Here is a 144,179-nt window from a genome sequence, read left to right as displayed (position 1 = left end):
TTCTTAAGGAATCTCCATACTATTCTCCATAGTGGCTGTATCAGTTTACATTCCCACAACAGTGCAAGAGGATTCCCTTTTCTCCACACCCTCTCACTTGTAGATTTTTTGATGATGGCCATTCTGACTGTTAAGACCTGTTTTTAAAGTTAGCCCAATGGTTATATTCAGGTGGAGGGATTTTGATTTATATATATATATATACTGTGTTTCCTTCAGTGATTCATCAGAAGGACCCGTGAGACCTAGTAGCAGGTTATACTCACTAAGATTTATGATAGCAAAGGTTCAGAGCAAAAGCAGCAGGAGGAAGATATGCATTAATGGGATCCAGAGAGTCAATCCAGGCTTCCAATGTCCTTCCTTGTCTGAGGTCACACAGGCGTACTCTTTCCCTCACTGTTGACTATGGACTCATCTGTGAACTGTCTTTGCCCCTAGAAGCCTTGTGAGTCTCAGAGTCCAAAGTTTTTATGGGGAGCTGGTCACATAGGTATATCCTGTTATACAACCAACCATGACAAGGCAAACTCAGGACCCTAACAATGAAACCAGGTGTAGACTGTCGATTTTTATGTTTGTGCAAAGCAACCTGACAAGAAGGTAATGATACGGTCCATTGCTCCAGGTGTATATAACACACCCATCAATCACTAACAGAAAGAACACTCTAAGGCCACATTCCCAGTGGTTGGGTAAGGGTTAATCATGGGTCCCATGAAGATAGGTAGTGAGTAGGCAACCAGACCTGCTGAGTTAACTCTTTCCTCACAGTCTGTATTTCCTTAAATGTCTATGATTAACCTCTATTATTTAATCAGAAAAGTAACTATTAATATAAAGGCATCCATAGTTAATGATTTTCCTCTTTAGTCATTTAATGATGCTGCTTTGTGATCTCAGTACATTTCCCTGTAGTCAGCAGAGCTGCTGAGAGAAGTAAAGTCACCCTACTAGACACTCCCTGGATGGCCAGCAGAGCCTTCATACTCTGGGAAAACCATAATAATGGGCAGCGACAGAGCACGGGAGACCTGGAAGGAACCACAGCAACGCCTAATTCAACTTCCCCACCTTAGAGATGAGGCAGTGGGAATACTAAGCAGTGAAAGGATTTGCCCTAGGTTCTAATCTTAGGTCTTTCAATTAAAAACCTATCTTAATATTCCTGAAATGGGAAAAGGCAATGTTTGATCAGTTGCTTCTGATTAACTTTAACTTGGGCAGAACTGAAGGAGCCCTGCCTGAACTGAGTGTGTATGGTCCCATCTCGTTTGGTCTACACAGAGGCTTCCCATCCTTTCCCACCAGCCCCTCCCTTCTCCAGTGGCCCTGCAGAAGCACCAGGACTCTGTATCTAGAGCCTTGCCCATGTTACTGGGCTGGTGGTCTGGCTTGGAACCTTGGAAGAGCTTAGTTTCAGCTTTACTAAAATTTCTCTTTCTTTCCCCATCAGTGACTCTGTTGTAGTTGGGAGATAGTATCTGTGGTGGCATCTGTCTCTCCGTGAGTGCGTGCTTAGTCACTCAGTCCTGTCCAACTCTGACCTCATGGACTGTAGCCTGCCAGGCTCCTCTATCCATGGAATACTCCAGGTAGGAATACTGGAGTGGGTTGCCATTTCCTCCTCCAGGGGAATCTTTCCAACCCAGGGATTGAACCTGCGTCTCCTGCATTGGCAGGTGGATTCTTTACCACTGAGCCACCTGGGAAGCCCATCTGCCTCACCACTGGGCTGCAAATTCCTTGAAGGCCTCTTGGAATCATGGTATCCGGAGGGTATGATTATAGGTAGTGAAGTCAAGGGTTTGAGTTCTGGCTTAGCATCTCACTAGTTTATGTAATTTGAGTGAGTTACTTAATGGAAATAATACTGCCTCCCTTATAAAGTTACTGAGAACTAGTAACTCTTAATTAGCATAATGTTTACCATTCTGAAATGTTCAATGAAAAGTGAAAGTGAAGTTGCTCAGTCATATCCAACTCTTTGTGACCCCATGGACTATAGCCTACCAGGTTCCTCCGTCCATGGGATTTTCCAGGCAAGAATATTGGAATGGGTTGCCATTTCCTTCTCCAGGAGATCTTCCTAACTCAGGGATTGAACCTGGGTCTCCCACATTGTAGGCAGATACTTTACCGTCTGAGCCACCAGGGAAGTCCAAAATGTCAATAAATGTTGGCTATTATTTTTTTAATAGGTATTACATTTATTTTGGCAAACTCTATTCTCTGATCTTTTTAAACAGTTTTATTGAAGTAATTGAGGGGTTACATACACTGTATATATTTAAAGTATATAATGTTATAAGTTTTAACATGTACACATCTATGAAACCATAATCAAGTTAATGAATAATACATCCATAATCTCCCAAAGTTTCTTTATATATGTTTTTAATTTAAAATACTTTATTGCTAAAAAATGCTAACTTTCATATGAGCCTTCAACAAATTGTCATCTTCTTGCTGGTGGAAGGTCTTTCCTTATATCTTTTTGTAATCCATTTATTTGTCCTCAGGCAGTCACTACTCTCTTTCTCTATGGATTAGCTTCCATTCCTTAGAATTGTGTATAACTGGAATCATATAGTGTGCACTATTCTTTGGGCTTCTTTCACTCAGTATTATTTTGAGTTTCATCCAGGTGCTTGAGTGTATCAGTTGCTCAGTAATTCTCCTCTGCTGAATTTATCAAATGTTACGTAGACATACCACAATTTGTTTATGTATTCACCTCCTGATGGACATTTGGGTTGTTTCTGGTTTTGAAATATTAGAAATGAAGCTTCTGTGAACATTTGTTTATAAGTCTTTGTTATGGGCACATACTTACATTTATCCTGGGAGTAGAATGGATAGATCATAATGTAGGTAAAGATTAATTTTTTTAAAGAAATTGTCAAATTATTTTCCAGGTGTTTGTACCATTTTGCATTCTCCTCAGTAGCATATGAGAGGTCCAGTTGCTCTGCATCATTGACAACAGTTGGTATGATCAGTCTTTTTAATTTTGGTTATTCTAATAAGTGTGTAGTGGTATCTCTTTGTGACTTTAATTTTGATTTCCCTAATGACTAATGATGTTGAATGTTTTAAAATATGCTTTTTTTTGCCATCCATGTATCTTTTTGATGAATTATCTGTTCAAATTATTTGCTCAATTTAAAAATTTTTTTATTTTTAAATTCTCTTTCTTTTTTAAATCATGAAAGTATGATAACACATTTACAGGAGACTTGGTATTTGCACTGTTTCAATGGGGTTTTTGTTTTCTTATTTTTGAGTTTTGAGACTTTAAAATTCTTAATTTAAAGAAATACAATTTATTAGCTTTTTTATTTTAGGGATCATGCTTTTGGTATTCTAATCCAAGGTCACAAAGATTTTCTCCTATACTTTCTTCTAGAAGTTGTATAGTTTTAAGTTTTACGTTTAAGTCTGTAAATGTTAAGCTAACTTTTGTGTATGGTGTGAGACATAAATCAGAGTAGTTTTTATCCCCCTTGGGTAGCCAATATTTCAGCACTCTTAAGATAGTCCTTTCTCTACTAAATCACTTTACACGTTTGTTGAAAAATCAATTTACCATATATGTGTAGTCTATTTCCACACTCTATTTTTCCTCCAGTGATCTTTCTTCATGCCAACACTATACTGTCTTGATTACTGTGTCTTTTCCAAAGTCATTTAGCTATTCTAGGTCTTCTTCATTTTCAAATAAAATTTAGAATAAGTTTGTCAGTTTTTACACAAAAACCTGCTGGGGTTTTGAGTAGAATAGCTTTATATGTAAATTCAAGAAGAACTGACATCTTAACAATACTGTCTTCTGGACCATAGAGTATCTATTCATTTGTTGAGGTCTCCTTTAATTTTTCTTAGCTATGTTTTGTATTGATCGTTTTCAGTGTGCAGGACTTGCACTTCTTCTGTCAGTTTCATTGCTATATATTTGACAATTTTGGAACTAGAGTAAATGGTATGATGGTATGATTTTTTGTTTTTTTTTTGCCATGCTGCAGGATCTTAGTTCCCTGACCAGGAATTTAATTCAGGCGTATGGCAATGAAAGTGCTGGGTCCTAGCATTGGACTGCCAGAAAAGTTCCAAAATGGTATGATTTTTTATTTCAATTTTCAATTGTTTGCTAATATAATGAAATTCGGTTGATTTTTTATATATTGAACTTGTATCCAGCAGTCATGCTAACTCAATTATTACTTTAGAAGCTATTTTTGTAGACTCCATAGGATTTTCTTTGTTGACAACCATGTCTTCTCTGAATAGACAGTTTTACTACTTCCTTTTCAATCTGATTGTTTTGTTTCTTTTTCTTGCCTTATTATACTGGCTTGAACCAGAACAGTGTTAAATAGAAGTGATGAAAGCAGACATCCTTCCCTTATTCCTGATTTTAAAGGGAAAACCTTCAGTCTCTTATCATTTAGTATGATGTATCTGTAGATGCCCTAAAACAGATTGAGGAAGTTCCCTTCTATTCCTAGAGGTTTTTTTTTTTTTTCTTTTAACCAAGAATCAGTGTTGGATTTTGCCAGGTGTTTTTCTGCATCCATATATACAATTTAGACTTTTTCTTTTATAGTCCTTAATATGGTGAATTCTATAGATTGATATATATAAATAATAGCTTTACTAAGATATAATTCATAGAGCATAAAGTTCACCCTTTTAGAAGGTACAATTCTGTGGATTTTACTGTATTTATAGAGTTGTGCATCCATTACCACAATCAAAATTCCATAACATTTTCATTCCCCCAAAGAGAAACTCTGTACCTACTAGGAGTCACCCTAATTTTCCCCACTGAACCCAGGCCCTGGCAATCACCTATCTACTTCTATGGTTTTGCTAATTCTGGACATTTCATATAAATGGAATCATACTCAATGTGGTCTTTTGTGCCTGGCGTCTTTGATTTAGCATGTTTTCGGGGTTTATCTATGTTATAGCATATGTCAATATTTCATTCCTTTTTAGGTCTGAGTATTTTATGGTATGCATATACCACATTTTGTTTATCTATTTATCAGTTGATGAATTTGGATTGTTTCCACATTTTGGCTATCATGAATAATGCTGCTATGAACATTTGTGTACAAGTGTTTGTGTGAACGTGTTTTCATTTTTCTTGAGTGTATACCTAAGGAGTAGGATTATTGGATCATATAGTGACTCTGTGTTTAACCTTTGAAGAAACTGCCAGGCTGTTTTCCAAAGTGGCTGTACCATAATGGAAAGGTTTTATTGTTGTTGTTTTTATATTTCTGGCTGTGCTGGATCTTTGCTGTGTGTGAGCTTTCTCTAGTTGCTGTTGGGGGGAGGGAGGCTACTCTCTAGTTGTGGTGCGCAGGCTTCTCATTGCAGTAGCCTCTGTTGTGTAGCACAGGCTCTAGGTGCATGGGCTTCAGTAGTTGTGACACCGTGGGCCTGGTTGCCCCTTGGCATGTGGGATCCTCCCAGACCAGGGATCAAACCCATGTCCCCTGCATTGGCAGGTGGATTCTTAACCACTGGACCACCAGGGAAACCCTACAATGAGAAGGTTTTAAATTACAACTTCAATTTCCTTAAAAGATAGTGCTATTTAGATTATTATTTCTTCTTGAGTGAGGACTGATAGTTTATGTTTTCCAAGGAATTTGTCACTTTCATCTAAGTTGTTGAATTTATTGGCATGTGAAAGTGAAAGTCGCTCAGTCGTGTCTGACTCTTTGCAACCCCAGACTGTGCAGTCCATGGAATTCTCCAGGCTAGAATACTGGAGTGGGTAGCCTTTCACTTCTCCAGGGGATCTTCCCAACCCAGGAATCGAACCCAGGTCTCCCGCATTGCAAGTGGATTCTTTACCAGCTGAGCCACAAGGGAAGCCCAAGAATAATCGAGTGTGTAGCCTATCCCTTCTCCAGTGGATCTTCCCAGCCCAGCAATCGAACCAGGGTCTCCTGCATTGCAGGTGGATTCTTTACCAACTGGCTATGAGGGAAGCCCTTATTGGCATAAAAGTTGTTAATATTTCCTTATTCTTCTTTTAGAATCTGCAGAATGTGTAGAAATGTCATCTCTCATTCCTGATACTGGTAATTTGTATTTCCTTTTTTTCCCCCTGATCAATCCAGCCTGAAAGTGAAAGTGTTAATCATTCAGCCGTGTTCGACTTTTTGCGATTTCATGGACTGTAGCCCTCCAGGCTTCTCCATCCACGGGATTCTCTAGGGAAGAATACTGGAGTGGGTTGCCATTCCCTTCTCCAGGGCATCTTCCCAACCCAGGGATGGAACCTGGGTCTTCTGCATCGCAGGTAAATTCTTTACCGTCTGAGTCACCAAGGAAGCCCCAATCTAGCCTAGGTCTATCAATGTCATTGATTAAATCAGCTAATTAAAAAAATCTGTGTGTGTGTGTGTGTCACTCTTGTTATGTGGAAAATTATCTTCATCTAATAGCAGCCTCTAAATACACTACTAGACAAGCTGTCCCAGAATTCATGGAATATAAAAGATCACACACCAAACTGAAATGCTTGGATTACAAAGTTTATTAAATAGTCAATGTAAAGCATAGTATGAGAAACGGGTTAGAAAGAAATCTATGGCAAGATGGGAAAATTGGGGTTTCTCCCAAGTGAGCTGACCAAATTATGCAATCAAGGATTTCTCTAATTTCTCCTTTGGAATAAACCCAGGGATGGACAGCCCATTCCCCTATCAGCACAGTGCTGACAATGATTCTTCCACTAAATGGCTTATAGAATGTGGCGAAGTCAGGCACTTTGAAGTATATTAAGATTATAAAAAGAAGACTGCCTCTTACACCAGGCTGGGAAAATATTAGTTTAATGGGACCTCAGAAAACCCAGATCTCTATGAAAAGGATCTCCCTGATATGGTTACCCTGGGTGGTCAAGAGAGTCTAAAGACTTGAAACTGAGTTTATTGGAGTCTCTGCATTTGTCAGTGACTTAATCTAGTAGACAGCTGACTACTGACGCAGCTGACTTAATCTAGCAGACAAAACAGGGGGAAGGAAGTAGAGCCAATCACATGTCTTCCACCCTGTTGGGTGTGCTCCGTTTCACACCCTCTACCACATGGGGGCTTCTCTCATAGCTCAGTTGGTGAAGAATCCACCTGCAATGCAGGATACCCTGGTTCAATTCCTGGGTTGGGAAGATCCCCTGGAGAAGGGAAAGGCTACCCACTCCAGTATTCTGGCCTGGAGAATTCCATGGACTGTATAGTCCATGGGGTTGCAAAGAGCTGGACATGAATGAGGGACTTTCACTTTCACCATCCCCATGGAGGCAAGTACCCCCACTCCTGGCCCTCCCTCCTGCACACAAGGGTTGCCTACTTGGCCCTCTTATATTGTCTTCCTGTCACCCTTCTCCCAATTTGTCTCCTGCCAAAGTCCTGCTCATCCTTCAGATGGCAGTTCAAATGTCGTTTCCTCTGGCAAGCTTTACTTGACTCCTACATATTAAGTTATACTTTCCTCCCCATCATTTATCACAAGTGTGAAAGTGAAAGTCGCTCAGTCGTGTCCGACTCTTTGCAAACCCATGGACTATACAGTCCATGGAATTCTCCAGGCCAGAATACTGGGATGGGTAGCCTTTCCCTTCTCCAGGGAGTATTCCCAACTCAGGGATAGAACCCAGGTCTCCCACATTGCAGGTGGATTCTTTACCAGCTGAGCCACAAGGGAAGCCCCTATCACAAGTGTCATTAATATTATTTAGTAGTTGTCTCTTCTACTAACTTGTGAGCTGTGTGAGAGCAGAAACTGACTAGTTCACTATTGAATTACTAACACTTGGCAGAGTCATTGGTTAATAAAAATACCAGTTGAATGAAAAACTCTTGGTGCTGATATATTTTTGCTCATTTAAGTTAGGGCTGTTCTGTCTTCCTTTGTCTTAGGTCAAAGTCTTTTCAATTCCCTTTATCCAAGGCTCAGATCCTCTCACACATATTCCAAGAAATGACCTCTTTTCTATTCCCTGATCCAAGTAGTAGTTGGCGTCACTGTATATGGGCTAAAATCTCTCATGTAATTTGGAGCAAAGGAGACTTGGAAAAGCAGGGCTCTCTGTTTGAAAATGAGATGTTCAGAGTTCCGAGTGGCCCGAGACTCTGTAATGAATAGGTCTTGTGTACTCCCAAAGCCCAGCAAGAAGGAACGGTGTAGCTGTGGGCAGCCGTGAAATGAGTTGTGTTCCTAGGTATGCTGCTGCCGTCACTGGGAGTAATGCTGGGAAAGCTGTTCCAGGGTGGGGATGGCCATTCTCTGGAATGTTGGGAACACAGGCTCCTCAGTGGGAGAATAGCTACACTCAGCCTGTTTCAGTCACTTCCTCTCAGAGTACTTGCCTGCTTCTCACCCCACCAGATACTCATACACTCCTTAGCCCACCCAAAGGCAGCTGCTTTAAAATTGAGTAAAGACTGTAAAGAATCTGCCTGCAATGTGGGAGACTGGAGTTCAGTCCTTGGGTGGGGAAGATCCCCTGGAGAATAAAATAGCAACTCACTCCAGTATTCTTGCCTGGGAAGTCCCATGGACGGAGGAGCCTGGTGGGCTACAGTTCATGGGATTTGAAAGAGTCGGACACAGCTGAGCAACGACCACATATTTACATGGGTGTGATTAGGAAAATGTGGCTGGAGCAAAGGAGTTGGAGGTAAGGACTGTCTCCCTCTTGTATTCTTTTTTTCTCGCTGCATTGGGTCTTCACTGCGGTGTGTACGCTTTCTCTTGTTGTAGAGTACAGGCTCAGTCAGGTTGCAGTGTGTCGGCCTCTCCAGTTGCCTTGAGCTGGCTTATTGCCCCGTGGCACATGGGATTTAGTTCCCCACCAGGGATTGAACCCGCATCCCCTGCAATGGAAGGCACATTCTCAACTACCAGGGAATGTCCCAGGCCTTTTCCTGAAGTGCCAGATGCCTTGAATCACTAATGGAGACATGCATCACAGAGGGGAAAGAATGCAGCCGAGGGCACTTCACAGAGCTGAATTTTACCCTGGGACTCAAAGGGATAATGCAATTCAAGCCCTTAGGAGACTGTAGTGCTCAAAACATGGTAGCTGTTTAACTATTAGGTGCTCCTTGGGTCTTCTCAGAGTCATCTGTGCCTCCTGCATATGGAATATCACACTGGATGAAAACAGCCTGTTTACTTTTCTCTTTCCTCTGCTAGACTGTAACATGTAGAAAAAGTGCCTTCCAGGTTCCATGATTCGTTCATATTTGTTGAGTGCCTATGACATCAAGCAGTAAGTTCTTTACCTGGATTACTTCATTTAATTCTTAAAACCCTGTGGAGGTAGGAATTATTGTTATCACCCAATGTGATATATCTTGTTCTAGTCACTAAATTGTGTCCAACTGTTTTGCAACCCTGTGGACTGTAGCCCGCCAGGCTCCTCTAGACAACATATTAAAAAGCAGAGACATGACTTTGCTGACAAAGGTCTGTCTGGTCAGAGCTATGGTTTTTCCAGTAGTCATGTATGGATGTGAGAATTGGACTATAAAGAAAGCTGAGTGCTGAAGAATTGATGCTTTTGAACTGTGGTGCTGGAGAAGACTCTAGAGAGTCCCTTGGACTGCAAAGAGAGCAAACCAGTCAATCCTAAAGGAAATCAGTCCTGAATGTTCATTGGAAGGACTGATGCTGAAGCAGAAACTCCAATACTTTGGCCACCTCATGCAAAGAACTGACTCCTTGGAAAACACCCTGATGCTGGTAAAGATTGAAGGCAGGAGGAGAAGGGGACAACAGGGGATGAGGTGCTTGGATGGCATCACCGACTTGATGGACATGAGTTTGAGTAAGCTCTGGGAGTTGGTGATGGACAAGGAAGCCTGGCGTGCTGCAGTCCAGGGGGTTGCAAAGAGTTGGACATGACTGAACAACTGAACTGAACTGACTGAGGTTCCTCTGTCCATGGGATTTCCCAGGTAAGAATACTGGAGTGGGTTGCCATTTCCTTCCTCAGGGGATCTTACTGACCCAAGAATTGAACTTGGGTCTCCTGTATCTCCTGCACTGGCAGGCAGATTGTTTACCACTGAGCCACCAGTAAGTGGTATATACGACTGGTCAGGTTCCAGAACCTGTGCTCTTTACACTGTATGAATACCACCTCATCCTCACTCTAATTATGTTTTCCTCACTTTTCTCCATTTATCCTACCACTACCATGGAACATATCCTCCCAATCATCTCCTGTGTGGGAGGACTGTCTTTACTCTAGGATTCTCTTTGTACTAACCTAACCCAATGCCTTATATAATCGGATGCTTTACAATCACTTCTCCACTTGCCTCACGCTGGTTTAGGTACCTGTTATACTTTCACTAGACTGAGTGGACCACTGGACAGACTCTTTACGCTTTTGTGGGGTTTTCTGGCCACACTACAGCATGTAGGATCTTAGTTCCTCAACCAGGGATGGAACCTGTGCCCTCTGCAGTGGAAAAGTAGCGACCTAACCACTGGACCACCAGGGAATTCCTGTGCTTTTGTGTTCTTAATGGCAACCATCTGTTTCCTAAAGCAATTGAGATTTTGTTATTAGGAAAAAATAAAACATTGACACTAGGTATGACTGTATGCTATTGTTACATATCTGAATTCTGGCCTTTCTACCTTTCTCAAAGAGAGTCTGCATGAAACTGGGGTTTCCTTTCAGTAGTAGGTGCTCAGGCTCCATATGCTTTAGCATATAAATTGTACATCCCAAAGAGTATTACATATCTTTGGAGCCAAATAGAATCAATACTCATGTATAGCCATCACCCCTATCAATAGAACAGTATCAGATTCTATCAAGTCCTTCATGTACACATCTCAATTGCCTCTCCTTCCAACCCTCCCCCTGGTAAATGCTGATATGCTTTTCATTATACAGAGTATGAGCTGCTTGAGAGCAATAATTTTCTAACCAATAAGTCAGATGTGACCCCCAAGTACTTTGTTATGAAAGATACTGGCAGCAAATGGATATTCAAACTTGAAGTATTTTGAGGTTTCACTTTCCATTCAAACAGATGTTTTCAGTGAGCTGTTTCCAGTTCTAACTTCACAACCACTGCGGCATAATAATGCACCAAGCACAGATGTGTCAACTAAATTGTGGTCAATGTGAAAAATTGATTTTTGCCACAGCAGAGGACACATGCTTTTGTAACAATGCTGTCAGAGTGCTAAGCTAGGAAGATGCTGCAGGTGGTGAAGATCAGTATTCAAACCGCTGGTGTACCAGTACACCACCACCAAGGAGAACTGGTTTCCTCAACTCCATTAACTTTGCCATGTAACCATGTGAGAAGACTTGAGAACTTGGTTGTGGCAGCAGACATTCTACTAACAGCTTGATGAAGACTAGTGTGGTTAACACCTGAAGCACTGAATCCTTACAGGAGAGCCACCAGTTTTGGTATCCAGTGTGCCTCAAATAGCAAAAAATGGAAAACTATTACTCCTGCCAACTGTTACTATTACTTCAGATATTTCTGAAGTGGTTTAACAAGTTTTCATCATTTATTTCCTGCCACTAATGTACCCTAGGATAATAATTTCACTGTCCCCTCCCCTCCACCATCATTGTGAATTAGAAGCACTCATATCAGCCCAGGATTGGAGATGAAATGCAGTTCTGCCAGAGACTTGGTGATGTTTGTATGCAGCAGCTGAAGACCCCCCGAAGCTGGAGATAGTTTTCAGCGTCACTCAGTTTGTGACAGGATTAAGTTAGGAAAGAACTTGGAGCTTTAAGGGAAATTGCTTCCAGAACAGGGGGAAAAGACATTTGAGGCTATGAGGCAGAAACCTTTGGACAGACGCCCAGAAAAGTAGGAAGCCTATTCCCATCTCTCCTTCTCAATATCTAGCAGCTCTATTTAAAAAAGGCACAGCTTCCTGGTCTAGGATCAGAATGTGCTCTTTTTGTTAGGAATTTTTTGAAGACAATTGTGGCTGCAATTAAGTGACTGAGATATTGTTCTTCACTTTAATAAGATGCAGTGTAAGTGGCACTGTAGATAATATATGTGAAGGAAAGGTTAATTCTATGCTGAAAAAATTTTTTTAGGATGATTTTTTATGTCAGGAAACAAACATGGAAAATCTCCATTTGCATTCCATTAGTCAAGATAACCATACAATTTATCCTTAAATCCAGACCCTTTTGAGAATGCAAGGAGTGTGCTATTAATAATTACAGCTGGGCAACATAAACCAGAGTTGTCTCAGGGAAACTAGCATGTATGATCACTTACAATGCATCCTTTGTGTTTAATAAACATATCACACCGTGTACATTTTAGCCTTCAAGCTTGACTGATTCTGATTTTACCAAGGTCTTTTAATTTCCCTGACTTCCCTGGTGGCTCAGACGTTAAAGTGTCTGCCTACAATGCAGGAGACCTGGGTTCAATCCCTGGGTCGAAAAGATCCCCTCGAGAAGGAAATGGCAACCCACTCCAGCATTCTTGCCTCAAAAATCCCATGGACGGAGGAGCCTAGTAGGCTACAGTCCATGGGGTCGCAGAGTCGGACACGACTGAGCGACTTTTATTTTTTCTTAGTTATGGCATGTGAGACCTAATTCCCTGACCAGGGATTGAACCCAGGCCCCCTGCATGGGAGCAGAGTCTTAGCCAGTGGACCACCAGAGAAGTCCTGACAATCTGATTTTTTAAAAAAAGCATTTATACAGATACTATATATTATTAGATGTATAATCTTTTAGTTATGCTAATACACTAAATAGAATCGTTTGGCTAGAGGGAAGAATGTTCCATTTTTCCCTCTTGGTACTTTGGGTACTTTGAACATTATCATGTTTTACAGATAAGGTAAATCAGCACAGGAAGCTAGTCAATTGCACCAAATCACACTGCCAGGCTGAGCTCAAGGCTAAAAGCTCTGTGCATGAATCCCCAGCAACTGTGCTGCTCACTGAATCATGAATTTGATCAGATTTCTATTACAGACTCACCAGAGGTGGAGACTTATTACCACCTTTCAGATGAGTTTTGTTAAGTTTGTAAACAGGCTTTTCTTAGTTCAGGTCAATCGTCTTCATTCCCCTTTATTAACAGCTCAAGATCCAGTCCTGATCGTTAGTCCTGTAGTTTGGTCTTTTTTTGTAAAGATTTCTTTGGGCATTCAAGAAGTGATCCAGGTATTCATTAAGTTTAGCACTTGGGATTTTTCTGTGTTGCAGTAACTAAGCAACAGTTAAGATGTTTTAACTTAGCATGTCCTGTATCGGCAAGTTTAAAAGAGCTGTCAGGCCATACATGGCAGAACCTCTCTGGGACTCTCCTACCCTCTGTACAGTTCCTGTACATCGCGGCTGCTCATCTACTACTAACAGAGACCTCTTTTGTCTCAGCCACTCTGAAAGCCTTGTCCAAGCCTTTGCCGCTTGAGGGTAGCTGGATAACCAGTGTCTTCAATAATTGGTAGGGCTGACACTAATGATTCGATCATCCAAAACCTTTTGTAACAATTCTCACATCCATATTTAACCTACTTTTAAATGCTACACCTCTGAAGATTACGTTTGCTTATGAAAATACAACTCAGTAAGTTAGCAGTTTAAGAACTGTGCTTATTTACCAAACTGCAAGGATATACATTTCAAACACTAGCTTTTTAAAGTATCTGATGAAACTCATTCAGTGACATAAACTGTGTGAAAGGTATGAAAATGAAAGTTAGCTGCACAGTCGTGTCTGACTCTGCGACACCATGGACTGTAGCCTTCCTGGCTTCTCTGGCCATGGACTTCTCCAGACAAGAATACTGGATTGGGTTGCCATTTCCTTCTCTAGGGGATCTTCCCGACCTGGGGATCGAACCCAGGTCTCCTGCTTTGCAGGCAGATTCTTTACCAACTGAGCTGCTAGGGAAGCCTATCTGAAAGGTTTGCTATGTAATATTCAATGTTATATGAATTTGACTTCCCAGGTATACAATTTTGGAAGCAGTGCTACAGCACTAAGGCAACCATGGCAGGCACATGTAAGATGGAGAAGCTGTTCTTAGGAAAGCAGCATTCTGCAGCAAAGCCGAGCAGAGTAAAACTTTGCCATCGGTCACACCTAAGATTGTACTCAGTTCCATAACATACCAGGTTAGGTGATCTCTAACATGGATTGGGGGGATCATGAGACATGGATCTCTACCTCTTAGCTGTAGTTTCATTATCTATAAAATACGAACTAAAAACTGACCTTTAGGTTTATTGTAAGTTAAATTCCAGGTGTTAAGAATTCAGTGGGCTGAAGTATATAAAATGTACATTAGAGTTATCGTTATCAGCTCCCAGGAAATGAAACTGGGTAAGTAGGACATGAAGCTCAGTTTAACTTGGCCTCTTTATCTAAAAAGTTAACCAGTTGAGTGTCTTCCTAACCTCTCCATAGCTTTGCAATCTACTCAGTGGTGTCTTAAGGGGACAAGAACAGGTCAGGAGGTCCAGTGAAAAAGGCAGAGGTCTAGACTGATAATCAAGGAACTTCATATATAAAGGTATCTGGTACTGGGTATCTGAGCAAGGTATAATCTAGCGGACACTCTTTAAGTCTTGATGCCATTCTCATGTAATTAAACCTTGGGGTTTATTTAATCTCTTTTAAAGATATCCTTACCCCTAAAATAGGCTCTCCTTTTAATTTATCTACCTGTCTTACAAAGCAAAAACTTTTCTTGTGTGACACTAACACTTTAAGCATAGTTTAGAAATCTAGATGGATGGAGGTTCTACTGTAATCTGATCTCAGGTAATCTCAACTAGGAGATGTGGTCATCTAAAATAGCTTTAAAAATTTAAAAGCAGCCAAACTTTCTGTCCCCTCAAACACCTTATCTGTGTTATGAACCAAACTGTGCCCCCTTCTTCCTCCCAATCCATGTTTAAGTCATAAGCTGCAGTGTGATGGTATATGGAGATGGTACCTTTACAGTGGGATTAGTGTCCATGTAAGAGACAACTCAGAGCTTTCTTCTCTATGTGGGAGGAAAACAGTGAGGAGCTGCTAGCCAGGAAGAGGCTCCCATTGAGTAACTGAATCAGCTGGCATCTTGACCTCGGACTTCCTAATCTCCAGAACCGTTAAGAATTTCTCATTTGAGCCATCCAGTCTATGATCCTTTGTTACAGCAGCCCAAACTGACCTATAGTGGAATTGTGGAACTGCTTCAGGGAAAGCAGAGAGGAACTAAGCTGAACTTGCTTTGTGTCGTCTTCATTCCTGGAATCCCAGAGAATTAACACAAAAACCTGCCCCCATGAGAATATTCAGATACTGTAGGAACAAACTCGAGGAGGAGGACCAAGTTCTCTTCTGGTATTAGGATTCTATTGCACTGTCTTGTCTAAAGTGTGCTTATATTAACAGTTAGGATTCTACTTTGCTTTAGAGATCTGTTGCAAAGGGACTAGTGCGAACTTTTAATATGGTGATAAAAAAAAGAAACTGCTTGTGTCAGATAGTCAGACAAGAACGTGTTTGCCAAAGGAGTCATTTCATGATGGGAAAACCTCCTAGCCCTGCTCCATAGTGGTCTTATATTTCACTACCTATTTCACAGCTCCACTTTGAGTGGGTACTTTTAGGAGATGTGAGTTAAGACATCAAATGCAAATTAAAATTTTTTTTTTGGTCCAAAGCAAAAAGCAGAAATCCTTTTCGAAAATAGAATATACCACAAATTATTTCACTCATTTATAGCCCCACTCATACTGTTTCAAGAAATGCTGCCCTGTGAAAAGAGAACAGCAACTATATGCCAAGTTTAACAATGTGACTCTTAGCACAGGCACAGCAGTATCTTCTGTAGACGAAAGCAGGGGTGTGTGGCAGCAGGGGCAGATAGGGAAGTCTCCCTGATTTCATGTGCACAGATAACCTGGTTACAAAGAACAGGCCAGCCTTAAAGGGAGGAGAGAAGATCCTCACTAGGGACACTGCATTGCTGAAAGATGGGTTTGTGGAGGAGGCATTGTTCCCAGGCAGCCTTAGTGAATGCAGGTCACTTTGGGGGGGGAGAGGGCAGGCATGCGCGGGGGGGGGGGGGGCAGTCCTCAGGCTACTTTTCTCTTTATGACAACAAATTTGTAGTTAATTAGGCTCTGGACTTTTTCTGGGAAGCCCAGAATTGGGCCTAAAGATTAAAATAAGTGAAAAAACTGTGAAACCATGAAAATACATTAAAAAAAAAAAGTTTTCAGGTATAATACACAAAAGCAAACAAGTTTATCTTAAAAAATATCAAGTATCACATCCATAGACTATCCCTAATTATAGTTACGTCTTAAAGCAACATTTGTCTTTGTTTACAAATACAGCAGCAGGTGATAAAACCTAACATCTCCAACGGATTGCTTACAGTTTATAATACAAACAAATGTATATGTTGCAAATCACATTTTAGGCAGTTTAACTTAAAATGCATAGACAATTACATACATTAAATTTGTCATTATTAAATCAATGAAAAAAATTACAATATCAAGGAAAAAAATACAAAACCTTTATAGAGCACACATAAGTCAAGTTTACTTAATGGCAACAAATCAGGATCTGCTGATCAGTGGCAGGCAGTGAAAGTGCCTTTATCCAGGGGAAAACTGAAGAGGCAAAACATCCCGTTACTTTGTGTGCTTGAATAGTTACATCAACAAACGCTACAGTCTTGAAAAGCATTTTCTTACTTAAAAACAACAACAAAAAGGTATTCCATACTTTGTTCTTTAAATGCCCAAAGGCTAGTCCAAAACTTCCACCAGCAGGAATACTAAAATGTTTATCCAGGGAAACTAATACTCGGAGTACTCATCAAATCTGTAATGCCTCCCCCTACCTAGACTGTAAGCCTCTGAAGGGCATCCTCTTCATCTCTGTATCTCTGGCATCTGACAATAGCACCTGGATTACGGACATTTAAGTGTCTGCTGAATGAATGAAGTCTTCAGAGGCTTTCTATTGCCAAAAGCTTGCATGGCCATTTCTTTAATACCAATTACTTTCTTGGCAATTTTTGTTTTACTTGGCAGAATTCTGAAATTAAAAAGAACAGTGCCTGTCCTCAACACTAAATATTGCTCTATTAAGATAAAATTATAGTCTTCCCTGAAAGCCACCCACTACTTTCTATGCATAGTACAGTGGATCAGTGTGATCCATCTGAATTAAGCCTTATGCTTTTCAAAAACTTGAACACTTGAAGGTCTGTGCTTAGGTTTAATTTCCAAGGTTTATAAACCAGGCATTTTATAAATCTAGCACTAGATTATTCAGGGTGAGAAAGGAAGACACTGGCACGAATCTCTTAGAAGTAAGTATAGGCAGCTGACTGATGTGCAAGCTAGGTGCAGTATTTTAACTGAAACTCTTGAGTAGAGCTATGGTGATACACAGCAAGTTCCAAAAGTTGTACATCTGAGTACAATAGGTAGCACTAATAACTGTGAGGTAATAATACCAGGGGCAAAACAGACTTGTTTCCTAGAAAATATTCCAATATCCCATTGTAGCGGTGTGACAGACCACCCCCTTTCTTCTCTGCCCCTTTATTATCCTCTGTCCACGGAATTCTTCAGGCAGGAATAATGGAATGGGTAGCCATTCTCTTTTCCAGGGGATCTTCCTGACCCAGGGATGGAATCTGAGTCTCCTGAATTGCAGGCAGGTTCTTTACTGTCTGAGCCACCCTTATTATTCTCTACTGAAAACAGTAAGCAGTAAAACTGACAAAGGAAGGAGGCCCTTTAGTAATTAAAAAATGCACTTATTCCTGAATAATCAATATATTACTTTACAGAAAACAGGGCTATGCAGTCAGAGCTGTAAACAGCCATCTTCAAAAGCATTAGGCCGAGTCTAGTGAGACAAGTCAAGGCATTGTAAGCGCTCCTTTAAGGAGCCTTGATTTTTGAGGACTGTGTGTATGAATGAGGACCCAAGGTCTGTATTTGAATCTTTGTCACCTTTAGGCTCAACAATTAAAACCTAAGATCCTAACTCCAGACATACTATTCCTCAACACATCTCAACTATCTCCATCAAATTTATCTTAATATTTCTGCTCTGAAAGTCCAAATGCCAGCATATTTACTGCATACTCCCTTAAGGCCAAACATACTTTCTAACAAGCAGCCTGTTCCACAAACCAATCTCGGCCTAGCATAATTTGTTTTAAAAGCAACATTATTCCCTAGTAAAGACAAAAAAACCTTCTTAGATGCCTTCTTCCATTTCACCCTTGAAACAACTTCTGCTTTTCTTAACTCCATCCTGAACCTAAAAATACCTGCTGGCCCAGAGTACCCTTAAGAATTGAGATGTCCCCCCTCCAAGTGGAGAAATTTTATTTCCTTCGATTTTGATTCATTAAAAAAATTTTCCCAAGTATCAGTTGGAAAACCCTCGAAAAGCCAATTTTAAAATGGCAGTATCGTCTAGGGCACGCTGGGCAGTGTGGGTCGCAGCAGTTAATATAAAGGGTAGTAGTTCCAAATCTTGTATTCATGGCCCTTCAGATCCTTTAGCATAAGATTTTCTCTCATAATAATAAACAGATTCCACGGTTAGATTCCCAAACTTGCTACCTCTTCTTCTTGTAGTCAAACATTATCCTCTCTAGTGTTAAATATTTTATTTAAAGCCAGAGCTGTCAACTTATCCCAAGGTAGGACAACGAAGATAACCAAAAGGAGAGATCTTTGTTGCCATCTCACTTTTCCTATCATCCTTCCAAAATTAGCTAAATTATGATATTAACTGATAATTTAAGCTATGATACCTTCTAAGGCTACTGCCTTACAAATTGAAGGCTAGAACAGATTTCAAGAGTACTGTAGATAGCTGCCACTTGTCCCTGCAAAGAAGTGAAAGAAAAAGATTGTGCCACTATGAAAAAGCTAACATTCCCCAGTCTGAAAATACCTAAACAAATTAGTTTCAATTCTGAAAGCTTGAATCTATCATTTACATAAGGGAGGCCTAAATACTGAATGTTACTCTAGAAAGTTGACAATCTTGCTTTCTTAAAAGGAGGTAGCTAACAAACCATTAAACTGGCAGCATTTGGCATTCTTGACATTTTAACTATAAGAGAGAGAAAACCACCAAATATTTTCTTTCTAAGCAAAAGTAAGAGCTCCTGCATAAATCTCTCATATACTGGTCAAGAAAGTCACAAATACATTTTAGTAACCTAATGGATACATTCAAAATTTCAAAATGTTATTTGACAAGTAATATGGTCAGTTCTATCCCAAATCTAAAAATATGTGATTTAAAGATAAGGTGCCAAAAAGCTATTTTGAAGGCTACAAACAACACTTATTTTTAAGTAACACAGTCACACTACTTTAAACTCAACTGCAGAGATCTATACTTTATGATTATGCTCAGTGTTAAGAGAATAATTTTTGGGTGGCACTCATTCTTCTACCTATTTACCTGTCTTACTGTCAGCAAATACAGAACTGAACTGTTAACCATAAGCACTTTACAAATAGATCCAGGAAAACTATGCGAGACACAATGACATAGCTTAACCAGACTCTGAAAGACATTAACATATTTCCATCACACTTCTACAAAGGACAGTCATGTCTGTATGACTGAGGTTCTCTAAACATAACTTCTGTGTTTGTAATAGACCCCTAGAATGGGCCAGTTTTCAGTATCAGGGAGGAATTATGGGATGTGCCCCTTCTAAACAATTGAGGGAAAGGGGACTACAGGAAGGGCCCTGTAGAAGAGTGTTTTGTGGGAATGCACATTACTTGTTACTATGAAGTAGTTCCCAGGGTCTCCTCCCATTTGAGGTTCCAGACAAAGGAGGGAATTATTTCCTCCTTGAGCTCTTCCCAAAGCAATATGGACAGTTCAATCTATTCTAAAACAATACAAAGAGATCACCAATTCTCTAAGAATATAATTTACATTTACATGTCGGCCTGCATTAAAAAGAAACAAATTTCCACAAAGGGCGTATTTCAGAGCTGTATGACCCATCTGGCTAAAAATAAAACAAATCAGTGGAACTAAAAATGAAGGAAAAGTTTTTACTAAAAGCTCAAGGATAAAAATGAACTCAACATCTGACAGTAATCACCAACAGTTTTAAAATGTATATCCAAAATATAACCTCAGAAGGACCAGGTTTATTTATCCTGTAGAGAGAACAGCTCAAGATGTTGAGAAGAATCATTTGTTTAAATTATGACAATGTGATTGTTTTCAAAGTGTGTTTATTTAGGGGAAAAAGTGATTATATAAGTGTTTAGTTTCATAATTTAAACAAATTGAAAAATTTGTTTTAAACAAACTGTAGCAAAGAGCTATTCAATATACGTAATTACTTTAACTTTCCATAAAAACCAAATAAAAATCACATTTGAATGATTTCCATTTACATTTTTATCTGATTGTATCCATCAGATGTACTACACATCCAAGCACAAGAGGCAGACATCTTCTGAGAGGTGCAAGAGTTGTTCTTTCATGAATGCCCTCTAAGAATAGGGAAACAGCAATTTTTATATATGCATTCATGTGCATATATCTATGTACTTCAAAAAGCAAAGCGTCATCTCTTCATCCACTGTTAACTTAATGGTAAGACTGCAATAGAAAAAAGAAAAAGTAAACTTCTAGATTTTGTAAATGGAGTTTATTAACTCCTTGCTGTGACTTAAACTTATTGCTTAATAAATCCAAACAGCAAATCATCACTTATTCTGGCATACACTTTACTAAAATATTTAAAACCATATATATATATATATACATATATATATGGCAAAAAGTTACACTAATGAAAAGAAGTTTTAGGGACCCTTTATTAAGATTAATTGGTTGTGATTAATCTGGTTGGAGATCTAATTAGTCCTTTAAGAATGAACAGATTTTGTTTTCCCCTGTGGAGAATCTGACTTGGCTCAATTCATAGGGGAACAAGGTGCTTTTCTACTTGGTCATATGCCCAAGACAGGGTCCTCAACTACGCTGTCAACCCTACTCCAGCTTGGCTGACAGTAGAGCACACAGCATTACATATAATTGGCGATGCAGAAAGAGTGGTATAATCTTGAGCTCAGTACTGTGAAGGATCCAACAAAACCCTGGCTGAGAAACACGACAGCTGCATGAAAGATGGGCAACGTCACACATTCATGGCTCTGGATTCTCTAAAAATCTACCTCTATATCTAGCCAGACTGGCAGAAATGACTTTCATTGAACTTTGTGCTTTGGTTTGATGCTATTAAAACATTACTGAAAGAAGTTTAAAAAACTAAAAGTCCAATGAAACATATCTCTGAGTTCACTTCAAGGATGCTGTTGAGGATACTGCTTACTACATTACAAATTCTTTGAGGGATATTTGAGGAATTTTTGTATTTTTAATACCAGGAATACTTGTGCTTTCATCCTTTTAAACGCTTTATCTAAATTTATCTGAAGCTTGAAATTTACTCTTATTTTATATACATACCCCTTAAAAAAAAAAAAAGGTTTAAAAGCTTTCTAATTGTCCATCCAAAACTGGAGACAGTTTTTCAGCTTATGGGACTATTACTGCATGTTAATAACAAATTAAACACTCACATGGGGGCCACCAGGCATCGGTGGAGCACCAGAAGGTCCTGAAGGCACTTGAAAAGGATTATTGGGAGTGGGATAGAGTCCTGGTGTGGGATAGGATCCTGCAGGGGCAGGATACGGCGCTGGTGGTCCCCAGGCTCCTGGTGGCACAGTGCCCCATGGAACAGGTGGGGCCGCCCCTGGTGCCTGGGGAGGAGGAGGAGCGGGGTATGGCCCTGGAGATGGATATGGCATATTGGGGGTGGGATACTGCCCTCCCATTCCTGGTGCCCAGGGTCCAGAAGACATGGATCCCCATGGACCTAAAGGACCAGCTGCAGCTGGATCTGTGGGTGCACCATATGGTCTTGGAAGCTCAGGAAAGGGCATATTTGGTGTAGGATATGGCCCAGTGGGGCCAGGGCCTGGATAAGGACCCCCAGGTGGGGGGCACGAGGGTCCAGATGGAGGAAAGGGAGCCGGGGGTCCCGGAGGCGGTCCGGTGGGAGGCACGGAGGGGTACATCCCTGTTGGCGTTGGTCCAAAAGGCACGGGGGAGGGTGTTGCACTTGGCGGGAGTCCAGATGGCACAGCAGGTGGAGCACTTGGGTTATTCCAGGGGTTGGAACCTGGCCAGCCCTGAGGAGGTTGGCCAGGTTTTGTATTGCTCACAGCAGAGGTTTTGGCAGGGGAGTTTTCAGGTAGCGCATCTGCCAACTGGAATACAAAACAAGCATGTCTTATTGATCTTATTCACAGACAAGCAATGCCAAACAAGATTATCAACCCATGAAGGATGGTAAGCTATAAGGTCAGGAATTCTTCAAAAGCCAAGCTGTTCCGTTTAAAAACCACCTCATTTAATACAAAATTTAGGAGTTTCCTTGAATATCAGCTTTACAATGCAAATTCCTCAGAGAAGCTCAAGTTTTTCTAAATACAACTGATCAACATAGTGTGAACTGAATCCTGGCTTTACCTCAAACAAATGACATGCCCTCTCTGAGCTTTGGTTTCCTCATTTTCAAAACAACAGTTTAGGGTTAACCTGAGGCCTAAATGAGATAACTCACTCAATGCACTTAACACAGTGCCTGGCATATAATTATCAATAAATGTTGGCTATAATTAACACTATCAGGTTAAAAGTAAACAGAAGTAAGCCTTTAAAAAATTATACTTGACGATTCATAAAGAAATAAATACTACAGAATGCATTTTGGAATATTATAGCTAAATAAAGACAAATCATCTATCAAAATCACATGCTAAAAAAAACCCAAAAAAATGAAGAATCACAAAAAGCATTTCTTTTAAATTGGAAGACTTAGGGCCCACAGTTAGGACCATGTCTTTTTTCTAAGAGCCAAAAAACTTATGAAGAATAAATGCATCAACTTACCGAAAATTCATCAGACATTTTCCTAAAAACAAAACCAAAACAAAACAAAAAAAGAAGGAATATTTCAAAACCAGTTTATTATATTTTATATTCTTTAAGGAACTATGCATATATTATTTTCTTTAAATGGAATCTTCATAATTTATAAACTGACTTTGTTCATGTAGGAAAAATCTCCATAACAGTTCATACACCTTGATAAACTTCATCCCTTTTTACTGGCTGTGCAGCATATAAAAGTGATCCATAATTTAGTTTGTACTCTCAACTTGGTGGCTGTTTAGGCTGTTGCATTCTGAGTTTTTTAAAACAACAACACTGTGAACATCTCTAATCACCTATGTTTTTGAGTCTATTACCAGGAAAAAGCACTAGAAGTGAAATACACAGTCAACAGGTAAGATCATCTAAACTCCATCTCAAAAAGCCCATCCCAATTTACACTACCTTTTTAAAGCTCCTTGTCACCACTGGATGTTACTAAATTTATACATCATTTTCAATGACAGGTTAAAGGTTGGCATCTTATTTTAACTTGCATCTGATTATTAATTAAGTGGAAAGTAGAGTATTATTTAATACCCCATTTAGACTTCTTTTTCTGTGAATATGCTTGGACCACTTTCCTCAATTTTTATTAACTCAAGTATAATTAACTCTCAGCGAAATGCACAGATTAGTGCTCAGGTCAACAAGCTCTGACAATTGTATATGGCCCTGTAACCATCCAAGATATAGAACATTTCCCTTACTCCATAAAATTTACTCACGCTATTTCCCAATCAATTCCTCTGCCACTCAGCAATCACTTTTTTAGTTTTCGCTGGTTCCTTGATTTCATATAAACATAATAATACAGTATGTACTTTTTTGTGTTTGATCATTTTTACTAGTTAGTAGTACATCTTTTTTTTTTTAATGCTTTGTAAGACATTAAGGGTATTAGATGAGACAAAAAAATTCATCTACACTTTCTAACAGTATTTATACAGTTTAACTTGTTTAAAAATCTTCTGTTTTTCTTTCAAACAATAATTACTGAGTAATCTATCTTTTCTTAACTGACCCAACAAGCTACCTTTAACACATTCTACAGCTGCTATTGATAATACTGAAAATCTATCTACCATGCTAAGTGCTTTAGGTGCATAATCTCACAAATAGATGCAAATTCTATTACCACTCCCAGTTTACAGGTGGAGAAGAGGAAGCTTAGCACGTTAACTTGTTTCAAGTCACAGAGCTAGTGACAAACACTGAGATTCAAACCCAGGTATAGTCTGATTCCAAAACCACCAGGCCACAGAACCTCCATCATTTCCCAAAGGTACTGTGAACTCTTATTCTACTGATCCACAGTATAACATTCCATCTTATTAGGGCAGCTTTATACTTTTAAACAAATTTTATGACCTACTTGATGCGAAGAGCTGACTCATTGGAAAAGACCCTGATGCTGGGAAAGATTGAGGGCAGGAGAAGGGGACGACAGAGGATGAGATGGCTGGATGGCATCGCCGACTCGATGGACATGGGTTTGGGTGGACTCAGGGAGTTGGTGATGGACAGGGAGGCCTGGCGTGCTGCAGTTCATGGGGTCGCAAAGAGTCAGACACGACTGAGCGACTGAACTGAACTGATGACCTACTATTACTGTTTTTTCAGGTTTTCCTGAATATTGTCATGCTTATTTTTTCTAAGTCACTTTGTGAAACAAACAAAAAATCCCAACAGCACAATGATAAAACATAATTAAATTTACAGATTTAGGAGACATTTGATATATTTAAAATATAAAAATATTATCATTTGAGAAACGAGGTATATCATCCTGGTTCCCATCATTGTCATTTATTATCACTCAATAGTTTTAAAAATCAAGACTCCTATACATTTTTTGTGAGTTAGATTTCTAAATGATAAACTTTTTTTTCGTGGTTGTAAACTGGGTCTTCCATTATGTTTCCTAATTGGTTGGTTGTTCATATACGGAAAAGCCTTTTAAATTTTAGTGTATTACTTTTGTAAGCAGTGACATTACTGAATTATTTCTGAAAGTCTCTCAGTTGATTCTCTGGAATCTGCAGATAAAGAATTATGCCATTAGCGAAAAAGAATTTTACCTTCTCTTTGCAATGTTTATACCTTTTTTCTCTTTTGCATAAGCTAGAATTTAAACAACAATGAGATGTTAAATAAGGTAGTGCTCTCCTGGTAATGCTTATAATGTTTAAATATGATTCTCATTTTTAGTTTTGAGATTTTAAAAAATTACAGCAAGGAAGTTTCTATTTATGCTTATTTTTGCTAGATTTGGGCCCTTTTTTTTTTGCTAGCTTAAAAATAAAACAAAACACTGAATTTCTTCAGATTTTTTTGGCATCTAATGAGGTGATCTCAGTTTTTTTCTCTCCCCCACCAATACACAATATAGTTATATATATGTTGCTTAATACTGAGCCATTTACAGAGTTTTAATTCGTGTGGTATGGTTATTATGAGGAATGATAAAATGAACAGGAAGCCTGCTGTCACAACAGCTATAACCTTGCTCTTAAATTCATAAGATTAAAAAAACACATCATGAATGTATAGCAGATGTATTTATCCATTCGTTTCCATGTTAAGGTTTTATACTAAAAAGTAACATCACACAATAGTAGATTCTTAGGACTAACACTTGAAAGAAAGTTTATCGATGCGCAAGTTTAAAGTCTACCTAAGACTAACATTCTTTTCACACAGGGTGAGCCATTTCAAAACAGAGAGTGGTTCTGTATCAAAGTTCACATTAATTCTGGAGCAAAAAAACCTAACTAAGCAATCCATTCAATTTCACCTTGTCTTACAGTTCAGGTTTTTAGAACTACTCATTTCCTTCTTAGTTTTTGAAAAACTTGGTTAATTAATCATAGCATTACATTAAAATCTAACTCTGGCTTTCAAAAGTTTAAATTCAACATCAAATCCTGGAAGATAGAGGAAATAATAAAGCCTTGACCAAAGGGATTAGAAATAGAGGTCACTTCCTGTTTTACAGCATTGCACTGTAAAGCAAACTGTTCTCCATGCCCAAACAGTATTCATATTAATTGGAAACATTCCAATTTACTATTTGGGAAATACTTTCACCATAAAATGTTTAAAAAAATAGAGTTGGACATCAGTACTTCAATCTAAAGTACAATCCAATAGAGTGGACATCGAGTAGACTTGCAAAAAAAACACAAAAACAAAACCAACTAACCATTGGACTGCCAGGAAATCCCCCCAAACCCTAGATTTTCTGGGGGTGGGGGGGAACACAACTCCAAAACATATGGATTATGCTAATTAAGATGAGTCCAATGTAATCTTGAACTACAAAAAAAAAAAGTTTATAATCAAGGAAGACTTTAATTTTTCATTTTGGAAAAATCTAAAGCTATCACTTCCAAAAGTTTCCATTAACACTTTATGGCAATAAACATCATGTGTAAAATAATCATTGTATTTTCTGAAGAGCAATTTTAAAACAAGAGTACATAATTTCTTTCAACTAGCATGAGAAACATAAAGCATTTCTGTTAACACCTATGGCCTTTAGAATAAAAATAGTAATTCAATCACGGGGAAGTTTTAAAAAGTTGAACCCCATAAATTACCGGTGAGTATTGGACAAGGACTATTTCAAAGGGCCATTAAACTGTGGTAGGAGTCAAAAACAGTTCGGGACTACACAGTTATGAAACCTGGACTCCAAATCTTTTGTCTGAATCTTTTGACAAAGACAAGTTTTTAGCCAGAGACCATTTTTCCTCATCAGCAAAACAGTTACAATTCCTGACTGCTTCACAGATAAGTAAAATATCTAAAAATCTACAGTTATAAACAAGTAAGATATTTATTAAGAGTCACTAACGGAAATCAGGATTTTTGCATTGACTTGTTTAGTATGAGGAGAGGATACTGGTAATATATTGTACTGAAAATATAAATTTTGAATGAGCATTTTTATGTGATAGTTTCTAGTAATTGGCATTTATTAGATACACTCTCACATTTGGACAACTCAAGAAATTGGGGATCTGCATGTTTTTGAACATTTTAAATTACTTAAAAATATGTAATTAAAAAAAATAACTTTTCAACAAGCTCCTGTCAGTCCTATTTTCTACTCATACTTACTGAAATGTAAGTGCCTAGTACTGTGCTGGGCCTTGGGGAAATGAATAGTCTTACATGGAATAAACACTTAACGGCAGTTCACAGTCTGGTGGAGAACTACCATTTAAACAGTAGGCTACCTGGGGTACGTGCAGGGCACTATGGGAGCACCTTGAAGAGCTCCTAAAGGTATCAAGGAAAAGATTATCAAGGGAGGAATCCTGTCTTTGCAGTGTGGGAGAACAAAAAAGACCTGGGGTAGGTCCTAGGGAAAGCAGCAGTTTGTGCAAAAACTGGGGCGGGGGCGGGCAAGAGATCTGTGGGACGTATAAGCAGTTCAGATTGGCTGCAATGTAGAAAGGGGAGGAATATGAAAGCTTCAACCAGAGTCTCTAGACCCAAGTTTGACCGTCTCAGAGACAGCTCACCTCAATGAATCTGTTACTTCAACTATAATAATGGGCCCTTAAGGTCAGGACTAAATGGGACTGGTAAATCAAGTGCCTATAATAAAAGTGCCTAGAAAATAAATATATCATCTTCTCTTCCTCTGTGTACGGGCATATTGCATATGGTTAAAACAGTGCATGCCTGGGGAGGGGGGTCGGAGGGAAGTTCAAGAAGGAGGGGACATATGTATATACCTATGGCTAGTACAGGCTGATGTATGGCAAAAACCAACACAATATTGTAAAGCAATTATCCTTCAATTAAAAAAGCATTAAAAAAATAAAGGCGTGCACACCAAAAGTATTTCAAACTAGGTAATGCTGCAGTTCACTGGTGGGCTCTGGACAAGCCAGAGGTGAAAGTGGACAGCAGTATCCAATTCACAGATTTGCAGTGAGACTTACACAATAAACCTCCTGGTCACTGTCTGGCACATAGCAGAAACTCAACAGATGTCAGCTTTTACAAATTGCTTTGACAGATTCGTAAACTTTTATCTGCAGTTCTCAATTCAGAAACCTCTAGAAATGAAAGAAGTGTTCCCAAGTTTAACATAAAACTTACTTGGTGGCAAAACCTGACCTGAGGCTATTTACAGTTTCTATTAATTCCTACCTATAGCTGCACAAATATTAATGCTGGACTGGGGACGCTGCCCTGACTCCGCTGGTGTGATCTCTCATCTTTGCACCTTATCGTCTTTCTAAAATGTAAAGATAAAATTTTAAGATTTCTGAATTCCAAAACACACTGGTCCCGAGGATTTTAGTTAAGGGGCTGTCTCTGGGTCTCCGTTCCTCGTGGAGAGAGGAAAAGGGACATTCCAGTACACATAACTCAAGTTTCTGAAACAAACTAGCTTTGAATAGAAAGTTCAGAGACACTAGTATTGAGAAAAATTTCTATTCCTCCTGCCCAAAGAACACTATTCCTGAACAAAAAACTTCTGAAAGATTTCTGAAGGGTACCTTCGTCTATAATGGAGGGTTCGTTTTCAAAACAAACTCACAGCCACAAAGTGTACGAGCGTGTATTTCTTTAGTAGCAACTCTATAAAATTTTTTTTTTCTTCTGTCAGATGAGTATGCTTCCATGTTTCAACATTACAATCCCCATTTATCAAAAGCACTACTCTTGGTTTTCAGAAGAAAACGGTCCAAAGCCACCAGGCGCTCCTAAATCCTAAAATAAGGGAGCATTACAGAACTCAACGCTTCTCAGTTTGTCATGGATATTCATCTGAGTATCTGCTAGGAACTCCTCTAGAAAATGATGACCAAAAAAAAGAGAAAATGATGAGCAAAACCTCATATTGCGAATAATCTTAAACTAGCACCAAAGACTCCTGCAAGAATCTCTTTCAGCCTTCCTCTCCCTTTCAGCCTTCCTCTTCCTTTCATTAGCAATTAATGAGTGGGGGAGGGAGTCAGGGCCAAGGGGTGCGAGGCGGACAGCCCTTCAGAGCCCAGCGAACAAAAGGAGTCCGGGATTAACCGGAGCGAACCGGCCTCCGAGCGGGTCGCACCCGCCCGGGAAAGGGTGGGGGAGGGGCCAGGTCCGCTCCCCGCCCCGCCCCCCGAGCCAGGCCTGACGTCACCCGCCGAGAAACCCATCGGTACGACGTCACCCGCCCCCAAAGCCTTCTCCTTGGGGGGCGAGAGGGCTGACTGCCCACAGCCAAGAGGAAAACCACGGGCAGAGACTCTTAGCACCCGGCCCCCCTAAAGAGGCGTCTGAGGCACCTCCGTTACTGTCCCCGCGTCCCGCTTGGGCGGGCTCCCTCGCTCTCCTCCATGACCCCGCTAGCGCCGAGGCAGCCTCACCCGGCAAGATCCGAACTCGCAGCAAGATCTAGAAGCGGCGATGGGTCCGAGAGAACTGGGCGCTGAAGAACCGAGCGTAGTACAACCGACGGCAGCGGAGACGGAGACGGGGGCGGCAGCAGCACCAGCAGCGCGCGGCTCCTCCTGGCGCCGGAACAGGAAGCGCCGTGCTCGGAACGCGCTGCCCCCACCCGGCTCCGCCTCCCCTCTGGTCGGCGGGGCCCGGCCGCGCGCGCCCTCCACAGGGCCCCGGGGGCACTGCGGCCAGCCCGTGCGCGGCTGCTCGGCTGTTGTTCTCTCGGTGGGCGGGAGGAAAGCTCCCTGGTTTCCCGGAGTTCTGAGCAGTCTAGAGGAAACGCCAGTGGCTGGTTGCGTTCTGGGCAGCCTGGCGGAAATTGCCAACTTGTCCCCTGGAGAGGCTTGAAAGCAAGTTCTGAATTCCCTACACTTGCGGTATTTAGAGTTAGGCCTCGAAGCTGGCTAGGTGTGAATGCCTTCTAATCCTGGGCACGGATCCGTTGGCCAAAATTGTGGAGAGCTAAAGCAACAGTGCAGAAAAGTGAAGACGTTTGCAAATGGCTTGACAAATTGATAGTAACAAAGGGAATGGATATCTTTGCAGTTTTTTATGATCAGTATTTTTTTCTCCCCGTAGTTCAGTTTTGAATAAACCTTTACCTACGTACTCGGTGACAGATCCAAAAGGTGATTGACACATGGCCCCACGGTCAGGGAATGTGCTAGCTAATAATAATGTCATAATTACTTGTGCAAAATACACATATATAACACGTACATATATGTTTTAGTGTAAAAATTAAAACGTATGCAATATTCTTAGATTTTATTTTCACTTGCTGTTAGTGGATTGGTGGGTGGACGTTTTACTATTAGCTTCTTAAACAAAGACTTATCTGGGTTTATTCCACAGCACACGTAATTCCCATACTGAAAAATGAGCGATAGAGAAACTTCAAATATTAATGCCTAAAGCCTGGGGAAAGTGAAAGAGGAGAGTGAAAAAGTTGGCCTAAAGCTCAACATTCAGAAAACTTAAGATCATAGCATCTGGTCCCATCATTTCATGGCCAATAGATGGGGAAACAGTGGGAACAGTGGCAGACTTTTTTTTTGGCTCCAAAATCACTGCAGATGGTGACTGCAGCCATGAAATTAAAAGACACTTAGTCCTTGGAAGGAAAGTTATGACCAACCTAGATAGCATATTAAAAAGCAGACATTACTTTGTCAACAAAGGTCCGTCTAGTGAAGACTATGGTTTTTCCAGTAGTTATATATGGATGTGAGAGTCGGACTGGAAAGAAAGCTGAGCGCAGAATTGATGCTTTTGAACTGTGGTGTTGGAGAAGACTCTTGAGAGTCCCTTGGACTGCAAGGAGATCCAACCAGTCCATCCTAAAGGACCTTAGTCCTGGGTGTTCATTGGAAGGTCTGATGTTGAAGCTGAAACTCCACCTGAGTTGGAAACTCCACTTTGGCCGCCTGATGTGAAGAACTGACTCATTTGAAAAGATCCTGATGCTGGGAAAGATTGAGGGCAGGAGAAGGGGACGACAGAGGATGGGATGGTTGGATGTCATCACCAACTCAACGGACTTGAGTTTGGGTAAACTCCGGGAGTTGGTGATGGACAGGGAGGCCTGGCGTGCTGTGGTTCATGGGGTCGCAGAGTCGGACGTGACTGAACTGAACTGAAGCCTGGGGAAGACATGTCTTTGGATAGGGGAAGTGGTCTATGGAAAAGGATACTAGGGTGACCTACTTCATCCTCATAGGAGGCTGTGAATCAGCAGTGCCCTGTGGAGCCATAGGAAGTCAAAAGCAACAGTAAGTCAGCAAAATAGTGCTAAAATAAGTTTTTATATTTTGCTCATCATAGGGGTCATTTTGCATTAGTCCTGAATTTTAAATGTCACACCAAAAGTTATTTTCATTACTGGGTTTATGGTCAAAAAAAATTTATGCCCACATTGAAGTGCCTCACTCTAGTCTTGGTCATGAGTGACCAACAGCCTTTGGCTTGTCCCATATTCCAGTCAATAACTGAGCACAGTGGGAATTACCAAATTAGGCCATTCCTGTCCCATGTGGCCTCCAACAGGCAACTTGTTGGGAACTAAATCCACGGCCTGGCCTTTTCAGAACTGCACTGCCCACTCTACCCAGTGCTTCCTTCCCTTTCTTTTACAGATGTCAGGCCTGCAATGTGGTATAAAAACTTCACCACCTTTCCCTTTCTTATTCTTTGTGTGTGTAAGCCGAGTTATAACCACTGGACCACCAGGGAAGTCCCATTCCCCTTTATTCTTCAGAAGTGTCCATTGCCCTTCAATATATACATCTCTTGTACATTTAATCACATTTTGACATCTGTTTCTGGAAGACCCAAAATGACACACTAAAAACTGAAAGGAAAATGTGTAATACAAATTTAAAAATTTCTCTAAGTTGAACGTGTCAGGTAAGGATATACAGTAGTGTTTTGAAAACAGACTACAAAGCCTTTGGATTTTATATATGAGGTTTTAATTAATAAGAAATGAAAATGTATTCAGATCAATTTATTTGAACTCACAGCCAAGAAGAAACATTCAACTTCAGGATTAGAAATAAAAAGGGAAACACTCTACTTCTTTTTAGGTAAGGGATGGATCATACAAGCCTGAATGATGAGTACTAACAGCTTTGTGAAGTTACTACCTAAACTCTGTATATTCAAGTATATATCTAGTTCATTCTTGGTTTATACAGAATTTATCCAATTCTAGCAAAGTCAGCATTATTTAAGTAAACCTCCTTGAGTTTTATACTCAAGTCTGAAAGCTTAAATTTGATTATAACTATGGCAAAAGTGATTATCTTTACTTCCTGCAAATGTAATCAACTTTTAAAATAACTTAGGCAAACATCAATTTTACATAAACCTTATTAAGAGTAGGAGGAAATTGCAACTGTTCATCTAATTGCAGAGTCTAAACCATAAATTCAAATTGTACCATTATCTTTATTGTCAAATCAAGTCAAGAAGGCCTTTACAGACTAAAAGAAATGAATGTGAATCTGCAGGGTTCTCTAAGAGGATACTTTGAAAACCTGTCATCACGTTAGTACTTAACAGCTGTACAGAAATATTTTCAAGTATGCTCCAAGGGTCACCTCTTAACTAAAGAATTAACCTGCAGGAAGTCAAGTGACATATATTATCATCTATATTTTATGTGCAGGAAATTAAAGAAAGATATAGAATTGAGTAATTTATTCAAAATTAAAAGTAAAAAAGACCATCTTTATTTGAAATAGGAGTCATGTGCCTTAAATTCCTTTTCATTGGATTATATCCATTAGTCCACATTTTTATTTAGAAACCATACAGTTACTGCCCTTTTGTCTCCAGTATCTTCATGTGTTAACAGTACAGACTCTTGTAGTGTTGCTCATTTCTAGTAGACCATTAAAAGAGAAAAACCCCTTGTGCTTTCTGTCCATTCTTTAGAAGTAAAAATGAATGTAAAAGTGTTTATGTAAAATGAAGATTGAAAACTTTTTTTTTCCAAAGTAGAAACAATAATCTGCTTGACTTAAAATCTTTTATTCATTTGGGCATTAAATTACCTAACACACAATCTACTTTACATTTAAACATTGTTTCCCTTGTGTTGCCTCAAGGAATGTTATATAATTAAGTCCACTTCCTGTGAAATTTCCTCTACCAAAATCAATGTATAATCTATTTGACTCTGATTACAGCTAAAAGTGACAAAAAAGATTTTTAATGAAAACTAAGAGTCTAAGAGTTAATCTCAAGATTTTCATTTCATAGGAAGGAAGCTCTCTATTACATGGATCTATAAAATGATCCAAATTTCAGAGAGAGAGGAAGCTGATAACTTGATTTATCTTCTTAATGGCTTTGGCTCATGAATAAATGATAATGGTTTGTTTTTCTTATAAAAAGAAATGGAATTTGTATAATGATGAATCCTATTTGCCACATTTGTTCTACTTTTTAAAAAGGATTTCTAATTACTTAGACATTCTTTATATTATTTACAATAAGAAGTCAAAACTTTAACTGAAAGCTATTTTTTGACCACAGTTTGCCATTAGCTGAAATTCAGGAAAGAACACAAGTCTGATCACCAAATCAATAAATCTAGCCACAGGCTGACTAAAAGCTTCCTTTAATCTTCTTCCTATTAGGTCTTCCTTTAAATTAAACCATTCCATGAATTATTTAAGTGAATGGCACGGTTATAGAAAGATCAGATATAATTCTTCATACAAAAATGCTCAGGTAACCTAAAAAAATCCATTCAGCATGTTTCAGGAAGTACAGTATGAATTAAGATGCTGTAGCTTAAAAAAGGGGGAGGCGGGCTTGGGGGTACTCTTGAAAGCTTCAGAGAGAAATAGAAAAATCAAGTTTATTTCCTGGTTAGTGCAGGATGATTCCCAAAGCACATTTAAGTGTCTGGTCCAGACTAGCTATTAGCGATTAAGTAGTTCCCTTTCTCTGTCAAGGCTTTCCCCTGAGGTGATGCCTAAATTCTTAATTTTAATATTTTATCTTGTTTCTTTTAGCCCCATCCTCTCTCACCAGTAAGCACTACATTTCCACCATGCTGAATGCTTTCTCGACTCTGAAATTTACACACACTTTTTCAAATGCTCAGTTTTTCAAACTTAGCTACAAAATTTATATCTATTTATCTCCCCACATGGTTCCTCTCAAAATTTATACTCATTTACTTACCCATAATTCCAGTAAGTATATTTTTAATGAGTTAAGTTTCTGAATGCTGAATGCTCTTCCAAATGTGTCCTCAAAAGTCACTGAGAAAGACTTAACCTTTCTAAATTCCAATCCCTTCATGTTCTAAAGAATTCTTACTCTTCTTTTTCCTTCACAGTAATCAATTCCCTTCTCAAATCTTACATTTCTACTTTCCCGATTTCTTTTCACTGTAGCAAATACCAAAGGAAAAAATACAAACCGTTTCAGAGTAATGAGTCTCTTTCCTGCTCTCATTTATTAGATCATCTACTTCAAGGCTATATAAATGGCAGTATTTTGAAAATGTTAACAGCTATCAATACCTTGAAGTTGAAAAAATAAGAAAGCCAGAGAAAATATATCACAAGCAACCAGTCTGAATATATGAAAGGCTACTTAGATCTTGATTTTCATATAAATACTAATTTTTACCATTATAAAAGACAGCATATTTTCTTTTTCTTTATAAAATTACCTTTAACAGAATATTCATTAGCTAATCATTCCTTAGGTTTTTCTGTATTGATAAAAAGTTATCTTTAAAAGAAAAATATTTAAAACAATATTGTTTCATAGAAACAGAAAGTCTCAATATCAAATTCTGATAAAAAACTATAATTATGGGTAGAGTCTAACCATACTATTAATTTTCTTCACCAAAGATGGATGTTTAGGAAGCGTTATATTGGTAAGTAAGATAAGCTTCTCAGTGATCTACAAAAGCGCCACAATAAAGATGAGGTAGTATGAGACTGTCCAACTTTTGTAAAAGGGAAATATCATCTTTAGAAGAGATATTTATCCTGACACTGATGTTGCTATCCTGAACCTCATCACTGCTGAGAGAGGTGCTATTTTAGTAGCTGACCCTCACTGGAACCAAGACAATCTTGAGATCACTTGAGGAAAAAAAGATGCTAGAAGATAATGGTAACAGAGATTTTCTTGTTCAATTTTGTGATAACTGCTAAAAACTTATTTTAAAGCAATTAATTTTAAATGCCATCTTTATGTTAACAGCAGAAGTGTAGGAAAGGGAAATGCTACTTCGACATACAGCGATACTTAAGAAACATCTATTCTAACTGGGAAATTTAAGTCAAATTTCTTTCAATCCAGGTAGAAACAGCTTCCTACTAGAGCTAAACTAGCATCAAGAGATCAATTTACTATATTAAAAATGCTAATTTGTACAAAGGGGTAGACAACTCACCAGAAGAAATAACTGTCTAGGAAATTTATTATTCATTGATTCTTTAAAAAAGAAAAGTTGAATAGGCTATCATTCCATTTATCTTATTATACTGGGATAATGTTTTCTAAAAAATGCTTCTCTGTTCTTGAGATGCTAAACTTAAAATATTATACCCAGTGCCCAGTATTGTTCAGTATGGCATAAGCGATATAGCTCTCAAAATGTTTTCCTTTTTCTGAAGCCATACTAAAGATATGTTAGTTCTGAAAATAGGAATAGTTACCTGAAATCTGCAGATCAAAATCAGGATTAAGTTCCCTGAATACTGAGCTCCATGTTTACTTCTTGAATCTTTATTCAAGCTCAATTCAAAATAATGGAAAACTACTTAGGTCTCTTTGGTTACCAATGGAAATTTGTGGCTGTTTATAAACTGTGGCATCTCTCCAAAGTAACAGGCTCAGTTTCTGAAAAAGAGCTAAGCAGAAGCAACAGTTCACAAGTAAATACAGAAAAAACCCCAGTTGCTTTATTATTTAGTAATTACTAGTTACTAATAGTATTATCATTATTTTTAAAGCTTCCAGTGAGAAGGGAACAATACTTATGTTCTGAAGATGGTAACTCTTCCAAGTTTGAGAGAAAGATCTATTCAAGGAATAATAAATGACCATGCCACATTACAGAAGAATAAATTCACCTCTAAGATATCATGTTCTCATTTGATTCTTACTGACCTGATTAATCAAATTGAGTAATTCAGCTTTATAATTAATATTTAAAAAGAAAACACATCAAGTTTGACTTTAAGCCATTTTGTTAACTTTCAACATCCCTATTAGTAAATTACAACACACACAGCTTTACTGAAGGCTTTTAAAACGAAAGGATGATGTGGAAACTATATCTTATGTATAGGAATGCCAATGACATAGGTTAACAAAGCGTTTTATACGTTATATATAGGAAAAGAAACAATTATTTTTAAAGAAAAGTATGAAATACAGATTATTTAAATGTGTCTGCAATGCCTACAAACTTCAAATATCCCTGGATCATATTTAAGTTACAATTAAGAAAAGAAAAAAATTAAGTATACAATCTACATGGTAAAAACAAAAACCAAACCTAGTCAAAAATATCCATTAACCCCTAGTGTGTAACAATTATCATTGTTCAACAATTACTGTATCCTAAGAAAAATAAACTGATCTGGAAGCAAAATTTAGGGCAGAAGTTTATTTTGGACTTCAACTGCCCTTGTAGAAAAATTCAAAGTGGTATAATAAGCAAAATAAAGTATTAAATGAAAATACGCATATAACCACTCCCTTGTTCCTACCCTTTTTCTAGCACTGTTGTTCTGGTGCATCAATCCTGAGTACTCTAACTTTTGATTTATAGTGATATTCCTTCAGATATAATTTCATGGAAGAAGGAATTGGAAGGGCATCAATGCCATCGTAAGTTGTACAGTTACAAATAACTGTTCTGCATATATGCTGCAGGGAAAAGGGGAAAGTCCGAATTAAAGGAGTAGATAAAAGCGGTTCGAAGAACATACAGGCACTCGGGTCCTTATAATGCTCTAGGAGCCCAGTAATGTCAGGTGAATGGAAGACACAAGGATCATGTGCATCAAAGCTAAAGTTGTGATTCCACTGTTCAATTCTAGCGTGAAGAGAACGACTATAGCGTCTAAAACTAACAGAGAATAAATAGTCTTCCTGTGCTGAATCTCGCAGTAAAAAGGTGCCCTCTGGTTTTCCTTCTAGTAGAGCTTCAGCTGCGTATTTATCCATAACGCCCCAGTAACATGGATTATTATTGATCTGAAGGAGGTCTGGGACAAGACAGTGGACATAATCAATCTGAGTATGGTACTTGGGAGGTGTTTCCAGTTGCAGGATTTCTTCATCAATTTCCCATTTGGGTTTGTTTCTTTTCCGTGAACTTGTGCAAAGTGTTATAATTTCATCATCTGAATCCATATCACTATCTTCTATGCTGTTATTTGAAGCCAGGTTCACTATAGAGTCAGTCCCAGGACCACCTCTACCCGAAGAATTGTTACTGGTTATGACACAGGGCTGAACACTGGTATGTGAGAAGCAGCTGACCTCTTCCGTGTTTCTTCGTTGTTTTAGTTGGCCATCCCTCAATTCGCTCTGAGACAAGTCTGTGCTTACCCATTCATCTGATTTGGGACTTATAGGAGCAGTGTGTCGTTTAATAAAATGCCACCTAAAGGCTAAGTCTGATCGAGGTGGGAAAGGACACTTATCTAACATGAGTTCACTGATATGAATTTTTCTTTTGGACTGAAGCCCTGGAGAGTGCCGACTACTACAATTCTTTATTGGAAAACACTGCCCCACAGCGTCTTGCAGTTTCTGTTTAAGAGATCGGCCTAAAAATCTATGCCCACAGGAATGATCTAAATCCAACTCGATAGATGAACAGCTGTGCTTCCTTTCATGGCTCCTTAAAGGAACTTCAGTTTTCTCTATAGCACTCACTGTTTCAGCATCTGAACAACTTTCACTCTTTTTTGACCAAGATAACTTCTTTCCACTCCACACATAACCATCCTTTCTGTCAGCACTTCGACTCCGGCTAGTTTTGGGCCTTACATCTACATTTTTACTATTACTTTCACTATTTTCTGCCATTTTAACAAACTGTCCACAAATTCCAGTGTTATAAATAATGCTTTTTCAGTTTTTCCAGTAGAATGTTTCTTCTGGGTACTTTCTGGATGTATCTAAGGAAAAAAAAAAAGATCATTAATTGTCTGTCATTAACATTGCATAGTTTATATATCAATTATATACAAGATAAAAAGATGAAAAGGGATAATTAATATACTTTTTTTGTTTTTTAAAAATTAATTGATTTATTTTAATTGGAGGTTAATTATTTTACAATATTGTAGTGGTTTTTGCCATAGATAATTAATGTACTTTTTAAAAAAGTACTGGAAATGCTGGAAGGCAGTTCCAAGATATTTTGTTCTCATTTAAATAAACTACTTTACCATATACTAATAATTTCATAGTGCCATTGAGTCAAGAATCTGAGTTTCTTTCCCACAGCTAGTTGTCAATGTGAATCAAAAAAGCTAAGCATCCTGTCAGCCAAAATGTTTGTCTGAAATGTGAACAATTTCTGGTTTATTTTTTAATTTCACAGCAGACCAGGGAATTCTTTGTCAGAGATGAGAAAACTATGAGCTGGTATTTAATGACCACTACCCACCTTCTGGGTTCAATCCCTGGGTTGGGAAGATCCCTTGGAGAAGGGAAAGGCCACCCACTCCAGTATTCTGGCCTGGAGAATTCCATGGACTCCATGGGATTGCAAAGAGTCGGACATGACTGAGCAACTTTCACTTTCACTCTCCTTCTTGCAGGCTTCCTCAGTGGCTCAGTGGTAAAGAATCTGTCTGCAATGCAGGAGACATGAGTTCGATCTCTGGGTCAGGCAAGATCCCCTGGAGAAGGAAATGGCAGCCTGCTTCAGTATTCTTGCTGGGAAATCCCACAGACAGAGGAAGCTGGCTGGCTATGGCCCACGGAATCATAAGAGTCAGACATGACTGACTTAGTGACTAAACAACAACAACCACCTTCCTTCTCTCTCGTTTTCTTTTCTACTGATTGAAAATATGAACAATTTTAATACAAACAATTTTAAGTTATAAAAGCTGTTAAGAATTTATTAAATGAATAATCAGCACTGAACAGTAGAAACGTCACGCAAGAATTCCCAATGTAATTTTTGTCAACTCATTTAAATATTTGGTCAATTTCACTATTAGTCTACGTAGTGTGTGGAAAATTTGGAATTGGATAAAAATTTGTTATTTTACACACACACACACACTTATATTCTTCCTGATAATTTCAAAAAAACAAGCAGATAAAGTTCTATAGGGCAATGCCTTTCCTATGAAATTGGCTAGATATACTAAAATTTATAATGTAAACAAATTTTTCTTAAGATTAATAGTAATGATTGGTCATAGATAAAAACTACTTAGCTATTCTTAAGTGGAATATGATTTAAGTCCAAGTTTGGGGGGAGGGATTCTATGATCTCAAATATTTTATAAATGGAAATTGAATTTTGTGATTAATAAAATCAGTTGTACTTAATATTCTCAACAATCCCAACAGTCAAGTAAATGTTGAGAGCTACCAGAATCCATTTTCATAGCAGTAGAGTTTGAAATAAGCATCTGCAGTGGCAAATATGATTGGGAAGTGCTTAAAGGTATGAACTAATGATACAGACTTGCCATATAAAGTTGTTGTTGTTTAGTCGCTAAGTTGTGTCTTACTCTTTGCAACCCCATGGACTGTAGCCCGCCATAGTATTTTCCAGGCAAGAATAATGGAGTGGGTTGCCATTTCATTCTTCAGGGGATCTTCCTGACCCAGGGATCGAACCCACACCTCCTGCATTGGCAGGCAGATTCTTTACCACTGAGTAACCAGGGAAGCCCTTGCCATATAAAGTACTCGATTACTAAACAAAGAATAGCATCAGGTGATTATACTTATTATTTTGATTTAGTGAGTTCACTGGTACATAATCATTTAAAATTAACAGAGAAAAAATATTTTAAAATCTAAACTTGAAAGAAACATCATCACTTAGTATACCAAATTATATTTAACAGTATGCTTTGGTTGTTCATTGACTAAATTCCACTGAACAAAAATAAACAGGCAGAAACTACAGAGTAGGCTGACGAATATGAAGTCATTGATCAGAAGAGTCTCTTATTACTAAGAGCTCACACTTATACTTTTCAAGATTAAAAAAATTAAATAGGAGCCCCAAGCATATATTTTTTTGTTAATACTACATACTTTCAACTTTTTTATTCAGTGTGATAATGTGAAAAGTATATTATGTAAGATTTAAAATATCTAGTGTTTTTATTTACTTTAAAAATATCAAAACAGCAGATTATTAATTCTAAGGTCAACTTTATTCCACTGGATATAAGCATGCTCATCTTCCTTTATCTGTTATCAGAGCTAATTCCATACCTCTGCTCTTGATGACATTCCCACCTCTACCAGGGTCTGTTTCCATCACTCTCTTCAAAAACAATCAAGTCTCCTATAAACTCTTCTAGTGATTCCAACACTTCCTTTGGTTATAATTGCTGCTATCCATATTAAATTTCTTAATGAGTAGCTGATTTCCCCTCAAAAAGAAAATAGTTTTGGTTTTTTCTAATTATAAAAGAAATAATGATGCAGTTTAAAAATGGCTAAGTGAAAATCTTTTTGTCCATCTTTCTCAGAAGTCAGCCCAAAACAAGGGAAAATGAGCAAAAACACAAATCTCATCTTCAATGAAACTATCGCTTATCTATAACCTGAGTGACAAAATACAAGGGCAGAAAACGAACAGAGGAGCAATGACTGACTCAGCAGTGGAGAGGTTGGTGACACCAGGCACAGAGGCAATGTTGATGAGAAGACAACAGAGCAGGCAAAGTCCAGGACACCCAGAGGCACCCGATTCTACAGAAAGTATATATGGAGAACAGGTCAGAAAAATGGGGAAGCAGGTTGAAAATTTGTGTTACGGCAGTTATATCTCTCTGGTTCTTACTCTCATACTTAGAGGAGATAGGATTTTATTATTTGGAGAAATTGAACCAGAAAGGCTCAAGACTTTGGATACCAGGCATAGTAAGGATAGGTGGGAGGCCTGGGACTAAAATCAGAAAGTTCCCTGCTCCATTCTTCCATCCAGCTTCCAGAATTCCAGTTGTCAAACTTACACCTCCCTAACAGGAGATTGGACAATACTAAACTGGAGAAACAGAATAACCAAAGAGAAAAGATCTATAGATTCTGGTAACTGGAAATCCTCCAATAAAAAGCTGGAGGGCCACCCAGGCATTCTGTGAGGCTCATCCATCCATAAGCCATGACTACTTACTTATACTTTCAGACAGCATTGTTGTGCTTCATTTACTCTAGATTATGACAGGTCACTAGACTTTTGAAGAAAGCCTTTAAGATAAACAAGTTACTAAAACACAAAGAACCTGGAGGAAAAAAGTAACCATGAAAGTAATAAGAAATAAAATAGATTCTGTACTAGCCATATGACCTTAAAACCTCAGTTTCTTCATCTGTAAAATGGAGACATTGATGCTATATATTTCCTTAGGCTGGTAGGAATTAAAAGAAATAAGGTATGTAAAATACATATGTAGCTCAGATTCTAAATGGAACAAGTATACAATAAAGGTTAACATATTTCTTTGTTAAAAAATAAAGATATTATATATGTTGTTTTATTATAGCACCCAAGACAGTTTTATAGAAATAGTTCATAAGTAAAGAAATCACTTAAATACTTCTGTCTCTAGCCCAATGCTAACTATAAAGTTTATGAGCACATATAACTTTCAGGATGATAGCTAATCTTTCAAAATAAAAAAGGATTAATAAGCTAGACATAGCTAAAACTCAACAGGCTATGAAGCTAAGAACAATTTGACATTTTCCACCAGAGAACTGACTTCTAGCTTCACTCAAAACAAGTTTAAATGCTAACATAACAGATATACTTTGGCAAGGCTTGCCAACCTGTACATAATAGGGGTAATCAATCAAGTATCTCTGGATTTTAGGTTAATTGTTCTTACATATACTAATGCTACAGGTATCCAAAAAACAAAGTGAAAAATACCTTGTCCTAGATGAATTTTCCATACATTTACCTGTACTTAAACAGTTAATGCATAGAAAATCTTCTGACTGGTTATCTTTTGGTATCTAAGCATTATAGCCTTATATAAATTTGACGTAGCTATTCTTTTGACAGAAGACTCAGTTCATGCTTCAGGAGTTCCACTTTTTAGAAACTATTATGGAAAAAGATATATTTGGTAAAGTATACCATATCAATGGGTTTCCCTTCTAGCTCAGTGGGTAAAGAATCTGCTTGCAGTGCAGGAGACCCGGGTTCGGTCCTTGGGTCGGGAAGATCTCCTGCAGAAGAAATGGCAACCCACTCCAGTATCCTTGCCAAGAAAATCTCATGGACACAGGAGCCTGGTGGGCTGCAGTCCATGGGGTTGCAAAGAGTTGGGCATGACTGAGTGACTAACACTTACTTACTTACTATATCGATATATTGGCCAGAATGTCACTTAATGTTGTAGTCTTCAAAGTAGGAAGAAAATTTAACTTCTATTTATACTTGTCTAAAAATTAGAAAACTCTATTAATATTGAATATATGATTGGCAATGTTCCCATTACTCATTGTGAGATGGTTACTTGTCTGACGAGGTGCTGTTCCGGGGGGAGGAGTGGGAGCTCCAAAAAGCTAAGTACTTGATGGCAACCCTCTCCATTCCTTTGTGCACTTTTAGTGGATCACAACTGCTTCCACGTTGTTGGAATACATTTGTGGATTATATTATCTTACATAAGAGAATCTTTACAATACTTTGTGAATAGACATAAACATGGAAATTCTATAACACAAAGTTTGCTAGTTATCTCAGGGCAAAGTTCCATCGCTCAGTCGTTTCCAACTCTTTGTGACCCCATGGACTGCAGCATGCCAGGCTTCCCTGTCTTTCACCATCTCCTGGAGCTTGCTCAAACTCATGTCCACTAAGTCAGTGATGCCATCCAACCATCTTGTCCTCTGTCGTCCCCTTCTCCCCCTGCCTTCAATCTTTCCCAGCATCTGGGACTTTTCTAATGAGTCGGCTTTTTTTTTGCATCAGGTGGCCAAGTAGTGGAGCTTCAGCTTCAGCATCAGTTCTTCCAATGAATATTCAGGACTGATTTCCTTTAGGAATGACTGGTTTGATCTCCTTGCAGTACAAGAGACTCTCAAGAGTCTTCTCCAACACCACAGTTCAAAAGCCTCAATTCATCGGCGTTCAGCCTTCTCTGTGGTCCAACTCTCACATCCATACATGACTACTGGAAAAACCATAGCTTTGACTAGACAGACCTTTGTTGGCAGAGTGATGGCTCTTCTTTTTAATACTCTGTCTAGGTTTGTCATAGCTTTTCTTCCAAGGAGCAAGAATCTTTTAATTTCATGGCTGCACCCACCATCTGCAGTGATTTTGGAGCCCAAGAAAATAAAGTCTGTCTCTGTTTGCACTGTTTCCCCATCTATTTGCCATGAAGTGATGAGACTGGATGCCATGATCTTATTTTTTTGAATATTGAGTTTTAAGCCAGCTTTTTCACTCTCCTCTTTCACCTTCATCAAGAGGCTCTTTAGTTCTTTGCTTTCTGCCATAAGAGTGGTATCATCTGTGTATATGAGGTTATTGATATTTCTCCCGGCAGTCTTGATTCTGGCTTATGCTTCATCCAGCCCGGCATTTGGCATGATGTACTCTGCATATAAGTTAAATAAGCAGGGTGACAATACATAGCCTTGACATACTCCTTTCCCAATTTTGAATCAGTCTGTTGTTTCATGTCAGGTTCTAACTTGCTTCTTGACCTGCATACACATTTCTCAGGAGGCAGGTAAAGTGGTCTGGTATTCCCATCTCTTTAAGAATTTTCCACAGTTTAGTTGCTAATATTATAAGACAAGTTATATATCTTTCTTTTACAAAATGACAAGTGTTCTTAGTTTGATGACCTTTATTGGGATAATAAGCAGCTCTGAGAAGTTACTTAGCAGATACATTAAGAAAAAAGGCAAAACAAAATATTTAACTGGCTATTCATGGTTTAGGTAACATCAGAATTACTACTGAGAAAGTAACTGCTTAACAAAAAAACAGGCTATGGAGAGATCTTTTTAGAAAAAGAAGATATTCAGAATTTCCTTCACTGTTACATGATTTTATTACAATAATGATAAAAATGTATCATATATAAACTCTTGCATCTTTACACTTAAACACACGGCAAAAGATCTTATCTCTTCTGAAAGTTGCATTAAACCAAAATTCACGAAATTTAAAAATTCAATTACATTTCTCTCAATAAAATAACATTATTAATTTTTAGTGAAAAAAATTTATTTGTAAAGACTAAAAATGAGTTTCAAAAAAATGTTTTGGTGTCTTGCCTATACACATAAAGTTTGAATGTTAAAAAAAAGTATAAGGTTCTGAATCTGAATGAGTCCCCTTAACCCTATCATTAATAGTTGGAATTTTACATAAACTTTGTAAAAATGAAGTAGAAGATGAGATACAAAATGAAAAAAAAAAGTGGCTTTACTACCATTTTTATGTAGTATAGAAATCAAAGATGATATCTTGAAAAACGTTGACAAATCAACAATCTTTGTTAGTAACTGCAAAGAACCTTTTCTTTTTTTTTAAAGAGTGAAAGAATCACTTGGGAGAAGGTTGCTTTGACTCTTGATTCAGTAATTAATTTTTTATGAAGGCATCTAAGTTACAATACCTTGGGGACTACACAGTGACATTTTTTAAATTATTATTTCTTAATGAGGAAGTGGCAAGTATCTAAAGTAAGTTTATATAAAAGCCTTTTTCAAGAAATCAAGTTCCCAGATTCACTAGCCATTTGATCCCAGGTTCCACAATCAACTGCACAGATAGTGATAAAAGATTGAATACCCAAAGTGACCATCCTAGACAAACAACAGATTTAAATGATTTTTTTAGTTACTTCTCTTGAATAAGGCTGGAAAGATGATTTTAATTCAAATTTCCACTGAAAACTGTTTTAAAAGTCAGTAAATAAAGGGTTAAACCTCATTTATCTAGAAACTTCATTTGTATTCTCTACGATGTTAGATAACAGAGCATTATTGTATATATTAATTATTCGTTGAACTACTATGTCCACAATGGTGATGTCTACTTAAGACCAGAATTCATGTAAGTATTAAATTTGACCTTATAAAGAATAATTTACTATATAAAGAATTCACAGATAAGTTATTATTCTGGTAGCAATTTCCTTATTAAATCTATTATTCCAAAGTTTACCTGCTATTATGTGTCCCAAAATTCCCTGAATGCATTCTGATCATAATCCATTATATTTAAATTGGATTCTGTCAGAATCCTTGATATTTGATCATAGGCTAATATTTGAGTTGGATTCTAAGGAAACACTTAAGAGTCCACAAATGGAATATACTGGATAGTACATGACAGATAAATTCCTCAGAATGTTAATCAAAAAATATGAAAAATGTTTTTTTCAAATGTTTGTCTAAGTGAGAAACATTTCTGAACTATAAAGTGTTTTTTTCTCATTACAAAAGCAATATAGGTTCATTTTCCAGTAGATATTTTAAAGTATCTCCTTTTCAATGCTAACAAGCCATGGCTCAGGGGACTTAACTGATTTGGAAAAAAAAAGAAAACAAAACACAAACACACACACTGATTGGCATCACTATACTCTTTCTTCCCTTCTCCAAACGTTCTTCACTTAATTTCCTACATTTTGCTTATGCCAGTGTTCCCCAATCCGAACTTCTGTGTACACTTAAAAGGTATTAATACATGTTCTATAGAATTGGAAGTTTCATTATCAAACAAGTTTGGAAATCACTTCCCCACTGAAAGATTACCAAGCACACTTAGCAAAAGGTTCCAAGAGGTCCTTCAGTTAAGAAACCTGATTAGGCCACAGTTTCCTATACTTAACTCAAAGTAAACCCTTTTTGTGGAACAAACTGTGGGAGAAACATTAACTTGGGCTAACATTAAAATGAATGTACATTCTGGGTATGCAAGCTAAAGAGAAATGTCTAGGACCTGTCACTGAAGAGGGTTAATCTAGGGTGAAGAGGGAACAGAAAACTAAGGGCTAGCACTACAAACTTCTAAAAGCACAGGAACCTTAACAGAATCTTAGGAATCAGAATGTTTAAGATATTTGATTGTGACTCTCAGAGACTAAATTGGATTGTACAGATATATTTTTCCTTTTAATTTATAAATTTTTAATTATAAAAATAATATATGCATATTATAAAATATATGAAACATTCAGGAAAGTTCAAAGAGGAGGGGAAAAGACTGTAATTCAATTACCTAGAAGCAATCAATTTAGACATTTTGGCCAATTTCCTTGCCGTCTTTCTTCCTATGAGTGTAATTTAGTCTAAAGAGAAAGTTTTTAAGTTTTAAAGATCCCTAAAAAATTAACAATCTAGTTTTTGACCATATCATATTTAAAAATGAAGCATGGTGCAGATGAAACAGCATTGAGTTGCTAAATCATCAAACATGATCTAAAATTCAGACTCTGTCACTTACTAGCTGTCTCTCCTGATTTTTAAAATCTCATTCAGCTTCAGTGTTCACATTATTAAATCTGGATAATGCCAGCTGCCCCATGTTTTTACTGACAGGGTTAAAATGTATGAAAATAGCATACATTGAGCTTAATGAGAATATGTATTACATTCTGCAATATGTTCTGTTTTCTCAGAACCTTCCATGTAGAATAAGCTAATTTCAGAACATAAGAGCTAGGAAAGTGGCAATAAGGAAAAAGAATGAAAGGAAACACAGGCTACATAAAAGGCTAGAAAATCCACACAAAAACATATCTCAGAAATCTGAGGCTGAGGATGCTTCAGCATTTCTGAAATATCATAAAGCTCTTTCTATTACTCCTGATATTAAACATGCTCTTTTAAAAAAAGTTTTTAAGTTTCAAATTCTTGAAAAATATTATGGGTGTAAATAATGAAACCATTATAAAAAAACTGTAGTTTCTTACAAGCTTAGTAAATCAATCAATTTCAACAGAAATAGTAGGCAGTTTTTTTTTAACTGATCATAGATTCTTCTTTTCATGGCTTTATGATAATTATATATGCTTACATTTAAGACTAGGTAACAAGTTTTACATACAAACTAGTATAATGTTATTCTAGACTTAAAATTGCCTTCATATTCTGATAAAACTAAATTCTAAGTTTTATGGCAACAGTTATGACTTGGAGAGGCAGTCTGGCAAACTACTTGGATCAGAAGTAAAAGACCTGGGATCTATTTCTAGTTCTGACACATGGTTAGGTGTGTGACTTTTGACAACTCATCACCTTACTGAGCCTCGATATTTTTTCATTTATAAAACAATGATTATATCTATTTTTCTGTGGTAAGGATCCACTGTCACTGTAACAACACAGGAGTCAAATACTAGCTGTCCTTAGCCAGTGGAACTGGGTAGGTTGAGAGTAGGTCTTTCACTGTATTCCCTTTAATACTTAGAAAGTTTATACATATGCAAGTATTATTTACCCCCAAAATAAATTAAATAGGCTGGTAAGTTTGACACTTTCAGAGATATAAAAATCTTCTGATTTCTAAACTGCCTTCAATATTTATTTTACTCTGTTCTCAGTTTTGTTATTACTCTCTTCTAACCTTATCTCATAAGATTAATAATGTTTATATCTAATACCTATTTTATTAAAAAGGAATTTTAAACATTCCTCCCATAAGGCAATATTGATATGCCTCCTGGATAAACTAAGACTATGTGACATTATTACTTATATAGATAATACTGTCACAGTAGAATGGTAATATACTCATGTTTTCTTTCCCTATTGTCCTTGAGAACAACAGTATTTGTGAGCCTAAGGGTAGTATGCATGGTCACCACAGAGCAAAGCTAACTAACCTTCATTGCAGTTGAAGCTGCGACCTTGGCATCATTTTCAGTGAGTTCATTTAGCCATCCACTCCTATGAGACATGCACTGCTATGATAAATTCATTTGGAAAACTCTGACAGCCACATCAGTGGCAGACAGCAACACTGGTTTCTTTTTAAAAATCTATATTATCTTAAGTAACCAGGCAATTTTTACTAAGATTTAAGTTATACACATTTCACTACCACATCATTGTCTTGCATGTATTATCTGAATGTTTGTTTCCCTCAACAAGATCATGAATTAATTGAAGACATTAAAATTTTTTTTTAAATTTGACTGAAAAATGGAAATGTGAAAACACACTGGCAAAAGCAATAATACACCTTTTAATGTTCAAAAAAATTTACTGGATAATGATTCAAACAACTCCATTTTGAATGAACCATTAAATGCCCACCCAAAGTACTCCATTAATAACACAAGACAATTACTTTTATACATTCATGAGTATCTTCTATGTACTATAACAATTCTATGGAAATAGGTGTCATCTTCATTTTAGAGACGAGGAATCTGACATTCAGAAAAAAGTAAAGAAGCATATTCAAGGTCACACAACGAGTAACTGTGAGAGTCAAAATTAAAATCTAGGTTTGTTCAGCTTTAAGGCTCAAGCTTATTCCATACATGTTAAATCTGTAAAAAAAACAAAACGAAACATATACATATACACATTTTTCTTTAACCTATGAATCAAAGGGCTTGATTGCTAAGGCAGAGTTAAAGGAGAGAAGCGCGAACACCATTCATAGTTTTAAAGTCACATGGTGTTACAGATTTTATAGTTAGGGCATTTTATAGTTACAAATCTTGTTCCAAATTTGCAGATTCTTCTTATGCTGAGCTCTAAAAAGTACTACACTGAAATTTCATGATGATATATTCGATATATTATCGGACTTCGTCTCGAACCCCATAGTCTATGCAATAATATTTACTTGGATTAAAAAAAAAAACTAGAAATCGGTCTATCTGAACAATGAAACATCTCCGGACAAAATTAAGTCACTCGGAAAGAATCATCTCAGGAATCTTTTGCTCTTGTGTAAAAACAATAGGTTGGTTATTTTCCCACAAATCCCAAGTTCTTTTCAGCCAATCACTTTTCATTCATGAACGAAACCTCAATGTTTAGCAAGCCTATTTGGAGCCTTAGTACTTAAAGTAACACCTTACACAATGCCAACATGGTAAGAACAATACCACGGTTTGTCTAAATGTGTTTGCAACTTTCCCCAATGAAACTAGACTGAAAAACAATGGGGAAAACTCTACAACGGAAAAACGTTTCACTTATGTCATAAACAAATTCCGACTGAGACTAGAAGGTGGGTACCACAAAAAAATATCAGTTGTGAAGGTTTTCATCAGAGATCGGTCTCCCAACATGGAGAATGTGAAGATCCAACCAAAGCATAAACTTAATGGCCAAGACCTTAGCAAAGATTCCAAGGATCCAATGAAGTATTCAACAATACACTTTAGTTTAGCTCTTCTTTTATAGATATAAAAGAAAATATAATATGCACTTCATTGAACTTTAGGTGGAGTCTGAATAGGGAAACACGAATTACTTCAAGGGATATAGGTACAATGTCCTATAGAACAAGCATTAATGTACAAGCCGCACCTCCAGGAATCGTGAGCTGAGATTAGGTCTTCCCTTCTTTACCGCTATAGAAATGACAAGATGAAGGCGTCAAGGATGCCAAGATTCAAGACTTGAGAAGGGTCTCGTCTACCTTTTCTTTAAAGAACAAGCCCAGAGGGGCTGGACTCGTTCAGGGACCTGGATATGGCTGCCAGTGAGGAGTGCCAGGAAAGTAGAAGCAGACCCCGCGAGGGCAAGGCCAAGCAGAAACCACCCTTCCCCCACTCACCTCTCAGAACGCTGTTGAACAGGGGCTATCCTCGTAACTGCCGCCATCACCACCGCCATCACTCTGGGTATTCACTGAGGTGGAAAAAGGAGGCCCAGCCACTCCGGCACCTCCTGTAAGTCCTACGGGGCGACTGCCGGTCTGCAAGCCCCCATCCTGCGGTGCCGGGTTCTCATCGCAGACATCGCACTCACCGCCTCCACCTGATCCGCCGGCGCTGCCACCACTTCCGTGTTCGGCTCCCTCCCTTTCTTCCTCACTCCCCCAGCAACCGGCTTTTTCCCGAGCGGCGGGCGCGCCGCTGACGCCACCGCCCGGCGTCCCGGGTCGGGACCGCGCTGGCGAGTGGGCGGGCCGGCGCAGGCGCAGTGTGGGACCACGCCGAGCGCGGGAAGCGTCCGGCGCCGGCGCTCGCTCCTCGTTGCCTTTCCTCAGCTTTGGAGGTTCGGTCCTCTAGGTGAGTCGCCCCTCTCGCTGGCCTCGTCCATGCGGCCCATCGAAGACAAGCGTGTTCTCTTCATGTCTATGTCCGACGGACCCTTCGCTATATCCTGTTTGCGCCCCTCGGGTGGTGGAAAAGGGGCTGCCGAGGGCGTGTCCCGCAGAAGACTGACCTCCCTTCTTTACGATCAGCCCCTGGCTTTCCTGTCCTTTAAAATAATACTAACTCTTATAAAACATTTTCAGATAAGTAAAGGAAAAAATGCCTGCCACACAGAAGCCCACGAGATATGGACACACAGAGGGACATACAGATGTCTGTTTTGCTGATTCTGGGAGGTAAGGTACTTTGAGAACCAAAAAGAAGGTTTCAGGTGTGAATATTAGTTATTATTCTATGTCATGTAACTAGTGCTGCGTAAAATGGCTCATCCAGATAGAAATAAGGTTGAAATGCAAAATGGCACATGTGTTGTCCATAGATTTACTGTTTCGTTGGCCCAGCATGGTAGTGTTAGTATGTCAAGAAAGCTAAGAAGTGTGAAATCTTACTTCCAGAGGAATTGGAAAGATATGAGCTTTCCCCCACATTCTCCTTTATGCATCTCACATTATTAGGTATTTTGCCAGAATGCTAGCTGCCTGACTGTCAAATTTAGTGGTTAACTCAAACTTTTTGGAGGGCCTTTTGTGATGCTCTTTGCTTTTTAAAATTGTTCAAAACTTTTTGATAGGCTTTTTTCTTCCCCCTAACTTATTTCCTCTGCTTGATTACTAAGTTGTGATATTTTCTCAGGATTATTCTAGTCCCTTGGAGGAGTATAATCTATATTAACAGTGTACATTCGGAATAGAAAAGAGTTTTACTTGAGCCAAACTAAAGACTATAGCCCAGGAGACACCGATTAAAGCACCTGAATTGTGTTCTGTTGAACTTCAAAATGAGGGAGACTTATAACAGCACAAATTGCAAATTTGTATGAGTAGTTTGTCAGAATTATGATTGGTGTGGGCAAGAAGTAAGGGTGCTTGTTAAGTAAGGATTAGTTAGAGTCCAGTATGATTGTATAGTTATAAGGTTGCAGTTGGCAGCTGCTACCAGATACTGTTTTGAGAACAGCTGGTGGTATCCTTGAATCTGATACACTTCAGAAAATTCAAATTCTCAGCAATTCAGGAATGTATTTGAAACCATATCCACAATGGCCACCCAGCTCTAATTTGAATGCCTGAGTTACAGTTAGTCCATTTTAACTTTTCAACATATTCTTTTCTAAATCGGTTAAAGCAGGTGTACAGTGTATGTGTGACAAGCCATAAGACAGGTTGATATAAGTAGCATAGAGTTTAAGTTAAATCATGTATAAGCCACAGTGATTTCCCCATACCTCACTGTGTGAATATCTCTTCCAGCTTCCCTTTTAGCTTTCTGAATTCCTATGCAGTACTGTCCAGTTTGTGGCTTCTGCTGTCACTCCTGTATTGATTGATTCACTGAGAAAATACTGCATGTCTGCTCCACTGGGGGCTAGAGATACAATAGTGCAAACAAAGCACAGTCTTTTCCCTCATTGACCTTAAAGTCTTTGTAGATTGACAGAAACAGAATACAAATTAATCACAAAAAATATATTTAGAATTACAGTTAAAGTTATTAAGTGATATGTGCAGTGATAAGCATATAGGTGGGGAAAGTTGGCCTAGTTTCAGAAGGGAGGGATGTCTGAGGAAGTGCTTCTTGAGATGAGATCTGAAGACTGAGTAGGCATTAAGAAGGATAAAGAGATGAATGATGGTGGTAGTGGGGTGGTGATATTGGCATTCCAGGCAGAGGGAACACTGAAAAGTGCAAATGGGGTTAATTCCACGGCTTTTTTGAAAGCCAAAGTGAAAGTTGCTCAGTCGTGTCTGACTCTTTGTGACCCCATGGACTATACAGTCCATGGAATTCTCGAGGCCGGAATACTGGAGTGGGTAGCCTTTCCCTTCTCTGGGGTATCTTCCTAACCCAGGGATCGGACCCAGGTCTTCGACATTGCAGGTGGATTCTTTATCAGCTGAGCCACAAGGGAAGCCCAAGAATACTAGAGTGGATAGCCTTTCCCTTCTCCAGCAGATCTTCCCAACCCAGGAATTGAACCGGGGTCTCCTGCATTGCAGGCGGATTCAGCTGAGCTATCAGGGAAGCCCACCATGTTTTTCTTAAAGGAGTGAAAAAAAGCTAGCTGTGCTAAAGTGTAGAGAGAGTTGCAGAGATTGCTGAGAGTTGAATTTGTGAGGATATTGAGCAGGCATCCTGTTCAAGGCCTTATGGGATTTATTAAGGAATCTAATTTTTATCCTAAAAGCAGTAGCAAATATTTGCTACTGCTTCAGATATTTGAAGCAAAGAAATGTGATCTGTCTCATTTTTGAAAAGATACATACAGGATGAAATGGAAAAGGAGCTGGAGTAGATGCAGAGAGACTATTAGGAGATATCTGTATTAGTTCCATTGAGTGTGATGGAAGCTTGGATTAGAGTAGACATGGGTATGGAGAAAAGAGAATGCATTCAGGAGATATTTAAAAGGTAAAATCATCAGAATGGATCAGATACTAAGGATGAAGGAGAGGGAAATGTTTGGGATAAACTGTGTTTCTGGATATTTGGGGAAGTAATTGGCTGTTCAGAAATACGCAAAACATAGTTGAAATGGAGGTTGTGAAGTGGAGAGTGTGAGTTTGCGTGTGAGCCTAATTAGTGTAAGATTTCTTTGAGAAATCCAACTGGAGATTTAGTACTTTTGTGCTCAGTCCCTCAGTTGTGTCCAACTCTTTGTGACCCCATGGACTGTAACCTGCCAGGCTCCTCTATCCATGGAATTTTCCAGGCAAGAATACTGGAGTGGATTGCAGTTTCCTTTTTCAGGGGTCTTCCCAACCCAGGGATCAAGTCTGTGTCTCCTGCATCTCCTGCATTGACAGGTGGATTCTTAACCCCATTGCCACCTGGCAGTTAGATAAATGGGTCTGAAGCTCAGAGAAGAAACTTGAGGTTGAGATAGAAATCTGCATCTTTAGGTGATACCTCTTGGAATTCAGAATTGAGGTCCTGGCTGGAAATCTCTGTGTGGAAGTTGTCAATATGTAAATGGTATTTACGTTAGAAACTTGGATGAGATCACCTTGGAAGGGAGTTGGGTTTTTTTTTTTTTCTTAAATTATGAAACTATGATAATACATTTACAGCAGACTTGGAAAATACAGAACAAAATAACATGTAGTTCCTCTATGTATTACGTTATTTTTTTAAGTAGATAAATGAAGATTTTTAGTTGTATTTTCAATATCAAACTCTCAAAAATTAATAGGATGAATAGACAGAAAAGTAGAAGTATATAGTAGACCTGAAAAGCACTTTGAACCAATTCAACATGATTAAGATTTATACAATTTTCACACAACAGGAGGGTATAATTCTATTCAAGTTCACATAGACTGTAAACTGGAGACACTGTAACATATCCAGGGACATAAAACAAGGTACAAAAATTACATGGTCTGAAGGTTTTGAAATCGTATAGAGTCTGTTCTCTTATCACTGTGGGATTATGTTAGAAGTCAATATCAAAAGATATTTGAAAATAGCCGACATATTTTCAAGTGCAATGTGGCATTTACCAAGAGAGACCTTTGACTTAAGCCTTTGAAAGCCTCAATAAAGTTAAAAGACTGAAAAAAACACAAGAGGGTGATTTCAGAGAAGAAAGCATTTAAATGAGAAATTAATATCAAAGATACTTCAAAAACCCCATGTATTTGGAAATTGTCCACTTTTAAGGGATGGGTATATCTAAGAAGCCATAACAAAGAAAATTAGAAAATATTTGTAACAATACAAATGAAAAGAGAATTTATCAGAATTTGTTGCCTGTAGCTGAAGCTGCTCAATGCAACTAAATACAGTGTAGAATCTTGAATAAGACATGAAAACAAATAATGGACACTAGCATAAAATTTTGTGAAATTTGAACAAAATTTGTACTTTATAATACTGTGTCACATGTTATTTATTTTTTTTACAACATAGTATGTCTTTATTTTCTCAGAATTGGATTGGAAGTTTCAAGCGTCATTCAAGTTTTTTTTTTAAATCACTGAGATAATAAGCTTTCTAGACTTTTAGCACTAATACTAGATGCTAGAGTAAATGGAGCTATATCAAAGTTTTGAGTGAATATAAATTAGAAATCTAGCATTCTATACATACTTAGTCAAACAAGTGGAATCAAAATGTCATACATTTTTTAGTTAGGCAAAAATTCATAAGTTTTCTAATATATATATTATACATGCTACATATATATTTAGGTATACAAATACTACATTTGATAAAGGCTTGAGAAAGAGCAACAACAGAAAAAGAGAAATTAGAAATCATATATTAAATAAAATGGGAGTACTGAATATGAATTAGAAAAAGTGAAGGATTGAGGTTCTGGCTGGAAATCTCAATGTGGGAGTTGAGAATATGTAAATGATATTTAATGCTGTGAACTTGGATGAAATCATCTAGGGAGGGAGTGAATGTATTTTTTTTTTCTTTAAGAGGTTGTAGGTCTAAGCCCTGGGCACTCCAGAATATTAGGATATCAAGTAGGAGAAGGAAGTATAGCTAAGGAGAATAAGAAAGGATTGCAAGAAAAGTAGAAAATCAAGCGACAAGAATGGTACCAGTAAGCCAAATATATATTTTAAGGAGGAGGAAGTACACTATGGCAAATTCTGCTGGTGGGTCAAGTTGAGGGTATTTTTATTTGTTTGTTTTGTTTTTTAATGGAGTGGTAACAATAAAAGCTTTGTTACAATGGATTTAGGAGAATAGAAAAGGATTGACGTTTATGAGGATGACACTCAAAGAATGAGAGTAGTGGAATAGGAATGTGAAGTCAGGAAAGGCAGTCTTTAAGGTGAGAGAGATGACAGCATATGTTTCAGTGGAGAGGTACCAAAAGAGGGTTAAGCCAATATTAGAATAAAAAGAGGGAGAATTGCTGGAGGGATGTCTGAGTGGATGAGAGGAGCTATGGTATAGTAAAAAGCAGGAGAGATTGGCCAAAGATAGGAGCACGGTCAGTTTTATAAATAGAGGAAAGGAGCACCTAGAATGAATGTGGAGAACATGTGGATAACTTCTGTAGACTGTTTCTGTTTTCTGAGTGAAATAGGAAGTAAAGTCATTAGTTGAGAATGGGCAGGAGGTAGAGGTTTGAAGAAAGAGGAGTAGATATGATAGATGGTTAGTAAAGCGGGTAAGTTGAATGAACTAGGGAAATGCAAGTGGATTACAGGGCAGCACTAAAGGCCTAATTCAAATTAATAGTTATGAATTTAGATTGGGATGAAATAATCTGGTTCTGTGTTTTCTCCAGTTCTATTTAGCTCTGTAAGTGCAAATTTATTAATAGGCAGTGAGTTGGATTTAACCAGGGTTGGGTTTTTTTTGGGTAAATAGACAAAGTGAAAGCCAAAGGATTTATTTGAGTGTGACGCAAAGAATTCATTTTAGTGACAGTATGGATCTAAACCAGATTAGGAGGTATGTGAGAATTTGAGGGAATGAGAAACATCGAAGAGGTACTTTCAGTAGATTGTAGATATAATTGTAATAGAATTTAAAAATTGTTGGAGTTAGGATATTAAGGGTATAAGGTGAAACAATAAGTGATCTGCTTGAAACAGATTATGAACCAATTGCAGTGTTGATAAAGACAAAATCTAGACTGTGACCATTTGAGTCTGAGATGGGATGGAGGACAAGATCAAGTATCAGGTTTCATCTACATAGATATTGAAAATACAGAATTGCAATAGGAATAGTGTTAGAGAATAACAAGGAGCCTGCTGCTAAAAATCGTTAGGGAACAAGGGATTTCTCTTGAAGAATTTGTAGGTGGTCTGATGACAGTTTCAGACTTTATTTTTTTCCCCCCTAGGAGAGTAGGGTGTGGCAATAGAATGGACAGGGTAATAACGTAGGGTCCCAGAGGGATATAGAAAAGAAGTCAGCCACCACTTAAGAGGGCTGAAGAGGAAGCAGTGTTCTCAGAGGAATGTTCAGAAAAAAGCTGATTTTGCTGGTGCCTGACCATGAATCTCATGAGGCCCACCAGAAGGGTTAGGGAGGGGTGGTTAGATTAGGGAAAGAGCATTGCTGTGGGAGAATGGAGGATCCAGACAGTGAGAAATGCATTGGTAATCACTGGCATCTTAGGATGATGTCATAAAGAGGATAAAGACGTGATAGAGTTAGTCCTTTGCTTAAAAACTTATAGTGGATTCCTTCATTTATCATCTAACCTAGGACACCTTTGAGAATGGGGAGAAGGGCTTCAAAATAATTAAAAGTACAGTGTTTTAAATTATTTAGTGATTGGCAAATTATTCTTTTTAATAGATCTGTAACATATTACTAACCAAAAGCTATTTCAAGACAATTTTTTTGTAAAATTTGTGACAAATCATTAAAAATTTTTTTATCAGTTAACACCTGTTGTCTTTGAAAAGAGGTATTATGTTACATCAAGAAAGGGTTGGAAAGGGAGAGATGGATTATCAGTGGTTGTCCTGCAGATTTACCTACATGTTGAGGTGAGAACTCTATTCATGGCACTTTTTGTACCACAAACAAGATCATGGCAAAAACTGAAGGGGAAAAGAAGTGTGTCAGATTCACCAATTTTGACACAACTAGTACTAATATGTTTTAAAGTGAAAAATTAGGACAAATTTTAATGCAACTAATACTAATATATTTTAAAGCAAAAAATTAGGATAAATGCCAAATCAGCCGGGTGCATAAATCAAGAATGTCCAGGGCAAACTGAGACTGACAGTCCTCTTATTTATTTCTTATAGAACTGAATCCAAACTCCTTCTAGTCTTAAGTCGCTTCAGCCGTGTCCGACTCTGTGTGACCCCATAGACGGCAGCCCAAACTCCTTACTCTGGCCTTAAAGTCAATCTGCTTTTTTCCCCCTCAATTTCCTGGCATGTCTGCTCCATGTAAACTCCTGTATGCTTTCAGTTCAGTTCAGTTCAGTTCAGTTCAGTCGCTCAGTCCTGTCCGACTCTTTGCAACCCCATAAATTGCAGCACCCAAGGCCTCTCTGTCCATCGCCAACTCCCGGAGTCTACCCAAACCCATGTCCATCGAGTCGGTGATGCCATCCAACCATCTCATCCTCTGTCGTCCCCTTCTCCTCCTGCCCCCAATCCTACCCAGGATTAGGGTCTTTTCCAGTGAGTCAACTCTTCGCATGAGGTGGCCAAAGTATTGGAGTTTCAGCTTCAACATCAGTCCTTCCAATGAACACCCACGATTGATCTCCTTTAGGATGGATTGATTGGATCTCCTTGCAGTCCAGTGGACTCTCAAGAGTCTTCTCAAACACCACAGTTCAAAAGCATCAATTCTGCAGCGCTCAGCTTTCTTCACCGTCCAACTCTCACATCCATACATGACCACTGGAAAAACCATAGCCTTGACTAGACGGACCTTTGTTGGCAAAGTAATGTCTCTGCTTTTAAATATGCTATCTAGGTTGGCCATAACCTTCCTTCCAAGGAGTAAGCGTCTTTTAATTTCATGGCTGCAGTCACCATCAGCAGTGATTTTGGAGGCCAAAAAAATAAAGTCTGACACTGTTTACACTGTTGCCCCATCTATTTCCCATGAAGTGATGGGACCAGATGCCATGATCTTAGTTTTCTGAATGTTGAGCTTTAAGCCAACTTTTTCACTCTCCTGTTTCACTTTCATCAAGAGGCTCTTTAGTTCTTCTTCACTTTCTACCATAAGGGTGGTGTCATCTACATATCTGAGGTTATTGATATTTCTCATGGCAATCTTGATTCCAGCTTGTGTTTCTTCCAGCCCAGCGTTTCTCATGATGTACTCTGCATATAAGTTAAATAAGCAGGGTGACAATATACAGCCTTGACGTACTCCTTTTCCTATTTGGAACCAGTCTGTTGTTCCATGTCCAGTTCTAACTGTTGCTTCCTGACCTGCATACAGGTTTCTCAAGAGACAGGTCAGATGGTCTGGTATTCCCATCTCTTTCAGAATTTTCCACAGTTTATTGTGATCCACACAGTCAAAGGCTTTGGCATAGTTCTTATTTTGATTCATGTAGTATTGTCTGTTTGAAACTGTCCTTTTTACCAATCTCAGCATATCCAGTCCTACCTGTCCTTTTCTTATGAACCCTTCTGATTTTCCAAGTGGAAATTAATTTTTTTCTTCTGAACATCCATAGTTTTGTTTTTATTTTTGGCTATGCTGGGTCTTCACTGCTGTGTGGGCTTTTCTCTGGTTGTTACAAGTAGGGGCTACTCTCTAGTTGTGGTGCACAGGCTTCTCATTGTGGAGCCCTCTTGTCTTGTTGAGGAGCATGGACTTCAGTAGTTGCAGCATGTGAACTCAGTAGTTGCCGCTCCTGGGCTCTGGAACACCTGCTCAGTAGTTGTAGTGCATGGGCTTAGTTGCTCTGCTGCATGTGGGTTTTTCCTAGATCAGGGATCAAACTTGTGTCTCCTGCATTGGCAGGTGGCTTCTTTACCACTGAGCCACCAGGGAAGCCCCCATCCATAGTTTTTTATATGGCTACTCTTTGCCATTTACCATTTTATTTTTGTGTTTTATTTACTGTTGTATCTAGAGAGGACATAACAAATGAATAACAGCACTCAGAAAACAAGATTTGAGAGATGACAGATAGCCACTTGAATAATCAGCTTTGAATAATTGAGCTCTTGCATTCATCCATTTATTCATTCAACATTTATCAAAGCTTCTGTCAGAGACTGCTTTGTGCTGTAGGCACAATGGTAAGCAAAGTAGACCTGGTCCCTGTTGTTACAGAGATTACACATTTCACTTTTCTTGCTGCTACTGCTGCTAAGTCGCTTCAGTCGTGTCCGACTCTGTGCGACCCCATAGACGGCAGCCCACCAGGCTCCGCCGTCCCTAGGATTCTCCAGGCAAGAATACTGGAGTGGGTTGCCATTTCCTTCTCCAGTACATGAAAGGGAAAAGTGAAAGTGAAGTCTCTCAGTCATGTCCGACTCTTAGCGACCCCATGGACTGTATAGCCTACCAGGCTCCTCGGTCCATGGGATTTTCCAGGCAAGAGTACTGGAGTTGGGTGCCATTGCCTTCTCCTTCACTTTTCTTACATTATTGCAAATATCTAAAGAATTTTATGCCAAGGAGAAACTGTAGAGAACATAAACTTACATTTTATTTTATAGAATGAGAGGTTAACAGTCCTTGTTATCGAGGTTAATATATGTAAAATAAGGAAATATATTGGCTAATACCTTGATTTTATTAAAAAAGAGATAAAGTAGCATTCCAACAAAATTAATAAACCTAAAACTAGGTGACTTTTTAATGAGTGTGTTTCCTTCACAGCTGTATTGTAACTTGTGGAAGTGATGGTGATGTGAGGATTTGGGAAGACTTGGATGATGATGACCCTAAGTCCATTAATGTTGGAGAAAAAGCATATTCATGTGCTTTAAAGGTATTAAAAACAATTACAGCAATTGATATGAAATGACACTGCCATGTGATGTTTGGATGAAAAGTATTTTTATAGAAGTTCTGAATGCAGATTTTTTTTTATTTCTCTTATGAAATAATATTTAAAAATGTGCAATAATGCCATAATTTGCCTTAAATTTTTACAGGTAAAATATGAGTGGTTTATAAAAGGTGATTAATGGATAGTGACAGTGAGCCAGTTAAAATATATGCAAGAAATTATACCTTATCTTTAGAGTTTTAAATGCTCCTTTTTTCCTTTGAAAATTAACAATATATTTTCAAAATTTTAGCTCACTAATTTACATAAGTTGAGGAATTGTACTGGAAAAAAGGACTGTTAACTTTTTCAAGATATAGACTTATTTCATATTTCTAATGTTTTATTTAAAGTAAATATGGGGATGAGATATAGGTTCCTTGGAGAATGGAGCTATGTTTTCAGAAGGACTTTGCAAACTCAGTATCTGAGTTTTTGTTTTTGATGAATTTTGAGTTAAGTGTATTGTATTTGGTAGAAAAAAGAATATTTCTATAGAATTCATATATTTTTCAAACCTAGACTCATTAAGGTAGATGAGATGGCCTTAAATACTTTAGATATTCTTTTTAAAATAGTCATATAGGATAGAAAATGTCTTCCCAGGAGAAAAATATAAATGACTGTTGTACATTAAAATATGAGCTAAATCATGCAAGATTATGCTCAAAATCCTTCAACCTGGGCTTCAACAGTATATGAACCGAGAACTTCCAGATGTATGTAGCTGAGTTTCGAAGAGCCAGAGGAGCCAGAGATCAAATTGCCAACACTTGTTGGATCATGGAGGAAACAAAGGAGTTCAGAAAAGCATCTACTTCTGCTTCATTGACTACGCTAAAGCCTTTGACTGTGTGGATAAAAGCAGTCTGGAAAATTCTTAAAGAAATGGGAATACCAGACCACCTTACCTGTCTACTCAGAAACCTATATGCAAGTCAAGAAGTTAGAGCCAAGTCAACAGTTAGAGCCGGACATGGAACAACTGACTGGTTCAAAATTAGGAAAGAGTACGACAAGGCTTGTATTGTCACCCTGCTTAAACTTCCATGAAGACTATATCATTGGAAATGCTGGGCTGGATGAATCCCAAGCTGGAATCAAGATTGCCAGAAGAAATATCAACAGCCTCAGATATGCAGATCATACAACTCTAATGGCAGAAAGTGAAGAGAAACTAAAGAGCCTCTTGATTAGCTTGATAGTGGAGATTGAAAAAACTGGCTTGAAACTCAACACTAAAAAAACTTAAGATCACACAGCATCTGGTCCCATCACTTCATGACAAATGGAAGTGGAAAAAGTGGAAGCAGTGACAGATTTTCTTTTCTTGGGCTCCAAAATCACTGCAGTGGTGACTACAGCCATGAAATTAAAAAATGCTTTTGCTTGTGGAAGGAAAACTATGATAAACCTAAACAGCATATTCAAAAGCAGAGGTGTATAGTCAGAGGTCCATAGAGTCAAAGCAATGATTTTTCCAGTAGCCATTTACTGATGTTAGAGTAGGACCATAAAGCAGACTGAACACTAAAGAACTGATGCTTTAAAATTATGATCTGGAGAAGACTTGAGGGTCCCTTGGACTGCAAAGAGATCAAATCAGTCAATCCTAAAGGAAATCAATCCTGAATAGTCAATAAGAACTGATGCTGAAGCTAAAAACTACTATACTTTGGCCACCTGATGCAGAGTGGACCCATTGGAAAAAGACCCTGATGCTGGACAAGATTGACTTCAAAAGGAGAAGGGGAAGGCAGAGGATGAGATGGTTAGATAGCATCATGAAGTCAGTGGACATGAATTTGAGCATTGCAAACTCTGGGATAGTGGAGGACAGAGAAGCCTGGTGTGCTACAGTCCATGGGGTTGCAAAGAGTCAGACACAACTTAGGGACTGAACATCAACATCATTCAGCCCACTAGAAGTCCCATGTTAAGTGCTAAAATGTTTGGCTTTAGGAATGGAATTTATAGTATAGGGTTGGCCTCAAAGTTCATTCTGGTTTTCCATAATGAGACAAAACCAGTCCTGATGTGGTGAAGCTACAGAGTGCAGGCTGTGCTCTACCCAGCTCATGGCTCTTGTAGGGAGAAGAATTCCCTCATAGAAATAACAGAAATCACTCAAGGCTTGTGGCAGAGAGAGTTTATTGAAAAGGAGCAGAGAAAGTTTCTGACATAGACTTCAGAAGGGGGTGGAGAAAATACCCGTCATCAGTTTGAGCAGAGCGTTACATACTTTTAATTAGTCACTAACAATAGATCAAAAGACTGTTTCAAGGTTGTAAAAGCTCTATTGGACCTTTTTTCCCCCATAACATACATCTTGAGATAACACCAGCACAGGATTAGCTACCGGGGGGATGTATTCCTACAACATGTCCTTGGGTGAGATATGTTGTCACTGTGTAAGTCTTGAGGGAAAAACAGATTCTCAGACAAGATACATGGTTACCATTTTAATCATTAACATGGAGTTAAAAAAGAAAAAAACATACACATGAGCAAGATGTATTGTTTGTGGAGTCTACCTGACTTGATGCTTTAAGGGAAAAAGTATAAAGAATGTTGGTCTCCTCCTCCTCCTCCTTGAGGGTCCTTGGACTCCCTATCAACCCACCTAAGCTTTAGCTGTCTCAGTAACAATGTAAATAAAAGCCTGAATGAACTTTTTGGCCAACCCAATACTTCAGTGAAAAGATGTTTCCAAAAGCCATGCAAAGTTGACAATTTTGCAATGTATTTCATTTAAAGCATAATTGATTATAAGGAAAATATAATTAGGTGCTTTAATTGAGAACAAAGCAGAAAAATGTATCACCCTCTAAAATAGTAAAAGTGGGATGTATCAGTGTATCTGTGAGTAGTTAACTATTGTTAATACTTGCCTAGTATTTTACATTGTCTTTTTGTTCTGGGAAAATCAAAGCTCAGAGGAAGGTCAAATGGCTAGTAAGGAACACAGTGGGCCCAAGTCATCCTTTACTGGGGTTCGTTCCTCCCTATGTACCAAGGAAAAGAATAGTCTTGACCTGATGCAACACAGCTCTGATCGTTTGCATGGTTTCTTTTTTTTCTTTCATTTTTACTAGTTGACATTATATACTGGTGGTGAGTTGATTTCCTAGTAGATTTGTTTGAAAATGACTTCAAAGCAAGGCCTTTATTCTGGGCTTGCAAGGGAGTTAGTGTAGTTATGTATTTTTAACATTTTCACATGAATAGAGGGCTAGTTAATGTTGTATTAAAGAACTACCAGGATTCTTTACTGGAGATAACTGAGGATGCTTGGTATTCTACTAAGAAATCTGTCTGCAAAGTAAAGAATAGCCAGGTTGCAGAATTTCTGTCCATGCACATAAATCAACAGTCGGTGTTTTAACAGTTTGGCCAAAGAACACTTACCACCATCAGTGTTGTGTTGAGTTGGTTATACTTTTTTGTTAATTCTCTACTTGTTTTCACGTTTAAACTATTGTTAGCTTATCTTCAACATTATCAATTTAGTTTATTATGGGTTTTTAATTATATACAGTAGTTGCAAACAGACATAAACAGTATTTTTCACCAGTATTCCAATAATTGAACTCAGAGGTGTTTATCACAGTTCAAATTTGAGTTGTCTGTACTGTTGTTTGAACAGATAGATACATCTCCCCAAATATTGCTGTATGGTAACTTGCCATTGTATTACCAGGTTCTTTCCCCGTAATGGGAGCAGATGCTGCAGATAAGCTGAGAGGTCCTAAGTATGCAAATATGGCTAAGATCTATTGCTGTAGGGTAAAGTATGTTCATTAACAAACTTGAGTAGTTTGTGTCTTTTGGCAGTTATTATTTAATATAAATTAATAAATTGACCATATGATATTTTAAATTGTGTGTGGGGTTGGTAGACTATGTCTTGCCCATCAGGACTTAATTCTTCCTGGATAAGTAATAAAAATTAAGGTGGTAGGGCAGATCCTTAACCTTTTATGATTCTTAGCTAAAAGCTCTGCAGAACAGCAGTGTTTTCTGATCATATTCAGATCCCAAAATTTTCTGTTTATTCAAGTGTTTTTATAATACTAAATAAACACTGCACTTCCATTACAAGGAACTTGGGTTCAATGCCTGGTTAGGGAACTAAGATCCCACCTACTATGTGGCGTGCTTAAAAAAATGGAGCAGTGAATTCTGCATTTAGACTTCACCGTATTCCGAAAAGACGTCTGATGTTTGTTTTCTGGAAACATAGAGCAGCACTGATAGTGTGTCCATTGTGCTGGTCCCTCGTTGAAACTAGCTATGTTTTCTTGTCAGAGTCTCTTTTTTTGTGACATTTGGGAATCCATAAAACACTATTTAATTATTTTTCTTGGCAGAAGTACAAGAAAAATCAGAGGCTAAAAGTTGGGCTGATGAAGGGGGAGTTAAATTTTCTAAAGACAAATAAGCAAATAAGTTCTCGCTGATAGCTATTTCAGAAAAGTTGTACATTGAGTGATTATTTTTCTCTTAACATGGATTACATTTGTAAATTTTTTGCTGTTGTTTTTTTTACAGGATTTTAACTACCCAGTTAATTCATTTTTACCAGTGTTTCTTTTATTTTTCTTCTAGAATGGAAAATTGGTCACTGCAGTATCTAACAATACTATTCAAGTGCACACGTTTCCTGAAGGAGTTCCAGATGGAATATTAACTCGCTTCACCACAAATGCAAACCATGTGGTCTTTAATGGGGATGGTACAAAAATTGCTGCTGGATCTAGGTAAGGCTCTTGGGTATCAGAAAATGAAATAATATTAGAACAAAATGGCCTCATTCATTGGATTCAGGGTAACATTTCAGGACTCAAGTCCTTCTTTGTTGTTGTTATTTAATTATTATATTTTAGTCTTTTTTTCCGGTAAAGGTTTTTGATGATAAACTTGTGCTTCTTTGTGAATTGAAGTATATTGCTTTGTTGATAGCCTGCTAAGTAAATATTGGAAAAGACTGAGGAAAGATGATAGTTGGATACAAAATTTTAAAAATTATTTTAGATAGAACCTAGACTGTACAGTTAGGATTTTTGTTTCCCTTGATGCTTATTTGTCATAGAAAGTGTAATTGGTGAATTGCTGAGTTGGAGTAAAAGGCTTAGTGCTTTTTTTTTTTTTTAAAGATTTACTTATTTATTTTTTGGCTATGGTGGGTCTTTGTTGCAGAACACTGGCTTTCTCTGTTTGTGGTAAGCGGGGGCGACTGTTGGGATGTGCGTACTTCTCATTGTGGTGGCTTCTCTTGTCGCAGAGCGTGGGCTCTAGGGCAAGTGGGCTTTAGTAGCTTCAGTGTGGGTAGTTGCGGCTCAAGGGCTTAGTTGTTGCACAGCATTTGGGATCTTTCCAGACTAGGGGTCAGACCAGTGTCCTTTGCATTGCAAGGCGGATTCTTAACCACTGGACCACCAGGGAAGTGCTGGCATAGTGCTTTTAAAAATGATTGTAATTAGATTAGCAAATAGTAGAAGCTTAAGATTTAACTAAGGAAGCCACTTCCTGAAAGTATTTGTTTTTAACATATAGGAAACCTTGAGTTATTTTTTTATAGCATCTTTATAGAGCAAAACTAAAAGGTAAGTTATTAGATATGGGTGCCAGATTTCACAGGTTGCTACAAAGAAATGACGGCATTTACTCTTGTGTTTTTGAAATATTTGGGTCATAGCTTTTGAGAGCCTTTTGCATTGGCATTTATTGATATACATTACTCTTTTTGTTCTTAGTGACTTTCTAGTCAAAATTGTGGATGTGATGGATTGCAGCCAACAGAAAACATTTCGAGGACATGATGCCCCTGTTTTAAGTGTTTCCTTTGACCCTAAGGACATCTTTCTGGTAATCATTTTTTCCCCTTTTTGTATTTTTTGGTGAATATGTTTAAAGCTGTAAGAAAATCAGCATAAAATTTCATGCAATTGATAAAAGCCTGTTTATCAGTTGAACCAGTTTCCGTATAGTATTATGGCTCTAACTATAGAGAAATCTGTTGTTTTATTCCTGCAGGCATCAGCTAGTTGTGATGGATCTGTCAAAGTGTGGCAAATTTCAGATCAGGTAAACTCATCAATTTGAATTTAAAACTGTTTGCCTGTTTGGTCATATATTGGGTGTTACATAATGTATTATTGGGCCAAATTAGTAATTCTTTTCCTTCATAGTTCGTTTCTTTTCAGTAGCATAAACTACTGGTTTTGTGATTGAATTCCACGGTAATCTATTCAAAAGTAAATATGTTGAAGACTAATTGACTTTGTACCCAGTCACAAAGGAAATTATAGATTTATATTTCATTTTTAGGTTTGGTAAGTCAGTAAGGGAAATTTGATCATTATATATTTACAAACTGATTACCATATTTTGGTCCCTAGATGTTGGGGATTGGAAAATAAGGCATGGGCCACACTTGATTTGGAGAGTCACACAATTTATTCTAACACAGCCTGATAGTAGTTTTAAAAGAGTTATGAAGAAAGTGCTTTCTGGGCTAGCAGAAGGAACAATTAATTCTTCCTGAGGCAATCAGAGAAGGCTTGGCATTTGTGGGGATGATGTGGCTGATGAGAAAAACATCCCCCACAGATACGCTTCAGCTCATAGCCACAGTCCCTTCCCTTATGTTTGAACTGTTTAAAAGAATTGACTTTGAGAGCTTGACATTTTACAGTAGATCTCTCAAGTTTCTTTTCATAGTTACTTTAAGATTTTAATGTACTAGGGGTTTTTTGTTTGTGTTTATTCAGTGAGTATATTGTTTACTTATTCTACATAGGAAATACTCTTATTGAGTTAATTATTTAAGACTTGTGCTCTTTATAATTCTGAAAAGCTTAAAGGAACTTAGGTAAATCAAATACTGTATTATAATTAGGTTAAAGTGAATTAAGTTGCCTTTTTCTGAGCGATATATCAGTTTGAAGAAACCACTTATTAAATGTATTTAGTGCTGCTCAACTTTTGGGAGAATTTTCATAAAGGGAAATAAATTTTTATTTTGCATTTTATTTTTCATTTTTATTTATTTAAAATGATTATTTTTCAGTCAGAAGACTTGGATTTTCCTGTTTTTGTTTTTCTTTTTAAATCAGACATGTCCTATTAGTTGGCCACTGCTACAAAAATGCAATGATGTGGTAAATGCAAAATCAATCTGCAGACTTGCTTGGCAGCCAAAAAGTGGGAAGGTGAGTGACTCTTATTTTTCAACCTTTGTTTTATTTATATGTTTCAGTCCTTGTTGTCTTTGAGTGTAAAATAGTTTTTTTAATTGTAACTATTTCATTTATTCTATAAATTTTAGCGCTCAAAGCCAATTAATTATTATTGAAAAGTTTTAAGAAACATTTCAACTTTTGTCTTTTTTTCTATTTTTTTTCCCTTTATTTTTCTAAATAAAACAGTGTGGAAACAGTCTTGTTATGTCAACTTTTACTACTAGTGTTTAACAGTTTGGGGGTACTTGCTGATACAGTTAGACAATGGAAGGATATGAGACATTTGAAAGAAGAGGAGAGTGCTTGTATCCCAAGAAAATCAACTGAGGGAAAAATATTACTGATACGAAAATTCAGTCAGGTAGTCAGAAGCAAAATTAATATATGAAACCTGGAACAGTCCTGTATACAAACAGGAGCCATTTAGAAAATATGATGGGAAAAGATAAAATAACTTGGAGTAAACTCCAAAAAATGTGTAAGAGCCAAATAAAGAGAAACATGCTACCCAGAAGAGTAAAAGAAAACTTTAGAAAAAAATTTATCCCATTCTTTTTTCTAAGTTATTTGTTTATTGAGGAATAGGTGATTTACAATGTTACATTAGTGTCAGATGTACAACATAGTGATTCAGAATTTTTGTAGATTGTATTCCATTTAAAGTTACATAAAATATTGTCTGCATCCCTTGTGCAATATATCCTTATAAGCTTATTTATTTTATACAATATAGTTTGTACGTTTTAATCTCTAGCCCCTCTTTTGTACTTCGCCTCTCCTCTCTTCTCAGTGGTAACCCTAATTTGTTCTTTTTATCTGTGAGTTTGTTTCTGTTTTATTTATTCATTTTATTTACTTATTTTATTTTTTAGATTCCAAATGTAAGTAATAACATATAGTATTTACCTTTTTCTGACTTACTTCACTAAGCATAATACCTCCTGATTTATTCATGTTGTTGCAAATGAAAATATTTAGAAAAGTACATTAAAAAATATATTCCATTATTTGAAATGAATTTTTGATATTAATATATCAGTTATTCCCTAAGTTATTTATAGTCTTGAAAATGTTCAATATAAAATATCAGTAAGATGTTTAGGGGGACCAAAGAACTTATTCTAAAGCCATATGGAAAACTAAAAATTTTGAAAAAGAAAAGTGGTGAAATCTAGTTAAATCAAATATAACACATAATGTGCTATGGAAATTAAAAGTTTGCTGCTTACTCAAGCATAGACAGATATCTATTAAACAGAGAGGTAGATAAAGCATATGTGGAAATTTAGTATATTATAAAGGTGAAGAAAAGGAGATTTAATAAAGGTACTGGCAAAAGGCATAAATACCAGGAGATGAGAACTACTGAGAACCATCTTGGGGCCTTCCTATCACATGGTGAATCTCATTATATAGATATTTGCTGTATTGTTTTTCAAATTCTCTGTGTATGTGAAAATTTTGAGAAAAAATTTATAAGTTCGGTAATATTTCAGTGGCAAAGGACAAATGTAAACTGAGAGCTTGAAATAATATGATAGAGTTAATTTCTTTGATAGAGAGTTCTTATAAGTGAATAAGATCCCAATAAAAAGATGAACAAGGACATTAGCAGACAGCGTATAGAAAAAGATACACAAATGGCTTTTACATATGAGAATACATGCAGCCTTTCATACTAAGGACTTCCCTAGTAGCTCAGACGGTAAAGAATCTGTCTGCAACGCAGGAGACCTGGGTTTGATCCCTGGGTTGGAAGATCTCCTGGAGAAGGGAATGGTGACACACTCCAGTATTCATGCCTGGAAAATTCTACAAACAGAGAAGCCTGGTGGGCTACAGTCCATGGGGTTGCAAAGAGTTGGACAGGACTGAGCAACGAACACTTGCTTTCATACTGAAAGAAATACAAATTGAAACATGATCATCTGTTTTTCATTTTTATGATGCTCAAACTTCAAAGGGTTGATATAAACTGGAAGAGGATGTGGCAGTTTTTATTGGAATGCATGACCAATAAAACTAGTTCTAGGCATATATTGTATACATATATTTGCACTATGTATCATGTATGGCAAAAATGGTTTATCATTATTTGTAGTAGTAAAAGATTGTAAACATCCTAAATGTTCTTTAATAGAGAACTAGTTAAATTGTGGTGTTTATTCCTGGGAGTGGAATACCCTGCAACTGTTAGAATGAGGTATATCTGTTGTCTTCACGGGGAATAATCAATCTTTAGAAATACTAAAAACATCAGGCTATAGAGCTGTAGATATAGATAGTAGATAGAATGCTACTGTTTATTGTTTCTATTTGTATATGTATGCATAATGCATTCTTGTATAGTCTGTACTTAAGTTCTTTGCTTTTGGGAAGTAGAAATAGGATTCAGGGATTAGAGAGACTTACTTTTCAATGTATACCCTTTTGTGTCATGTAAACTTTTATTAGTACATTCAGCATTAAAATGATAGTTGAGAAATCTGGTATGTATTTCTCTTCACTTATGAAGCATTAAAATTTTAAAAACAAATAATACAATTTTTGGTAAGTGTGAAAAGAATATGTCATTTTCTACTAATCTTTTCTTTGGAAGAATACGTAGTAAGATTAAGTTTTCTTTTCCTAAGATACTCAAAGTATTGTGGCTCTCTTCTCTCCTTCCAGCAAATGAGATGAATTTAAAAAAAAATTTTTGTTTGGCCACACGTTGTGGCATGTGAAACTAGGACCAAGGGTTAAACTTGAGCCCCCTGCAGTGGGAGCACAGAGTCTTAATCACTGGACCACCAGGAAAGTCCAAGATGAATTTCTAGATCCAAGGTGCTTATATGCTTTAAGAAATGGTATTAAAAATATGAGTAATTATAAGTACTTTGTTTTTCAGTACAAGCAGTTGAGTGATCATCACCCATTCTTTGCTTATTAGAATTTTAAGTAACCTGAGTTTGGTTACTTGCCAATTAAAATATAGCTTTACTCTTATTTGGATGAATTTTCTGCTTTTTTTCCTCTTTAAACCTAATGTAAACTTTTATTTAAATCATTTATCTTTCCTAATAGTTACTGGCAATTCCTGTGGAAAAATCTGTTAAGCTATATAGAAGAGAAACTTGGAGTAACCAGTTTGATCTTTCAGATAATTTCATCTCTCAGGTAGGTTTTGTAAGTGATACTTTCAAGAGGCTAATGGGAATATTTACTGCATACTTTGCTTTAATACAATTACAGTTAAATATTGTTGGACATGGAGAATAACTTCATCTTCCGCCCCTCAGCCTTTCTTCATTTAGCCAATAATTGGACAGTAGATAAGTCTTTGTTAGGTCCTGTTTGACCATTCTCCTTTGTGAAATTTGATAAGAAAATCTTTTAATTTGTAAGAAGTCAAATGCCTAGCGTAGTATTAGAATAGGTAACTCGCACATTATTAGTAGTAAGCATTTATTGTTAAGTGAATTTCATTGAGACTTGTTTATCAGACTCTGAAATTTTAGAACAGGAAAGGTTGTTAGTCTGTGTCTCTCTCTCTCTGTCACCCTCACCCCTTTTTCTCTCATTATACCCATTTTGCAGTTAGGAAACAGAGGCCCAGTAGGTCAGCAGTTATGCTTCTTAGTATGACTCACTTCACTTCCTGGTTCTTCATCTTGACTGCTAAGAGGATAACTTGTGTTGTCTCTCCAGGATAAAAGCATTTCTTAGACTCTATTTTTAAAATTGTGCTAGTGTAATTTTCTGATGATAAACAAACTAATAGCTGCTATTATTTTGTTAAATATTACTGGAAAAGAACATTAAAAAATAAGCAAACTTTTGTCTTGCCATTTGTGTATCAGATTTAAATAAAAATTGGATATAATAAGGATTATAAAATTTTGAATTTGGTAATAAAATGAGTTTTTTAGTTTCAAGTTATATAAAATAGTTACTTATTAATTATTTTTCTTTACTAGACACTGAATATAGTAACCTGGTCTCCTTGTGGACAGTATTTAGCTGCAGGGAGTATTAATGGTTTAATTATAATTTGGAACGTGGAAACCAAAAATTGCATTGAAAGGTATGATTCAATAAATCTTTAGTCTCTTTTTTGCTTATTTCTATTAGATTTTTGTTTGTTTTATTATTAAACATTTCAAATTTGTGATCATTAGATTGTTAAAATGCACACTAATAGATACGTTTATTAAAACTTTGCTACATAAAATTTACCTACAGAAATGGATAGCTTATATTTTTCTTGACAAGGTTTTAAGAGCTTACATTTTAATTTTTAGGGTGAAACATGAGAAAGGTTATGCAATTTGTGGCCTGTCATGGCATCCTACTTGTGGTCAAATAGCTTATACTGATGCAGAAGGAAATCTGGGACTCCTGGAGAATGTTTGTGACCCCAATGGAAAGATGTCAAACAGTAAGGTAATAAGTAATAGGGTCGGACAGTTTCTTCAGTCTTTCTGTGGTCATGTGAATTTGGGAAATACTGCAAACTAGGTTACTTTCTTTGAAAATTATAATTTAGGTTATTAGATGTTCAGTAATGCTCTATCACAGAACTGTTTAAACTTGTTTTATCCTAATGTTTCACAAATATATTTTCCTAAGGAATGTTTTTCCTTCCATACAATGTCCATTAATATTCCATGATTCTCCAAGAAATGCCTTTGTGAAAGACTGCTTTAGTATTCTTGTGTTCTAGGAATTTTTAGTTAAATGTTTTACAGATGAAAATTAGAGTTAATAGCTGTAATTTTTAGTTTAACCTAAAGTTTTTCTGTCCTGAATTAGCCTTAACTCTCAGAGCTAGCCATGTACCTTTTATGCTTATCTCCCTAGCCTGTCTGAACTGCTTTAAACATTCTGCCTTGTTTTATATCTCCTTGTTTTGTTTGTTATTTCCCACGTGGCAAATATATTCATATTTCAAGTCTTGGTTTAGATTTTTAGTTGAAGATCTCAGACTTAATACACTTATTTTATGTATGCTCAAATACCTGATACCTGAAAGCCCTACTAAAACTACTAAATTTTATTTTCTTATATTTATTTATTTATCTTTGGCTATGCTGGGTCATTTCTGCTTTCTCTAGTTGCAGCGAGTGGGGCTACTCTCCAACTGTGGTACATGGGCTTCTCATTGTGGTGGCTTCTCCTGCTGCGGAGCACAGGCTCTAGGTGCACAGGCTCAGTAGTTACGGATTTCTGGCTTAGTTGCCCCATGGCATGTGGGATCTTCCCAGAACAGGAGTCAAACCCAATCCGCAGTCGAACCCAACCCAACCCAATTGAACCCAATCAGTTCAGTTCAGTTCAGTCACTCAGTCGTGTGTGACTCTTTGCGACCCCATGAACCGCAGCACGCCAGGCCTCCCTGTCCATCACCAACTCCCAGAGTCCACCCAAACCCATGTCCATTGAGTCGGTAATGCCATCCAACCATCTCATCCTCTGTTGTCCCCTTCTTCGCCGGCCCTCAATCTTTCCCAGCATCAGGGTCTTTTCCAATGAGTCAACACTTCGCATGAGGTGGCCAAAGTATTGGAGTTCCAGCTTCAACATCATCAGTCCTTCCAATGAACACCCAGGACCGATCTCCTTTAGAATGAACTGGTTGGATCTTGCAGTGCAAGGGACTCTCAAGAGTCTTTTCCAACACCACAGTTCAAAAGCATCAATTCTTTGTTGCTCAGCTTTCTTTATAGTTCAACTCTCACATCCATACATGACCACTGGAAAAACCATAGCCTTGACTAGACGGACCTTTGTTGGCGAAGTATTGTCTCTGCTTTTTAATATGCTGTAATAACTTTCCTTCCAAGGAGTAAGCGTCTTTTAATTTTATGGCTGCAATCACCATCTGCAGTGATTTTGGAGCCCAGAAAAATAAAGTCAGCCACTGTTTCCACTGTTTCCCCATCTATTTGCCATGAAGTGTTGGGACCCAATCCAATTCTTAACCACTGGACCACCAGGGAAATCCTGACAATTTTTTTAAGTACATGATCTCATAAAGGAGATAGTTGAAATGATGATAGTAAAAATATAAAAAATGTGGAAGTTGGAAAATAGAAGGACAATTAGAAACTAGTTTGAACTTCTCAAAAAGCTGATTTCTAAGACTGCAATGGGGGTCAGCAGAGTTGCCATTTAGCTTGCTTGGCTTAGTCCCCAAAATTCAGAATTTGGTAGCCCTAGGTACGTAAAAGTGGAGCTGAAAACAGGAGGGTTGATTTAATAAGCAAATAGATCCCTCCAGTCTCAGCAGCAGTGAGCACAGCTAGGTAATTGTCCTCCCTCACCCCTGTGTACATTCTGGCAGAAAGTGGGAGATTTGTTCTCTAAGTAAGGTTACGCTGGGTACAACTGAGTGGTGTTGGGTGAAGGGGAAATACTGTACTGAAAAAGAATAAATGAAAGTGTATATACTTCAACATTCAAATTTCCAGCTCATTTTTCATACTTGGCTCCCAGAGCATTGTCAGCCAGTCTTAACGCTTTTCAAGCAGGAGATTGGAAGGTCTTTGGGGGAATCTGTGTAGGGAAAAAGACCAAAACAGAGACAAGAATTTTTTTTTTGAAGTATAGTTGACGTACAATATTATGTAAGTTACAGGTATATAATACAGTGATTCCCAATTTTTAAAGGATGTATTCCATTTATAGTTATTATAAAATATTGGCTATGTTCCCTGTGTTGTGCAGCATATCCTTGTAGCTTATTTTTTCCTAAATAGCTTTATTGAAGTACAGTTGATACAAAGTAAACTGCACATACTTGAAATGTATGATTAGGTAAATTTTTAAACCATAACTATAATCAAGATAGTGAACAAATCCATCATCTGTTTTTATTTTTGTATTAAACCTGTAACACTGACTATATGTATGTATAACATTGATAAAAACAAAAAGTAAATTGAGAAATAATTTTTAGTTCAACAAGGTCCTATTGTGTAGCACAGGAAACCTGTGATAAACCATAATGGAAAAGAATATGAAAAAGAATACACATATGTATAACTCAATTAGCTGAAATTAACACTGTAAATCAACTGTACTTCAATAAAATTTTAAAGAATTTTAGAAAAATTAAAAAAATTTAGTTTGTCACTTCTTATAAAACCTTAGCCCTTCTATTTAGAGTTGTCTTCTCTCTCTTTTTTGCTTTTGTTCCTCACAGTACATATTTCTGTTACAACACCTGTAGCACTGAGTGGCCCTCTCCATAAGGAAAAGATTAAAATCCTCATTTTTGATAACAAAGTTAAAAGCAAATTTTTTACCAACTTGAGTATGTCAACATTTAGGACTATGGATAAAATAGTTAAATATCTTCTTTTAGCATTTAGTTATTTAATTATTCAGTCATATGAACTTAGGATATTTTTCCTGTTCTCTCATTTTTTAAATGTCAACTTTCCAGAACACAATTTATATGCATTTCCACCTAACAGATTTGTGATATAGTCCCTTTTAAGTCCATTAATGGTATTCTTACTAGACTTTTCTTCCCAGCTATAAGTTTTTCCTTTGACTTAACATTGTATGGTTTTGATTCATTCTGTATTAATAATTGTGATCTTTACAACGTAACTGCTTACTGCTCACTTTTTAAAGTGATTTCAAAAATTTTTTACAGTGACATTCAGTACTTGCAATATATTCATATTCCTAGGAATCAATGATTAATGTTGAATTTAATTGCCACTTTTGTTTTTCTGTTGGTTCTGTTTACTTCCATAAGCATCAAAAAATTTCCAAAAATATCCCCAGAACAAGCTTTAACTGAGATCATTTAAACATCTTACCTAAGCAGTATCTTGTTCAAAAAGAAAATACATGAGAGAATATCTTATAGTGAGAGACTTTGTAAGGACTCATAGGTGACTTCTTTTCTGGATAATGATTGTGAGGAATAAAATCTTGCTTTATATTTGGATATACACATGTATTTCTTTACATGTCTGTCTTATACTTCTACCTTATCTATAGACTATAAGGCATTTAAAGTAAGGACTAGGTCTTTCATAATGTAAATTACAGTCCATAAATATATTTGCTAATTATTTTTACCAAGGTATTTGCTTACTCAGTAGACTTTATAGGTACATGTTAAAAGGTTGCCTTTTAAGTAATTGTGTTTGTCTAAATAGTTCACTAATACTTTCTTATTTGTATTAATTTGTTCAAGGTGTCTAGCAGAGTAGAAAAGGATTATAATGATGTTTTTGATGGAGGTGATACAAGTAATGTCGGTGACTGTCTGAATGACAATGCAGTCAAAACCCACTCTTTTTCAAAAAGGATTGTAAATGATGAGGAAGATGATGATTACCTTATGCTGGCTTCAGGTCGTCCTAGACAGCGAAGTCACATCCTCGAAGATGATGAAAACTCAGTTGGTATGAGTTGACTTTGTGAATGTGATAATCCATCCTGTTGATCAATATGTTCCATTTTTTATTAAAACTATTATTCAAAGTCAGTATTGAGTTGGTAAGTAAGGAGTACATCAAAGGCTGTATATTGTCACCCTGTTTATTTAACTTATATGCAGAGTGCATCATGAGAAATGCTGGACTGGATGAAGCACAAACTGCAATCAAGATTGCCATGAGAAATATCAATAACCTCAGATATGCAGATGATACCACCCTTATGGCAGAAAGTGAAGACGAACTAAAGAGCCTCTTGATGAAAGTGAAAGAGGAGAGTGAAAAAGTTGGCTTAAAGCTCAACATTCAGAAAACTAAGATCATGGCATCTGGTCCCATCACTTCATGGCAAATAGATGGGGAAACAATGGAAACAGTGAGAGACTTTTGGTGGGGGGCGCTCCAAAATCACTGCAGATGGTGACTGCAGCTATAAAATTGAAAGACGCTTGCTCCTTGGAAGAAAAGCTGTGACCAACCAGACGGCATATTAAAAAGCAGAGACATTACTTTGCCAACAAAGGTCTGTCTAGTCGAAGCTATGGTTTTTCCAGTAGTCATGTATGGATGTGAGAGTTGGACTATAAAGAAAGCTGAGCACCGAAGAATTGATGCTTTTGAACTGTGGTGTTGGAGAAGACTCTTGAGAGTCCCTTGGACTGCAGGGAGATCCAACCAGTCCATCCTAAAGGAAATCAGTCTTGAATATTCATTGGAAGAACTGATGCTGAAGCTGAAACCAATACTTTCGCCACCTGATGTGAAGAACTGACTCATTTGAAAAGATCCTGATGCTGGAAAAGGTTGAAGTCAGGAGGAGAAGGGGACAACAGAGGATGAGATGGTTGGATGGCATCACCAACTCAGTGGACATGAGTTTGAATAAATTCTGGGAGTTGGTGATGGTCAGGGGGCCTGGTGTGCTGCAGTCCATGGGGTCACAAAGAGTCAGATACGACTGAACAACTGAACTGAACTGATGATTGAATTGGTAAAATGTTGCTATACTATTAAATGCATATGTTGAAAAAGATTTCATCCTAAGAAAAACAATTAAAACAGTGATCTAAAGCTTCTGCTTTAGCAATCTAGGAAAAGAGGAAATTAAATCCCAAGCAAGCAGAAGGAAGGAAATAATAAAGAGCAGGCTACAACATAGATAAACCTTGGAAACTTTATACTAAGTGAAAGAAGCCAATCATAAAGCCAATCACAATGAATTATATCATTCCATTCATATAAAGTGTTCAGAACAGAGAAATCTGTGGAAACAAAGTGAATTAGTGGTTGCATAACGATGAATAGTGAAATAGAGAGTGATAGCTAAGAGGTACAGGGTTTCATTTTGAGGTGATGAAAACGTTTTAAAATTGTGCTGATAGTTGCACATTTCTGTGAATATACCAAAAACCATGAAATTGTTCACTTTAAATGGGTCAGTTATATGGTATGTCAGTTATATCTCAATAAAGCTGTTAAATATTTTTTAAAGAGTAGAAGTCAATGAAATTGACAACCAAAAGGTATTTGTTGTTGTTCAGCCACTAAGTTGTGCCCAACTCTTTGCAACCTCATGGACTGCAGCATACCAGGCTTCCTTGTCCTTCACTATCTCCTGGAGTTTGCTCAAACTCATGTCCATTGAGTCAATGATGCCATCCAACCATCTCATTCTCTGTTGCCCTCTTCTCCTCCTGCCTTCAATCTTTCCCAGCATCATGATCTTTTCCAATGAGTTGGCTGTTCACATCAGGTGGCCACGGTATTGGAGCTTCAGCTTCAGCAATAGTCCTTCCAATAAATATTCAGTGTTGACTTCCTTTAGGATTATCTGGTTTGATTTCCTTGCTATCCAAGGGACTGTCATGAGTCTTCTCCAGAACCAAAATTTGAAAGCATCAATTCTTCGGCACTCAGCTTTCTTTATGGTCCAGCTCACACATCTGTACATGACTACTGGAAAAACCATAGCTTTGACTATACGCACCTTTGTCAGCAAAGTAATGTCTCTGCTTTTTAATATACTGTCTAGGTTTGTCATAGCTTTTCTTCCAAGAAGCTTTTCTCTTTTAATTTTGTGGCTGTAGTCACTGTCGGCAGTGATTTTGGGGCCCAAGAAAATAAAATCTATCACTGTTCCTCCACTTCTTGTCCTCCTAGTAGCCATGAAGTGATGGGACCAGATGCCATGATCTTAGTTTTTTGAATGTTGAGTTTTAAGCCAGTTTTTTCTTTCTCCTCAGGAGGCTCTTTAGTTCCACTTCACTTGCTGCCATAAGGATGGTGTCATCTGTATGTCTCATGTTATTGCTATTTCTCCCAGCCATCTTGATTCCAGCTTGTGCTTCTTCCAGTCCAGTGTTTCACATGATGTACTCTGTATATAAGTTAAATAAGCAGAGTAACAAAATACAGCCTTGACATACTCCTTTCCCAATTTGGAACCAGTCCATTGTTCCGTGTCTGGTTCTAACTGTTGCTTCTTGACCCACATACAGGTTTCTCAGGAGAGAGTTAAGGTGGTCTGGTACTCCCATCTCTTAAGAATTTTCCAAAGTTGGTTGTGATCCACACAGTCAAAGGCTTTAGCATACTCAGTGAAGCAGAAGTAGATTTTTCGGAATTCTCTTGCTTTTTGTATGATCCAGCAGATATTGGCAGTTTGATCTCTGGTTCCTCTGACTTTTCTAAATCCAGTTTATACATCTGCAAGTTCTCAGTTCACATACTGTTCAAGCCTAGCTTGAAGGATTTTGAGCATTACTTTGCTAGCATTAAACCAAAAACTAATTCTTTGAAAAGGTCAATAAAACTGATAAATCTCTATCCTGATTGATCAAGAAAGAAAGATGACGCAGATGATTGATATAAGTAATGAAGGAGTATCATCATCATGTATCCCATAGACCTTCACTATCCAATATGATGGCCCCTAGCCCCTTGTGGCTATTGAGCACTGAAAATGTGGCTAATTCAAATTGAGATATGTTGTGATTATTAAATGTGACAGGATTTTGAAGACAGAACAAAAAAGAGAATGTAAAATATTTGGCCATTTTTTACATTGAGTACTTGTTGAAATTATATTTTAAATACAGTATGTTATTAAAATTAATTACACCTGTATCTTTTTACTATTTAAAATATGGCTGCTAGAAAATCTTAAATTACATTTGTAGCTCACATTATATTTCTCTAAGATAGCACTGCTGTTAATAACAAATGTGTAATAACTGAATATTATGAATAACTTTGTGCTTATAAATTCAACATCTTAGGTGAAATGGGAAGATTCTTTTTTTTTTTTAATTTACCTGATTTTGGCTATGCTGAGTCTTTGTTGCTGAGAGGGCTTTTCTTTAGTTGTGGTGAGTGGGGGCTATTCTCTGCCTTGAGGGCTTCTCATTGTAGTGGCTTCTCTTGTTGTGGAACATGGGCTGTAGGGTATGCAGGCTTCAGTAGCAGAGGCATGTGGGCTCAGTAGCTGCAGTTCCTGGGCTCTAGAGCACAGGCTCAATAGTTGTGGTACATAGGCTTAGTTGCCCTGCAGCATGTGGGATCTTGCCAGATCAGGGATTGAACGTGTTTCTCCTGCATCGGCAAGCAAATTCTTTACCACGGAGCCACCAGGGAAGCCAGAAATGGACAAACTCTTTTGACAGGCACAAACTGCCAAGCTAACTCAAGAAATAGGTGACCTGAATAGTTTTATCTGTTTAGGATATTGAGATTATAATTGAAAACCTTTAAATAAATGATTATTACAATTTACATGCTAAAATTAACACATTTGAACATTACCAAGTAAAATGCCAGTGTTCATGGTAAATTGTGCTACATTTAAAGCATGTAGGATTTATAGTATAGCACTCCTCAGATGTTTGGTCTCAGGAACTCATTACATTCTTAAACTTTTTGAGGATCCCAAAGAAAATTGTTTGCCGAGTTATGTTTATTGTTATTTACTATGTTAGAAATTAAAACTGAAAAATTTTAAAAATATTCACTTTAACAACAAACTCATTATATGTAAACATAAATAATGCTTTTTATGAAAATAAAACAACTAGTTAGAAAAGTGGTATTACTTTACCCGTTTGCAAATCTTATCATAGAAGACAGCTGAATTCCCTCACGTGCCTCAAGACTCAGTATACTGCTATACATTAGTTTTATTTGAAGTAAGTGAAGAAAATTTAGCCTCACACAATACATTGTTTAAAAAGGGAGAAGTATTTTTAATAGTCTGTTGAAATAACTACAGATATTCCTCTTTGATGCTTTACCAAAATGCAGCAAATGATTGTTTCTTAAAGATTACTTACAATGTGGAATCTGAAAACTTTCTGGTGAACTTTTCAACTCTCTTATGTTAAAATCCATTGGTCTAACTTGAGCTTTGAGTGGATCTTTTACCATGTTTGATTCTGTCACATATGCATTGGTAATTTGGAAAATGCTGGTTTATTGAGCTTTGCAGACCTTCTTGATACTGACATGTTATCCAGAATATTTGTTAGTATCATCACCAATCTCATCAGAAGTTTTTAAATATTACAGAGCAGTCAAGTTCATGGTGGCAGGTACAGGTTTTTCATTATTCTGATTTTCACTTGAAAGCTCAAATTTTATCATTAACCACAAATTCTGTCAGTTATTTTTCTTAAATGACCAGCTCACTTCATTTTTAAAAAGACGTTTACCACATTCCTGAGTTGGTATAACTGTAGTTTATCTGGCATTCTTTCAGGTAAAAATGCTGTTACGTGAAAAAATTAGTTCAGCTTACAGCTCAACAAATGGTTTTTTTTCAGACACTCATCCCAACTCTGTATACCCATTTCCCATTTTAACACAGAGAACATTTTTTAAAAGTCTATGCAAAACTCAAAATTTAATAAAGTTAATATTTTTACTATTTTTACTGCAGTTGGTTAACGATACATTGACTGCTAATACAGATTGGTGCCACTGACTTACTTCATGCTAAGGTACCAACAGTTTAACCCTCTGACGTTTGAACTATTACCACAGATATTAACACAGTGAAAGAGGCAAATAGCATGTTAGTATTATTAAATATGATTGGACAAGGTTAGTAGATTTCATAATACTTTTTCAAGATAGCTGGTATTTACGATTCTCTAATTATAATCCTTTGTTTTCTAGATGTTACAATGCTAAAAATTGGTTCTAGTCTTTTCAAAGAAGAGGAAGATGGTCAGGGAGGCAGCATTCACAATCTACCAGGTGCAACATCCCAGAGGCCGTTTTATGATGGTCCTATGCCAACTCCCCGCCAAAAGCCATTCCAGTCAGGTTCCACACCCTTGCATCTCACTCACAGATTCATGGTAAGCCGTGGGTCTACATGTAACTTTAAAGTAGTTTTATCTCACTTTAACATTTTATCTCATTATAGTTAATTTTGTTTGGTAAAAAGTTTTTAAAAACCTTCATTAACTGACCTGGAGCACTTTGGTTGCTTATAATTTTGTGGTTGATTTATTTTATGGTTAACTAAGTTTTAATCTTATTTCAACCTAATTTTTGAAAACTGGGTTAAATAAAATTCTGCTTCACAAAATGACATATAATGAGCATAAGTAAATGTGACTATATATCTTGCAGTATCTCTTGACTATGCTTCCAACTTTTATTTCTCATGTTAGTTTTATATAGAAGATTGTACTGATTCTAAAAGACTAGTTAGAAGGTGTTTTTTAGAAAGTATAGTATCAGAAGGTGATAAGTACTGTAAAAAAACTGTCTGCCCCTTTTACTCATGCCACTAGAATTTTTGCTCCACAAGTATAGAGATTTTTCTGTTTTGTTTACTTAGAACAAGGTATGGCACAGTAGGCATTCAATATATATTTATGGATAAACAACTACATTAACTTTTTGTCTTAGATTTAAGAGCTAAAAAAGTTTAATATTTTTATTTGTTGACTGCTTGAGTTTTTCCACTGAGGATTTTGACAGTTGTCCTTTTTGAATTGGTATGGTCCTGGCATAAATTTATAGGTGAATATTAAAGGTGATGTTTTATTTAAGAAGAAAAACTTTTTATTGTCTCATCAGTAATCATCAAGTGATAGATCTTAATTTTTCTAATATTGTCAAATACTTTATATTAATAGTTATATTTGTGGTGGAATAAAGGAAACACTAGGGCTTAGTGGGAGCCAGTAGTGTACATGAGTGGAATACAGGTTTTCAAATGGTATTAATTTATGCTGCCTTACAACGTATATATTTATGCCATGACTATAAACCAGTTGGTTGGGCCAAAAAAGTATGCAGTCATTTATATCCATATTTGTAAATAAATAAACTTTTGAAACGTTTCTTTTGAGGAATTTAATGGTTCAACTGTTCAAAAGCCAATTGTAAAATATTTTTTATGAAAGTAATATACTTTAAAAAATATTAAGTAAGTAACTACATTTGCTAATAAATAAGTATGTATATACCTTCTCATGAGGAAAAGAATAATTAGTAATTGTTGCTCTGATGCTCAAGTAACTACTGTTACCTGAAAGTGGTTGCTTCCATAACTTAATCCCTCATACAGACTACATTATTTGTCAATTTGTAGTATTTTAGCCTGCTGATTCTAAGAACTTTAATCTTTCTCACTTGTATTTAACCTTAACTTGTTTGTAGGTGTGGAACTCTATTGGAATTATTCGCTGCTATAATGATGAGCAAGACAATGCCATAGATGTGGAATTCCATGATACCTCTATACACCATGCAACACACTTATCAAATGCTTTGAATTACACAGTAGCAGATCTTTCCCATGAAGCTGTTTTGTTGGCATGTGAAAGCACTGATGAACTAGCAAGGTAAATTCAAGAGTTTTAGGAGAACTTCATTACTGTTGAACTGTTAGATTCAAATATTGAGATTTAGTACATAAAGTTGTAAGACAAAAACCAAAATTACAAATCTTTTGTAGTATGGAATTTCAGAAAGAAAAGTTTAGTACAAATACAGTACACCTATAATACCTCAGAACATATGTCTGATTTTTCCTGATTGTCCCCTTTTTTCATAAGAGTAATATACATATTAATTGTAAACAAGCAAGTTTAAGTAGTACAAAATTTTTAGAAAATGAAAATTGCCTGAAGAATTCTTCTCTCAAATATAACTACTTTTAACAATTAACAGTTAATCTAATTCCAGCCTTGGACAACTGCTGATCTGGGTTTTGTCACTGTAGATTAGATTTGCGACTTCTCTTTTAAAAAAGGGAGGAGGGAACACACTGAAAAATTTTATAAGTACTATTTGTCATTTTGACTTTTTGACTTAATATACTTTAGACTTCTTAGATATGTTAGTAGGTAGGTAGGGTAGGTAGGTAGACATGGAGACAAGAAAATTAAGTTGGAAAAGCAATGGATGCAGAACCTGTATTTTTTTAAAAGAAGAAAGCATTTTATTCAGCTTTGTTATTTCAGCCAGCTTGCCCTCTCCTCTTAATTTTTTCAGCTGATCATGGTGCTTATTATACATTTGATCATAGATTTTACTAACTCCCAGGTGTTAAGATCCTTCTGACTGGATACATTAGCTCCTTGCTGCTCAATGTATGGTTCACAAACTACGGACATGGTCACCTGGGAGGATGTTGAAAACGTAGAATTACAGACCCAACTCCATACCTTCTGAGTCAGAATCTGCATTTTAACAAGATCCTCAGGTGGAAGAGTATGCATTAAAGCCTGAGAAATACCAGATTGGGTCATTTTAATATTTTAATTGGTTTCCTAATTTATGTAATGTAAAATCAACTCAGTACTTTATTTTTGAATTAAATCAGTTTACAAAAATAAATCACTGTTGACTCAGTGTCTAACTCAGAATATCTTACATAATTAGAACATTTATTTCCATGTGCAGTTTTTTTTAATTGAAATGTAGTTGTTTTACAATATTATGTTAGTTTCTGCTGTATAGCAAAGTGATTCAGTTACATATGTATTCTTTTTTATATTCTTTTCCATTATGGTTTATCATAGAATATTGAATATAGTTCCCTGTGCTATTCATTTGGGCCTCATTGTTCATCCAGTCCTATATATATACTAATTTGCATCTGCTAACCCCAGACTTGCAGTCCATTCCCCCTGCTCCCCCTGCAGTTCTTCCTTCACCCTTGGCTCCATGTGCAATTTTGATTTTAGATTGTTAGGATTGTTATGATTTCCTGATTGATGATTGTTCTTCTATTTGTTTTCCTAGATATATTATTTCACAGTCTTAGATAATATTATCCTTTTATTTTGTTTTTAATTTTTTAATATTTTATTGAAGTATAGTTGATTACAATGCTGCATTAATTTCTGCTGTATAGCAGTGATTCAGTTGTACATATATATTATTTTCCATTATAGTTTATCACTGGATATTGAATATAGTTCCCTCTGCTATATAGTAGGAACTTGTTTACCCATCCTATATATACATTAGTTTGCATCTGCTAATTCCAAACTCCCTATCCTTTCCCCACTCCCCCACTTGGCAATCACAAGTCTGTTCTCTATGTCTGTGAGTCTGTTTCTGTTTCGTAGATATGTTCATTTCTGTCGGGGCTTCCCACTCCAGTATTCTTGTCTGGAGAATTCTATGGACAGAGGAGCCTGTTGGGCTACAGTCCATGGAGTCACAGAGTCGGACATGACTGAGTGACCCCTCACCTTATTTCTGTCATATTTTAGATTCCACATATAAGTGATATCATATGGTATTTTGTCTTTTTCTGATTTATTTAGGTTAATTTTTTTTGGCTGTGCGCACGTGGCTTGTGGCATCTTAGTTCCTTGATCTGAGATTGAACCCACACCCTTGGCAGTGAAAGCAAAGGGTCTTAACCACTGGACTGCCAGGGAATAATTACCATCCCCCTTTATTTTAAATTTGAATTTAAAATTACTATTCAGGAAATCAGTATTGCCTCTCATTCTAAATACTATGACATCTACATTCTGAAGCTTAAGTTTCATAACAACTTACATGTATATATAGATACAAAAGTAAAAAGACTGGAAGCACAAATCAAATTGTTAGCAGTGGTTGGTAATCTCGCTGGTGCGATTATATTTAATTTTTTTCCTTTTTCTCTTTATTCTCCCATATTAAAGGTTTTGTTTTTGTCTTTGGCAGTGAGAGGACTCTTGTTGATCGTTTTGATGCTTCCTTTCTTTTTAAAAATATAGTCATGATTTTTGTGTGTGTGTGTAACCTTGGATCATGTTCTGCTGATTTTATCTTGGGTTTTTTTCCATTTGACATGTTGTGAGTAATTTCCTGTATCTTTAAATATTCTTTAATAACATGACTGTTAATAGTTTTAACATAGTACATTTTAAGGATATTTCATAATTACTTTCTTAAAGCCCTTTTGTATTATTTGTGTATAATAGAAAAATAAACTATTTTATTTTATTATTGTTAGTTTATCAAAAATAAAACTACTTGATTTTGTTCTATTTGTTATAACAGAAAAATAAACTGTTTGACTTTGTTTTGTTACTTGATTTTGTTTGAGTATAATGATTAGTTTTATATATATATAATATCAAATGTGAAAGTTTGATTGTTTTTGTCTTGTTTTAATTTTTAGCAAGCTTCACTGTCTGCACTTAAGTTCTTGGGATTCAAGCAAAGAGTGGATAGTAGACATGCCTCTGAATGAAGATATTGAAGCCATATGTCTTGGTCAGGGATGGGCGGCTGCTGCCACTAGCTCCTTGCTTCTTCGCTTGTTTACCATTGGCGGTGTTCAAAAAGAGGTCTTCAGTCTCCCTGGGCCTGTTGTGTCAATGGCTGGACATGGAGAACAGCTTGTCATTGTTTATCACAGAGGTAGATTTTTTTCTAGTATTTTATATTCTTTTGTATTCTTCATATTCTGTCTTCAGTACCCATCATTGTGCTAAGACTGGTTTTAATAGGTTACTGATCTGGATTGATTTTATGACTCACAAGTCAAAAAATACAGTTTGAGAAACTACCCTGGGTTATCTCATTAAGACCCATGGCTTTAGTACATCTGTGTGTTCATGACTTGTAAGTTAATATCATCAACCCTACTCCCTTCTTGTATCTCCAGACTTACATATCCAATTACCGACTTGAAATCTGTATGTAGAGTTTTGATATACACCTCAAACTTAACTTGGTCACAGTAAAGTCTCTGGGTTTTTTTCCCCTCCGAACTTGCTTCTTCGTTTTTTGATCTTGATAAACTGCGTACTACCAATCTAGCTACTCAAGGCAGAAATGTAAGAGTTATCTTTGATTCTTCTGTTCCCTCACACCCCTAGCATCACTTGTGTCAGCAAAGTCATGTCAGTGCACACAACACATTCCACATCTCCACTAAAACCTCAGTCCAAATGAGACATCGTCTCTTAGGTGTTATAATAACCTCCTAACTAGCTTTTCATCCTCAGTTCTTACTGGTAATTTTTTAAAAATATAAATCCAATCACTTCTGCTTCTGCACAGATTCCTCTGATGATTTGCTGTTGCTTTAGAATAAAACTCAAACTTACTGTCTCAGGTGGCAAAGTCCTACATGATCTGACCTTTGCCTGCCTCTTCAGCCTCATCTCTTACTATGTTTTCTCTTGTCAGTGATTCTGGCCCTACTGACTTCTTTGTGTTATTCAAAATCACCATGTTTGTTCCATTAGGCCCTTTTCATTAACTGTCCCCTATCTACTATAGTGCTCCTCCTCTTACCATTTGGATGGCCAGCTCCAACTTGCAAATCATCTCAGTTTAAATTTCACTTTTTCCAAAGGCCACCTTTGTCCAGTCTAAAGTAGCCACTCAGTCTGACCCTCTGTATCACATTAGTATTTTAATCCTCAACGGTGACACTTAGTATTTTCTTTCTTTTTTAAATTAGTTTTTCTCTCCTACCTGCCGGAGTCCTGCTCCAGCTGGTCCAGGGGTTACCTCAGGATGGACAGCGTCGGCGGAGAAAATGATGCAGTCTCTCGCTCAAAGCACTGGGCTGCATGTTTATTTTAAGCATCAGGTTGTCTTTTATACTTTTACAAAAGCATTAGGTCAGAGGTATGACATCTTCAGTTTCCCCTCACCCATATTTACTGTCTCCATAAATCATTGTTGTCCTTCAGAGTTCCCTTTTAAGTGTCCTTGTGATGACATTGTAACTCAAGTTTGTCTCTGGGCTGTATATTACATTCCTCAGTTTATTTCTTATCTCTTTAAATCCTGCTGTCCCCTAGTAACTTAAGCTCATCATCTCCTAAAAAGGCTTTTAGCTATTAGTATCTCTAAAATACCTAGTTTCCATAAGCTATAGTAAAATATGCCAACACTATAACATACCTTAAACTTTTAGCTTCTAACTATTATTAATTATTCCTAACCCCTAAACTCAGCAAACTTCTTTTGCCATAAACATTCCCCTTACAGGCAGGTTTCAGATAACCATGTTTCCCATGGTCTCAAGCTGCAGCCTATGTGCTCATCCTGGAGCATTCTTTGTAAAGATCCTTGAACAAATGTCAATAGTTAACTTCATGGATTATAACATTCTTTCCAGCCAACTCAACCAGAGGAAGGAAAGGACAAGTCAGAATCACAAGATCTAACTCCTTCATCCCGGGGCCGTGCCTGCGGGATGAGGAGAGGGGGTTAGGGCCGTGCCTTCATTTTGTCAGTAATGCCTGTCCCGGCTCCCGACACCTACCTGAATATGAATTTCATGAGAACACTGACTTTGTGTTGTTTACATTGTAGCCTCAGTACCTGGTACAAAGTAAGCTCTCTGTAAATACTTTTTGAGTATTTACAGTTATATTCTTGAGAATTACCAGTTTTTGAGTATTTACAGTTATATTCTTGAGAATTACCACTTATAAATCTCAATTCTTGAGAATTACCACATACATTACCACTTTATGTAAATAGTTCTAGTTTATGTAACATACTGTTCTAATATGGGTTTGGGTAGACTCCGGGAGTTGGTGATGGACAGAGAGGCCTGACGTGCTGCAATTCATGGGGTTGCAAAGAGTCGGACACGACTGAGCGACTGAACTGAACTGAACTGTTCTAATACCTGATTGATGCCTCAGATAAATAGATTATCTATAAAAAGTACTGCTAATTAATCTAGGAATTTATCACAAAATAACATAAATTCACAGAAAATAATTTAGACTAATTATTTTAACTATAATTTAGCATTAATAACCTTTGATACCTGACATATATTTACATTTTCTCACTAGGTACCGGATTTGATGGGGATCAGTGCCTTGGAGTTCAACTGCTAGAGCTAGGGAAAAAGAAAAAACAAATTTTGCATGGTGATCCTCTTCCTCTTACAAGGAAATCCTACCTTGTATGGGTTGGATTTTCAGCTGAAGGCAAGATAAATTTATTTATATTAAAGATATTTTTCAAGAAGAAAATTGTTTCATTATTTTATTCCTAATTAATTTGTTTAAAGATAACTTGTCTGTATTTTATGTTTAAATTTCTTTATTTTAGTATGTTAACAGAACTGAAAACTAGGATTTCCGGGCAAGGTAGCCACTGTTTTATGTACAAGATGTCTTCTTCTGATTAGAAAACTTACTAAGAGGGAAATAAATTTTTCTGAAAGTTTATTAGCTAGCAAAGAGGAGATACAAGTACCTGTTCAAGTTTTGGCTTTTCTAGCAGATTCTACATGAAAATCAGGAATTTTCTATTGCTGCATTATTCACTACAGTAACCACCAGCCAAATGTGGCTGCTGAGCACTTGAAAAGTGGCTAATCTTATCTGAGATGTGCTATAACTATAAAATACTTTCCAAATTTGGAAGGCTTAGTATGAAAAAAAGGGTGTAAAAAATTTCAGTAATTCTTTTATTTGATTACATGTTAAAATGATAGTGTTGGATATTAGATTTAATAAAATATATTATTAAAATTGCCTTTACTTTTCCCCCCCTTTTCTCATGTGGCATTAAGAAATTAAAAATTGTATTTGTGGCTCATATATTTCTACTGAACAGTGTCCTGTTGCAGACTCAGTAGTGGGTTATGACAGATGTTTGAAGGACACTAAGGAGTGCCTTATTTTAAATCACCTGTTAACCCTGTCTTCTGGCTTAAATATTTCTATTCTTGGCGATTCATCATTGGAAACTCCAGTTTGTTTTTAAAAATCCAACCGTTTCTGAATGTGTTTTCTATTGAGATATTAGTCACTTATGCTTTAATAATGTGACCATTAATAACTTCCATTCTTACTGGTTTGTTTTTTCTCCCAATTACCTATCAGATCTAGACCCTGAGGAAGCTGCTAGAAAGAGGGGTGTGAAGTCTCAGATAAAAAAAAAGGATAATTGGGAAGTTTACCATGCATTTCCTGAAATGAGAGCAGAGTAGGTAGGGAAACAGGGATGCTTATGTTCCCTAGGTAAGTTTAGGAACAGAGCAGTGGGGAACTGTTGGGAACAGAACAGTGACAAGACCAGGAGAGGGGGGGAGGAAGAATACTAAAGACACATTTCTGTATATCATCACCTTACATCAGGTTCTGCTCATTTTTCCAAGTCTCTCTTGACTAAGGAATCATCAGATTCAAGTTTTAACTTCTTTCCTGAAACTGGCTTTAAAAAAAAAACTGCTGTATTCCAGCAGGTGGCATAGTTTTCACTGAATTCATCAGGGGTTTTTTTTTCTCTCTTTAAATTTTAGTCATATCACTTGCAGATTTTTTTTCCTTTTTTTTCAGTTAAGTCTTACTCTGTGGTTAATGAAATGTTATGGGAAATAATCTTGGATTATTTGCCCTTTTGGTTTTTTTGGAGGGGGTGTTTGTTTTTGTTTTGAATTGAAGGTTAAGTGATTGGTGTGTGTTTTTGGAAAAAAGATTTATTTAACAAATACATAGCTGTGAATCCAGATGACTTGTTTTTCTGTTGGTATATAGGTACCCCATGTTATGTGGATTCAGAAGGCATTGTTCGAATGCTTAACAGAGGACTTGGTCATACATGGACTCCTGTATGTAACACAAGAGAACACTGTAAAGGAAAATCTGATCACTACTGGGTGGTTGGTATCCATGAAAATCCCCAGCAACTGAGGTGGGCTATTAGAAAATGCTTAGTTGACTCTTTTTAAAAGTACTTTGAAATTCTTTGTATTGTACCTATCCTGTCAACTTAGTTCATTTATTTGTTTTCCCTAGTCCCTAAATTAAGCATTTCTTTATATTCACTATGAAGTTTTCAACCAATTGCTTGACTTAGAGCTTATTGAACAAAATAGAAACTAAAGGAATTCCCTGGTAGTCAGTGGTTAAGACTCCGAGCTCCCAGTGCAGGGGGCACAGGTTCAACCTTAGGTCAGGGAGCTCAGATCCTGCAAGCCAAGCCATACCACTCAGCCAAAAAAAAAACTAAGTTTATTAGCGTGACTAGCATCATTTCCCCCAGAGAGAGGGGATTTCTGGGTAAATATGGCATTTTGTATTTTCTTACAGCCTTTTATTTTAAACTTTGATTTAGAATTGAGTATGTAATTTAGTTACTTTTTGAGGTTTTTGACTTAATTATTGTTATAAGGAATTCCCAGGTGGCTCAGTGGTAAAGAATCTGTGTGTAATGCAGGAGACTCGGGTTTGATCCCTGGGTAGGGAAGATCCACTAGAAAGGAAATGACAACCTATTCCAGTATTCTTGCCTGGGAAATCCCATGGACAAAGGAGCCTACAGTCCATGGGATTGAAAAAGAGTCAGATATAACAGTAACTAAACAACAACATTGTTATAGGGAGTGAGCTAGTTGAAATTTAGTCGTTGACTACAAGTGTAGAATTCTCAGTACATATTGTCTCTATTCAGTATTGTGTTGAGTATTTACCTCTTTTTAATGCACTTGGACATAAAACTTTTTTCTGCAAGTTGTTTTCATTTAACAAACAAATATTAAAAGTACTGACTGTATGTTCTGTGCCCCATGAAGATAAATAGGCCAGCTCCCTGGAAGGGTTGGCTGGTAAAATCATTATCTTCTCCTGAGTCTATGTTCTAAAAGAGGTAAATCGCCTCCAATGCGGAAAAGAGTCCCTTACAACACAGAAGACAAGTGAACTCACTGACTTTTGGAAACTTAGTCTGGAAATCGGTCCCAGTTTTCTCCAGGTTGATATTTTTCAACTGTTTAAGATAAGAGAACAAATTTTTGACTTACTTGAAAAGGAATTGAAATAATTTTGTTCCTTGGTAAACTGTGATTTTATTTGTTCATATTTTATTCTTTAATTGAATTGGCCACAGTTTCTAGGAAACTCATTCATTGTAGGCAGAACCCATCAAGGCAGCAGTTAGTTGAGTTTGTTTTTTCCTCTTCTTCCACGAAAGAGATATCTAACAGAGAAAAGATCTTTTTACTTCAAGTCTTTAAAGTTAAGAAAAGGATAAAAAATGTGAATTGGTGCTCTTCTTTAATGTAAATGTGGTTCTAAACTATTAGTAAAATCCTAATCAGTTTTTCTTTATGATAATTGCTTACTATGACTAAATCAATAAAGTATTAAAGTTGTAAAATGTTTTTAAACAAGAGAGTCTGTCACTTTGTAGAGAAAAGAGTGTTAAGGCAATTAAGATTATTCCCAATGTTCCTCCTAATTTTGTTAATGTACATTATAAATTTATGTAGTTGGACTTGTTCTTTCTGAACGCAAATATTCTGTCTTTGATTTTGCACTACTAAAATGGTTTTGTGTATGGGTGCATAATGGAATTGCTACAAGAGATTTTCAGACACTAAGTATTCACATTGCCACCTGATACTGTGGTGAAAACCACTGATTTATATGAAATTATGAAAATGGAAGAATAAAGAAAATGAGATTTATGATAAAAAATTGGAACTCTAAAAACATGTTTGTTTTTATTGTATAGTCACAAAAAGAAGAAAAAGGAGTATTTAAATCTTACAGGGAAGGGAGGACTATGTAGTTTGAAAAATATTCCTGGGTATTGCTACTTATTGATTTTTTAACTACTCTAATGGATATTTGATAATATTAGAAGATATTTACGAAAAAAATTTAAACCCAAAGCCCTAATTTTTACTTAGCATTTTCCTTCAAGAAAGTCGTGACTTAAAGCCCTGATTAAAAGGCTGTATTATAAATAAATGGGATGGCTTTTGGTAAGTATTGAACAAGGTACTAGTTTTTTAAATACCTTCATGAGCATTAGAAAATTTGTGTATGGTACTTAGAGTGTGCAGTTATGTTTTTCTTATAATTTGGAGTACATACATTAAAAGTGTTCTATGTAGATAAATCACTATGATGAATGAATATTTTTTAATTCATAAATTACATAAGTACTCATCCTCATGGGTATATATGAGTGCCTTACGTACCTAGTCAGAAAAGTCCTTGCCAACTGAACTATTAACACATAAGCATAGCAGAGCAGATAGATATACATTATAACCTTTTTATAATGATAGTGCATCTTCTGCTTCACTCTCACTAATATCTAATAATAAACACTTAACCTGTATTGGACATTTCATCATCTTTTTCTCTTATATGACACTTTCTACCAATAGTACCAAGTATTTCCAAACTGAAGAATGAAAGTGAATATACTTTATCACCTTTTTATCTTAGGGTAATCTGTTTTATAATATGGATCCTGTGACAAGTATTTATGCCACAGTTTCTATATTTTGAAAGTGGGCATTTTGCTCAGGAAAATCTGAAAGGAGCTGATTTCACTTAGTGATTGTTCATTTAGTAAAGCTGATGTGGGGAGGGGTTTTTGCAGTAATTGAAATATGTAGAGGGGTAGTTTTTATAGTTAATCAGGCCTGAAGTATTTTTTTGTTTATTATAATATTTATTTCGTGATGTCAACTCTTAATTGTGGCACATGTGATCTTCAGACTTCCTTGTATTATGCAGGATTGATTGCAGCATATGGGGTCTAATTCCCTGACCAGGGATTGAACCCATGCATTGGAAGCACAGGGTCTTAGCCACTGGACCACCAGTTGTTGTTCAGTCTCTCAGTTGTGTCCGACCATTTGCAACCCCATGGACTGTAGCACGCCAGCCTTTCCTGTCCTCACTGTCTCTTGGAGCTTGCTCAAACTCATGGCTGTTGGAGTCAGTGATACCATCCAACCATTTCATCCTGTTGTCCCCTTCTCCTTCTGCCTTCAGTCTTTCCCAGCATCAGGGTCTTTTCCAGTAAAGTCCCCTAAAGTACTTTTTTAAAAGAGAAATTTGGAATAATGTTATTCCAAGTTACTAACTTTTGGAAAGTTTATAATGTAGCAGTTTTTGTGATGTTTTTAAAAAGTTTTTATGGTGACATTCTTTGTTTTCTGACAGGTGTATTCCTTGCAAAGGTTCTCGATTTCCTCCCACCCTTCCACGCCCTGCTGTAGCTGTTTTGTCCTTTAAGCTTCCTTACTGTCAGACTGCCACAGATAAAGGACAAATGGAGGTATGCACAAATCTTACCTTGACACTCAATTTGATGATACCTGCCTATAACACAGGCATTTAAAATTATTCTCATGACTTTTGTTCTGTATTCCTTACTTTATAGTTAAATAATAGCAGTAGCTGGGAGGGAGGAGGTCTTGTGAACCCCAGGGTACCTGGTTGCCATCCCTGCTTCCAGGGACTTTGTCTAAGAGATAAATGGGTATGACCATTAGGGCCTCACTAGGTAAGGCACTCACTCTCAGGCTTAGACAAGTTGTAGAGAGGATGTGCCTCCTTGAATTTTGTACCCTAGGTTCCAGGCTTGCTTCATTTTGGTCCTAGCCCTGTGTCATTGATATCTTGCAATTAGTTATTCTAAACAAGAAACAGATCAGCTTATACAAATGTAGTTTACCAAGTTCTCTGAGCATTAACCATGATAACTAAGAATCTTTAAAATGCTCTGCAGTTGACCCTTGAAGAACATGGGCTTGAACTATGGGGGTCTATTTGTACATGGGTTTTTTTCAATAGTAAATACTATAGTACTACATGATCCAAGGTTGGTTGAATCAGAGGATACTGAACCTCCGATTATGGAGCAACAGCATATAAGGAGGGCTGATTAAAAATTACATGCAGATTTTCAACTACACAGAGGGTAGGTGCTTCTGCCTGCTACATTGTTCAAGAGTCACTGTATTCCACCCCCTGTTTTGTTTTTTTTTTAATTATAGAAGATAAAGTCAAACCATAGTATTACATAACAATTTGAATTGCAAAATAAGCTGTAGAAAGGAATGTTTCAGAAAATATTTTATTCAGAAACTGCTATCATACAATAAATATTTAACTCTAGCCTGATAGTCAGCTGATAGTTGACTCTAAGCAGTTGTTCCACTTTTGCAGGAACAGTATTGGCGTTCAGTTATATTTCACAACCACCTTGATTATTTAGCAAAAAATGGTTATGAATATGAAGAGAGCACTAAAAATCAAGCAACAAAAGAACAACAGGAACTTTTAATCAAAATGCTTGCGGTGAGTAAAATAAATACAGTGGGGAAAATTTTTTCTCTAGGTTGAATTTCTTAATGGTATGTGAACTAGCAGGTTCCACAACCTAGAATTCTTAAGCTGTTTCTGGTGGTATTGGTATTTTTCTCCCTTAAAAATACCAGTTTCTCAGTTGATGTTGCAGTTAAAATATTTAAGATATTACCTTGTATCTCAGAACACAGGAAGAAATAAATTGTTTTGGTGCTGCCTCCCTTTTTATTTTTGCCCACTGGTCTGTACTGTAACAGGCCCTGTAGGTAATTTGGATGCTTATTCATAAAGTTTGAGAACTGGCTCCAGCTCCTGCTCTTATCATATGCAACAGATAAAGTTTGAGTGTAGACATTTAGATCTCCAAGGCTGAATGAGCAGTCTTAAGAACTTTGATCAGGCTTTTAGAATGCCTGCCTTTTGTTATCCTCTTAGGCAACTGTGTGTGATAAAAGTTTGTAGCCAGTGACCAGGTTTGGTGCCCTGGATATTTAAGTACATTTATCTTTAAATATAAAAGAACTTTTTGAAAGATAAAGTTCTTAAGTTTGTGTTCTCGTTCCAGGTTGATTTATGAGGAAGAATATAATGTAATTTCTTCTCTGCTCTTCTTGCACTAGACTGTAAGCCCCTTGAGGGCCATGACCATGTCTCATTCTCTGCCTTTTACCAGGCACTGACAGTGTCTAATACACAGTAGACCTCAGTATTTGCTCAGAGAGTAAATGGCCCAGACTTTTCGTTTCATTTTAAAGTTGAGAAAAAAAGAGTTCTGAGGGAAAAGTGATATCTAGTCCATAGAACTGATTGTAACTTCAGTCTCCAAAAGGTGGTATTCACTACTGTCACCTCTATGTAACACTGCCTTGAGTTTAGTATTAAAAAATTTTAATTAGTTTACTGTAGAGAAAGTTTTGTTCCATTTACAAAGTCCCATTTGTATACCAACATGAGCTAGTAACCTTTTTATTTCCTACAACACAGGTAAGGAAACCTGTTTGAGTTATTCACTCTTTAGTCCTAGAGGAGCTTTTACCCTGGAGTACAGTGTTCCTCAGCGGGGTGGTCATAGCACTCTGCTAGTTCTTTAGTATCCTGTCCCCTGGCAAATGCCCATAGTTTCACCTAGTTACTAGGAAACTATACTACTTTCATCTTCAAATGCCTCCTGAGGCAGCGTACCACCCAGACTGAGAGGTACTACTTATAGATAAGTGATTCTGGAAAACTTGAGAAGGATGTGCAAGTAAATATCTAAAATATCTATGCTGATGAATCAGATTTGACATGTCTAAGTAACAAAATAATACTTCCATGAGTTGTGAGACTTTTAGTTGTCTTCAAAGTATTCGTTTTCCTCATGTTGTAAATACTTCCGTTGCCTCACTTTGAGTTGTCAAAATTTATACCAGAAGAAGGTCCATGTTCTGTGAGAGATGATAAATGAGTGTTCTTCATTTTATATTGCAAGTATAACAAATATAGCAAGAAAAAGGAGGTTGTTTGCTAATTTAGAAATTGTATAACTATTTCTAGTAGTTAGATATCATAGATAATTATACTTAGAAAACTAATGGGTAAATCTACTTGCCCACCCAAATTCACTTAGTAGCTTTTGTTTGCCACTTCTGGATAAAGTAATAACAAATAAATCATTTACAATCTATTCTTTCTTTCAATTTGCTACCCTGTTTGGTGACTGCAGGTGGTGGAATGGGCAGGAACACAAATTTAGGAAAACCATTTTTTAATTTTAAATAAATCTCTTACTCTTCTTGCGATTTATAACTTGAAATGTTATGTCATATTTCATTATTGATTGTAAAAGTCACTTAGGAAAAAATGCTGCCAATTAAACTGACTCACTATCAATTGTAAGATACTTCCAACTTCAAGAGATATTAAAATGTGTCAAAATGTGTGTCTTAAAATCAGAGATATAGTCTCAAGAAAACTGTTTTCTCTGTTCTACCAGTAGTATCTTTCTTTTATTTATCAAAAAGTTTTACTTAACATAATTTGAACCTCCCCCCCCCCCCCCACTTTTTTCCTTTAGCTTTCCTGTAAACTGGAGCGGGAATTTCGTTGTGTGGAACTTGCTGGTCTAATGACTCAAAATGCTGTGAATTTAGCCATTCAGTATGCTTCTCGTTCTCGGAGATTAATGTTGGCCCAAAGACTTAGTGAACTGGCTGTAGAGAAGGCAGCAGAATTGGCAGCCACCCAAGCTGAGGAAGAGGAAGAAGAGGATTTCAGAAAAAAGTTGAATGCTGGGTAAGAAATATTCAGTTGTTTGAGTTTTACCATCCTGAAATATTAACTTGGTCTTTTCATTGCTCTTTATTGAATAATATTACTGCTTTTTAGTTATAGTAATACTTCTGCAGAGTGGAGTCAGCCAAGGCTCAGAAATCAAGTTGAAGAAGATACGGAGGATAATGGAGAAGCTGATGATGCAGAAGAAAGACCAGAAATACACAAACATGGTAAACTACATTTTTAAGGCAAAGATGAGACGTGTCATGTGTGTGACTTCCCTCATTTTACTTGGCTGAGGGAAATTGAATACCCATATGTTTTCAAGGTGTCTTTTTGTCCGATTGTTGATTACAGAAGATTCCTTTATATTCCCATTGACACTATATTGTTTTAATTATTCTATAGGAGAGAACCCATTTTTCAAAAGTGCAGATTCCTCTGATATGCTAGCTATTAAGTCAGGTAAGACATTTTTGAATTTGTAAATATCAAGAAAATTTTGAAGTAGTCTTTAAAGTGATACATGTACTCAAATACCCCTTACTCTTCAGGGCCTATTTTGTTGCAGTTGTTGTTTTCAATCAGAAATGTTAGTGAAACTGTTCATTTAACAGATACTTACTAAATGCCTGTTGTGTGTCAGGTGTTTGGCTAGAGGGAAGATACAGAAGTCAAGTGGATGTGCATATTTGATCCCTGCATAAACCTTATACCAGTTGGCTTTTAAAAGTATATACATACATTATTCTGAGTTTGAAAATATACTTTTACATGTGTACAGATTATTAAAAGAGCACATAACAGATAACTGTGATCTAGTCAGTGGTGGGGGATAGTTGGGACCCCAGGGAACGCCTCATGGAATGTTTAAAGCAGAGATCTAAAGGATGAATGAGGCAGCCAGGCAAAGGTGGATGGGAACAGAAGAGAATCATGTAGGCTTAAGGAACAGCATGTATGAAGATTTAAGAGTGGTTCATATAAGACAAAAAGCAAAGAGAAATTGGTTCTGGATGGTTTTGGAGCAGTGAACAGGAACCAAACCATGCAGATCCATGAAGGCCATGGTAAGGATTTTGATCTTTATTTTGAGGTTGCCGGGAGGCTGTTGCAGGTTTTAATCAGGAGCATAGTATGGCACACTGTGCAGAGGAAGGCTGTGTATAAGGGGACTACTGATGTAGTCCCACGTGAGATCGAATAGTGACCTAGACTGGAGTGGTGGTGATTGATGAAGAAAGGGAGAAATTGAAGAGACATTTCTGAAGATAATGTAGAGGGTATGGAAGTTCAGGGTGTGGAGAATGGCTATCAGTTTCTGGCTTGAGTACTTGAGTGAGTGATGGTGCCATTTACTGAGTCAGGAGTAGGGAAATGTATCTTTAGATAGGAGGATGATGAAATTACTGTGGGCTGTTTGGGTTAAGAGTTCAGGAAAGTAGTATCTCTGGGGTGCAGATATATAAGTTAAGATTGTTGACATGAATATAGCAATTTAAACCACAGGTATGTGTAAGTGAGCACTGGGGAGGATCAAAGTGAGGAGAAAAATGAGCTTAGGCTTAGGGAATCCCCAACATTTAAACATCAGGTAGAGAAAGAGGAGGAGGAAGAGCCATCAAAAGAAAATGAGAACAGAGAGGAAGGAGGTAAGCCAGGGAATGCATTATCTCAGAAGTCAATGGGGAGATACTCTCAAAAAGAAAGGTACCCTCAGCTGTGTGCAATGCTGTTGAGAGGTCAAATAAGGTGTTGGCTGAAAAAGATCCACCAGTTTAGGCTACATAGAGTTTATTGAGTTCTTAGCAAGAATAGATCCTGCAGGATGGTAGGGCCAGAAGCCATGTTTTGGTTGGAGGAGCATACGAATAGTGAGGGAATGGGAATAGCTGTGTAGACAGCTCTTGAGAAATTTGGCTGCTTAGGGGATGTGAGAGAAAATTATATGAGGGGTGAGGGGGGGTGTGTGGCAGAGAATGTGTTTGTTTTCTGTTTCTTTCCTTAAGTTAGGAAACTGAAGGAGTCAGTAAAGAAGGAAAAGTCAAAGATGATGCATGTAGCCATTGATCCAGTTTCTTGAAAAGCAGGAGGGGTGGAATCTAGAGCACCTGTAGAGGAATTATTAACTAGCTAAAATAAGGCACCATTCTTCCCTGGTAATGTGAGAAAAGAGTAGATCTCTACATACTGTGTTTGTATTAATCTGTTGCATAGTGGCAACTTGGGATAGCGCTCATCATCTAATAGCTTTTATTTCATCTTAACAGTAGGAAGGAGGTTGCATATAGTTATTAATAGTTTTAAAGTTGCAAAGTACAGTATTTTCATACAATACAGATTAAAATATTCATTATTATTGTAGAAGTCAAAAGTCTTCTGAGTTTTATGACTATTAAGTGAGGGTTTCTTTCTTATGAAAGGTGCAGTTACCTCTAGCAGCCAAGGACGAATAAACCCCTTCAAGGTAAACTCTTTCCAGTGATGTTTTCTATTACTTAAATACATTTCCATACAGAGAGAGATTTCCAAACTACCAGATGACCCTCCCCAGACTTAGAGGCATTAAAGACTGCAGCAGATTAAATTTTAAAATATTTAAGTAAGTAAATATTTTAAAATAAAAATGAAAGCAGCACTAGTTCATACTTGGACTGAGAATTTTATTTTCTGCTTATCTTCTAAGAACTTTGAAGGGGTACTCCCTATTTTTCTTGGGGATGTGGTATTTGGGAATATGTACATCAGTCTTAATTTGGATTATACCAAATGTATTCAGTTCCAAAGGTTAGACTACAATACAAACTTAATAGAAATTTAAAGGAAAAACAAATCTCTTGGGATTTTTTTTTCTTCTTTAAGCTTTATGAAATGCTAATACTAGTTTGCTCTTTAGGTATCAGGCAATTTCAAAGAGCCAGCCTTTTCAGTGAATTCAGGACGTTCAACTAATATTTTAGACAGTATGAACAAATCATCCAAGAAATCTACTGCACCTAATCAAGCTACAGATAATGAGAAGTCTCCAGTTATAAAGCCCTTGATTCCAAAGCCAAAGTCTAAGCAGGTATGATTTCAACTGCCCCCATCTACAGTAAACAGCTTGTGGTCTGTTTGTCTTACTTTAGTTTTGTTCACTCTTCCAGGTATGAGACAGGAGGCTCCGGTTGTTTATAACTGATAGTGTAGTGAGAGCAGTGGTTCTCAATTCTAGTTTTGCTTCGGAATCATTTTTTTAAAATATTAATACTTTAAATCATGTTATACAGCTGCTAGATATTTAAGAAAGTATTAAAAACGCTCCCAATTAAACCAAGCCAGTGATTTTTGAAAGAGATGTGTATTAGCATTTGTTTAGAAGAGACTCAGAGAGCCCCAATCATTCCTGCCTTCTGGTCCTCGTGACCTTATGCAGCCCCTCCCCTCAAGTGTGACGGGATTACCCAGTAATTATGACAATGTGATGAGATGTCACTTCCATGACTGTATGACTATTAATATGTAGACCCAAGACAGGGACTCAGGCATCTGTCTATATTCTTTTCATTTCCCAGATGGTTTTGATGCCTGTCCCTGTTTAACGACAGCTAGCTTAGTAGCTGGCCCTAATCTTCCCTGTTCTGTATTCTGAGTTTTCCTCCCAGATTTTGTCCTAGTTTGTGTATTCTATCCCAGATTTGTCATTAGTAAAATAGGTAAACTAATTTGAAGTATAGTTTTTTGGAAGTTTTGTATGCATGTGTGTAAATATTTACTTTCAACAGAAAACCTTAGGACTTACATGTTAGTGTAAGAATTCTAAATAATAATAGATATTTTTCCACATTTTTCCAAATTTGCTTATAACGTATAGAATCATGCTATATTTTGTTGCAGTATTCACATGTTTGTTTTCATAGGCATCTGCAGCATCCTTTTTCCAGAAAAGAACTTCCCAAGCTGACAGGACTGAGGACATAAAAGAAGAAAATCCTAAAAATTCATCATCTGAAACCCCAGCTGTGTGTCCTCAAAACACTGAAAACCAAAGGTCAGTACATAGAGAAATTTAGTATTCTCAAGATGCAGTATTCCAATAAAAGGCACATAGAAGTAACAATACAAAATTATGTGGCCCTGTTATTCATTAATATAAATAATACATTGGCACAGGTAGTGGACATTCTGAAATCGTGTAATTTTAGGGAAGCCACAAATATTGATTAGTGTCTATTTACATTACTTATTAAAGTATGCTTTGATAAACTATATGTGTTTTAAATTATGGACACATTTTACTGGGATACTATATTTTTTAATTAGTTCATTTTTTCATTTGTTTGTTTTTAAATAATATAGTTACATGGGAGAAACACAGTCAAAAGATACAAAAAGATGTTCGCTGCTGCTGCTGCTAAGTTGCTCAGTCTTGTCCGACTCTTCGTGACCCCATGGACTGCAGCCTACCAGGCTCCGTCCATGGGATTTTCTAGGCAAGAGTACTGTAGTGGGTTGCCATTGCCTTCTCCGAAAAAGATGTGTGATGAAGAGTAAATCTTTTTCCTATCCACTCAGTTCCCACTGCACAAAAGTCACTGCACAAAAGTCACTGCACAAATTTCTTCTATAGCCTTCTGGAATTCTATGCATTTTTTTTAGTTTACAGAAATGATAGTATGCACATCGTTCTGTGCCTTCTTTTTTCACTTAAGAGCAGGTTTTGCAGATCATTTCTTATTACGACATGAAGAGTTTCTTTAATCTTTTTACATCCATTAAATGGCTGTAACATTATTTATTTAGTTCTCTGAAAGTGGACAAAAAGTCGTTGCTGGTCTTTTGCTGGTACAAATAGTAGTACAATTAATAACTTTATATGAATATTATATACATATAGCTGTAAGATGGATTCCTGTATGGTTCAAGCTAATGTACACTTATAATTTTGAAAGATAGTACAAAATTGCTCTGCATGGATGTTTGTATCATGTTATACACCCCCAGCAATACAAGAGTCCCTGTTTGTCCACCAACTCATTATATTACCAAATTTCTTGATCTCTTGTATGCTAGATTTATTTGAAATACATCAGCTATATTGAAAAAGTCATCATTTCAGTTTTAAAAATTTATTTATTTTTGGCTGCACTGGGTCTTTGTTGTGGTGCATGGGCTTCTCATTGCAGTGGCTCCTCTTGTTGCAGTGGGCTCTAGAGCGCATGGGCTTTAGCGGTTGCAGTGCATGGGTGGGCTCAGTAGTTGCAGTTGTCCGGCACCATGTGGAAGCTTCCCTGAGCAGGGATTGAATCTGAATCCCCTGTATTGACAGGAGGATTCTTAACCACTGGACCACCAGAAAAGTCCCACCATTTCATTTTTAACATTATGTGTCTCATGTAACCGGTATCTCATGTTCAGTTCAGTCGCTCAGTCATGAGCGACTCTTTGCAACCCCATGTACTGCAGCACGCCAGGCCTCCCTCTCCATCACCAACTCCCAGAGTTTACTCAAACTCGTGTCCATTGAGTCGGTAATGCGATCCAACCATCACCTCCTCTGTCATCCCCTTCTCCTGCCTTCAATCTTTCCCAGCATCAGGGTCTTTTCCAATGAGTCAGTTCTTCACATCAGGTGGCCAAAGTATTGGAGCTTCAGCTTCAGCATCAGTCCTTCCAATGAACATTCAGGACTGATTTCCTTTAGGATGGACTGGTTGGATCTCCTTGCAGTCCAGTGGACTCTCAAGAGTCTTCTCCAACACCACAGTTCAAAAGCATCAGTTCTTTGGTGTTCAGTTTTCTTTCTAGTCCAACTCTTACATCTCATGTTAACCAATTTAGTTTGAGGGGGTAGCTGCAGTTTTTATTTTTTTTTATTTTGTCCTGAATTTAATTTAGCTATTAAACAGTGAAATTTTTATTTAAGAAGATTCAATTTTTTATACTTTCAACAGCCTATACAGAAGAAAAGTTATCAGTAAATGTTAAATATTTGCATTAAATCTTCAGGTGTGACCTAAAAAATAGTTTGTGTCAGAACTGAAATCTAGTAACATTAACATGTATGCTGTGTCCTTGTTTTACATAATAATGGTACAAGAACTGACCCAGGCTCCCAGGTCAGCTATGCTAGCAGGAGAAAGGAGCTTGAGAGAAGTCATGACGATTTCAAATAGCTGGTTTAGGAAAGGGAGGAGAAAGGCTACCAAGAATTCATGGAAGGGTTTTACTGGACTAGAGGGGCTAAGGAAGATTGGAGACCTTGAGCCTCTCATTATTCATTAACGAGTTCACAGGCGCTGTGCTTGGAAAACATAAATGTGAACAATCCCTTTGAATTGATCTTACAAAGGATTTCTTTCAACTCATTCATTGTTCCTGCAGTCTCTAGGCAGTTTTAAGTAATATGTAATTATGAATATTAACAACTGTAACTAATTGTGTCTGTCTTACATTAAATATAAGTATGCAAAGACTAATGGTTAATTACTAACCTGAAAAATCATAAAGCACTCCAGAACTGTCTGAAGTATAAAAGTTTTTTTTGCATGATTGCTATTTTAGGCCTAAGACCGGGTTCCAGATGTGGCTGGAAGAAAACAGAAATAATATTTTGTCTGACAATCCCGACTTTTCAGATGAAGCAGACATAATAAAAGAAGGAATGGTTCGATTTAAAGTATTGTCAACTGAAGAAAGGAAGGTAAGACTAATTGTACTGAGATTGAGACGTTAGTGAATTCCTGGCTTTAAAAATTCTTATAGAAAATGCTTTTTTTCTGTATTCTAAAATTGAATACACTCAAACTCTTGGCGGAGAGGAGATGCAACAAACGAAATGTCAGTTTTGACATCTAGATCTATATAATAATTATTTAGTGTTGATGGTTAATTTTTTGGCAGATAAACTACCTACATCTGTATAAGTTTCTGCATACTGTAAGTTAGGGGAATACCCCAAGAAAAAGTACATTACTTTTAAGTCAGAATCAAATAAATTAGTAAGTAAAAATTAAATTAATTCACATTTTTGGACAACTGCTTTAGAGTCCTTGTAAGCAGAATTTCTTAAAATAGTATTTACTTACACATTGCATACTAAATGAGAATACTGCTTTGGGAGGAAACAGTCAGTGTTCTGTTCTAGCCTTTCACGTGGAAATTAGGACAAGTGACTTGTACCTATCGCTTCTTAGGTCATTCTCTGCCATATAGAAAAAGGCTAGGAGCAGCTTTCTTTTACAAGGGGAAGGAATGTGTATGTTGTATCACATCTCAGACTTACCTTCCCCAGGGATGACAAGCGTGCAGCAATGGATACCTTGTGACATAGATACTTACCTTGATAAACTGGTTTTACAAATAAAGGTATTGCAAAATAAGGAAACTAGAAACTAGTCTAACCACCTCTAACCTTCTTTAGAATCTCATTAGCATCTTTGTGTTTCTCATTTTTTGTGAGCATTTATAGAAGGATAAAAACTCTAAAGAATTAGATAAAATGGCATCTGAATGAGTAAGACCATAAGCTGAAACTGTTAGCTTATGCAGGAAAAGAGGAAGAGACACAGCAAAACTTGTGATCGTGTTTTTGAATACTTAAAATGTAATCAGTATTTTTAGTGTAAACCTTAAACATTTCTTAAATCCAGTCTTTTAATGTGAAAAATTCTACAGGTTGCATGTACCCTTTTCAATAATAATGACCGGAAAGGAAAATAAAGGAGGAGGAGGAGGAACTGTTAGAGATTAAAAGAGGTTTAAGAAATAAATGGAATGAGTGAACCCTGTTAGGTTCTTGCTTAGTGAATAGAAACCAATCCCAAAAGAACATATACTGTATATAATATCCCTGATATGACATAATGATGGGGGTGAAGATCAGAATACTGATTGCCAGGGGTTGGGGCCTGGGAGAGGAATGGGGCAGGGCAACATGAGGGATACTCGTGCTTATGGAACTGTTCTATATCCTGAATGTGGTGGTAAATATACAGCCTACAGTAGAATTACATACATATACACACAAATGAGTTGAAATAAAAAGGGGGTTTTTATTGATGTCAGTATCCTAGCTGTAATAGTACACATAGTTTTGCAAGATACAACCATTGAGGAAAACTGAGTAAAGGGGATACGGGGGCTTTCTATATTATTTCCTATGGCTGCATGGAATCTCTAATACAACTGAATCTCTAATAATCTCAAAAGGTTTCTTTTTTAAACAGTACCTGCAGTTATAGTGTTTTACTCTTAATATGGTTAAATACAAGCAGAGTTTAGATTGAAACATTATAGAGTTAGCATGTAAATTTTTTAACATGCCCTGCAATTAAATAATAAGCAATTTATTTTTTAAAAAAAGGAGAACCCTTAATGATTAGCTTCACAATTCAAGTGCTAATTATGCTGCTTTACTTAAAGAAATGTTTCCTGTAAAAGTAAAGAAATCATTTCCTTCCTATTTATTTGTTATTTCCTAAAAATCTTTTCTCTTCGAATATTTTTACAAAGGCATGGGCTGCCAAGGCCAAAGGAGGAACTGCAAGTGATGGAGCTGAAGAAAAGAAGCGAAAACGTATGGTCGATGAAAGTCAGGAAATTGGAAACCAGGAAGAAAAAATGAAGAATTTGAATTTACCTAAAAAGCAGAAACCTTTAGATCTTTCTACAAATCAGAAACTGTCAGCTTTTGCATTTAAGCAGGAATAGAATAAGGAGGTAAATTTAGAACTTAGGAAAGTAATAGATTTTTGATGAATCTAGACCTTAAAAAAAATCTGTAGGAAACTTTAAATATTTTTGGAAGAGTTTAAAGATTGCTTTTTGTCTTTATAAGATAATGCAGTAATTATGTTGGTGTAGGTAGCGGGGCATCTGTAAAAACTATCATCTCTGCAGATTGTTCTGCCCCCAAATGGAGGGTCGTTCAGAAGCATGACCATGGCCACTGACTGGAGACCACTGTATATCCCATTGTAAGCTAGCTTGATTTTGTTTCTTACCTTCAAAATCATCAAAGCCAAGGTCTTAAAACTTCTGAGCATTGAAGCACCTTCTAGAATGTTCCCTGTTTGGTAAAGATCACATATTGGCAAGTACTACAGAAGTCCTCTTCCAAAGTGTGTTACTGTAGACTGCTGTTATGTCTATACTGGACCCAGGGGACCATATTTTTTTTCATATGGGCCCTAAACATGTAAATAATTTTGTAGATGAGACCTTTGTTTCGGAAATTTCTTCATATATTACTTTTATCTGTTTGTATTGCCTGTTTGTTTAAAAATAAAGCTTTTACCTTTTCATATTTAGCTTAATATGGTCTTCACATTGTATTTCTATGAAATGGAAGTGTTCCTAGAAACTGTATTTTATGTTTATTACCATAATTTTCACTACCCCCATCTTGTTTTTGTTGTTCAGTCGCTAAGTCACGTCCGACTCTGCGACCCCATGGACTGCAGCACACCAATCTCCTTTGTCCTCCACTGTCTCCCAAAGTTTGCTCAAATTCATGTCCAGAGGATGAGATGCTGTCTAACCATCTCATCATCTGTCATCGCCTTCTCCTCCTGCCTTCAATCTCTCCCAGCATCGGGGTTTTTTCCAATGAGTTGGCTCTTTGCATCAGGTGGCCAAAGTATTGGAGCTTCAGCTTCAGCATCAGTCCTCCCAATGAATATTCAGGGTTGATTTCTTTTAGGATTGACTGGTTCGATCTCATTGCAGTCCAAGGGACTCCCAGGAGTCTTCTCCAGCACCCTAGTTTGAAAGCGTCAATTTTTTGGTGCTCAGCCTTCCGTATGGTGCAGCTTTCACTTCCATACACGACTACTGGAAAAACCATAACTTTGACTATACCAACCTTTGTCAGCAAAGTGATGTCTCTGCTTTTTAATATGTTGTCTAGGTTTATCATACCTTTTCTTTCAAGGAGCGTCTTTTAATTTCTTGGTTGCACCCATGGTTCGGAGTGATTTTTGAGCCCAAGAAAAAAAAACCTGTCACTGCTTCCACTTTTCCCCTTTCTATTTGCCATGAAGTGATGGGACAAGATGCTATGATCTTAGTTTTTTGAATTGAGTTTTAAGCCAGCTTTTTCACTCTCCTCTTTCACCCTCATCTAGAGACTCTTCAGTTCCTCTTCACTTTCTGTCATTAGAGTGGTATCATTGGCAAAACTGAGGTTGTTGATATTTCTCCTGGCAAGCTTGATTTCAGTTGATGATTCATTCAGCCTGGCATTTTGCATGATGTACTCTGCATAGAAGTTAAATAAGCAGGGTGACAATATACAGCTTTTTTGTACTTATTTCCCAATTTTGAACCAGTCGTTCCACATAAGGTTCTAACTGTTGCTTCTTGACCCACATACTGGCTTCTTAGGAGACAGGTAAGGTGGTCTGGTATTCCCTCTCTTTAAGAATTTTTCCACAATTGGTTGTGATCCACATAGTCAAGGCTTTAGTGTAGTCAGTGAGGCAGAAGTAGATGTTTTTATGGAACTACCCAGCTTTCTCTGTGTTACAATGAATGTTGGCAATTTGATCTTTGGTTCCTCTGCCTTTTCTGAACCTAGCTTATACATCTGGAAGTACTCAGTTCACATACTGCTGAAACCCATCTTGAAGGATTTTGAGCATAACTGTGCTAGCGTGTGAAATGAGTGCAATTTGGTTGGTATTGTCTTTCTTTGGGATTGGAATGAAAACTGACCTTTTCCAGTTCTGTGGCCACTGCTGGGTTTTCCATATTTGTGGACATTGAGTGCAGCCCTTTTAGGATTTTAAATAGCTCAGCTGGAATTCCATCACCTCCACACTAGCTCTGTTCATAGTAATGTTTCTTAAGGCCCACTTGACTTCACACTCTAGAATATCGCGCTGTAGGTGAGTGACCACACCATTGTGGTTATCTTTTTGGTACAGTTCTTCTGTGTATTCTTGCCACCTCTTGATCTCTTCTGCTTCTGTAAGGTTCTTCCTGTTTCTGTCCTTTATCGTGTCCATCCTTGCATGAAATGTTCCCTTGTTATCTCCAGTTTTCTTGAAGAGATCTCTAGTCTTTCCCATTCTATTGTTTTCCTGTATTTCTTTGCATTGTTCATTTAAGAAGGCCTTCTTATCACTCCTTGCTATTCTCTGGAAGAGTTCTGGATTCAGTTAGGTATATCTTTCCCTTTCTCTCTTGCTTTTGGCTTCTCTTCTTTCCTCAGCTATTTGTAAAGCCTTCTCAGACAACCACTCTGCCTTCTTGTATTTCTTTTTCTTTGGGATGGTTTTGGTCACTGCTTCCTGTACAGTGTTACAAACCTCCATCCATAGTTCTTCAGGCATTCTGTCTACCAAATCAAATCCCTTGAATCTGTTCATCACCTCCACTGTATAAATCATAAGGGATTTGATTTAGGTCATACCTGAATGACCTAGTGGGTTTCCCTACTTTCTTCGATTTGAGCCTGAATTTTGCAGTGAGGCACTCAGGATCTGAGCCATAGTCAGCTCCAGGTCTTGTTTTTGCTGACTGTGTAGAGCTTCTCCGTTTTTGGCTGCAAAGAATATGAAAGAAAGTGAAAGTGTTAGTCGCTCAGTCGTGTCTGACTTTTTGCGACCCCATGGACTGTATAGCCCACCAAGCTTCTCTGTCCATGGAATTCTCCAGGCTGGAATCCTGGGAGTGGGTTGCCATTTCCTTCTCCAGGGGATCTTCCCAACCCAGGGAATTAAGCCCAGGTCTCCCACATTGCAGGCAGATTCTTTACTGTCTGAGCCACCTAATTTCAGTATTGACCATCTGGTGATATCTGTGTAGAGTCGTCTCTTGGGTTATTGGAAAAGAGTGTTTGCTGTGACCAGCGTGTTCTCTTGACAAAACTCTGTTAGCCTTTGCTGTGCTTCATTTTGTACTCCAAGGCCAAACTTTCCTGTTATTCCGGGTATCTCTTGGTTTCCTACTTTTGCATTCCTATCCCCTATGATGAAAAGAACATCTTTTTTTGGTGTTAGTTCTAGTAAAGTAATGCTCAAAATTCTCCAAGCCAGACTTCAGCAATATGTGAACCATGAAATTCCAGATGTTCAAGTTGGTTTTAGAAAAGGCAGAAGAACCAGAGATCAAATTGCCAACATCCACTGGATCATCGAAAAAGCAAGAGAGTTCCAGAAAAAACATCTGTTTCTGCTTTATTGACTACACCAAAGCCTTTGACTGTGTGGATCACAATAAACTGTGGAAAATTCTGAAAGAGATGGGAATACCAGACCATCTGACCTGTCTCTTGAGAAACCTGTATGCAGGTCAGGAAGCAACAGTTAGGACTGGACATGGAACAACAGACTGATTCCAAATAGGAAAAGGAATACGTCAAGGCTGTATATTGTCACCCTGCTTATTTCACTTATATGCAGAGTACATCATGAGAAATGCTGGGCTGGAAGAAGCACAAGCTGGAATCAAGACTGCTGGGAGAAATATCAATAACCTCAGATATGCAGATGACACCACCCTTATGGCAGAAAGTGAAGAAGAACTAAAGAGCCTCTTGATGAAAGTGAAAGAGGAGAGTGAAAAAGTTGGCTTAAAGCTCAACATTCAGAAAACTAAGATCATGGCATCCAGTCCCATCACTTCATGGGAAATAGATGGGGAAACAGTGGAAACAGTGTCAGACTTTATTTTGGGGGGCTCCAAAATCACTGCTGATGGTTATTGCAGCCATGAAATTAAAAGACACTTACTCCTTGGAAGGAAGGTTATGACCAACCTAGATAGCTTATTTAAAAGCAGAGACATTACTTTGCCAACAAAGGTCCGTCTAGTCAAGGCTATGGTTTTTCCAGTGGTCATGTATGGATGTGAGAGTTGGACGATGAAGAAAGCTGAGTGCCGAAAAATTGATGCTTTTGACCTGTGGTGTTGGAGAAGACTCTTGAGAGTCCCTTGGACTGCAAGGAGATCCAACCAGTCCATCCTAAAGGAGATCAGTCCTGGATGTTCATTGGAAGGACTGATGTTGAAGCTGAAACTCCAATACTTTGGCCACCTCATGCAAAGAATTGACTCATTGGAAAAGACCCTAATGCTGGGTAGGATTGGGGGCAGGAGGAGAAGGGGACAACAGAGGATGAGACGGTTGGATGGCATCACCGACTCAATGGACATGGGTTTGGGTAAACTCCGGGAGTTGGTGATGGACAGGGAGGTCTGGCGTGCTGCAATTCATGGGGTCTCAAAGAGTTGGACACGACTGAGCAACTGAACTGAACTGAACTAGAAGCTCTTGTAAGTTTTCATGCTGGTCAACTTCAGCTTCTTTGGACACCTTCTGACCTAGGGGGCTTATCTTCTGGTGTCACATCTTTTTGCCTTTTCATACTGTCCATGAGGTTCTTGTGGCAAGAATACTGGAGTGGGTTGCCATTTCCTCCTCCAGCGGACCATGTTTTGTCAGAACTTTTCACTGTGACCTGTCCATCTTGGGTAGCCCTGTACAGCATGGCTCATAGCTTGACTGAATTATGCAAACCCCTTCACTCTCATCCTATTAGACATTAAACACACAGAGGTATTGAAGATACTCTTTTGATAATGTTGAAGCCCAGCTTATGCTCCTGGTAAACTACTCTGGTTATCAGCATCAGCAGTGCTTTATTGAGCAAATCTTTGAAGCTTTGATGAGAGTAATTGAAGAATGAGGAAGTGTTTTAACTCCTCTTTTGTTTTGAACAAACAAGATTTAATTAAGTAGTTCATACATTTTTTTGGTTAGTATTCTAACCAGAGCTTAATACAAATCAGCCACTTTATGAGGGACAGTACAGGGGTACTCTGGGGTAGGAGGATAGTAATAAAATCAAGTGATTCAAAGTTGAGGGTAGTATAGGTTGGAAGGGACAAAATATGTTGAAATTTTAGATGTGTAGTAGCCAAAGGATATTCCTTGTCTCATGATTAAGGTTGAGAAAGAGCATCTCTGATTTTTTATTTAGGAGCTGGTATTGAGAGGCATTTTAACACAGAGGTTAGGAACACAGATTTCAAAGCCATACAGACTACTGAGTTCAAAGGCTCACTGTAATACCTACCAGCTAAAAAACCTTGGGCAAGTTGTAGTCTTTGTCCATTCATCTGTAAAATGGGTATATTAATAATACATAATTTAAAGGTTAAGAAAATTAAATGAGGTAAAAGCACCTGGCACATCGTAGTGTTTTATATACTTATCAGCTATTGTTACTATGTTGTTGGCTAGTTAATCTTGCTTTGTCATTAACTTTGATTCTGAATTAATTATGTATGAATTAATGTTGGTTTCAAGATCCTGAAGTAAAAATTTTTATATTACTTTGGAAAGCATGCTTATAGATAGGTATTTTGTTTTTACTTTTCCAACTTGCTTATTATCACAGTGTATAATACTTAAGGTTATAATCCTTGAGTGTTTTATTTCAAATCCATAGGAACCTGATGATACCAAGAATTCGCAAAAGGTTTTTTCTTTTTTTGTTGTTTTTTGGGCGATGCCGCACAGCATGCAGGATCTTAGTTCCCAACCAGGGTTTGAACCTGTGCCCTCTGCAGTGCAAGTGTTGAGACTTAACTACTGGACACCCAGGGAAGTCCCTGTAAAATGTTGATGTATAATTGTTTGGTTGAAGGAAAGTTTTTGTATTGACCTGCTTTTGTATTGACCTGGTTTAACTTACAAATCCTGAATATTCATTGGAAGGACTGATTCTGAAGCTGAAGCTCCAATACTTTGGCCACCTGATGCGAAGAACTGACTCATTGGAAAAGACCCTGATGTTGGGAAAGATTGAAGGCAGGAGGAGAAGGGGACGACAGAGGATGAGATGGTTGGATGGCATCACTGACTCAGTGGACATGAGTTTGAGCAATCTCCGGAGTTGGTGATGGACAAGCAAGCCTGGCTTGCTGCAGTCCATGGGGTCATGAAGAATCAGACATGACTGAGCAACTGAACTGAACTGAACTTAAAAATCAGAACTCATAAACAAAGAAATATCATCCCTATTTCTTTTCTATATAATATTAAACTTCTTTTAAGGAAAAAATCTTTTCAGAGAATTGGAACTTAATGGTAGAAAAATGCAAATGGAAATAAATACATTAGCCATCATCATATCAGTACTGTTGCCTATTTTGAGCTTATGTGCTGTAGAAAGTGGTCTTATGCTCAATTTCATTCTTCAGTAGAAAAAGCTTCTCAAAGAGCTTATTTTACAACTTTATATTCAAAAAGTCATCTTCTAATTATCCCAGAGAGCAAGTGAGTGAGTGCTGGGTTATGCCTGTCAACTGTGGGGACAGTGGTAATCTACAACCACTCTAAATGCAGCATCCTAAAGTAAGCCACTGTGACTACCATGGAACAGATCCCTTTAGACAAAGGGATGAGACCCATCTATGTAGAAAGTGTCTTACTCAGTGACTGGTTGTCTTATAGGCCTTTTTGATTTTCTGGCTATTTTATAATGGAAGTATGTAATTTTTCCCCAGGTGTTTATTTTTAAATTTTTCAAACCTACAGAAAATTTCAAAGAATACAGCAAACATACATATATGTATGTTTATCTAGATTGACTTACTGTTGACATTTTGCTTTGTAAAACAGGGTTTTTCCTGAACCGTTTGAAATATGCAACATGACACTTCACTGCTTGGTACTTCAATATATATCCCCTAAGAATAAAGGCATCCTTCTACATAACCACAATATCATTATTATAACAAAGAAATTTAACAGAAGAATATTGTTGCCTAACATGTATTTCATACTAAAATTTCACCCAAAGTGCCCATTAGGCTTTTCCCCCTCAGATCTAGGATCAATCAAAAGTATTGCATTGTATTTAATTTTTAGTAGTACATACTTTCTAATAAAGAATGAGGAAGAACATCACTCCCAATCCTAACACCCACAGATGACCACTGTTAAAATGTGTATGTCATTAAGCTTTTTTTCTGTATATATATATTCTTTTTTTTTATTGTTTTCACATAGGTGTGCAGTCCAAATTCATGCTTGACAGAGGGTTAAAGGAAAAATACAACAGCTTGAGCCTACAGTTTAAAATGCAGCCTTTTGCTGGTAGTCTTCCTGTAATTGAAACCAGTTTCTACCTACTCAGGAACTGTGTCATAAAGAGCAAAAAATTGATGGAGTAGAAAGTAGACATAGTGGAGTCAGAAAGCCAAAAGTTAGTTCTTTGAAAGACTGATACATTAGGAAAAAAACAGATAAGATAAATCATTATACAAAGAGAAAAGCATAAATAAGTAATATTAGAAGTGAAAAGGAAATTATTAACTACAAAAACTACAGATTTTTTTAAAGATAAGAAGCTTGGGGACTTACTTGGTAGTGCAGTGGATTAATAATCCACATGCCAGGATATAAAATTAACACACAGAAATCCCTTGCATTCCTATACACTATCAATGAGAAAACAGAAATTAAGGAAAAAATTCCATTCACCATTGCAACGAAAAGAATAAAACACTTAGGAATAAATCTACCTAAAGAAACTAAAGACTTATTAGAAAACTATAAAACACTGATGAAAGAAATCAAAGGTGACACAAACAGATAGAGAAATATACCATGTTCATGGATGGGAAGAATCAATGTAGTGAAAATGAGTACACTACCCAAAGCAATCTATAGATTCAATGCAATCCCTATCAAGCTACCAACAGTATTTTTCAGAGAACTAGAACAAATAATTTCACAATTTGTATGGAAATACAAAAACCTCGAATAGCCAAAGCAATCTTGAGAAAGAAGAATGGAACTGGAGGAATCAACCTACCTGACTTCAGACCATACTACAAAGCTACAGTCATCAAGACAGTATGGTACTGGCACAAAGACAGAAATATAGATCAATGGAACAAAATAGAAAGCCCAGAGATAAATCCACGCACCTATGGACACCTTGTCTGACAGACGAGGCAAAAATATACAATGGAGAAAACTCAATCTCTTTAAGAAGTGGTGCTGGGAAAACTGGTCAACCACTTGTAAAAGAATGAAACTAGAACACTTTCTAACACCCTACACAAAAATAACTCAAAATGGATTAAAGATCTAAATGTAAGACCAGAAACTATAAAACTCCTACAGGAAAACATAGGCAAAACACTCTGACATAAATCACAGCAGGATCCTCTATGACCCACCTACAGTAATGGAAATAAAAGCAAAAATAAACAAATGGGACCTAGTTAAACTTAAAAGCTTCTGCACAACAAAGGAAACTATAAGCAAGGTGAAAAGACAGCCTTCAGGATGGGAGAAAATAATAGCAAACAAAACAACTGATAAAGAATTAATCTCAAAAATATACAAGCAACTCGTGCAGCTCAATTCCAGAAAAATAAACTACCCAATCAAAAAATGGGCCAAAGAACTAAACAGACATTTCTCCAAAGAAGACATACAGATGGCTAACAAACATATGAAAAGATGCTCAACATCACTCATTATTAGAGAAATGCAAATCAAAACCACAATGAGGTACCATCTCACGCCGGTCAGAATGGCTGCTATCCAAAAGTCTACAAACAATAAATGCTGGAGAGGGTGTGGAGAAAAGGGAACCCTCCTACACTGTTGGGGGGAATGCAAACTAGTACAGCCACTATGGAGAACAGTGTGGAGATTCCTTAAAAAACTGGAAATAGAACTGCCGTATGACCCAGCAATCCCATTGCTGGGCATACACACCAAGGAATCCAGAATTGAAAGAGACACGTGTACCCCAATGTTCATCACAGCACTGTTTATAATAGCCAGGAGGACATGGAAGCAGCCTAGATGTCCATTGGCAGACGAATGGATAGGAAAGCTGTAGTACATATACACAATGGAATATTACTCAGCCATTAAAAAGAATGTATTTGAATCAGTTCTAATGAGGTGGATGAAACTGGAGCCTATTATACAGAGTGGAGTAAGTCAGAAAGAAAAACACCAATACAGTATATTAACGCATATATATGGAATTTAGAAAGATGGTAACGATGACCCTATATATGAGACAACAAAAGAGACACAGATGTATAGAACAGTCTTTTGGACTCTGTGGGAGAAGGCGAGGGGGGGATGATTTGAGAGAATGGCATTGAAACATGTATATTATCATATGTGAAACAGATCGCCAGTCCAGGGTTGACGCATGAGACAGGGTGCTCAGGGCTGGTGCACTGGGATGACCCTGAGGGATGGGATGGTGAGGGAAATGGGAGGGGAGTTCAGGATGGGGAACACATGTACACCCATGGCTGATTCATGTCAAAGTGTGGCAGAAACTACTAGAATATTGTAAAGTAATTAGCCTCCAATTAAAATAAATTAATTAAAAAAAATAATCCACCTGCCAATGCAGGGGACACCAGTTCGATCCCTGGTCTGGGAAGATTCCACAGGCCAGCCGCAGAGCGCCCATAGGCCACTGAGCCCATGCTCTGGAGCCTGAGAGCCACAACTACTGAGCCTGCATTCTGCAGTCACTGAAGCCCTCGCTCCTAGAGCCTGTGCTCCACGAGAGAAGCTACTGCAATGGGAAGCCCGTTCACCACAACAAAAAGTAGCCTCTGCTTGCTGCAACTAGAGAAAACCCACTCAAGGCAAAGAAGACACATCGCAGCCAAAAATAAGTAGGTAAAAATAAGAGGCTTATGATGGCCAGTTTTATGTGTCAACTGATTAGGCTACCATTGTTATTTAATCAAATACTAACCTATATGTTGCTATGAAGGTATTTTTATAGAGCGTTTTAAAGTTCATGACCAGTTGACTTTAATAGACTATCCTAGATAGTCTGTGTGGGCCTGATTCAATAAGTTGAAAGGCCTTAAGAGAGAACTGAGGCCTTCCTGAGGGAGAAGAAGAAACCACACCTGTAGAAAGCAGCTTCCGCTCATGCCTGAGTTTTTCAGGCTGCTTTTCCTTAAGGTCTACCCTGTGATTTAGGGTTTCAGTCCTGCCCTCCAGCTTTCACAATCATCTAAATTAATTCTTGCAATAAATTTCTATATATGTCTCCTACTAGTTCTGTTTCTCTGGTTGAATACTGACTAATTCAAGACTTTTAAATAGCTTTATGACTATAAAGTGGAAAATTCTGATGAACAAGTTTCTATAAAAAAGACTAAAATGCTTAGGCATAAATTTAACATATGTGAATTATGTCTCTGCAAAGTTGTTATTTAAAAAATTGAGTCAAGTTACAAACTTTCAATTGCAAAATTAGTCATGGGTATGAAATGTTCAGCATGAAGAATATAGTCAATAACTATGTAACATCTTTGGTGACAGATTGTAACTAGACATGATCATTTGGAAATGTATAGAAATATCAAGTCAGTAAATTGTGTTAACAGGAGCTAACAGTATTACAAGTCAGTTGTACTTCAAAACAAACTTATAGAAAAAGAGATCAGATTTGTGGTTTCCAGAGGCAGCGGTAGAGGGGAGGGGAATTGGATGAAGATAGTCAAAAGGTATTAATACAAATTTCCAGCCCTAGAATAGGTACTAGGGATGTATCTCAAAGAGTCGGACATGACTTAGCGACTGAACAACAACAGTGCACAACATGATGTAATTAACACTGTTGTATGTGATATATAAAAGTTAAGACAGTAAATCCTGAGTTCTCATCACAAGAAAAATATTTAATTTCTTTTATTTTGTATCTATATAAGATGATGGATATTCACTGAACTTACTGTGATAATTACTCCATGCTGTATGTGAGTCAAATCATTATGTTTTACACCTTAAATTTACACAGTAATGTTCATCAGTTATGTCTCAATAAAACTGGGAGAAAAAAAAACTGACTCAAAGAAATAGAAAATATAAATAGTCTATAACCAATTTAAAAAGTTAGTCTATATTTTAAATACTTCTCTGAAAGAAAGCACCAGGCTGGGTGAATATGAGTCAAGCTCTATCACAGTCAAGTAAAAGTTACCACCATGTATTATTGATATAGCAGCTGTCATTAACCTGATATCAAAAGCTGACAAGATTAGTTTTAAAAAGGAAAATTGTAAACAAATCTCATTCATGAACATAGAAGAAAAATCCTAGTAAAAATTTTAATCGGCCAGATCCAACTTTGTGTTTATAAAGATACTATTTAGTTATCCCATTGACTTGATTGCAAGAATACAACATTGGTCTAGCATTAGAAAGTCAGTTAATGGTGATTAAAGGACAAAATTAAAGTGTCTTGCATAAAAGCATGTATCTTGTTTAAAGGTGTTTGTGCCATTCTGTTTTTTTCTGACACTTTGAAATTAACTTTGTATGTTACTGAACCGTTTCACTCAAGGGCTTGTAAACACACTAATGTATTCTTATAATGACGGTAATAATATAAGCATAAATTTAAACTAATGCTTAACTTTTTAAAAAGAGAAGAATGCTGTTATTCTTTAATTGTAAATTGTATTTCATTTACTAGAACTCTCTCTTCGGTTTTCTACAGGTATATTTTTCTGTCATATTGTATGTGTATTGTAATTATATTGTAGTTACTTGTTGATCTCGCCAAGAGACCCAGGTTTTCAAGGGAAGGAACCATGTTGGTGGGGTGATTGGCATAGTCGATACCGTATAATCTTTGGAATTTGGTAGGCTTAGGATTTATGTATTGCCTCTACCACTGGAGCTATGTGACTCTGGGAACCACTTAACTTCTCTGATTCTGTTCCCTGTGGTCCTTGCAATAGAAATGACAGCAATTTTCTGCTCAGACCTCCTCAGAGAACCTCATAGGCCACATCCGCAGAAGGATAGCCACTTATCACTTGCTATCACTTCACCAGGCCACACTGCACCAGAAGTTCACAACTGACCCCAATATTCAATGATCCCATCTCTCTTCATGAAATTTGGAATGTGGACACCAAAGCAAAATCAGTTAATCTGAGGAAACAAGCTTCACAGGTATGTAAAATCAAGTGTTGTAGCCATAGCAGGGGAAAGCTACAGTTGTGGGGAAGCAGAGAAACAAATGAGCAGAGGAAAACCCTTTTGCTTCTCTAGTGAAAGCAGACAAGTGGGGAAAAAATTAAAAACAAACAGACGTTGTCAGGTCATCATTATCTCAGATGCTTTTGTGGCCCTGATAACAGTAACCCTAGAGAAAGAAGGATGAAGAGTAGCGCTCTAATTCTTAAAGAATGCTGTAGAGCAGATAAATGACAAATAAAGTATTCAATGAAAGTTGGAACCTGGCTCCCACAGAGTGTTGTTCCTCTCTGAAGACAGCTGGTTTGGAACTGATATAGTTGGTTTTTCTCAAGAGGGAGGAGTATTAATGTGGTTCAATGAGATAGAGACTCTTACTGACATCATTTCACCCTCAAATGTTACAGCAGCTGATTAAAAATAGTAGCTTGGCATATCTAGACTATATAAAGAAGTCGCAAACTCAGCATTAAAGATGAACGTAATCAAATTAGAAGTGAACAGAAGACACAAACACACATTTCCCTAAGAAACGTTTTTGCTAAGAGGATATACAGAAGGCAAACACATGAAAGGATGTTCAAGAGCATTAGCTATTAGAGAACTAGAAATTGAAACTATAGTGAGATTTCACTGCATACCTATCAGAACAGCTAAGTGAAATATAATGATAACACCAAATGCAAGTAAGGATGCAGAGAAACTGGGGTCACTCGTATTGCTGGTGGGAATAGAAAATTGTGCACCCATTCGAGAAAATAGTTTGATAGTTCCTTTCAAAACTAAAAGGAACTTAACTACATGACCCAAATTGCCCTTTTAAGCACTTATCCCAGAGAAATGAAGACTTATTTTAGCATGGGAAATAACTTGTACATGACTGTCATAGCAGCTTTATTTTTAATAGCACCAAACTGGCAACTACCCACATGTCCCTCAATGACTAAATAATCTAGTACTTTAATACCATGCATGGCATACTACCCAGCAATAAAAAGGAACAAATTACTGATACAAGCAACAATTAGGATTAACTTCAAGAAACTTGAGCTGACTGAAAGAAAGCCAATCTCAAAAGGATATTTTGATACCATTCCACTGCATGATTCCATTTATACAACATTCATGAAATAATACAGAGACAGAAAATGTATTAGTGGTTGCCAGGGTTAAAGATGGGGAGAGGGGGGATGTGGCTATATAGGAGTGACAAGAGCAAGTCTTAAGGTGATGGTACAATTGAGTATCTTGATTACGGTGGTGGTTTCACAAGGATTTTCTTGTGATAAGATTGCATAGAGGTACATACACACACACAAATAAGTCTGTGCTGGTGAAATTTGAGTAAGTGTTATAGATTATTTCAGTGTCAATTTCTTGGTTTTTATAATCTATTAATATCACTTTGTAAGATAGTAACACTGGGAGGGAATATCTGAGGATGTCCTACAACTAGAAATGAAAGACTTTAATGAAGCATCTGTACCTAATGGAAGAGAATTCGTATCCCTGACCCCCCAACAGGGATATAAGCTCTTTAAGAGCAGACATGGGTTTTTGTGTATTGTCAAAGCCTGGCACAGTACCTCACCTAAACAAGATAATCAACGTTTTTCTTGTCAACACCAATAAAGGATTCTGAGCTCACAACTGAGAAACCTGAATGTTTATTTGTATAGTTATCAATATACCAAGACAAGAGCTCATTAGCATTTTGAAGTCATTTTATGATTAATTTGCAGAATAAAATGGTAATAAGAAAAAAAAACTTTATTTGAAATGTTCACAAGAATTTGAACATAGTAAACCTCTTCAACTCAAACACTGATGCACAAACAATAAAAAAGATTAGAGAGTATCATCATACATCATTTTGGGAAAACAAGATGGTCCAAGTTCTTTCACAAAATATTGCATAGTGACATGTTTCCTGTCAAATGACTGACTGGATGAAAATACCACATTTCTTTTGTGTCTTTAGGAATATGTAGTTCATTTATCGATTCTTGAGTTTGAGAAGATTCATTTACAATATCTTCATCTGAAAGCTCATAACCTGACCAATTTTGCCATCACTAACAGAGTCTAAGAGTGCTGCTACCTGCCTCTTTGCATTTATCTTCTGATTCACCTAATAACTTTGAAACATCTTCCTCTATCAATTTCCTTTTGTTTGCCACTATGGATGGAAAATGAAAAATTCTGAATTCTCAACTTGTTCAATGAAATCTTGAAGCAAACCATAAAGATAGTCCCTCCAAGTCTTCTTTTATTCTTTCTTGAAAATGAAGGCAATACTTTGGGCACTATGATAAGAAAACTGCAGGATAATATATTTTTTAAAGACAGTGCATCATCCTTTAAGTGATTCCATCATTTTCCATTTTTTTTTGTATAACTTAATTCTTTTTTAAATATAGCTAGGATAAATTGGTATATGATAAGTGTTCCCTAAATGATGAAGTGGCAAAGCATGAAGTAAGAAAAGTAAGATCAGTAAAATCCAATAATGTATCTTAGATTTATAAAACTGTCAGTGGCCCATATGGTAATAAATTTTATTTTAAAAAATTCTATATTCCCTTCATTTTGGGGGAAGACCTCTAAGAAGGAAAAAGTCATAAAGTAGTACTCCATACAGAGAGTTAGAACTGCCCCAAAAGAAAATTTAAAAACTAGTCTTAGGTCAGAGAAGGCAATGGCACCCCACTCCAGTACTCTTGCCTGGAAAATCCCATGGACGGAGGAGCCTGGTAGGCTACAGTCCATGGGGTCACACAGAGTCGGACTCGACTGAAGCGACTTAGCAGCAGCAGCAGCAGTCTTAGGCCCGGCAGAGCCTGATATTATTCCATGGGTTAATGATGAGTTATTGCTAACTCGCTTTGGATAATGAGGTTACAGGGACAGACACTGTTGGTTCCCCACCAAAAAGCCTTCCCCTCTTTTTACTTAGTTTAATGGAACCCTCATTTCACTTTGTAACAGCAGCAATAGATGTAAGCCATTCTTTGCCAGCAGTTGGTCTTTGGGTGGCTGTGTTTTAGCCAATGAAATAAGGAGAAATCTCCTGGGGTGGAGGTAGGCGAGCTTCTTAGAAAGTCTTCCTCGCTGACAAAGAGGAGGAGGTGGTTTTGGCTTCACTTTCCCTGCTGTGTTTGAACACTTCATGCTCAGAGCGACAGCAGCCATCTGTGTCTGGGAGGGCAGACACTGACGACACGCTGAGCATGACTGACAAGGGTCGGGAAGAGCCTGAGCCCTTGATGACATTACAGAGTGCCTGAGCCATCCCTACAATGTCATCTCCAGGATTCTGGAACAGTAAGCATCTGCATTGTTTAAGCAGGTGGTTCTCATCCTTGGCTGCATTTGAGAATGATTCCTCTCAATGACCAAGTCATACCCCAGACCAGTGAAATCAGATTTCACCAGGTAGGAGTCAGGTTTCCTAGGTGATTCCAATATGCAGCCATTTTGAGAACCACCGGTTCAGGCCACTTTTAGTTGGGTATTCCATTTCTGGCAGGAAAAGAAATCCTACATGATGCAGTTTCTCATTGAAAACATTTATTTCAGTCAGATAAAACTCAGATTCTCCAAATGGTGAAAAGATCAGAACCAGTTTGTTTTCTCATCAGTTTTGGTTCATCCATCTGTGAAACATTCATAACATTGCAGTTAATTTCCACAAATACTTGGATGACTGGCTGGGACAAATGTACAGTAGCAGTCGTGATGCTAAAAATAAAAATACTCTCAGAACAACAAAGAAACATGGCTTTACACAACTCTGTTAAGCTGTTCCATTCTCTTTGTCGTTATTGTAATTTACAGTTTGCTTTTTTAATGCTGGTATTTTCTGGCAGAATGGTGGGGTGTTAAGTCTGCCTGGAAGATTGGTGTGTCTTACAGGCAGCAATATCTCTGAGTTTCTTAGGTGTAAAGTCATCAACTGAAACCAAGTCCCCCTAAAACCGAATTCCTCTGAGGAGTTTATGGTTAACCTCTCTATCCTAAACTTTATTCCCTGTCTTGTCCCCTCTGACCTCAATCCCATGCTGACTGAAGTTTATAATCAAACCAGAGTCAAGGGACTAAAATTGCTGCTGTTGATAACATTGTTAATATGCTAAAATGGCTATTGTCAACTTATCACTGACATACAGACTCTGATTTTCTCTAGGGCAGGATGAGCTAGCAGAATCCCCTGGTCATGGACCACCAGACCGGAGACTCAAAACTGTAGGCATCCTGACGCTCAAAACTATGATTAAGAAATACCACAAAAGAGAGAAAGACAAATATTTTATGATATAATTTATATGTGGAGTCCTAAAAAGTGATACAAATGAACTTATTTACAAAACAAATATAGACTTGCAGACATAAAACAATAACCTCTGGTTACCAAAGGGGCTGGAAGGGTGATGGATAAACTGGGAGTTTAGGATTAACATATACACATTACTGTATATAAAATAAATAAACAACAGGACCTACTGTATAGCACAGGAAACTATAATCCCTAACTTGCAATAATCTACAATGGAAAAGAATCTGAAAAATAATATATATGTATAACTGAATCACCTTGCTGTACACTTGAAACTGACACAACATTGTAAGTTAACTGTACTTCAATTTTTTAAAAAAATGAAAAGAGAGAAATGTCACAAGATGACACTTAGCCCCAGTTTCTTTATTCTTCCCATTAAACCACCCCCCTAACTCAAAGACCAAGTGACAGTGGATCTGAGGCTTGTCTCCACTCACTTGTTTGGCGCCCTGCAATAAACTCTTACCTGTTGCAAACACCTGCTATTTGTTTGGTTTTCTGCACAGCAGGCAAACAATCCCTTGCTCGGTTATGCAACCAAAGAGCATCAGGAGACTCCCATGTAAGGAGCTGCTCCATCAAGGCCATAACCATCCATCATCCCCTCTCACATCTGTGTACTTACAGAGAGAACAGCTGTAAAACACAACTAAGCAAACAAAAGGAGGGCATGGTAACATTTTCTAATACTCTAGTGTTTTAAGACCTGTGTCTGAAAACTGTCAAATCGCTTTCTGAATTACTGACCACCCAATTTTTTTCCCTTTGCCTCTAGAGATCCCATTAAATAATGGAAAAGAAGTGAAAATAAAAAACAGATCCACAAAATTGAGGATGAAGTGAAAGGAATGAGGGACATTCATGCATGAGAGGATTCAGTACATTTAGGAGGACGGGAAAAAGACAAGGCCACCCAATGAACAAGGCAGGGAAACTATAATCCAGGCCCGCTCTTTTATTCATTGGCACACTATAGGAGATCTCATTAAACTGCAGATTAGGGCTCAGATCTAGGGTGAGGTATGAGGTTTTGTGTCTCTGAAAAACTCCTAGGTGATGTCACTGAGGCTGTTCTGGTCTGTGGACCACCTGTTGAGTAAATAACAGAGGAGAAGATATAAAGAGGGGCTACATAGCCCAAAAGAGGCACAGTCTGCCCTGGGGAAACTGAGCGAGATTTTGGATTGGGGCAGGAATGAGATGTGGGGCTGGAGCCAAGGAGACCAAGTGTAAGTATGTATTGAAAACCTATTACCACTGGGTTCAGACAGGTAAAGGGAAGAAAGCTAGTATGGTGACACCCTAGCCCATGGCTGCAGAATTCAAGCCCAGAGTTACCCAATCTTATACTTTTCAATAGAAGACAGAAATCTAGAATTTGTGCAAAATCTGAATTTGTTTCATCCTTGGCAAGTAATTAAATTGGAAGGTTGTTCTAAAGAAAGTGAGCAGATTTCCTAGGGCAAACCAAAGCAGCGAGTTCTGATACTGGGGGTAGGGGTGAAGGGGGTTGAGGGGAGTGGGAGGGTAGGGAATAGTGCTCCTACATGTTCATGGAGACTGAGAAGGAAAGACTAAGCCAGAGACAAAACACAGATGCCAGGACAATGACTGATCAGGTAGCAGCTGGGAGTTGGGAAATCACAAAGATACAATTCAGGGATTTGGTGGAGGTAAAAGGTGGAATCCCCCTTGGTTTGACATGGGAATCTTCTCCACTGAGAGACAGGTGGTCATGATCTGGCCTCGTGGAGAAGGACTCTTGAGCATGCTTCTTGGTCACATCATCATGGAAACAAATTCTTGTCAGTTTTCCACTTTGTAAGATGAACTCACAGACAAATTATGGACATTTGAATGATGCTTCTAGAACAGAATGAAAATGTTGGAAATCACCAATGTAAAAGTAAAGGTAAAGCTTTTAGGTGAAGGGAAGAGGGAAAGGAATTAGTTCAGTTAATATCCTCTGCTTACCCAACTGGGGTTCAGCTGACATTCTTTGGTGGCTGGAGCCGAAGTTGAGACTTAAGTATGTTGATCGAACATACAGAGGTGACTAGTATAAGAATTAAGAATAATATTACTAAGAGGCTGCTGCTGCTGCTGCTAAGTCGCTTCAGTCGTGTCCAACTCTGCGCGACCCCATGGACTGCAACCCACCAGGCTCTGCCATCCCTGGGATTCTCCAGGCAAGAATACTGGAGTGGGTTGCCATTTCCTTCTCCAGTGCATGAAAGGGAAAAGTGAAAGTGAAGTCACTCAGTCGTGTCCGACTCTTAGCGACCCCATGGACTGCAGCCTACCAGGCTCCTCCATCCATGGGAGTTTCCAGGCAAGAGTACTGGAGTGGGGTGCCATTGCCTTCTCCTTACTAAAAGGAAGAAGGAATAAATGAATTAAACTCTTTTCTTTTGTGGTACGAAGTTAAAACTAAATGTCCAAGTTGATTAGTAAGAAATAGCAGTAGAAGTATATTGTTTTGAAATGTGTGGGTTTGGAAAAACCCAAAGCAAAAAGGATTGCTTAAAAGATGCTGCCTCTGACGAGCAGAGCTGAGGGTGGACCTGTGGCTTTCCACATCATAAGATCATCTTTTCTATTTGGTTTTTGGACTATACATGTGTATCACTTTGATTAATTATATAAATGTCTCTCTATCTATATTATAGAGAAATATTTTGAAAACATACACTGAGTAGTAAATTATAAGACAAATATCACAGAGAACATCTCAGTTCACATGAAGGAAGTGGCTATAAAGACAACGTGTTGAACTCATACACAGCATTGAGTGACTCAAAGCTAAGAGAGAAGGAAGGAGCAAGCATGGTAAAATGTTCACAATTAGGGGATCTTCCAGAAGGCACATGGGAAATTTTATGCTATTTTTTGAATTTTCTTTAAATCTAAAATGATATTTAAATGTTTTAAGGAACACTGAAGATCAGGTGGTTTTTCTTCCTCTTTCTCATACAAGGCATTTCAGAATCTTTGAAGAATAGCTTACAGGAAACTTCCAAATGTGGGTTCCAAATTACAAAATTGTGTTTGGAATAACATCCAGACAGTTGAAGGCTAAAGTAAACAACAGGTTCTGCACTTTGCAGGAAAGCATCCTGTGTTGTCTGGTGGAGCTTCAAGATTTGCTTGGCAGCTGAGAGGAGCAGGGTGGGTAGGCTTAGCTGGAGGCACCAGCTGACCAGAGTAGGGACCTGCAGTGACGCTGCGCTGTGGTCTGTTACTCTGCTGGAGACAGAGTTGCCAGCTCAACACTGCTGGAATCAGGAGATAACATTATCCATTGACTGTACTACTTACATTTCTTCAGCTGCCCTCTACACACTGGGCAAGATCATATCCTAATTTGACCTCTGTTAGTAGAAGTCCAACTGCTCCTTTTCCTTTTTTTTTGACTGGAAATGAATCTTGTTTAAAATATATGTTTATCAACAGCATTTATTGATTGCTTAGCATATGAGAGCCCTGATCTCATAGCTTCTTGAACTGGCTCCTCTTATGAGCCCCACTTTATGGATAAAGAGGCTAAGTCTAGAAGTTAAACAATTTATACAAGATCACATTGCTTGTATTGGGTTGACAAAAAAATTCATTCATATTTTTCCATAACATCTAATGGAATACTTTAGATTTTTATGTATAAGTACAGAATAAGAAAAACTACTTTACTAGCAAATACTAATTTACTTATCTATACATGCTACAAATTGAAGACCCTGGCAAAGGTTATTTTTAAATGATTGTCCATAAGTGATAGTCAGTGACAAAGTAGGAGAAAGAGGAGATTTTATCAAATTAACTGGGTAGTAAGCCAGTTTTTTAAAATAGCTATGAAAATGTTGTTGTAACATTCAAAAGAAAAAAGCAGGTTGCCAGTGTAAAATAAAACAACCATTTGTACAAAGGAAAACTATTAAAAAGAAATATAGCAAATTGATAACATTGTAGTGAAAGTAGGGAATATTTTAATCCTATCAAAAATAATTGTCATTATTTTTCAAATAAAAAACCTGTACATCATTATTAAAAATATGTTTGCTGAGCAATCACAAAAATCTACTTAGTGAATATCAAAGTAAATGTTTTGCCTGCAGAGATTCAAGAACATAATTTTTTTAAAAAAAAATCAGACTTGGAAAGATAAAGAGAATTTAAAGTGAATAATATTTACACTTAAAACATAGAAACTTCATATACTGTTTGCTAAATGGTTTAGCAATATATTGACTTTTGTTTTGCTTTAAATGTACTTGCCAGCCTGCTCCCAGTGGAAAAAGAGAGAAAATGTCAGGGTACACCTTGTACAGGAAAATCAGATTATTTTTTTGGGTCGCTCCTGATCCTCAACAATAATTGTTGAAGATTCACTGAGGGATTACTCCTTTCCTTCTGGTCAGAAAACCCTAGGAATAAATCTGTTCTGCTCTGTTTGCTGGGCACAAAAATACCCACCCAACTGCTTTCAGAGAGACTGTAATGATCTCAGCTGATGGCTCTTTGCTCAGTGTAAAATCCCAAGAGAAAGATGGTGTATAAACATAACCTTTGCTCATTTACCTCTAGCCAACATAATTCTAATATTTATAGAAGGTTTCAAGGAGCCACTTGATGCAAGAGCCAGGTGACCATAATGACAGAGGAAATTCACCTGAATTGGTTCAAGATGTGTGTTGCTGGGAAACTATGTCCAGAGGCAAATAATCATATTGATTCCCAGGAAATGATGACACTAAGTGAGTTAATAGACAGGTGCAGGCACACAAACACCATTTAGGCTCTTTTTTATCCTTAGAAAGATAAAAGGTTTGATCTTACTTTGTGTTAAAGCTGATGGAAGATTTTGAGGACAAAGAGGAGTAAGGAATGATTATTTACTATAATTACCGTGTTAATAATAATGATTACTTAGGGTACTCTTTCAAGGTCCTTTGCATACATTATTTCTAATTCTCAAAATGACTTTCCCCTTTTTGGAAATGAGGAGATTGCAGCTCAGAAAGATTATGTCCCTGAGGTCACACAGGAAAGGGTAGAATTCAGATTTGGAATCTAGGTCTGTCAGACATCATCCCGGACTATTTTTACCATGCCTGCCAAATGATTATTTCTTTGTGTTCAGAGGAAAATATTAGAATAAACATCAATAAACTACTTTGTGGACCCACAAGAATGTTGAACATAGCTTTAAATTTTGCTTATGGAAATTGAATTGGATGTATGTTTGCCAGTGAAGGGTTTTTCCTGATGTTTTCCTGATAATATGAAGGGAAAATATTGGGTCCCAATTAGATTTCATGTAGAGTGTAGGATCACATCTCTCTTGTGTCCTTGATGACCATCGCAAAATGGGAGCAGATGGGAATTGCTCAGCTTCCAAAGTTGAAGTCAGCTAGGTGTCACTTGCTAGCTGTATGAACTTGGAGGTCCCTTAGGCCATCTGAGTTTCATCTACATATAAGGAAAACAGTACCAGTGTTGCAGAAGTGTGTAAGGGATTTGAATTTTCCTTCACAATGCTGAAGGCAGAAATCACATTGTTTTCTAAATCAGATTTAATCTGACTTCAACTCATACTTGTCAAGGTGGGGCCCTCTTAGAGGACCACACCGCAATAGAGGGTTGGAGGGTGGTGTTTGAGGGGATGTGGAAAATAGAACTAGGTCTTTGCTACTCAGTCCACCTGACTGCCTCTGAGATGCTTGTTGTCTAAGCTGTCTGGATCACCCTGAGGGAGGCCGCTCCACGCCTCCTCCACCGGTCAGAGTGATAATCTGACTCTGCTCCCTCCAGGGCTGCAGCTCTTGGTGGCCAGACTTTAGGTGGCCTGAAATAGCACTGTTGAGGATGTGCCTCCCATCCAGAGAAATCCCTCCCCAAACTCCTCTTACCCAGTCCAGGCAGTTTCCCAATGCAGTTGGGTATGTTACTACCGCATCACATGATTTCAGAGGTGCACTGAGGCACAGACATTTTGTATTTTAAGGGTTATATATTTACTTAATGTTTATTAACAATTTGAGCTAATATATTAGGCCCATGATATGTAGCTTCCTTTACACATAACTTTAAGTAAAAATGTGAATTAATATTACGTGTATAATAATAACACCACCAGAAAGAGCAGATATTGCAAAAATCTTGCAGGGCTCTGGGGATGCCTGAGGTATGGAAAACATTTGTCTTGGCACAGAGCTGTTCAATAGAAATATCACATGATCCACAGATTCAAGCCCCCTATATAATTTAAATTTTTCTAGTAGCCACATTAAAAAAGAAACAGGTGCCATTAATTTTAATAATATATTTCATTCAACCCAATATATGATCATTTCAACATGTAATCAATATAAAAATGATTGATGAGGGACTTTGCTGTGGTCCAGTGGTTAAGAATTCTTGCTTCCATCGTAGGGGGCACAGGTTCAATCCCTGGTCGGGGAACTAAGATCTCACATGCTGTGTGGCTTGGCCAAAAAGTAAGAAAATAAATTATTGATGACATAGTTTACATTTTTAATACTAAATTTTGAAACCCAGTGTGTATTTTGTACTTAATAGCATTTGTTTCTAAATACGGTTTTTCAGACTAGCCATATTTCAGGTGCTCATTCAGAAGCACATTGGTTAGTGGCTACTGCCCAGCACAGGTTGAGGGGAGGTGAGGTTATATTCTGCCACTTAAGCTTCCAAATTCTACAGAGGTAATTACCAAACATTTTTGCTCCAGTACCTCCAAAAGAATTTTAGAAATCTATCTGTCCCTCTACCGTTTGCCTTGGATCATTGTTTTTCCTTTTCCGTTGGAAACTTCTACCATTTTACCTTTTCTGTTGGATCATCAAAAATGCAAGAGTTCCAGAAAAACATCTACTTCTGCTTTATTGTCTACGCCGAAGATTTTGACTGTGTGGATCACAACAGACTGTGGAAAATTCTTAAAGAGATGGGAATACCAGACCACCTTACCTGCCTCTTGAGAAATCTGTATGCAGGTCAAGAAGCAACAGTTAGAACCGGACATGGAACAACAGATTGGTTCCATATTGGGAAAGGAGTATGTCAAGGCTATATATTGTCACCCTGCTTATGTAACTTATATCCAGAGTACATCATGCAAAATGCTGGGTTAGATGAAGCACAAGCTAGAATCAAGATTGCCAGAAGAAATATTAATAACCTCAGATATGCAGATGTCACTGCCCTTAAGGCAGAAAGTGAAGAGGAACTAAAAAGTCTCTTGATGAAAGTGAAAGAGAGAGGGAAAAAGCTGGCTTAAAACTCAACATTCAAAAAATGAAGATCATGGCATCCTGTCCCATCACTTCATAGCAAACAGATGGGGAAACAATGGAAATAGTGACAGACTTCATTTTCTTGGGCTCCAAAATCACTGCAGATGGTGACTGCAGCCATGAAATTAAAAGACACTTGCTCCTTGGAAGAAAAGTTATGACCATCCAAGACGGCATATTAAGAAGCAGAGACATTGCCAACAAAGCTCTGTATAGTCAAAGCTATGGTTTTTCCAGTGGTCATGTATGGACATGAGAGTTGGACTATAAAGAAAGCTGAGCACTGAAAAATTGATGCTTTTGAACTGTGGTGTTGGAGAAGACTCTTGAGAGTCCCCTGGACTCAAAGCAGATCAAACCTGTCAGTCCTAAAGGAAATCAGTCCTAAATATTCATTGGAAGGATTGATGCTGAAGCTGAAACTCCAATACTTTGGCCACCTGATGAGAAGAACTGACTCCTTGGAAAAGACCCTGATGCTGAGAAAGACTGAAGGCAGTAGAAGGGGATGACAGAGGATGAGATGGTTGGATGGCATCACCAACTCGATGGACATGAGTTTGAACAAGCTCCGGGAGATGGTGAAGGACAGGGAAGCCTGGTGTGCTGCAGTCCATGGAGTTGCAAAGAGTCGGACATGACTGAATGATTGAACTGACTCACCTTTTCCCTGCCTCACACACACATTGTTAGATTGATTACTAAAAGTTTTACAAGCATAAATAGTTGTAAAGGATATATTTGCAGTGTATTTTAAATGTAGACTTTGAAATATAACCACAGCAGCATTCTGAGAGTAATCAATGGAGTATAAATACTAAAGTACATTGCTACCACCATTCAGTAATACAAATATTGAATAAGCTCTTCCTTTTCTTCATCTTTTTCTTAAACTTATATTTCCATTTCTCTTCCCTATACTGAACTTTATTCAGCATTCATATTTGAAAGTCTTGTGTTGTTTGCCCTTGCTAAGCCTCTGTACAAAAAGAATTTGAGTATAAATTTAAATTAACAAAAATTTCCTATGACCATAATCCTCCAAATGTTTTTCAAGTTATTCTGTATTGAGTTATCTCTCCATGAAGTAATGTATCACAACAAAATACAAAATGTGGTAAGTGTTAATACTATAATTTTTTGGAAATCTATTTCTTAATGACAGAATTGGTCCCCTACCTTCTCACAGTTCATGTAGCCATGGGTGAATATTATTTATTGCTAAATGAGACAAGATTCAGAATCCATTCCATTCCAATTTTTACCTTTATAGATATAAACACTGAAGAGGGGAGTAGCAAGAGTTGTTTTAAGAACACTAGATTATTTACTTTGTTTCCAAGTTATATATGAAAAATGACATAATGAGCTATCACAAATTAAGTGATATATTAACTGACCCTCCTTTCATTTTTGCTGAAAACAAATAATTGAAAGCACTTTACTTGCAAAAATTATTAGTTATTTATTGTCTCCACACAGATGTCAACATTCTGGACTGTTCTTTTACGGAGTACCTGGGGCCATGTATCAGGGGCAGGTATGGGGACGCCAATGCAACTTACTTTCTTTTGGTCACATCAGAGCAGGACAGTTGCAGAAGGAGAGGTGGGCAAGGAGACCTGCCATTAGATCACTATTGACAAAAGTACTGACGGTCACCGATGATAGGGAAATGGGCGTGCATTCCACTGGAATTTGGTTTGCTGAGATCTTGGAGCAAAGCAGCAGGTAGTAGACAAACAGTGTGTGAATGAAAGTGTGAAAGTCAAGGTGAGCATCTAGGCTCATGGTTGTCAATCCTCAGTCTTACAGAGACAACTGAAGTCAGAAAAGAGAAGTTGCTTATTTGATCCTCTACTTTTCCATGGTGGCTAGAATGATGGTTTGGTCTGGTTGGGGCTTCTGGTACTCACCTGACAAATGTCAGAACAAAAACCAGCTTCTTCCTCTCTAAAATGAGAATAACAATCCTTACCTCTTAAAGGTTCAGGGACGTTTCCATGACACTGTGTACATAAAGTGCTGTTCCCCACTAAATTTCTCTGGTTCCTTTCCCCAATGACCACCCCTTTTCATTTATTTAAACTTGACAACTTATGTCAGCTGATAACAGAGATCACATCCTACTTTTTCTCTGGGATGTGGGCTAAACCCAATGAAGCTAATTTTCAGACATTATTTAAACATGTATTTTCCTGTGAGCATACCTGCTCTTTGTTTTCGAAGCAGACACCATTTCTGCATTCCAGAACCACTTGCTATTACAGACATCCTTTGAAAGAGTCTAGGACAAAGGCCATTAGTGCTTCTGGTAGTGAAATGGGCAGAAATCTGAGCAACGTAGGGGGAGAATGGTATCCCAACACTTACATGAAATTCTGCAGGAGGCAAGACATTTATGGTAGAAAAAACTAAAACAGTGTTTTTCCTTCGTTGTGTGTTTAGGGGGGCGGACAGGCAGGTTCATGGCAGGGAACTTTCTGAGGTAGTGGTAATGCTCTATATCTTGACAGGATTTTTGGTTACATGGGTGCATGCCCTTGTCAAAACTCAGTGAAAGTACATTTAAGATTTGTGCATTTCATCGTAAATAAATTTTATAACAAAATAAAAAAAGCATAAAATATTGAATTCTATTAATGATATGCATGCTGAAGTACTTAGAAGGGATGTATACTGTCTGCACCTTGCTTTGAAAAGCACCCACAGTAAGCTGGATTAATGGGTTGATGAGGGCATGCTGAATAGACAGATAGCTATGTATGAAGCAAGTATAGGAAAATATTAATGGTAGAATCTAACTGGTATGTATTCAGGTGTTTGCTGTAAAATTCTTTTGGCTTTACTGTTTGATACTGCTGAAACTTTTTATAATTTAAATATTGAAGAAAAAATAAAGACATGTTTTGTTACTCCATAACTGTCTCTTTTTTTTATTGCCAACAATTAAATGTTTTAGTTTAATTTTGGCACATCAAAATGCATAATCTGGGAAACTTGAATGGACAGAGAGCAGTTAGGAGTCAAGAGTAAGTATATTTCAGGTTATTATTCCATACCCCATTTTACTGACTTCTCCAATCGCTGATATGCAATAAATGCAGACTCAAATCAATAAAATCCTGTACCTAAACTGATAGGAAAATTGGGACAGTGAAAGAAAATTAAGAAAATAAAAACTTTATCATCATCACCCTGCTATGAGCATTGGGGTGCATGAATCTTTATGAATTAGTGTTTTTATTTTCTTTGGATATTTATCCAGGCATGGAATGGCTGGACCATATGGTAGTTCTAATTTTAGTTTTTTAAGGAAACTCCATATTATTTTTCATAGTGGCTGCTCCAATTTACATTCCCACCAACAGTGTACAAGGGCTCCCTTTTCTCTACGTTTTTGCCAATATTTGTTATTTGCGTTCTTTTGATGATAGCTGTTCTGACACATGGGAAATAATATCTTTTTTGGTTTTGATTTTCATTTTCTTGATGACTAGTGATGTTGAGTATCTTCATATGCCTGTTAGCCATATGTATGTCTTCTTTGGAAAAAATGTCTATTTAGATCTTCCTGCCGTTTTTTAATTAGGTGTTTTTTTTTTTATATTGAGTTGTATGAGTTGTTTATATATTTTGGATATTAACCCCTTACTGATCATTTGCAAATATTTTCTCCCATTTGGGAGGTTGTCTTTTCGTTTTGTTGATGGTTACCTTTACTGTGCAAAACTTTTAGGTTTGATTAGTTCTCATTTGTTTATTTTTACTTTTGTTTCCTTTACTTTAGGAGACAGAACCCCCAAAATATTACTGTGATTTATGTCAAAGATTGTATTCTGTGTTTTCTTCTAGGAGTTTTATGGTCTCTGTTCTTCCATTTATGTCTTTAATCCATTTTGAGTTTATTTTTTGTATATGGTATTAGAGAATGTTCTAATTTCTTTCTTTTACTATAGCTGTCCAGTTTTCCTACCACTACTTATTAAAGATTACCTTTTCCCCATTGTATATTCTTGCCTCTTTTGTCATAGATTTATTGGCCAACATGTGTGAGTTTAATTCTGTTCCATTGATCTGTGTCTATTTCTGTGTCAGTACAATATTGTTTCGATTATTGTATCTTTGTTATATTCCTTGACTTCAGGGAGCATGAAACGTCCAGCTCTGTTCCTCTTTCTCAAGATAGCTTTGGTGAGTGAATGTATTTTAATATTAAAGGTAAGCTGGTGCAAAACTAGAATTTGATTTTCTTTCTGTTAAGAGGAACAGATTTTTCTTAGAGTATTGATCTGCTTTTGATAACAGATTGTAATCTTTTTTTTTTACTTTTTAAATAATCTGCTTTCTGTATTTGCCTTTGAAGATTTTAATTGTCACTTTGATTACATGAATAAATATAGTTTCACAGTGACCATGATCCTATTTGACCAAGTGTTTAAAAAATTTTTGTATCTTTGACAAACTTTCTGCAATTAAATTCTACATTGAAGTCCTTTTGACCTCTAGCTAACTTTGGGATGTTTCAGAGGGCCCTGAAATATCTCAAAGAGCAATATGAAACTAACTAGTCTTGTTTATTAATAGTATGTTAAATTACATGGGAAGAGTTGTCAAAGGATGTTCATAAAACTTCTTAGATTACATCATGTGAATGAATGTTATTAATATAAACGTTCTAGAAGTTATATGAAATTTGTAAAATTTAGTTAAGTGAAGTGAAAGTTGCTCAGTTGTGTCCGACTCTTTCTGACACTATGGACTGTACTCCATGGAATTTTCCAGTCCAGAATACTGGAGTGGGTAGCCTTTCCTTTCTCCAGGGGATCTTCCCAACACAGGGATCAAACCCAGGTCTCCCACACTGTAGGCAGATTCTTTACCAGCTGAGCCACCACGGAAGCCCAAAATTTAGATATGTCCTGATATAATATTGTCAGTCACAATTCTAGTTATTAACTTAAAATGTCACAGAAATAACAAAATTTCTTTGTCAATTGCATTGTGATCAGATCTTTAACCATGCCATTTTAAGTCTTTTGTCATTTATAAACGGTTATTGTTTCACTCTGATGCTTTTGCAAAAACGCTTCATCTTTAAGAAGATTCATAGAAGGGAATTTTTGACATATATAGTTTTCTGATAACTTTCAGATCATTCCACTGAATTAGGCAAGGAATTACAGAACTCTAATGAAAAACTTGATGGTTCCATAAAACTACTAAAAGAAGATCAAGATTGATCAATAAGAATTAATCACATGGGACTCAATAAACTGATAAATATGATTATAATGGGTATGACTTTTTGTCTGAAATATTACTGTTTTAAAAATTTTTTGTTTTCCAGATATAAGGAAACATTTCCTCTTACACTATGATTTATACCAATTTATTAAATTATATTTGTAAACAAAATTGAAACATTTATCCTTTTTCTCCCTACCTGATCCCTCCAAAATTTGGAAACTCTTAGTAAATATTCTTATCCTCAGGGCAATATAGTTATTAACATAAGTTCACTAAAAATCTGTCTTCTTTATTATAAGAAGACACAATTGAAAACATTGGTTATAAACATTACCATGGTTTTGCCTGAAACGTCAATCAAATTGACCAGACAGTTTTAAGGAATGAAGGTTGACTTTATGGAGCCATAAATCCCCTTGAAAAAAGAGCCTGCTAACTTGCTTACAGGAATCCCAGCAGCCTTACCAGATATGAGTAAAGGAGGCCAGTTCCTGGCAGATGCAGGTACTTCGGGATATTTGGAGGACCTCAAGAAGAGAGGAATTCATCCAACTCTGTAAGTGTTGTTACAGACAAGTCTTATTGCATGTTCTTGGCATGGCCTCCTGGTCTCAAGAACCATTTAAAAGTTCAACCTAGAGATAGATGCCTTATGAAATGTGCTGGCAAAGCAGATTCAAAAGAACCTCTATGGTCAATTGCTATTCTTGCTAAACTTATATAAATAAGCAGGCCACATTTAATGAGACTAAACTTATTTTGCAAACAAACAAGTCTGAATTTGGCTATCTTTGGTAGAATTCAAGGTGATCTAAAGGAAAAAAAATTGTGTTTCAGCAGGAACTATACTAGACACTTGTGGATATTAGATTCTAGTTGCCAATCGACTTTAAAGTTTTCTTTTTCTATAAACTGTACTGCATCCTAAATTCTTCTGGATTCCTCAAAAATTTGACTACAGCACTCTAAAGTAACATTTCCAATTTTTCTCCCACTTTTGACTCAGAATCATTAAAACCTAAAGCTGCCCTTTTCTGAAGTCCTTTGAAACTGAACAACTTGATATAAACTTGATAGAGATCACCACAACAGCACATGCTTATGCAATCTGCATGCTTGATGCTGTGTAAGCCACTCAGAAGCTTTACCTGAACACGTGATGACATCATCAGAGACATTTTAACCTGCAGAAGATGCTTCAGCTTTGACATCCAGAAATTTGTTCAACTGACAGTCCCAGGTTCAGAAATTGGTTTATAATTTGCTCCAATCATTGACCTTTGTTTTTCTTTTGTCTCCATGGAAATACCTCTTATTAAATATCTGACCATTTGTACTTTATTGGCCTAACTTTGAGAGCCCACCTATGTCACTGCTTCCTGCAGTGAATTTAACTAGACTCCCCTAGCTACCTGACTAAGGAGACCAGTTTAACGAGATGCAACAATCTATCAATTTAGCTTTTGGATCGTGAAACTTCTTAAAAGAACTTTTCCCTCCCTAAAATGTCTCTTTGGCATGTGGGTTATTTTGAGCTGAAAACCATCAAGGCCCATAAGACTGGAAGGAACTCTAACCCTCCAAGGAACTCTAACCCTTCCCCTAACTGTGTGAAGAATTTAGATGGAAGGCATGTCACAGGAATAGAGCTCTCAGAGATATCTGCAATGAATCTGAGCTAAGATTGTTGGGGAAATTCTTAGAGATCAGAGTCCACTCTGTGTCCTGTTGTCTCTGCAGGCCCAGCAAACATTTGTTTACCAAACAATTGCTTTTCTACCTCCATGTGAATTGCCTTTGAAATCCCAAACCACCACTCCCAACATCCTGTATTTAAGATGAAGGCTTCAGCCATTTTGATAACTTCTTCAGATTTTCTGGGTCTCTCCCATATATACATGTTATTAAAATTTTGTTTAATTTTCTCCTATTTACCTATCTTATGTCAATTTAATTCTTAGACTAGCCAGAAGAACCCAGAAGGATAGAGGAAAATTTCTTCCTCCTCAACAATGCCAAACTGCATTTTTTCTCTACATTATTGTTAAGCAATTCATATTATGCAACTGAAATGTGGAGAAATTATTAGGGCTTTGGATTGTTAAATTAATTAAACAGAAAGGTTATTAGACTGAGGTGGCTATAATGCCTTAGTAGCCTAAGTGAGCAAACCAAATTCTAACCTGAAAATGCCTCAAGGTTAAGAAATCAAAACCTAAGGACAGCCATTCACACACAGCCAGCTCTGTGATGTGCTGTGCTGTGTCATGTCCGACCCTTTGCGACCCCCTGGACTGGAGCCCGCCAGGCTCCTCTGTCCTTGGGGATTCTCTCCAGGCAAGAATACTGGAGTGGGTTGCCATGCCCTCCTCCAGGGGATCTTCCCAACCCAGGGATCGAACCCAGGTCTCCTGCATTTCAGGCTGATTCTTTACCAGCTGAACCACCAGGGAAGCCCATGAATACTGGAGTGGGTAGCCTGTCCCTTCTCTAAGGGGACTTCCCAACCCAGGAATTGAACCAGGGTCTCCTGCATTGCAGGTGGATTCTTTACCAGCAGAGCTACCAGAGAAGCCCACAGAAGAAGCTAGTCTTTCCCAATAAGGCAGTGGCTTAAGCTATAACCAATTAAGTAACTTTCTTGCTTTGTTTATGTGGCTTCTCTATAAAAGTCTTTACACTGACTCCTTTCTGTGGCACACCCAAACCACTTCTAGTCTAGTGCTGCCCAGTTGGAATTGATTTGCTCAAATAAACTTGAAATTTTAATGTGCCTCAGATTATCTTCTAACATGGGTTTCAGAGGTGGCTCAGCGGTAAAGAATGCAGGAGATGTGGAGACACAGGTTCAGTCCCTGAGGGTGAAGATCCCCTGGAGGAGAAAAATGGTAACCCACTCCAGTATTCTTGCCTGGGAAGTCTCATGGACAGAGGAGCCTGGTGGGCCACAGTCCATGGAGTCGCAAAATAGCTGGACATGACTTAGCAACTAAATAGCAGCAAAAAGTCTTTTAACATGATAAATTCAATCTGTACGTTTTTGGTTGAGAGTTTCCTTTGTGGACCAAGCTTTTTCATGGATAGTAAATAATACAGAACTTCAACAAATAGCTAAAAATTGGTTGAGAAAGCTTTGGGATTTTTGAAATAACATATGTAGTAGAGGGAAAATGTTAGAGTTAATACAGAACTCTTTTTAGGGGGGAAATTATCTACAATAAGAAAAATAGTTTTGGGGAGTAGAAAGTACATGATCATTAGGACTGAGCTAGGCTGAGGTCTGGAGTGTGTAGATTAACTAATTCACAGACTAAATAGACAGGAATGAGATGGCTGAGGTGGTGGGCAAACAGAGCTAACCTTGAGAAGAGTGAAAGTTGCAGGACAGTGACAGTGTTTGGAGGGCGATGGGAGCTCGAGTTGGAGTGAAGAGGAATATGGCCAAAGGTTGTCTGCTATTATCCATTGTGTTTAGGTTTAACTTCATACAATCCAAACCCCTAAACAGCAATGGTTGTAAATACACAAAAGATGAGTTTCCTCTCTTGTAAAAGTCCTGAGGTAGATAGCCCAGAACGCCTATGGTTGCTCTACAAGTATCAGGGATCAGATTCCTTTCACTTTCTGATCTGTCATCATTAGTGTAGTCATTTTGAAAGTTGCCTCTTAGTTCAAGATGTCTGTAGGAGTGCCAGTCATCACCTCTGAATTCCAGAAAAGGGAAAAGGAAATGGCAGAAGGGCTTGCCCCAGCTGTCTGTCCCTTTTAATTAGTCTTACCATCCATCCAACAACTTCTGTTTGCATTCTTTAGCCAGAACTATTAAACCATATTTCTTGGCTGGAGAAAGATACAGATAAAAAAATTTCATAAAAAATAAGAAATAATGAATAATGAGAATTCATTTCCTGGTCTTTATACTGATCGTCTGTTCACATTTAAGCTCCATTAAAAAAGGAAGGATTGGGACTTCCCTGGTGGTCCAGGGGTTAAGGCATTGAGTTTCCACTTTGGGGGAGAGAGGAATGGGTTTGATCTCTGGTCAGGGAACCAAGGGGCTTCCCAGATGGTTCTAGTGGTAAAGAATCTGCCTGGCAATGCAGGAGACGTGGATTCAATTCTTGGGTCAGGAATATCCCCTGGAGTAGGAAATGGCAACCCGCTCCAGTGTTCTTGCCTGGCCCTCTATTAGGCTACAATCCATGGGGTTGCAAAAGAGTCCAACATGACTGAGAAACTGAGTAAGTAACCAAGTGGGGAATCAAGATCCTGTATATTTCATGGCATGGCCAAAAAAAAAAAAAAAAAAATTCTTGAGTTGAATCCTTAAAAAGAAAAATTAAAAAAAAAGAATTAAGTTGTAAGAAGAAACTACTCAACATCTTCCCTGCTTGATGATTACTTAATCATTTTTAAGATGCAGATCAAATGTCCTCTTCTCTATGAAGCCCTTTCCTAACTCACCCAGTACCTTAAATTACTTCTTCCTCTGTATTCAAAAATATTTCTCACTTACTTCTTTAGCTGTATTTATTACACTATTTTGTAATGAGAGTTATACATCTGTCTCCTTTAGTAGGTGAGAAGGTCCTAATCCTATTACTATTTGTACTTCTCCAACACCTAACATTATACTTGGCACAGACTAGACAACAAATGTCACTTGAGGATGAAAGTAAGAAAGAAAGCAGAAAGGTAGTTATAGATAAAAACTCGGAAGCTCTGAGAAAAGTAACAGGATAACATATTTTAAGCGTAACCAGTGCTTTATTGACTATGCCAAGGCCTTTGACTGTGTGGACCACAATAAACTGTGGAAAATTCTGAAAGAGATGGTAATACCAGACCATCTGACCTGTCTCTTGAGAAACCTGTATGCAGGTCAGGAAGCAACAGTTAGAACTGGACATGGAACAACAGACTGGTTCCAAATAGGAAAAGGAGTACGTCAAGGCTGTATATTGTCACCCTGCTTATTTAACTTATACGCAGAATACATCATGAGAAACGCTGGGCTGGAAGAAACACAAGCTGGAATCAAGATTGCCGGGAGAAATATCAATAACCTCAGATATGCAGATGACACCACCCTTATGGCAGAAAGTGAAGAAGAACTAAAGAGCCTCTTGATGAAGGTGAAGGAGGAGAGTGAAAAAGTTGGCTTAAAGCTCAATGTTCAGAAAACTAAGATCATGGCATCTGGTCCCATCACTCCATGGGAAATAGATGGAGAAACAGTGGAAACAGTGTCAGACTTTATTTTTTTGGGCTCCAAAATCACTGCTGATGGTGACTGCAGCCATGAAATTAAAAGATGCTTACTCCTTGGAAGGAAGGTTATGGCCAACCTAGATAGCATATTTAAAAGCAGAGACATTACTTTGCCAACAAAAGTCCGTCTAGTCAAGGCTATGGTTTTTCCAGTGGTCATGTATGGATGTGAGAGTTGGACGGTGAAGAAAGCTGAGCACCGAAGAATTGATGCTTTTGACCTGTGGTGTTGGAGAAGACTCTTGAGAGTCCCTTGGACTGCAAGGAGATCCAATCAATCCATCCTAAAAGAGATCAATCCTGGGTGTTCATTGGAAGGTCTGATGTTGAAGCTGAAACTCCAATACTTTGGCCACCTCATGCGAAGGGTTGACTCATTGGAAAAGACCCTGATGCTGGGAAGGATTGGGGGCAAAAGGAAAAGGGGACAACAGAGGATGAGATGGTTGGATGGCATCACTGACTCGATGGACATGGGTTTGGGTGGACTCCGGGAGTTGGTGATGGACAGGGAGGCCTGGCGTGCTGCAATTCATGGGGTCGCAAAGAGTCGGACACGACTGAGCGACTGAACTGAACTGAACTGAGTGTAACCAACTATGCCAATTTGCTCAGAAATGAGGGGGTTTCTGTGATTCTAGGCTTTCAGGGTTAAAACTGGAAAGGTCCCAAGGAAACAAGGATGGTTGTTGCCTTATACTAGAATCTGGTTGTCAGCTCTAGAGATTCAAACCCTGAATCAGGCAAGAAAAAACCCAGAAAGTCAAGGAGAGCAGCAAGATCATTTCTCTAATCATGGTAAATGGAGCCCTTGACAGCTACAGAAGGGAACTGGAGGCTTTGTGAGGCTAGAAGTCATCAGGAAGGGGTCAATTACAGGAAAGATTCAGAGTTGTTTTTATTCAAATGTGAGATTTCCACTCTTCAACCCAGAGTTATACAGTAGCGATGGATGTCAATTAAAGATCGGAGAGTCAGGAAAATCATGCAGGATACTAACATAATATGACTGACATTTACATTTCTTTAGGTCTGGCTGTGATTGTATTAATTAGAATTTGTAATTAATTAGAAGTTGTATTAATTCAGTTCAGTTCAGTTGCTCATTTGTGTCCGACTCTTTGCGACCCCATGAATTGCAGCATGCCAGGCCTCCCTGTCCATCACCAACTCCCGGAGTTTACCCAAACCCATGTCCATCCAGTCAGTGATTAATTAGAATGAATTAATAGGCTCTGCTGCCCATAAGAGAGGTCCAAAATACCAGTGACTGGGCTGTCATCATTGTCTATCATGGTTTGTCTAGGACTACCTATCACAAAGTCCAACCTAATTATTTAATCAATCTGTACACTGTTTACTTTTCCGGAGCAAGGCATAATAAATTGGCAGATAAGTAACAGTAAAACCAACAAAAGCAGGATCCTCATTTGTGTACATTCTGAAGTGAGACAAAGATAGAATGATAAGATTTTCCCATTTAGTTATTCAACAAGTTTGTATTATATAGTTTTCATACGCTAGATACCATGCAAAGTATTTGGAATTATTCCTCTCATTTATATGCCATAAGTAGAATGCACTCTATAATGTAAAATGCAAAGAAAAAATATAAAGAATCATTCTTCTTACCCAATAAGTGCTCTGGGAGTGGCAGAGCTGGTCTAGAATGACTCAGCAATACCATCAACCAACCAGGTTCCATCTCTCTTCCTATTCAGTTTGACCAAATGCTATGCCTTGCTGAAACAGGGACTTCTAGCTTCCCAGCCTCCAGCAGGTGGATCTTTAAAGCCCTCTGTGCAGTTTCCCATTTTGCTTGCAGCATTCCACTACAGGTTAGGAATTGTATTTGGCTTCTAAGGACAGGGACTCAAAACACCAGTTGCTCAATAAACTGCTTCACTTTTCTCAAGGAATGACAAGCTGAGGTGAGGAGGTCCAGGGCTGGAACAGAGGTTTTGCTCTGTAACTGGGGACTTAGGATCTTCCTGTCTTTCTGCCCAGCTGTCCTGAGCATGTGCTTGTGGTCTGCTGGGCACTTGATGGCTAATCCACTTCTAGCATGTCCTCTGCATTGCTAGCAAAAGGAAGAAGATGAAGGGAAGGAGGCATGTGTTGGCTGAGCACCTATCTGCACCCTTTCAAAGGCCTTTCCCAGAAGTGCCATCTAGCGACTGTTAAACTCATTAAGCACAACTATGTTACATGAGCATTGCAGCTGCAGGAAACTGGAAACGATGTGTTTTTAGACAAGTCCAGGCACACTGCCTCTCTGAATTAAATTGGAGTTAAATTTAATTCAGTGAAAATAAGAAGGGAAGAAAGAATATTGGGTTGGGTCCATTGACAGAGGAATGGATAAAGAAGATGTGGTACATATGGAATATTACTCAGACATTAAAAAGAATGAAGCAATGCCATTAGAAGCAACATGGATGGACCTGCATGCTCATTCACTTCAGTCATGTTTGACTTTTTGTGATCCCATGGACTGTGGCCCACCAGACTCCTCTGTCCATGGGATTCTTCAGGCAAGAATACTGGAGTGGGTTGCCAAGGTTGTCATACTGAGTAAAGCAAGTCAGACAGAGAAGGAGAAATATTGTATGACATCCCTTCTATGCAGAATCTAGAAAGAAATGATACAAATGAACTTATCTACAAAATAGAAATAGACTCAGAGATTAGAGAATGAAATTATCGTTGCGGTGGAAGGAGGAAAGGATGCAGGGAAGGGATAGTTTGGAATCGACACGTACACACTGCTATATTTAAAATGGATAAGCAACAAGGTCCTACTGTATAGCACAGGGAACTACTCAGTGTTATGTGGCAGCCTGGATGGGTGGGGAGTTTGGAGGGGAAACGGATACATGCATATATCTACCTGAAACTGTCACAACATTGTAAATTGGCTATACTCCAATACAAAACAAAAACTTTTTTTAAAAAAAGAATATTTGGCAGGCATTTAGCAGTGGCTGGCAGAAACCAATGGTCCACCCAGTCCCAGGCTTCATCTCACTATATGGCACCTCTCTGATGTGTGACTGGCTTCTAAGATGTGGTCCTGCAAAGGACCAACCACGGTCTTGAAAACATCAGATCCTTACGGTTTCACATATATCTTCCCAGACACCTCTTCTGGTAATAAAGATATTTTCAATTATATAGAATTCTTTCTCTGGTTATTTAACAAGTTAGTGGGATTTAAAATGTATTAAAAATTGCTTCAGACCCATCACTGTCATGAATGATGACAGTGGAAATATTTGGAAATATTTGGAAATAAAATGTTTCATAGAAGCCAAACATTTGAACAGCTCTAAGCGTGGCATCAGAAAAACTACAATTACATTCAGGAAAGAACTGCATGATGTGTGACATTAAAATGCAGTTCCTCAGGCAACTGAGAGGGAGATACATTCAATAACAACAGAGCTTCCAAGAATTACTAAGATCATTCAGAATTTGCAACACCTTTTATTTATTTTTCATTGACAGTTAAATTACCACTTGAAAGTATTTGCTGACTAGAAAACAAATCCTCTACTTTGGATAAACTAGGCGTCCTCCAGAAATAGCTCCCACGCTAACTGATAGAGGGGAACAGAGGGAAGGCATTAACAGTGGACATGCACGACTGGATGTACAACCTCGCCATCAGACACAGCTGGGTTAGAGACAGTGCTCTTTGCAGATAAATGGTGGTCAGTGTCCAGATCATCTATGTCTCAGCTGACAGCGCGCCACTCCAGTGTTCTCATCATGCATGAATTTGACAGCCTTCCTTATTGAACTGTGCCATTTCACAAGGCCTCGTTGGGAGCTCAACAAATAGGCATTTAATACGAAATGATATTCAACAAAATGCATTGTCTAAAGTATAATTCTGTGCCTCCATGATCAGGGTTTACACAAAGTGTGCTAAAAAAGATACCAAACTCACAATGTTTACAATGTAGTTTTACCTCACTTAGCACAATCTATTGCTGAAAAGCTTGAAGCAAATCATATTCTTACAGTTTACATTATAATTTCAGAAATATTTTATTTCAACTTCTGATTTTCAATTAATAAGAGAGAACACTAAATTTTTTCTGGTCTGTACTTAGGCTCTCCTAAGTAAATTAGCACTTAAATACTCATTCCCAATTCCAATTCTATAATTAGAGTAGTATTTTTTTATTTTAAACACTTGCCATTAACAATGGCTAACATTTATCACTCAGTTGTTATATCTCTAGTACTATTGCAAAATTCTCTACAGAGATTATCTCAAACTCTCACAAGTCTAAGAAGAATGTCCTATTATCATCATACTCATTTTACGGATGAGGAAACTGAGGCTTAAAGAAGTTAGGAAATATGCCCATGGTCACCATGCTGATAACCAATGGAGCTAAGAGCATGAACCCAGA

The 144,179-nt window shown here is 37.4% G+C and overlaps 3 protein-coding genes across 8 annotated transcripts; 1 reads left to right on the top strand and 2 right to left on the bottom strand.

The window, feature by feature from the left end:
- Positions 1–16,276: 16,276 nt before the first annotated feature.
- On the bottom strand, positions 16,277–29,607 carry MAPK1IP1L (mitogen-activated protein kinase 1 interacting protein 1 like). The gene is made up of 4 exons (XM_081509459.1): positions 29,462–29,607; positions 23,043–23,064; positions 21,665–22,357; positions 16,277–20,678 (listed from the first exon to the last, which is right to left on the bottom strand). Exons 2-4 carry the CDS (start codon positions 23,058–23,060, stop codon positions 20,667–20,669), a joined length of 723 nt encoding a protein of 240 aa, XP_081365585.1. The 5' UTR covers positions 23,061–23,064; positions 29,462–29,607; the 3' UTR covers positions 16,277–20,666.
- A 3,445-nt stretch (positions 29,608–33,052) lies between these two features.
- On the bottom strand, positions 33,053–50,306 carry SOCS4 (suppressor of cytokine signaling 4). Of its 5 annotated transcripts, none has more exons than XM_081509455.1 (3): positions 50,023–50,306; positions 38,710–38,944; positions 33,053–38,215 (listed from the first exon to the last, which is right to left on the bottom strand). In XM_081509455.1, the coding sequence occupies exon 3, from the start codon at positions 38,121–38,123 to the stop codon at positions 36,801–36,803; it is 1,323 nt and encodes a 440-aa protein (XP_081365581.1). In that variant the 5' UTR covers positions 38,124–38,215; positions 38,710–38,944; positions 50,023–50,306; the 3' UTR covers positions 33,053–36,800. The 5 variants fall into 5 exon arrangements, with proteins under 5 accessions (XP_081365581.1, XP_081365582.1, XP_081365580.1 ...); XM_081509456.1 differs by having other exon boundaries at positions 38,710–38,896; XM_081509454.1 differs by lacking the exon at positions 38,710–38,944.
- A 99-nt stretch (positions 50,307–50,405) lies between these two features.
- WDHD1 (WD repeat and HMG-box DNA binding protein 1) lies at positions 50,406–105,895 on the top strand. 2 transcript variants are annotated; one of them, XM_081509453.1, is made up of 26 exons: positions 50,406–50,479; positions 50,710–50,802; positions 59,924–60,035; positions 64,704–64,855; positions 65,852–65,963; positions 66,132–66,182; positions 67,214–67,309; positions 70,406–70,498; positions 71,299–71,405; positions 71,623–71,764; positions 75,537–75,747; positions 80,950–81,134; positions 82,450–82,634; positions 85,421–85,662; positions 88,071–88,208; positions 89,766–89,922; positions 93,195–93,309; positions 94,203–94,334; positions 96,400–96,617; positions 96,711–96,829; positions 97,008–97,064; positions 99,029–99,066; positions 99,496–99,666; positions 100,499–100,629; positions 103,143–103,281; positions 105,093–105,895. In XM_081509453.1, the coding sequence occupies exons 2-26, from the start codon at positions 50,726–50,728 to the stop codon at positions 105,288–105,290; spliced, it is 3,378 nt and encodes a 1,125-aa protein (XP_081365579.1). In that variant the 5' UTR covers positions 50,406–50,479; positions 50,710–50,725; the 3' UTR covers positions 105,291–105,895. The 2 variants fall into 2 exon arrangements, with proteins under 2 accessions (XP_081365579.1, XP_081365577.1); XM_081509451.1 differs by having other exon boundaries at positions 99,023–99,066.
- Positions 105,896–144,179: the final 38,284 nt, after the last annotated feature.

This window comes from Giraffa tippelskirchi, chromosome 7, assembly GCF_054371585.1.
Source record: "Giraffa tippelskirchi isolate mGirTip1 chromosome 7, T2T-mGirTip1v1.2.pri, whole genome shotgun sequence".
NCBI lineage: Eukaryota > Metazoa > Chordata > Mammalia > Artiodactyla > Giraffidae > Giraffa > Giraffa tippelskirchi.
The sequence above is the reverse complement of the archived record's forward strand: the minus strand, read 5'-3'. Positions and strand labels throughout refer to the sequence as shown.

What these genes read in the sequence shown, in the direction of transcription:
- WDHD1 (XM_081509451.1), top strand. Translation starts at nt 50,726, where the DNA reads ATGCCTGCCACACAGAAGCCCACGAGATATGGACACACAGAGGGACAT. An exon ending in AGATGATGAAAACTCAGTTG is followed by an intron (nt 75,748 to 80,949) that starts GTATGAGTTGAC and finishes TTTGTTTTCTAG; the next exon opens with ATGTTACAATGCTAAAAATT. An exon ending in TGTCAACTGAAGAAAGGAAG is followed by an intron (nt 103,282 to 105,092) that starts GTAAGACTAATT and finishes ATTTTTACAAAG; the next exon opens with GCATGGGCTGCCAAGGCCAA.
- SOCS4 (XM_081509455.1), bottom strand. Translation starts at nt 38,123, where the DNA reads ATGGCAGAAAATAGTGAAAGTAATAGTAAAAATGTAGATGTAAGGCCC.